Genomic DNA, 144179 nt, shown 5'->3' on the forward strand with positions numbered 1-144179 from the left:
TCGGTGTGTTCCGTTTGGAGTCGGCCCTTGCTTCTGCCCCAGTTCCTGCTGGTTCCGGCCCCAGCAGCCATGGTTCCAGACCCAGTTCTGGCCCCAGCAGCCATGGTTCCGGTCCCAGTACTGGCTCCTACAGCCATGGTTCCAGCCCCGGTTCTGGCCCCAGCAGCCATGGTTCCGGCCCCAGCAGCCATGGTTCCAGACCCTGCTCTGGGCCCAGCTGCCATAGTCCCCTCTCTAGTCCCTCCTCTAGTCCCTCCTCTAGTCCCTTCTCCAGTCCCTCCTCTAGTCCCTCCTCTAGTCCCAACTCTGGTCCCTACTCAAGTCCCAACTCAAGTCCCTACTGAAGTGCCGTTGGAGGTTCCGCTGGGGGTCCTGCCAACTCCATGTCCTGTTCCGTTGGGGTTCCCGCCGACTACTCTTCTGCCGGGGGTCCTGCCAACCCTATGTCCTGTCCCGTTGGGGGTCCCGCCGACTACTCTTCTGCCGGGGGTCCTGCCAACCCTATGTCCTGTGCCGTTGGAGGTTCCGCTGGGGGTCGTGCCAGCTCCATGTCCCGTTGGCAGTCCCGCCGACTACTCTCCTGCCGGGGGTCCTGCCAATCCTATGTCCTGTGCCTTTGGGGGTCCCGCTGACTACTCTCCTACCGGGGGTCCTGCCAACCCTATGTCCTGTCCCGTTGGGGGTCCCGCCGACTACTCTTCTGCTGGGGGTCCTGCCAACCCTATGTCCTGTCTCGTTGGGGGTCCCGCCGACTACTCTCCTGCCGGGGGTCCTGCCAATCCTATGTTCTGTTCCTCTGGGGGTCCAGCCGACAACTCTTCTGCCGGGGGTCCTGCGAACCCCTTGTCTTGTTCCGTTGGAGGCCCCGCTATCACCTGTCTCGCCGGGGGTCCTGCCAACTCCTGGTCCTCTTCCGTGGGGGATCCTGCCGAAGCCTGTCCCACCGGCTCCGGTTCCTGTTCGGCCGACACCGGGTCCTGCCCGGCCTCCGGAGCTGTCTGGTCTTCGCCCTGGAGCCCGGCCCCTGAGAGCCGCGGTCTTCGCCCTCGAGCCCGGCCCCATGAGAGCCGCGGTCTTCACCCTTGAGCCCGGCCCCCTGAGTGCCGCGGTCTTCGCCCTCGGGCCCGACCCCCTGAGTTCGCCCGCTGTGGCCTTCGCCCCACCATGGACTCTGCCTTGCCCACGGGCCGTCCGCCCGAGTCCCCCACCTTGGATTTTTCCTTGCCCCCGGGCCGTCCGCCCGAGATCCCTTCCGGGTCCTCTGCTGTGCTCCTAGGCTGTCAGCCCAAAACCCGTCCTCCAGACCCCCTCCACCCACCCTGGTGGCCCTAGTTTTTTGCATAGTTGCACCATCAGCCACTAAATAGGACCCTATTGCATCATCCCATACACTGCCACTCAGTGCCAAGTCAGTGTAAGTGCATGATACATGTCTCTAAACTAAGATGGACGACAGAAAGCCACATGGACCAAGTCACTCGAGAAAAATCACAGATCCTGTCCTGGACGATTTGCCTGACCAGGTTTATGCTATGCTGCAAGAGGAGTGCTCTCTGGAGATCGCCAACACCGCGATGGGCATCACAGCCCTTCTGACCCAGCAGGAGGAGAATCAGGAGAGGACGCATGTTGGCAAGTCCACCAGTCAACAAAAACAGAAGACCAAATGCAAGCAGGGCGTAAAGCTGAGGGTGAAGAACTGCTTGGCAAAGCGTTTTGCCAAAGCTTGGATTCATCGCATGGTGGTAAAGCTTAAAAAGAAATTCCACCCAGAGCCCAAAGCTGAAACTACGAAGTCCATGATGTCACTGATGAGCGGTGTAAGTGCTCTTCTCATGACTGAGGGAGGTGAAAAGGGGGGGAAAGAAATTAGTGTCTTTAAAAGGTTCAAGGACTTCTCCAGTGTCAAGCATTTAGTATTTATTGAGGCACTCACCGACATGTTGTACAGACACATTGCTAGTGGTATTTCGCACAGTGACTTCCCAGAGCCTGTCAGGCACTCGTCTGTCAGGACGTTGCTCGTTCCTCAGGTGCATGCCAACATGTACGCGGAGATCCGCAAACAGGCGTGGCGTTTCGTGTTTCTGATGAGCTGGTTTGTGAACACTCAGGTCGTCACCCAGAGTCAAAGGGTCCAACAGGCCATAATGGGGCCTGAGGCTCTGTTTCAGTCAGAGGCCTTGGTGGAGAGGGGCGAGGCTTTGGAGCGAGCCACGCTTTGTGAGGAGAGAACTGCCAGTCCTTTGGAGGAGGACGCAAACAGGCAGCGGGATTTGAATAGAGTCTGCATTCAGATTTGTGTGGAGAAGCTAGTCACGCTGTCCTTCAAGAAATCTAAAGTGGGGCGCACTATTGTGGACGACAGGGACATCATTAAGAGCCTCTTTGATAGAGTTTGGGCTGAGGTGCAGAACGGGGACTTTTACACCACTCCAACAACCTTCGCTGACCTTGACAAGATTGTCTACCAGCGCTTGTGCAAGATTGCGGGCTCTCAAGATATGGTCTTGGCCGGTTTGATTTTAAAGGACCCAGGACTTGGAGCTTGTATAGTCTGGTCCGTCGATGATCGCCTGCTCAACCCACCTCAGAAACATAGAACCATCTGCAGATTCTTAAGGTCTGTTGGAAAAGCCTTCTCCAACATCCGGAGGAGCGTTCACTGTGCCGCAGGGTTCCTCAGGTTTTCCCGCATTTTAGCATTTAACTGCAAATGAAAAACCTGTAGCGTGCAATATTTAAGGGGATATTAAGGGTAGATCTCCACGGGTGTTTTTCCTTCTAAATCCACACGGGTTTCCTCTGAGTGAAAAATGTGCTTCGGTTTTCCCAACTGATTCCTGAAATCAAGTAAAAAAACCTCTAAGAGTGGACAGCCATTTTGAAGGAACAAATGTCCAGGGGTATTTTTCCATTCAAAATAGAGGCGGGGTTGCTCCAATTTCCCCACATTGATTACATTAAAAAAAAACTCTTACATTTCTTAAAATGAACAATAAAAGCAATCAGAGACAAATGTCTCGAGGACAAAATCATGGAAATTAGGAACATTTAAAGAGGAACAATATTAATGATAATGATATTGTTAAGAATACTGTATTAAGCATTAACAGTATGCACATTCATTCAATACAAAAATATTGTAGGTGATTCAATCAATTAAAATCTATAAATAATTATAATCTATTCATCTCGGTATATTTTACATCTTTATTCTAAAGGTTATGTTCATATATAATTTATAGCCTAATTTGAATCATATTTTTTCATGCATCTTATTCATATTTAAAAACGTTGTTACTCAGTGGAACAGATATTTGTTTCTTACAGGAAGCAATACGCTCATCTTTAAGTCAATAAAATCATTTAAAATTGATAATGTGAGTCAAGTTGTCGTTTATTAAGTTTTCTGTCGTCGGGTCAAGTTGAGCCAATCTCAGAAGTTTTGATGTGATAAAAAGGGGTGATTATCTCATTGCCACAAAAATTACATGGATGGTTCACTGTTATGTTCTTTGCAAGAAAAAATTATGAGCACTACTTCAATTGAATTATGGGTATTTTAAAGTCAAAGTATTTGTGCTATCCAGCTGATTAAAATACACACACACACACACACACACACACACACACACACACACACACACACACACACACACACACACACACACACACACACACACACCACTCGCTTACACGCTAACCCAAGCCGTAACATTAATTACGTAGCTGATTAAAATCATTAACACATAAATAAGTACTCGAATTTCACTTACCGCAAAACCGCATTCATGCACCGTCTGTTTCAACCGCGGAGCGAGTCACAATAGTCCGATATATAAGCAGGAAGAAAAAACAAACACGGCCGGGGGCAAGTTGTGTTCCCTGGATGAGCTGAACAGGCAGAGTGCCTGTAGCTTCACGGAGCAGCTAGCAGAGAAACAAGAAGCTAACAGCAGCAGTCACTTCACAGAGCCGTCACTCAATGTGACCACGCCCTAATTTATGCAAACACTTTAAGACCTAATATAAATAAAAGGGTCGTGTTAGAAAACAATTCACTCACAGGTCCATAATCATGAAGGTGGAATCTAACTATATTCATAATAATATTTATTGCATCCATGGGTAGAAAGAAACATGTTTTTTTCTGCTGTAAAGTTGGGCATTTTAACATGGGGGTCTATGGAAATTGCTCCTTTCTGCAGTCAGTCCCTATCGGCCAATATATGAACTGCAGTGTGTGCCACTTCCGTATTGGCGTCCCGGCTCTTCCACAGAGTTTGCCGCTTGGGTAAAAACATAGACTGTATATATGGGGGGTAAAAAGCTAAAAGCAAAAACGCCTCTCAGACGCTCTTCCGTTTACGTGTTTAATAAAGAAAAACAATTGGACGGTAGATACACGGATTCATTTGCCCGAGGCAAGGAGTGATTTATACGAATCCCGTTGAAATAAAACTGAACAAATATTCATAGTTTATTCCTTTATTCAGTTACAAAAGCATGATGACTTCCTTCCAGGACACTTTGGTTGAAAAAAAAGAAGTTATTTCTCAAAAGTCTGATTGCTAATAGTTTAATTATTTAACTTTTCTTTTAAACTGTGAAACCATGATCAACGTTTTGATTTTAAAACCGTACAACCCTTTCCAAAGTTTTAAAAAACAACTATGTTTCTGGTGATTAGATTCCAGTAGTAAAATACTGTGAAAAAGGAAAACGACAAAGAATATTCAAATGGTGTTAAATTTCAAGCACAAAACACCAACAGGAAATTCTTTTTGAAATTGCAACAAAATAAGATGAAATGAACTCAAAACTGGCTTAAAACAACATTAGCGTCTAAAGATTACTCAACATCATGTGTTTTATATTTTACACTCGTTAAAGTGTATAACACTTTCCCGGCACCCAACTCTCCTTTATAATACAAACATTGAGTGTCTTTTTTTTTATTATTATTTGTTTTTTTTACAAATCTTTTATGGCATATAAAACATCTGTCTGAAGGTAAAGCCTCCGTTGGAGAGAGCTGTGCCGTGTTCTAATTAATACAACATCAGCAAAAGAAAACGCATAGATGGGGGAAGTAAAGGAAAAGTACTCACGCGGTAGGTAACTAATTCAGGTACGCTGAGGCATGATGGGAGCAGAACAAACATTTCACTGGGGGGAGAGAAAAGCCTTTTATATACATAATAGGTGGAGATATGTATGATTTCAGTAAACTCTGACTGCCTATTTTTCTTGCTTGTATGACAATCTAAACAAAGAGAGAGGTCATACATTGGATTTGGTACTATATTTTTTAAAGCAGAAACTCAGAGGAGAAGAAAAATAATATGCAGGCAGCAGTGGAAGCAGGGGGTGCCGCCTTTGTACAGACGCTTGGCCTCTGCTGTGAAATTAGAGGTCAGCAAGACTGTGCCGTACATAATCTACAGCTGACCTCTGGCATCCAGCAGCAGCAAAAATCCCATTTCAAGCAACAACCTTCTAGTCACCTTAAAGTAAAAACCACACCTTTGGACACTGTCTGACTCTCAGATGTCGACCGTGAGTGGAGATGATGATGTTCAGTGCATTTCAGGGCTTATGTTGTGATGAATTACTGCAGTTTTATGATTTCTTATACATTACTCCTCATCTTTCATCTACCCGAAACGAGAGTGGATGCTTGTTTTGGAAGAAGGCACAGAATGTACCCTTTATATAACCTCGGGCTGGGAAGCGTTATTAAAAGTTTTATTCCAGCTATGGCAGTTTTCACCTATAGGATTTAAAGTTTAAAGGATGAGTTGTCCAAATTCAATATTCTTCTTGTTGTCAACATTTCCTATGAAAAGACTACAACTGACAATAAAGTAATCTTACAATCAAGTATCGCCTTTGTATTTGCTATTGTATTTTATTTAAAAACATATGAATGAGCCACAGATTCTGGCTGAAATATTCTTTAATTAATTTATAAATAAGGGCACTGTACCACACTTCCCGGCTGTTATATATACTTTATATAGTATATATACCAGTGCATCAATTGTGTATTAATCCGTCGCTGAATTACAGTTCCCAACAAATGCCCTATGTATTTCTGTTTAAAGTGGACCTATCATGCTCTATTTGAAACATATATTGTAGGGCCATACCTATCTAAAACATGTCTGTGAAGTTTTTTTTTTTTCAAAATACCAAACAGATCATGCATTTTAGCCATACCTAATTTCGCTCTGTTTGCTTTATTTCAGCCCTGTCTTCACAAGGGCCGACTCTGTGGCAAATGAGCTGCAGTTGACCACGCCCCCCTGCAAAGGAGGGGGGCGAGGCACGAGCGTCATGTTACCATGCTGTTACCATGTTGTTACCATGCCACGGCAACCTCTCCTTCCTCTGATAGGTGGAGAGTTGCCCATATAGGCGGAGCACCCCGTTTCTGACGTCAGAGATATTTCAAATCTCTATCAGTCTGTATCAGATCCGTTGCAGCCCCGTTTTTAGAGATTTGGGTATGGAGGAAAAGAGAGCGGGTTGTGTTTTCTGACACTTGGTGAGTTCACTGACACACCCGGGACACATATTCATGTATAAAAGACGTACAAAAGCATGATAGGTCCCATTTAAGTAACATTTTCACAAAACTACATAACCAAGTCGGTTGTTTTAGCAAAAATACCAAGCATTCTTTAAATTTGAAACATTACATTTGTGAGATGTTTTTAATATGTACGCCTTCTGTAGACACAAGCGGGGTAAGGAGTTAAGAAGTTTTAAATCCCATCGAAACATTACACATTCATTAAGAAATGCAAAATCAAAGTCATAAAAACGTGTTAAGTTCATTAATAGTTTAACACTGAAAAGTAATCAGCTTTGTTGGGATTACGTGGGTGCTGTTTCATCCGATTTGTTGGATGGCAAACTGGAAATGTCATCACATATTGTGTCATATATTGCTAAATCCTTCAAATAGATGACATCCTGTTGTTGTGTTTTTTCACAATATTTGTTGACAAAAATTAAATATATAATTATGCCAGCCTTATTATTTTCTTTCATTGATATTGCCTGTTATGACCCCAAGTCCGTTTTCTGCTATGTGTACCACTAACGGACATAACGACACTAGAAATGCAAAGCACATCACCAATAGTCATTTTGTGTTAGAAGTATTGAAATGGTGGAATTTTGGTTTATCATGCCAAAACGAGGCAGTCTGCCCTTTGTCATCTCTGCCCTCTGCTGTTCAGGACCCGCCGCTCTAATTCTGTTTACATGACATCTGAAAAAGGAAGAACTCTACAGCCAGGCAGTATGGGACAAACGGAAACCTTGACAGTTAATAAACACGGACAAATGTGAAGGTGAGTCTGCCAGTCACATCGCATGTTTCAATTCTAAGCTAGCTAGAGGAGGCCAATTTCCCCTTTATAGGTCGCGCACGATCTGCAGGGGATGTATTGAGTGGCTTCACTGCCAATATCAATAAAAACTGAATACAGCTGAAAATACATCACAGGAGGGAGGGAATTATGCAGCTCCAACAATAGTTTGAAGAATATTTTCTGCAGATTATATCTGAATCTGTCAATCATTGTTCTTCAATGTTTGCTGCAAATAGACTCCCCAGTATATCAATGGATATGCTATGAATGTCACAACAGTAGAATACAGTGTAAGGTCACTCAGTACTGTACAAAGCCACGGAGTAATGTGTCAGTGTTTTGTTTTTTTCCTGTTATAGCCTTTGTTAGGTCAAGTGATTTCTGAATTTCTGACTAAATATGAACTCTTACCCAGGAGAAACAAGTGTGTATCTGTGTGTATGTGTGAGAATGGTCATATGGCACAAAGACAAGGCATGTTGTGTTAAAATGAGGTGTAGCAGCAATGCATGTTTGTTGTGGCCTGGTCAACTGCTGATGTAAACAGTGTTCACCTTCAGTTGCGGATAAATCGAATCAACCTTTTGACCAATATCTTTGAGCTATTACAGTTTTGTAAAACCATATACTTTATCTTAAAATCTGTCTTTGCTCCTCAGAGCACTTTGTCCTCCCAAAATGGCGTGTAAATGTGAGAGGGAAAGAGAGCAGGAGTGTCCCAAAACAATATGAAATCATTGTAGCAGTCACAAGTGTTTGTCCACCCCTTCCACATCTGTGCAAAGACATGTTCCATCAGCCATCAGAAAGCATCTAGGTAGTACAAGGTCAGCAGTGGAAGTGAAGATATTGCACAAGCAGACTTACGTCAACAGCTCCATCGAAATGGCACAGCGCAGGCGTCACACTAAACAATAAAGTTATTTTTTTCCCACAAAAATTAACACTGTAAAAAATTCCAAAAACACGCCCCGTTGACGGCTTCTTTATTGCAGCACAAATCCCTTTTTTTTTTTTCTCAGTGTCTGTTTTTTCAAACATCCACTTATTAAAAAAAATGTTGCGAGTCTCAGTTTTGTAATGAGCGGTTCGAGAGTGCATTTTGGCAGTAGGTAAAGTCTTGTTCAAGTCGGGCACGTTGACAGCCAGGAGGAAAGATGGGTCAAACCAAACAGCCATGATTTTTGAGATTTAGAGTCTTGTGCTCTTTTTCTGCCTCACCCTGCCTATTCCTCGCCGCCAGCACAGTCATGTGAGGATCACATGCCGGAGGCACCCAGTCCCATGCTGGCGGTGTGGCTCATACAGGGCAGCGTCTGAACGGTCTTGGGGAAGTCGTGGGTGAGGATTCGTCCGTTCTCTCCGCCGCTTCCGTTGCCACTCATTCGGGTCAGGGTGGAGCAGCGCATGGCGTCGTTGATGGATTGCTGAAGACAGAAACATAAAAGGGATTATAGTTAGTCCACATGCAAGATCTCACTCTTACACACATGCATACATTATATCCTAATCAGAGCAGAGAAAGTGAATGCAACAGTTAGAGGTAGCAGTGCAGACAATTACTATAAAAGGACTTTAAAATATAGGACAATAAAGATTATGCAGTTTCTCTTTCTTTATAAGATGAATTTAATCAGCTTTTTATGTCTTTATCTAAATGTGTTGCTGGCCTGCCAAGAAATTCAGGAGCAGATGTAGCTGTTAGGAGTCACCGGGTGCCGGTTTTCACCCTCTTAATGTGGGTCTGAGTGATATTCGCGGGTGGTAAACCGTGGTGCCGGCCGATCAATGTCCCACTCTGCAACAGGAGGAGCAGAGCAATGTGTGGGCAGTAAGAAAGGGGTTGAGGCTTCACTCATTGGTTTAATAGCTTCATTCCCCATTCTAGCGTCATAAAAGCCACTGAGCCTGAAAGCCAACCTAATGATGTGTGATACACATGTGTGTGTGTCTTTAGTGTTTGCCTGCACCCCCTATTCTATAGCGGATTCAATTGGGCAAAGCGAGTGAGATCTAGAGGAACTGGTGAGTGCTGCATGCGGTTTGGAGATTCACACCAGCCTCTAATTGGAACGCTGTTGTTGTTTCTTTCAAGCCAAACAGCATAAAGGCACTTCTGCACTAATAGGCTGCTCACAATCTCATCAGCATACTGATCAGGAGCCTATTCGTGGGCTGATTAAAACGTAAGAGACTCATGTTGAAAATCAGTCCTTGTCTTGGCCCTGTCTTGTCTTTTTCGCTGTTTACACGGAGAGTGTGTCAGCGGGGGCCTTTGATGTTGAAAGAAGGAATCAAAGGTTGTTTGTTGCAAATTGATCCATGAAGCAGATGACTAAAAGCTACAATACCACTGCTGTCAGGAGAAATCTCACATCTCCCGATAAAATATAACAAGCAATAAGTCCTTCCTTTTAGTTTCTGGACAGACAACAGTTTGAGTTAGACTGTTCGAGGTTAGAGCAGTGATAACACACATGTACCAGGCCTGCCTTATGGTATACATATAAAGGATGTTCACCACAATGGGCCCTGCGTTTGCGAGATAGTCAGCAAAAAGAGAAGAAGGAGCAAAGGAGAGATTTGCTCAGAGCGACAGAGGTAGATAGATGTACCACTGTAATTCAAATTGCCTTTATACCTGTGCTGTAAAAGTAGTAAAACATAGTCATTTGTGAGATTATATAAATGTGTAGAGTAATGGGATTTAACTAGAATTTGCCTTTTATATGTGCATTTAATTAGTTGGATTTCATATATATATAATCAAACTCAGTGAGTAACTCATATAAATCAAATCTTTATATCAACACATTGTCAATATAATAGTGTAAAGGGGATGAGAGCAAAAGGTACATTTAAAGACAACCTTTTCTCAAGATGAGTTCAACCCTGCAAAACTAACTGCCCTGAGAGGCATGTTAGAAAAAGAAAAAACGTTTTCTAAGTTAGATTTAAATAGATTTATTTTATTCAGTTTAATGTTGTAATACTCATGTCTGCCACAAGAGGCTGAAGTGCACCACTATCCCTTTAAATAAGAAGACTTTAACAACTTGACTTTTACCTTACGGCAAATTAGCAGTAAAAAGTACTCAACACAATGTAAGTATATGTGTTTGAAGTGCACAGAAATATTACATCTTAAGGGAAAACTTGGGGTAGTGGTGCACTTTTAGTCTGTAGTGGCGAACATTTGTATTACAACAACAATGACTTCTTTTAACCTAGCAAATATCGTTTCCCTTCCTGTTGTGGATGAACAAAAATAATTATGAATTTCAGAAAGATTATCCCCTATTTAAAAAAAAAAAGATGATCTTTACAGTATTGTTTCTCTCTTGGCTCTGTAGTTCTGTAATATCAGCTCAAGTGATACAAATGTAAACTTTATTAAAAAAACAGGCATAATGGCAATTTTAGAATTAAGTGATTCAAAAACATTGCAGTAGATCAGGGAAGTAAAGACTGAGCGAGGTAGCGGCAGAGTTAGAGAGAGGTACAGGACAGCGTTTGCACTGCGGTGGAAGCCAACAGAGGCACTGTGATCAAGGTTAGATGGGCGGAAGGGTGAGGAGGCAGATGTCATCATCATCATCATCATCATCATCATCATCATCATCATCATGGTTTGAATCACAGCGTTTCCTACCCCATGGCTGTGCTCTGCCCTTATATCTTAACAGTGTTGTTGGCGTACAGGCCGTAGCTCTGCAGCTCTGTGTAGGGGGCGCTAGCACCACTGTCTAAGGCTGAGCAGTGAAAGGCCTGAGCGGCTGAGGCGGCAGCGGCTCGCGCGGTGGACACCTTCATTCGGCGCGACTCGGTCCTGGACTTGTAGCAGAACTCCACCAGCGCCACCAGCATGGCCAGGCCCAGGCCACCGATCAGGATGTAGAAGACCCCCGCCACATTGCTGAGGCTCAGAGCGCTCGTCTTGTCCTGGAGGGAGGGAAGGAGGGAAGGAGGGAAGAGGGCAGAGCCAAGGGGTGAGGAAAGATAGTGGCAACAAAACAGCTTTAAACACACAGGACTAAAACACTGATTCACACACACTTAATTATAGACACACATTTGTTTAACTTAAATACATTACAGCATAGGAACACATAAATATACACAAACTCCAAACCATACACACTTAAGAGTACACATATTTTATACAGATGACCCTGAAGACGAACTAGGCCCACATAGAGACAAAATACAGCACATATAATACAAATAACATGTATAGTAAAAGACCAGAGGACAACACACACACACACACACACACACACACACACACACACACACACACACACACACACACACACACACACACACACACACACACACACACACACACACACACACACACACACACACACACACACACACACACACACACACACACACACACACACACACACACACGCACGCACACACACGAAACAAAAATAAAACATCTTTAACGGAACCATATTTTGGAGGCTTGTCTCACAAAGTAAGATTGAATTTGTATGCTGAATAACTTAAGATACAATATTGGCTCAAAATGGGCTATTTTAGTTTCACAAAATAGCTAAAGTAGAGGTTTTAACATCTCAACATAACTCTACACAAACTGGTACAATGAGTGTCATTGTTGTCAATAAATATATTTCAGTAGTGTAGTCAATGCTGCTCTCAATGGCTTCTTAAGAAACAGTGAAAACATTGTATATTTGAAAAAAGCAAATAGTGAAATCCACTTCTGCATATCGTATGCATTGTAGACATCAACTTTATTGATTTAAAAAAGGACACCCAAAATGATCTCCCAGTGATTTATTCAATGTACATTTTAGTCAAAGGCATTTATCAAGTATTTGTTTTAATTCGGGAAATCAAACTCCTGATCACAAGCAAATGTATTGAAACCTTTCAATTGATAAAGAAGACACGTATTCCCTGTTTCAGGCTACCTAGCATATTCACGTGGGAGCCATATTATTGAGGCATATCTTCAAAGCTGACTGTATTGCATTCGCTTTGTGAGACAGGCCCCAGAAGATGACAATAAATACTGGTCTGGAATTGATATTACTTATTTATATAATACTAAGCTTTTGAAACAAAACCTATATTAACATTTAAAGTCAAATACTCAAACAAATTTTTTTTTTAAGGGGATAGGGGTAAAGTAAAATGCACTCCACAACACATGCATTCATGCAGCAACAGCACAAACAAATCTTGGTTTGACATTGCTCCATTTTATAGGTCATTATTCTCTATTGCAGCGGCACTTAACTCACATGTATGCCTATTTATAGTCTGTTATGAAAGGGAAACATTAAGACTTAAATGAGTCAACCTAAAGGGCTCTCGTGAAACAATGGGGTCTCATGAAGATGTTGTTTTATGTAAATCCATTTTTGGAATATATTTGTGTCACTTAAGGAGATTAATAGAACATGAAAACACTTTATTATGCCTCTGTACTCTACCTCTACATTTGGGCTTTTATTTGTTCTATTCACTTAAACCAAACGTTTTTAATCCTATGGGAAAATTAGCGTTTCAATTACATTAAGTCTGAATTTTGACCAACGATAAAGTGGATACCCTGTGAGTCAGTAGAATTATGAAAATACATTTTATACCAGGGAATATATGTCAAACTATGTGCTATGGAGGACTGAGAGATTGCATCAAACATGGACTACACTGGTTCATTTGAAAGACCATTTAATTCTCTTCTGCTACATGTTTGTTTATCTCTGGGAGCTATAATTGCTAAGCTTCCTGGAGTTGGTCCTATGCACCAATTCCTTAAAAATGTTTTAAAATACAACAAAAATTATACCACTCAAAGTAAAAAGCTACTTATTAAGTCTCTAAGCCCTTCATACAGCTATTTGCGTAATTTAGGGTAGTGAGTTGGAGAAGTTTAGGAAGATGGGGATACTATTGGCAGTCAAATCTATCACATATTCAGGTTGTGAATGCTGACCAAGTATTTAAAGAATAGCTTTTTCCCTTCTTGCAGAGTGATAGATAAAAAGATCAACAGCACTGGCATTTAAGCAAGTTTATGTTAGCATTAAGACTTCGACATGTGTAAAAAGCTAGGGACATTTGGACTTGTTTTTTTATTAGATACAAAACTCTGAGGTTTACCTGGCTAATCAGTTAGCGTTAGAGGTGCTGGTAGGCAGAATTGGTCCCAATAGGCGCATTCACACCGCAGTCATTTTCCCACAAAGGTTCATGAGAACTTAGTTCATCAGACCTCTTTAGTTCTGATGAACTAAGTACAGATCGCGTTCACAACGGAATAAGTCCCTGGGGGTGGATTAGGCAAATGAAGCCGCTGACGTCACTTCTTCTTCTGCTTTGGGTTTACTGGCAGGCCGCAAACAACTTCACGGCGTATACTGCCGCCCAAAATCCCCGGCCGGAAGTCCCCGGAGTTGGGGACTGGCTTCAGTAGAAGCTGCTGGGACTCCCAGCAGCTTCTACTGAAGCCTTCCGAGTAAATCACCAGAACGCCGACACCTCCTCATCTCCACCGCTCCCATGTTTTATTTTGTGTTGCCATAAATTAGTCTCTCTGCGTTTCTGCGCTGGGCGAATGCTAATGCTAATAATGCTAATGCGAGGATAATAAAATGGTGGCTTCACAACACTTTTTTTGAGTTTTACGGGGCGTGGTTTGCAATCCGCCCAGCCAATCAGAAATATAGCTCTTTTCTCACAAGAGAGCCGCATGAGAGTCCCTGCTCTCTAGCAGGGACGGAAAAGGGGGTAAAAAGGTTCTCATGAACACATTTTTGTTCCGGCTCTTTTTGGTGTGAACGCGACATTTCGGAACTATATCGGAACTAAAGTGGGAAAAGTACTCCGGTGTGAACGCGGCTATTGGGACAGAGATAGCAGAGCTTTCCCCATGATTATCCTTCTGCTAGCCAAAGCTAACTTTAGCTGTTGGCTGTTGTTAGCTACATTCAGGTAGTTAGCGGTATTCAGTGGTATTAATCGTATTATATAACTTTCTGCTCCAAAGTAACAAGACCATTTCCCAAACTGTCAAATGATAACTTACAAGTCAATGTATGTTGCAAAATTAATAAATCTTTACTATAAGGGATTTAAAATATCATTGCGGAGTACATTTAAATATAGATGTGACTGTAGACTAGCAAAACTCTATTTTGTTTATGCTACAAAATCTCTACTTAGATGGAACTCTATGATACATCCTTAGATAAATTAATCTCAATTTCTTCAGCCCGTCATGGCACATAATTTCACACCTGTCCTTGAGTATCCAAATGTAAGGAAAAGGACGAAAAAAAGGTTGGCACTTGTAGCCTACTGTGTTGACAGTTCAGAAGGCCAGCTGACAAACACATTCAGATGTACCCAGGCTAAAGAGAAAAAGCTTTTCTGTCAGGGAAAACTACTGTTTGAAACAAAAGACAGCATTAACTGAGCACAGTGGCAGACTTGGTGTTACTCAGGGTTGTTTTAACAGATTGCCAGGGTTTGCATCCACACATGGACACAGTGAAGAGTGCTAGGGGCAGGATTATTATAAGGACCAGAACGCAAAAGGTTACAGCTCAACATGTTTGAAAGGTTAAGCAAAGTCAAATGCCTAATGTCATCATCTGTCCCCCTCACGTCCTTCTCTGTTGCTTTTCTTAGTCTTTCTCCTTGGGAAGGAATTGCAGATTGCGTTTAAACTGATTAATATTCAATCTACAGTACAAACTCAAGGTTATCATCACACTTGATCTGCATGTTGGAAAGGTTGGAAATGCATTTTTAAGGGCACTGGAAGTGGAATACAAATTACTCATACCACTTTTTACTTGCAGGTGACAGCAGAGGTTATATATTTAAAACAAATATTTTGTTTTAATATTTTTTACAATCCTAACTATCCACCACACAATATCTATATTTACACATTGTCAATGAACATTACATTTCTGAAAAAAACAAACTCAGCAGGAAAAAAAAGACACAAGAGAAACACTGGAGTACTGGCCCGAATATAAGACAATGATTTTAGCTTTTGATGGCTAATGTGTGCCTACCCCAGAAAGATATTGTGGTTCAACTGACATAACTGAGTCAGTCTGCTGACTTTATGAACCTGCTCTATAACTATGGTCTTTTTATTGGCATTGGCAAGTTACAAATCAGGCAGACTCTGTTTAACTTATGGAACAGTTCTGCTGCCACATGTTAATGTTACAGCACAAATGGACTGGACTGTCATTCTAGAAAAATATCTAACCCAATAAAACAAATTCCCACATTTAAAAGTGCTTGCAGATCGCACGGCATTACACGTATGTATCATTTATTCTCAGCAGTAGGACTTTCAAACTAAAACTATTTTTTTTATTAAATCGAGAGGATTTAATTCAGTAATTTATTTGAGCAGATTTAAATATTGATTCTCTATAATAGTCAATAATCCCAAACTGTATTTTCATAAATATACATAAAACCTTTCGTAAAAATTATTGCAATTCAAACAAATTAAACATGTTAAGTACAGTGTATCTGCCTACTGTATATTGTTCTGTATAGTGTTCAGCCGATGTTTAAGTCTATCCCAAAACTGGTACATGGGAGTTTGCCTTATGTTCGGGCCAATACAGCAGTACTGCTAGAACCACATGGGGGGTACTGCTCAGTGTAACAGAGGCTGAGGGCTGGATTTGGGGGCTGGTCTAGGATCAGGGGTAGTGCTTGGAGGTGGTGTGAGGGGACAGGTTTTGGGTCGGAGACTAACCTTTCTTCCGGAGTCCTTGCTGCCACACTCCCCTTTATCGTACCACCATTTGTTTTTCAGTTTGTCTAAGACGGCTTGCTCATTGAATTTCAACACCGCTAGATTTACTGGGATTCTTCCAACCATAAGAAAATAACATAAATAACATATTACACCATGTTATTTTATGTTATTGATTCAGAGACACAGAGCAGCAATTACATACACACTTTAATGCTTGCTTAAAATGTAAAAAACAACACCTTTTCACACACACCACACACACACACCCATGTATATAAAACAGAAACATCATTATAAACATCAGAGTTAAAGTGATATGCGTTAATACTCCATCTAGCTTGGTTGGTGGCTCCCTGAGACACTAGATGTGTATTACTATATCACTTCGGGGTAACCGGCACACTGCGAATGTCACTTAAGCAACAAGGAGGTCCCAATTGCATCTTCTGTGAAAGGCGTAATTTGCTAAAGTTAACATCTAATTTTAACTAAATAGAAGCATGGGCTCTTAAAACACGATTGAGCACCAGGGATGCAGATGGTTTAATTAATAAACACTGATCACTTTTAAATCATCGATGCTGGTTTAGTTGAAGCAGGGGACATGATATAAAATGTCCCTCTCTGTGGTTTGCAAATATAGCCACCGCTGGCCAAATAATTACCCCCTTCGCACATTTTCTTTGCCCTTTCGCTACACCACAGAGAGATTAAGTGTTGCTAGAGTGGTAGTGCAGTGTGGGCCTGCCGGTTGCCCCCCTCCCCACAACTTCCCACTCCCAGTGGTGGTGGGTTACCCGCAGGGTTTATCAAACTGGCTCTGACCTTGGAGTCCCCGCCCCCGCTGCCGCACTCTCCCTTGTCGTACCACCACTTGTTTTTCAATTTGTCCAAGAGGCCCTGCTCGTTCAGTTTTAACACTGCCAGGTTTACTGGGTTTCTTGAAAATATGATAAAACGATAACCATTAGGAGACACTCTATGGGACAGATATAAAGAGATTGGTCGCATGGTGGTGGTGATTATGAAAACATTGACATTGAAACTCCTGCATGTGACTACTGATATGGAGCAGGAGTGTTGTCTTTAGATGCATGTTAGTTGTGTATCTGCAATGGGCTGAAGAGTGCCCATACAGTAGCAGAGTCAGGTTTTACCATCAGGGGCCTCAGAAGGAGGCAGAGCACAGACTGTGAATGGAGAGATGCCTTGGATGCGGAAGTCGGTCTACAGATGGTAATTTCCTTTCAGTGGCACAAGCATACAGATTGCTATGGTAACTAACCCATCAATATTCAAACCACAAGTTCTTCTCAGTGAATAGAAGCCTGTCTTGATTCATTTTGAACTGTAAGAAGATACAAATGCAGACTGAGGTTTTCAATGTTTTAACTGCCAGGTTCAATTCCACATCAAGCTGTTTCCTAATCAGGCTGAAAGGAAACTGTGTGGCCAACTGTAGACGGAGTCCTGATCGTGAATCTATATGAAGCAGCTCATCCAAAGCATCTCCCCAAGGCTTGCTCTCTGTCTCTGGTGAGCGTGTGCGTGTATTTCCTATAGCTGACTGACGGGCCACGGACAAAAACTCTCTCCATCCACAAATCACAGAAAGGCACACTCTGCAATCAGAATTTGCATAAAAGAAGTGAAGATTACAGCCTTTGCCAGATTGTTTTTTCTCTCAAATCAGTGTCAATTTTTCTTTGGAGCAAAATTTGAGTTTGGTATTGTGCCTTTCTTCCAAACAGACACAGAAGAGTCTTTCCCCCCTAACCCTATTAAACAACGCAGCTGTAGGGAACACAGATATCCTCGGAGCTGGTAAAACCTCTAAATTCTTTCTCAGCCCAGAGTAAGCAGGCAGGATAAAAGAAGTCAAAGTTCAGTGTGAGTGAACATGGAGACCTGCAGGTCACTTGTTACGTTTGAAGTGAGCAGACATGTCAGTCAGGCTACTGTACTGCATGTAGGGTGGGATGAGTTTAACAGTCAGGCAGGCATGGTGGTGGCTGGAAATCATACGTGTAAAAATGAAGCAGGGGGAATATATACAGAACATTTCACAGACGTGTAGTTTGAAGACAGGTCATCAGTACATCCTGTAAAATGAAGAGTTAGGTCATTTTAGTATCTTTATTTTCAAAGTGCTACTTTCAATTAGACCTGCACTGCCATACACATGTTAGAATGCATATGTATTATCATATATCCAGTGGCTCAGATCTGTCAGGTCAGAACAGCCCCAATACTGACCTTAATAAGCAGATTGAGTATCATATTAAATATTTTCTTTTTTGCTTTGTTTATGTGCTGCAGTGAGCTTACTTTGATGTGTTAAGGTACTACTGTTACTCTGCACTTGTGAAAACATTCGTACGCTTTTAATGTATTGACAGTGTCATTATAACTTAGCTTTATAACCAAAAGTGGAAGCACGGAAGTTTTCTTAAAGTATATTTTCTGCACTTTGTCCCGGAAACTAGTTTGAAAAGTTTGATGGACAGACTAATATTTGTGCTGTTTGTAAGTCCTCTATCCATACACATCACAAGTAATCAAATATTGTAAACTGTGTATGTTACTGTACGGTATGTATTTCAAATAATAACTAGACCCTGAGTTAAAGGTTTTAAAGAGAGAAAAAGTCAAATAAATTACAAATCGTTGCATTAACAATGCATTGCAGGTATCATTGAACCCAACTCTTTGAATTCAGTGGACATCCCCTGATGTCTGACCCCAGGTGACAAGTAGTCAAGTTCTCCTTTAACCATTAAAATGTATGAATTATTAGGAGCATACTCAGTCATGAATGTTTGTCATATATGGCCAAAAATCAGTATCAGACATATGCGAATGTCCACAGAATATAAAATATCACATTAACAGAGAGAGAAAGAGATAATGGGGACATCCTCAGCTGATCAACACAGCAGCACATTGCTACATTATAGGTTTGGACCAATATGAAATGGCCTGTGAGCAGATTACTCCCACCAGTTATATTGTCACTAATACAACACTTAGTTGCTGCTTGAACTGTGTTTTTAATGAAAATTGAAATGGAGCCTCGAATAAGATGTTAACGACATCTCTAGACAGCGGGCTCTTTCTTGGGGCTGTCAAACAAGGTGGAAAGCCTGAAAGTCTCTTCAGTAAGTTTGAATACAATCTCCCCATATGGCTGAATGAGGCCTAATAAAGATAGATTAAAAGCTTCAGATGCCACCAGCTCCTGTGCTCTCTCTGTAGTTCCAAGAAACATAGGAATGGGAACTTGGATTAGGGTGTTAATGTAATATGAAAAGGTAGCACATCAAGTATGAATTATTGTTCATTACATTCATTATCACATTGAATGTGGCAAATATAAATTCATCTCCGCTGACATCAAATTCGACGTGTGAGCCTTGGCGTAAGTGGAAAAGTAGCCATATGGATTGAAGCCCTCCATAAATGGTTATCCTGCTTTTAAAGGCCTTGCTGATTCGTGAGAGGCGCATTTACATTTTGTACGAGTTTCTTTGTGTTGAAGGGGACACTTCAGGTTCAAAGCAGTCACCAGCCACAACACATGCTCATCAAGGTTTAGAATGTAATTATATGGCAGCAGGAAAACAAATGCTTCTTAAACAGCATGGTGCATCTCATAGTCCTACTTTACACTTCTGCTACTGCTCACAAGTCAGCTATGAATAGGCTATCTGCATACATTCATATGAAGGCACAATTAAAGATGGTTGGTAGTGTTGAACATTGGAATAATGAAGATGTAAATGTGACAGTGTGCAAAAAAAGGCTAAGTTAAATGAAGCTGTACAAATGGATGCCATACATTATATTTCTGAGCACAAAACAGGATACTAATACTGAAATGTTGTTCCATTATGATAAAAAGTATGCATAAAGGCTTCAATAACTAAGGTCAATGGACAAATCAACAGGTTACGGATGAGGCTCATGCACAAGCTCCACTAAAAGCTCTTATAGGCTTTTATCTAGCCATGCTGCAGTGGCAGGGGCTTACCTGAGAGGGGAGCCCTTCGGTGTGGCGATGCCATAACCTTTAGAGTCAAGGTTTCCTCCCACCTTCATAGTGTCACACGGTTTCCTCTGCTCTATGTACTCGTTCATTGTGGACTCCAACAGGTAGGCATACTTGCCCTTAGACTTCCTGACTCTCATCACACCCTCGTCTGTCGTCTTGACAAACACAGGCGGGTCGGCAGACTTCATGTACGACCACATCTTCTCAAACACGGCGATCTTCGACCTCTGAAGGCCAGAATTGTTGAAGAAAAAGATGGGAAGATAGAGAAAGAGACAATGTCAGTGCGAATACTCTAAGTTAAAGATATATGATGCTGTTTTGAAACTATAATTATTTACATTTTCATCAAATAATTAGATTTTAATAATATTAATTTGAACCTGCCTCGACTGGTGACCGGCCTATCAGTTTTACATTTCCGTGAAGAAGGAAGAAGAAATCAAGATTGTAAAACCTAACAAGGGTTTGACAACAAGAATACCACCCAACCTGTAGCCATTTTGGATAAGTCAATGTTTATTATGAACTTTCAACTACATTTAAACAATTCTTTAAATATTTTTTATTTAAAGGTTACTGAACACTGTCAATTTTAGTTCTCAGAGAGAAAATAAATCGATTTAGCAAAAATCTGAATTGGCCAATCAGATTTTGAAATTTGAAGAAGAAAATTGCCATCGGGCATCTCTAGTGTTATTTTTATAATACTTTAAATGTTCCATTTTATCATTTTGAAATACTTTCTATGGTTGGCATTTGTTTTCAATAGCAATTTAATGTTTGTACATTTTGTAGTTAGCTAACTATATAGTCATTTTCATTTTAGAGGCATAGCAGGCCATTCCTATGCTGGATTCAACGGGAAATGAAGGATGCATGATATCCATTATTACTGTGAGTAATTTTATCTTGTGGATGTGAGCCTTACTGTTTGCTGTAACTCCTAAAATAACTTCTGATGCTTCTTCACATTCAAAGCATCCAACTGGCTGCTAACCACAGGGTTGATTTCATTTATGAAGCAGTAGCAGGAATGCTGTGTATCTGTCACACAGGTAGACATTGATGGTCTGAATGAATGTTTGAGTCTCGGTTCCTCACCCTGAAGAATTCTTTGGTGGAGCCGGCATCCAGCGTTCCATAGGCGATCTCCGTCTGCTTAGCCAAGTCCTCAGCGCTCTCTATAGGAGACACCATCCTCTCCACTGTCAGAAAGGCAGCCAAGTTGGCAGTATAGGAGGAGATGATGATGAGGGTGAAGAACCACCAGACGCCTCCAACAATGCGGCCCGACAGAGAGCTAAAAAAAGAAGGACAGGATCTTTGGTTATTCAAAAATAGATAGAAGACAATCAGGAGTCAATTACATGTTAAAGCAGTGCCATGGAAGACAAATAGCAACACTGTCTTTTTCTCAACAGTTTTGCAGGCAATCAAGAAAAGCAATCTAAATACCTTGTGATGAAGACACCATCCAAATGACCTACATAGCCTCACACTCGGTCTGCACTCACACACTCTTCGTTCCACCAGGCTTGGGGAGCTTAGACCCATGTGCTAAGGAAAGATAACCAGATCCACAAAGGCCCACTCAGCTTCCTGCCCGCCAAATTAATCTCACTTTAAGAAAGTTGCCAATATGTTTTGTTGAACCACGCACTTTAATTGTTGGAAATTAATAGGCCGAGGGGAACACTTAGCCAATTCTCTAATTGCATTTATTAAAAGAAACAACGAAAACACAACAACTGGGTGATTTAGGAGCAAAATCCCATGAGTAAAATTGCGGTGTCTTCTCTCTCTCTCTATCTCTTTGTGTCTTCACCCCAAGAGGAGTCAGCTCGAACAACAGCAGAATCATGTTGCGTAGCACGCCGGGTCCCCGCTAGCAGAGCCGAGGCACAGAGCAGGGGGGCTTAAGCAATGAACATGTCACAAATCTGAAACAAAAAAGGCTTTCATGATTCACCTTTGTGCCGTGAAGCCAAATGGAGCGTGAACATGAAGGCGAGATTAAGTATGAAAAAAAAGGAAGCAAAGACATTATCATTTAAGATGCCTTTCAGATGACGGGTGGATGATGAAAGAGCAGTTAGGGAGCGAGCGCAGAACAAACACAGGATGGATGCAGAGCCTTTGAAAATCAGTTGGGAGAACGCAGAGCTGTCTGCAGTGTGTGTGTGTGTGTGTGTGTGTGTGTGTGTGTGTGTGTGTGTGTGTGTGTGTGTGTGTGTGTGTGTGTGTGTGTGTGTGTGTGTGTGTGTGTGTGTATGTGTGTGTGTGTGTGTGTGTGTGTGTGTGTTTGTGTGTGTGTGTGTGTGTGTGTGTGATTTCTGACTTGTTCACTGATCACTGTTCAAAAGGGAGTGGGTACGTTTAAGCTTTTCTGCGCAGTGAGAAAATTAACATGCTTTTTCAGATACCTTTGTGCATATTTAGTGTTGCAGTAAATAATTCACAATTTTCTTGCGTCATAACTCTCCGTGTCAGCTCTGCATAGTTATAGAAGTAAAACATTCCACACACTGTGAAATACTTATACTCCAAACTTTACAACATCTCAGTCCTCAGACTTTCTTTGAAAGATTAAATGTAAACATATTTATGTGAACATAGTTTAAGAAGAACCCATCAATCCATAGGCGCCCGCAGCACCTACTGTGTCAGCATCCAAGTCAATGGAGGTCAATGAGCTCTGATCATTGACCCCATGCTGAGCTCTTCATCACACATTTATGTTGCCACTCTTTCCTGCATTTACCTGCAACTGCTGCAAAACAATTCCCCTCAGCATCAAAACGTTTAATGATCATTTATCTTTCAAATTGTAAATCAAGAAATGTACATGTAGAAATAATATCAACTACTTCCATAAAGAGGGAGAAATCACAAAGAAAAGATGACCAAATTAAATGGAAATAACACTATTGGGAGTTTAAATGTAAAAGTGTTAATCAAGGATTTCAACGTTGTAGTATTTCATAAAGTGGCAAAAGTATTATAAGATCATGAAAATCCGGACTATTAGTATGGAATAAATACAGGTCAATATTATCTTAAGATCAAGTTGTAAAAAGATAACAACAAAAAAAGTCCAGGGTGACATCTGCAAAACCTTTTTTTCACTGAAAGTGCATTTTTCCCCGGAAATAAAATGTATTTAAATGAAAAAAAAACATTATCCGTATCGCTTCACACCATATCACAGCATCACACTGAATGAGAAGTGCTAATGAGGCCTTTGGGCTTATAGTGTATCTAGAAAATCACAGGTACTGCAAGAAAGTCTGAGGAAGGAAACTTTAACAAAGATCTGCTCCAACATAAGGGAGGGTGGAGAGAAAGTTTGTTAGGCTGATTAAGCTATTCAAGTGAGACGGAGGGAGAGAGGTAAATGGCGTGGATGAAAAGTAAACTGGTTAGTACCACCAGAGGCTGACAAACTCCTTAGCTTTGACTGCGGCTGGCCTCCAGAGATGGCAGTAAACAGCTGTCTAATCCTTCTCCTTCAATCGTCCTTTTTTCCCTTTCTATTGCTCTCTCTTCCTCTCCTTTCTTTTCTCCTTTCCCCTCCATCCACCCTACGGCAGAGACGGCTGTGCTCCCTGCCTGTCTATTCATGCTGGGGGGGCTGACAGGCGCTTGTTTTGGGCCAGACAACAATGGCCTACACCTTGGCACTGACACTGACGTATTCAGCTATGCACGAGCAAAAACACACACAAACACACACACAGACACTCACACTATTTCTTCCTGAAGACAATGTGTGAGTTTGTCTGAGCAAAAGAACAACGTGGTCACCATTTACTGATTGAGAGAAAGGGAAATGTGTGCGTACATGTGTGTGAGCGAGTGTGTGTCTTGATTCTCCTGCAGCAGTCCTCCCTAGTCGAGCAGAGCGGCTGTCAAACACAGACCTGTTTGTCTCTGTTTGTCTCTGTTTGTCTCTTTTTGAACTCTCGCTTCCTTCTGAGCCTCCTTCCCGCTCCTCATACATTATTGCACAGCCGCAGACTTTGGTGCATCAGTAAAACATTAACTAAGCCGCCTTACTACGGCACGCGAAATCTTGCCAAGTAGCACTGTCATTTCATAGTCTTGTTAAGGCAATGATTAATCAATTATTCAGTCTGCCCATTTTATTGCAAAAGGAATAAAAATGAATAGAAATGAGAGCAGCAAATGCACTCGCAGTATAGCGATGGAGGAATGCAGTAACTGAGTCTCAATGGAGAGCTGAAGTTTTTGGAATGTATTCATTGATAGTGTCATTTAATAAGGAACTTTAACCTGTTGAACTCCATCCCTGTTTCTTCAGGTTTCAGGCTCGAAAATGACATTCCCAGAACAAAGGACCATATCTTCCCTTCTAAAAGGGAAAATTAATAATCTTTTTTCTCAAAGTAATGATAAACCTGTGAGTTGGATGTAGAAAAGTCAGAATCAATATAGATGTTTTTTATTTTAAAGAAATTTCAGATTGAACATAGTAAAAAACTGTAAATGATAGTGTCCGTCCCCAAAATATTTTTTACTAATAGTTAAAACTAACCTCGGATGATGGGTTAGTAGACTAAAAGCTTTAGGAATCCAAAGTACAACATATAATAAGTACCCTGTATCAAGATTGATGCAAAACAAGTGATATTTGACCTTTTTAGACAGGTTTAGCAACAAAAAAAAAACTTCTGGGGTCATTTGGGTGGATTTTCCATATCTCTGGCCCCCCTTGGTCGATTTTGCTGATTGACATCTCTTTTTAATTGCTAGAGCCAATGGAATCGAGGGGAGGTTCCACATACACACACAGGTTACAAAATAAGGAGTGAGAGTGACACGTAGCCAAAACCGGAGTAGTGACCATAGACTGTATATTATATATAGGTTGTGACACCCTCTGGTGGCTACCATTAGCAGCTAATTTGTATTCTCCGATATTTGCATAAAAATGAAATTATGGATTATCAATCATTTTTTCAAAGTGACAGACACTAGCCTTCGGCCGCGTTTTTTCTCGTTTTAATGCAATTGAACACGACTTTTGATCAGAATAACAGCTAAGGTGAGGATATTTCCGTGTTTTGCTACCTAAATCTACTCGTGTGTCGTCTGTATTTGCTTCCCCTGTCACGAGTTCTGATCGCTCAGTGATGATCCTTATATTTCTATAATCTGTGGACTCTCAGGATTCTATCTAAGCTTGTTTATGCAGACCCAATAAGTATATCGATCGGTATAGCTAGAGTTCTGTGCTAACGGCCGTAAGATTGTTTCGCTCGTAGCTAATTCAGAGGTTCGGCGCTAGCTTTATGGTTTTAAAAAAAAAAAGATCAGTTAGCTGAGTTTCTTCCCGTTACATGGATATGAAAAATTCATTGTTTATTAAATATTAAGAAGCCCTCGGACGCTGTTTCCTGCAGATGATGCGTTTTTCCGCCCGGGGGATGGGTCGATGGGGTTCAACAGGTTAACAAGAAAATAGGCCTGTGTTTTTTATTTCGTTCAGAATAACATTTCAAAACATCATTATAGGCTCTAAGAAAAAAAAATGCTATAATGATTAATCAAAAATATTTTTGTTGATTTTCAATTTAATTCAGACTTGATAATATAGTATAAAGATAAAAAAAAATTGGGCCATATTTAGCAAGTGCAACATGCAATACATACATATCATCGTGTCATTATGTGGTAGCAAACATGTTCTTATATTAGACCCTCCAGAAAAACGCGGGCAAAAATCCTTGATTATGCGGGCTAAATTCCTTGATTATGCGGGCTAAAATCCTTGATTATGCGATTAAACATGCGGGGTTTTTATATGATTTTATGCGGTGAAATTGCGGGAAGTTGCGAAATATGCGGAAAGTTGCAAAATATGCAAAATATGCGGGGAAAAAGAATAACAATTTTTTTAAATATTGGGCTGTCTTATTTATTCTCTCTCACACACAACCTGCCACTAACGTTAAACCCCTTTACTATTCAATTAAACACATTCAATGTTTATTTATTGTAAAAGCAATTGGGCTATTTTAATCCCACACACACACCCCCCCCCCCCCCCCACACACACACACACACTTCTCCGCCTCATTCTGTTTCCATTTACTCGTTCGTTATCTGACCAGCTTCAATCTTGTAGGCTACTCACTTCTTTTCTTGTAGCCCTCGAAAGGGTTTTGGAGGTTGATGCCTCGGTGAACGTGAGTTGAATGGCTTTCTTGTCCGCAGCAGCAGAAAGCATTTTTGAATATTTGAATGAATCAAAGTGGGTCGTCACCGTCGACTTTCTCTTATGCTCCAACACACAGTTGCATGGGGTGCAGAATAGTTTCCCCCCACTTTTTGCTCGGTCTTTAGTAGAAATGTTCGTCGGTAAATGAGATGGATTCGTTTTTTTCCTCTTGGTGTTTTCTCTATCGTGTGAGCTCCACATGTTCACTCTATACAGTGTTGTTTACATTCTGTGATGCGCGAGCTGATGTCACGTCAAGACGAGGTAACTTTTTTTTTTCTCAACTTTGTGTGGAAAAATGCGGGGATTATGCGGCCTTTTGATAAATATGCAGCCTTTTAAAAATCTGCGCCATTTTGCTGATTATGCGGTAAATTCTGCGATCGCAGAATCACGTTTTTCTGGAGGGTCTAATGCTATAAAATGTGCCGTCTGCAGATAGTTTATGATTGGGGGGGGGGGGGGGGGGTGTTTTTCTGCCGAACATTTAGGTTACTTATGTAACTCAAGTGCTTATAGTTGCATATAGTTTCAGTATAAGGGTTTTTACCAATAGTTAAACATCAAAATGTGTAATGTAAAAAGAAAACAGCCGATGTTAAGTCTGGAACTGGGGTTAACTTGACTGGTGAGAATAAATAAATAAACATTGAAGTTGGGAGCCGAAAGAAAAACCCAAACAATTAACTGAAAGACGCTAAAACCCTTTATAGCTAAAATACATTTGCAGATGATGGGGCTCTGACACAGTGTGACTGCTTTCTACACACATAGTCACACAGTCGATATGAATCCAGGTATGTTTTCCTCTTGCATGTGTGCGTGTTTCTCCAAATTGTATCCATTATAAGAAGTGAGTGCTAATGTGTTCACACATAAGAGAGACCAACTCTCAACTCTTCATGTGTGTCTGTTATGATGGACAGCAGAGCAAATTGGACCATCTCTTTACAGTATGTCAGATCCTGATCTTCATCCTTCGCTATATGATCTCCACCCACAGCTCCCAGAGAATCTGCTGTACTAAACTCTCATTAGAATTCCCCCGGCTGGCCTCCTCTATTCGATATGGTAATTAGCAATGACTAATGACTTTAGCAAGTGTAAAAAATGAGCCATTAATGGCCACATTACAATGGATTAGGAATTACAGAGGTTTAAATGAGAAAGAAAATGGTCTCTAATTATGATGTGATTCTTAGACAAATCAAGGATGGAAAAGGAGTTTACTGCTACACTGCTTTTTTTGCTTCTTAAAAGAATTAGCGAGACAGCTATACGTTGTTTTTTTACTAGGCCTGGCCACTCCCGATATCAGGACGAGACTTGTCCAAGAGACAGAATGAGAGTGTCAGACTGGTGAAGTGGAGCCTACAAATAAAAAGCAAGCTGTAGAAAAACCTCCAAATGCAGTAGACAGAGCTGTTAACATACATATATAGACACAGAGTCTATATTAGTACATTTAGTACATTTGTGCTGACTAATTGGCCAACGCTGTGGCGAGATGCAGGAAATGTCTTATCAACCACACTAGATGAAAAAAAGAGAGCATTGTTTGTATCAAAACTACATCAGCATCAGTGATCATCTTCCACTAATGAACACAACAAGACCACAGCTGATAAAATGAACTAGATGATTAGAAAAATAAATACAAGTCAAGGGCTTAGTTACATTGGTTGAATACACTGCAGGTATTTACATATACATATTTAATGACATGAAATGATAGACCCTATTGAATTTGTTTCCAAAAGGACACAATTATCTTTTTATTTTCCACCATAGGAATTTGGGTGTGAATAGTTAATATTATTTTTGTTTTTATTTCTATGATTAAAGGGGTCCTATTATTCAAATGCTCAGGTTTGTATTTTGTGTCTCTACACATTGTTTCTGTGCTTTATTGTTAAAAAAGGTCTCTATGTTTCTCATACTGCTGTGCTGCAACACCTCTTTTCACCCTCTGTCTGAAACCAGAGCCCAGTCTGCTCTGATCGGTTAGCTGGCCGGCGGGGGTGTGTGTCTGGGAGAGAAACTCCCTCTCGGGGTTGAACTTTGGGATGTTAGCCTTTGCAGACCATTTACATGCACACAAACCTACACAACAAGTACTATAACACTACAAGGCACACATGTCTATTCACCACTTTAAAGTTAAACCTGATACACCAGGGAGGTTTACTCACATACACAAATACAGGCCCAACACCATTGTTTCTGACACCAAACATGTCCTGAACAGTGAATACAAATGTTTATCATCATGTTGTAGATTAGTGGGTTCAACAATTTTAAAAGGTAAGGATGAAACATTCTAGTCATGGACCTGTCAGCCCTACAATTAAATATGCAATTTAATTGAAGATCAAATGTAGGTTGAAGGATCTTGAATAAATTCTCTTTTGTAAAGTTAACACATGTATGTGTCCTTGTTTTGGGATTTTAATAACTTGTTATTGTGTCTGTGTTGTTGTTGCAAATGGAGCTGCTGAGATGAAGTGAAAATGTCGGATAGGGATATATAATACAAAGCTATGTTTTCCTTAGTTGTGTTTACACAGTGTCTATATTCTAGCCTATATCTAAGGGCTATGATAATTAAGGAAACAAATACAGCAGACATACATTTTTCTCTCTGCATGTCATTTGTGTATAGCAACAAAACATTAATCGTTGTATGGCCCATACATCTTAGCTGCATTCTTCTGGTCTAACAGCCCTTTCAATCCGCGGATTTATATCACAGGGCTTTTGGTTATTAGCGTTTCCTTAACTGAGCCTTAGCTGTGTGTAAATGTTATGAGTTTATAAAAGTTTTATTAAGCTCTCGATTCCCCATAGCCTCCTCAATGAAAAACAGCCTGTTAAAAACATGCATAGTAATGTGGGCATGTCTGGATAATTAACCTGAATAAAGTATTTATAAACGTGATTACCTTTTTATGCAACTCTGCAACCATATAGGTCCCAGTGCTTCCTGAAAACACAAGTGAAAGCCAAAATGTGTTCCTCTGCGGGGGCTTCAAAATGTATCTCTGAGCACACACGCCATATTGGTTTGATGTGCAAAACACAATGCTTTTGTGGTCACCTGGACCCTAAGACACTTTTTGAAATGCACTTACTGTAACTCACACTCAGTGTCCTTATCCTGTCTCTCTCCATCTCGCTTTTGCTCGATGAGGCTCTGGGGGGTGTGTTATGGCGAATATTGTAACCGAGTGGTGCGTTTTATCTGATTTTTGTTTGCTTTTGCTTTCATAGCCGCATGGTTGTTAAATATTTCAGAGCGCTTTTAACTTCAAGGCCAAACTAACATGCAAGCTTTAACCAGGGGGCAAAAAAAAGATGTATTAAATAAATTATCTCCCCCCCCAATCTCCCACTAAAGGTCAGTATTACCATGCCATTGAGATGAAAACTGAATATTATGTTAATTTTGTTACAAGCCTGCAGCAACCTCACCATAGCCTATAATTACTCTCATTTCTGTATGCAATGGAATATTTGACAAACAGCATTATGATTCAGAATGCTGTGTTAAATGCATGTTTGTGTCATTAAGAAGCAGAGTTAAATGCCACTTGGTATCATGCAGTAGCCTACGTCTCGTTTGAGTGATGGTGCATGGAAACAAAACAATTGAACTTCGAGCCGTTTCCCAGACGATGGTGCAGAGGGATCGATGTGATTGAGATATGACTGTAATCATTGTATCGGCGGCTGCTCACGGGTCGCTTAGTGATATCATTGATTGTGTCTTAGCGGCGTGTAACCTGAGATAAGTCAGTGCTGGCGAGCTGTGAGAGCGTTCACTATACTCGCCCACACACATACGCACAGCCTCTTAGTCACTCGGACCAGAAAGAACAGGAATCAAAACACGGATACATCGCAGCTGAAAATCAATGCCGTAAACAAACTGGCCTATGGTGCTGTAATGTGAAGCGTGAAAACACAAAGAGGTGACATGCATGTGCACTAGAGATGTTAAGATTCACCGATTCGCATCGGTGCACCGGCATAAACGTTCAAGATGCGAGTGCACCGGTTGAAAGAGTGCACATCGGCTACAGTTTGGGTTGAACTCGCGATGCATCGATTGCGTAGCGTCTTTGCATCGGTAAAAAACCGATTCATTCATATAAAATCCCCTTATCTTGTCAACGTTCAGCAGAGACGATCTTTGATATTTGCTTCGCCACTACGGAGAACGAGAGTCTCAGTTATCAACACACACGGAAGTTGAGGAGAAAGAGAAACACAGCGCAGCGAAAAATACCTACAAATCAAACGTTTGGCAACACTTCGGATTGTTCAAGAAAGACGGTGTAATAGTCATTTATGCTATATAGTTGACCGCAGGTCATGGAGAGTAATAAGGTATCCGTAGACCTTTGTATGAGGTATCTTTATTACTTAACAGGTCTACAGCCATGATACATAGATCCGTCCTAGATGCGGACTTGCATACACACAGTATCACTCCGCAGCCGCACCCCATCAGTAACGTCCTGATGGTATATGTGCGCGGCACTATTCCTACAGACGGTCAACTTGAAAAATCACTCGCAAATTGTTAACGATGCCGAGCCGCTTTAAAGTACACAAGTAGTACGAGGAACTTAGCGACGCACATAAAGAGGCGACATGGGGTCTGCGGCTGAAAAGAGAAACCTGAAAGTGAGACATATGAGTTAAATCACTCAGTGAGGTGTTCTGTCAGAGAGAGGTGTTTAGCTTACAGCAGCCTGTGACGGCCAATAATAATTTAAATGTCTTCCTTACTGTAAGCAGTTATGAAATACCTGTTTGTGAAAGGTTATTTGTTTTCTTTATTGTTCAGATAGAAACCAATGCTTTCTGCTCACTGGTGTGTTAGCCTCTGAGTGTTAAGCACATCAGGCTGGCAGCTGTATGGGCATTGCTCTATGGTAGCTGTTATTTGCACATTGTTAATCATGAGCAATGCATCCTTACATTGTTTAACTGTGAGGTGTTATACAATTGTACTCTGGAGAGCTTTTAAAGGTAAAAAAATAAACGGCATGATGGGATGTGCAGTACCAAATATGTAAAGCACTTTTTTGTTAATGTATGATTTGCTGCATATAAGGAATAAAACAAAAATCCTCTGTCGTACCATATTGAAGTATCATTATTTTTGCATCGTGTTGAATCGCATCGTATCGCCCCGAATCGCATAATGTTGAATCAAATCGTATCGAACTGTATCGCAACAGGGGTGAATCGTATCGCATCGCATCGCCTGGTGTTTCAAAGGTATCGTTAATGTATCGTAACGTGGTAACGTATCGAGATGCGCATCGCATCGGCTTCAGTGATGGAGATGCACATCCCTAATGTGCACTGATGTGCAGTTCCATGGAGCAGAGACACTTGAAGCTGCGCCGCTCTGACAGAAAAATCTGTGTCTCTTTACGGTTGCCATGGCAGCACACTCTGCACTCCAAACAGACTTTAGTCATCCCGCTGCTCATACCATATGAGCATACCCTCCCTCTCCCTGCATTTCTCTCCATAAGGGCAACCACCCCTATAGTAGGATAGATCTGCTTTTACAGATAGAAAGCTTTCATTAGGGCTCAATGCAATATACAGTGTAGCAAACACAGGGTTTGACTGATAAGCCTCTAAGCATCACAGCGCACATCTGGCCTGTCAAACTATCGACAATGTTTACTTTAGTCCAGGTAGATTTCCCAAGCGGCCTCGAGCCTTGTGTATAATTCATGGCTGCAGGAAAGACATACACTGTTGCACAGCTTGATAACGGCAACCCCCCTTCCCCTCTCTGCTGTAGGAAACATATGTGGGGGACTGTTTTGAAATGCAGATTTGACAGTGTGTGTGCCTCTGAGGAGATGGTGTCTCTGTCAGTCTACAAAGTGTGATACCCCAGTGAGATTCTCTGGGGGTGAACGCGTGTGAGTGTCCCTACTTTTTTTGCGAGAGAGCAGGCATGCATGTATGATCAAAAGTTGCCTTCATGCAATCTCCAGTCCAGATTAATAAAACATAAGCGATGCCATGAACTAAACTGAACCGTCTCCTCATGAATAAATCATTTCCTCCTACCACGTCTTCCCCAAATGCTTTGACAGCAACTCACTAACAACACAATTATGTAACTCAGTGGCTCGCAACATCATCTAATTTCTTTTTTGTTAATGATAAAAATATCAACAATAGCGCAAATTGATAAATAATACTATGGAATGAATTATTCCCTTCATCAAAAAAAATAAAAATCTCTTGGGTCCTCCCTTAGGACTTTTTAGCAACTGCCTCTTGCATTAGACAAGATACAAGACAACATCAAATGCATAACTTTACATCAGCTTTGCAAAGCTGAATTATCAATGTATGAGAACATTTTCCAGATATAAAGTATGTAAAGTACTGGATCAATAAGATATTAATATATTAATATAGAAACAGTAGTGCCAAATTATGGGACAACATGCATGATTTTGCTTATTTTATCCCAATCAAATATTTCATGCTCGACTGACAATTTTGTAGATTTGCCACTATTCAGACAGCCCATAGTTTTTCCTTCCCCTTGAGTGCACAATGAATATCAAGTTGAAGAGAATTGGAAACATTTTGTGACGGATACTGCCCCACAGTGAGCATTGTGATGTCTTTCTTATTTTTTCAGCTCTACTTTTACACATCACTAAGGCTAATAGCTTGCTAGCTGAACACAAGGACCATTTTACACTACGAAAAATACTTTTTTTAAAACAATATGTTCAGAATAGGATTACAACAAGCAAATATTGACAAAAAAGCAACAAAAATCACTGTGAAAAAAACTCAGTTAGAGAATTACTGACACCCCCCAGGGTTACCATAATGCACCACGGGCTCCATCCACTATTGAATGATTCTGACCGCCCGGCTGAGAAATTGCTGCTGTGGCAGGCAGGGCTGTGAGTGACAGAGCTGATTTATTTCAGTCTACAATCGTGCAATGAGAGCACACAGGCGCTGAGGAGAGGAGACAACTCCACACGGCCGTAGGTAACACAGATACACACCTAGGCGCACTCACACACAAACAGATATCATACACAGACAAAAACTTTTCAAAACATATTCGCCGGAGGAACATCATGAACCTGCGCCCTTCTGTACAAGTTCTCCTCTATTAAATAGCTCCCAGTCGACAAGCTTTACACAGAAAGCCAAGCCATGTTTAAATCCACAGGGTCAGAAAACACAGGTTCTGCTCAACGTATATGCTGCCTCTATTATTATAACGTTATTCTGTCTCACCTTCTGTTGTCTAACAGACAGTAAAGAAGTCAGTTTCCTGATATTCTACCCTTTGCCATTTTTCTGTTGGTGCTGTGTGGGAGTAAATGCCTCACTATCAATGTTTAAAACACCTGGATTACACCACTTCTGTCCTGCTGCTGCTTCACAGTGTAACCATAACATTGATGCTTTCACAAACAAATGTCCTACCAGATTTTGGAGTCTAAAAAAACAAAAGCTTCTTATCTTACATATAGGACCACTGTTTGTGTCCCATCAAAGTTGTTTTGTTGAAAATAAATTCTGCTTTGTTTCGATTTACAATGTCAGCCACATGTTTAAAATGGTTATTCTAATCCGGGAAAAAATACATTATTTCGTAGGAGACAGGGTTGGCTCATGACCTTTTTTAGGCATGTTCAAATCTGTACGAATGTGATCCCAGAATCAAACAATGACAACTTAGCAAAGTTAAATAGAAAACACATGCTGTAATTACTGTTCAAAGGTTCAAATCAGACTGGAGGTGTGAGGGTGAAACAGGAAGCAGCTATAGAATATGATGTGAGAGGGAAAAGGCCACACAAGATGAACTCCTAACCAATCACTGGAAGAGGCATTAAAGGACGGGGAAAGAGCAGATGAGAGGAAGACTGAAAAGAGGCGATAGGAGAGGAAGTAAATGGGGTGGACGGATGGATGGAGTGTGGTGGGGGGGGGGGGGATCACTCTCAGAGTCCACCTGTCTGCAGAGATAAACACAGGGAGGGCCCAACAGCACAGACTGGGGGTTATGGGAGGGCCTGACTGACAGTGCTGACATTTGGAAAGAGCACGGTAAACAAGATCTCGCACTGAATAAATAGCAGTGGGAACAGGGGGGCTAATACACACACACACTTAAGTACTGTACACATTAATACATCACATCGATGTATGAATGCATGCCTACGAGCATGTAAACACACACTACAAAAGCACATGCACGCACTCACACAGAGACACCTTGAGATACCTTCAGACGGGTCCAATCAGATTGGCAGCAGACAAAGAGGATGGCAATAAGGGCTTGCTTTTAATAGAACCGGCCCCCCCACACACACACACACACACACACACACACACACACACACACACACACACACACACACACACACACACACACACACACACACACACACACACACACACACACACACACACACACACACACACACACACACACACACACACACACACAGAGCCGGCAGACAGGGAAATTAAACACGCCTACTGATTAATCCAGGACAGAGTGGATCGTCAGCGTTGTTCCTTGGCCTTTTGTCTCTGGTTAAATGGATAGCATAAAGAGTGAGGTGCTTTGAGCTGTCTACCTCCAGGCTGAATGCACCTCCGGAACATTCTGTTCTCGCCCATTAGTGACAAAGGCACAGTGATGAGAGGTTTACAAGCACATTGCTCAGAAATGTCGGAAAAATCAGAGACAGAATGTTTTTTTATATGTTTTGTTCTTTTATAATAATCAGACAGTAATGCATATAAGTGGCTCAAAGTATGACGCCTCAAAGGTTTCAATACAAAAAGAAAATATGAAATGAGATATCCTCGATTTTAGAAAGGTCTTTATTTTTCTCATACTGCCTGTGCTGCAGCTCCTCTTTTCACCCTCTGTCTGAAACCAGAGCCCAGTCTGCTCTGATTGATTAGCTGGCCTGCTCTGTTGTAATTGGTCAACTGCTTAGAGATGTGTCAACTCTAAGCCTATCACGTACAATGTGTTGAAGCACTATCCAATAGAAGCGTAAGTGTGAGTGATGTCACTATGTTAAAGAAATAATCAAATAATTGAAGCCTTTGCATTTACATGCATGAACAACTATATAACACTACAGGTATGGGAAAACCCCCAAAAGCAAAATAGGGTCCCTTTAATGGCAAGTGGCATTGGTTTCACTTAATATTCTAAATACTTCTAAGATGTTCTCCGATTCTTTTGTCACTGCAAAAATGACACAACATTAATCTCATGTTGTTGCTAAACATTTCTGAACATAAGTTAATTAAGAATGAATGTAAGACAAAATAAATAGAACTAAGTTCTACAAAAACACACCAAACTTGATACTATAATTATATGAGGCTAATCACATACTTGGAAATGGATTAAAAGAAAGTGCTTAAATGCATGTTGAAAATGAGCTTTAGGCAAACAAATCTAAATAAAAATGCACACTCTCCCAAGCATACAGGAACAAAAATATTCCCATAAAAGCCTTGCAGTATGAAAGAATAATTATCTCAACTCCCAATGGACCAAATGCATTGGTACACAGTGTTCATGTGAAACAGAATGTGTGAGGTTACAAGTATTATTCCTTCTATCTGACAAAACACTAGCAGTAACATAACATGTCCTTTTAAATTTAGCAGGAGCTCATAATGCTTCAGGAGATCCTTCCACACGCTCCTCCGTGTGTGAGAACGGGCTGTGCTAACTAGAGCAACTAGGTCACCCAAATATTCAAGGAGAAGATGTTTCCTTCAGGGCAGTATTCAGCGGGGTGAAACATTCACTGTGTTGGTTTTTAAGATACCATCAGACTCCACTATGCTGATTACTACAGCATGGAATGCTGCATACTAAACAACTTGTGTTCTTTTTTATTTTTAAATGCTGCTTACAGTTTTTTCTGAAACAAGACAGTGGGTCACCTTGGAAGGACATTGTAAGAAAGACATTTGACTCAAGTCCTTGGAGGATACAAGCCCTAAAGCTCTCACCCTCACTGATCACACCAAGGAAATCTTCTCTTGTACCTGAAATCTATTTAAATGAGAACATTTTTTTTGCTGGAACATTTGTGGCATGTGTCAAAGATACTCATCAATGTCGGTAAAAGAAACGTGGCTATAGAGCAGTGGACCTTGAGACATTTTAACCCATGGCATCTATCTAACCACAAGCCAGCGAGTGATACACCGTTAAACACAGGAAGACGTCCCCAGGAGTAGGGCCAAAATGGCAGCTAAGCTAACACATCTAGCATCCAAGGCTACTCGACTATAGCCAGCCTGCTCCTGGCCGATGTTGCAGGAAAATAACAAAAATGAAGTTAGACTCAGGCTAGCCCAGCAACGGGAGATCAGAGCATGCTGCGGTGTGGCCAGATATTTTCAGAGACCATGCTCCTTAGAGGCATCCAGCATCATGCAACTGACGGGAGAACTGCAGGAAAGAAAGCAGGACTCCAGAAGGGCAGGCTCTATGTCTACATTAATGATGCTTGGTGCTCAAAGTTGATAGACAATATTTCCCTGATGTCCAATTTGGTATATTATGGATGTAGGCTATCTCCCAAGAGGATACACCATTGTTTTGTTGCTGCTTTTACATACCTTCTGATGCAAATGCACTACTGTTTTGTTATGACCTGTTTTTCTTATGTATTATAAAAGTCTAAGTTATAACTGCCTCTTGTTGTGCTACCCTGTGTTGCATGATGTCATAATCCTTGCATCTTTGAATACTCAAATGAAACTTGAGGCCAACGGCCTTGTTTCAGTTTTCACAACTTGTGATGAAATACACATATTTTACATCTGGTTAATTTGCATTCAGAGGTGTCATCAGCAAAATGGCTCCAAGTGAAGAAACAATCTGTTACTTACTACAGCGGTTTGGTCCTTTTTTTAAACAGTCTTTGAAACGTCTTGCATCAGCAAAGCTCGCTATCTCCAAAAGCAACACAAATGCAAATACTGTGCAAATATGTTTGAACCCATGTGTGGGTCAAGCACACACACAGAGACATACACACCAATGCACACACACAGATACATACACACCAATGCACACAAACACACAGAAATAAACGTGTCTGCGTACACAAAGACAGACCACAGGGAACGGACAATTTGCGGATGCGTGGTGACATTCTCTTTCTCTGTGAGGCGTACGAGGAAATCAATAGTTATTGAAGATGCATTTTCTGGCTGTAAGAGAAGAATGCTCGGACAATAGGCTTCATCCTGCAAGAGGCGCAGCCGAGGCTCCAGGCAGAACATGGTAAATGTCAGGTGAGGGGCCCGTGGGAGGAAGGATTCAGTATCTACATCATGTACAGCTGAGCACCTGCAGCATGCAAGGTGCAGAGATTTCTCCCTTCTGATATTAATGCAAGGTAAGAGCAAAGTGAAAATACATTTTGTAAATGTCACAAGATGGGAGCCAAGATAAAAATGGACCGTTACACATGCTGTAATTCCTTTAACCTTCAGCCACACAATCATGGAAGGCTTACTGAGCAATGCTGCTGTTTCTTAGTAACACTCCTCTAAATAAAGACAAGCAATGTTTTCTTAACTACCTGGAATTGTATCTAGCCATGCAGATCGTTTTGTTTTTATTTGCTAAAGCTTCAAGATAACAGCTTTGAGATATTCCCTCATACAATGGTGGTGAAATACATGTCATTTGTGGTGCTCGTTACATTGAATAAAAAAATTAAATTCAACAGCAGTGATGTCAAAAACAATTAGGATATGTGTCGAATTTTACTGTTAGCAGTTTCCATTGTAATGACTTTTTACCATTTTTATAATGACTATTCCTCTATAATAGTTATGAAACTTGTGAAAAAGTTGTTCTCAGTCGGGCATTGTTTCTGGAAACATTAGCTTATACATCTTTATAAAAAAAGACTTTCAGTCAACAACAAACCATATGGCATTCACCTCCATTGTGTGGGTTGAAGGCGTAGTCCTTGAGGTGGATACCTCAAAGTCTGGGAAAGAATAGCATCAACCACGAATATTTATTTGAAGAAACAGCATCGAGCTCTCCATCCAGAAGCTGCAGTATAGATGTATTATGTATAGGTGCAGGCAGCACCACACTACATGTATACATAATGTATGTATTTTAATGTTTAAAGAGACACGGAGCTCTGTGTCGATCCATGACCTACCCTGTCTCTGCTGGTTCACAGCTATCGGTGATAATACTGACGTTATCTTCTCATCTCCTCCTGCTGGTCCCTCTGGAAAGCTCAGAAAGTCGACCTCAGTGCCTCTAATTTCAGACACTTAATGAGATTTTTAATTGGTGACCTTTTCAGAATGGTTTCACACCAAAGCTCATGAGAGCCCTCGAGGGGAAGCCAACACGTACCACTCACGCCAGGATCCTGCTTAACAATCTCTGAAGGGTCCAATATTTACTTTTGCCTATGGTTTGACCAACACACAATAAAATACACGATATATACGATACAATTAAATGTTATATCATTGGAAGGAGCTCCACAAGAATGTATAGTCCAAGAAGTTTCTGCCATGTGTACAGTATACCACCACAGAAGGTTTCTGTGAAACACAAGACTCTGCAACATGACCACAGCTTAAACTCCCTCTGCTGCTCTTCACCAAACTTTTATCTTTGCTTTGTATGACAAGTGACAAAGCACAACATCTCTCAATAAACAAAGCCCAAAAGAGTTGAACTACAAAGCCACACTGCCTGTTGGAGAGTCGGTGTGGAAGACCGAAATATTTTGTACGTAAGAGGCACTTAGTGTCTCTTTTTGTAACAACAAACAAAAGCAGAGACTCAAAGCACAGTGGACTCAAAACACTAAAAAAATGTAGGCCTTACCGTGGTGAGATATCGCAGCCCTGCTGCATGAAAGCCCCCAGTGAGAACCAAAGGGAGTTGAAAATGCCAAACTCATTGGTCTGCTCTAGACTCTGCTGGTTGTTGTTCTGTTGCGGGGGGGCCTGGCCCTGCTGCACCCCGTTGGCTGAAGCTTGGGTGGGCGACTGCGGCTCAGCGCCCTCCTCATAGTCCTCAGCGTGCCACTCGTACGGGCTGAACCGACTGACAAGGAACAGAACCACGCTCACGCCGATGTAGGCAAACACAATGCACATCCAGATCTCGTAAGCCAGCGGGTCCAGGAAGGAAAACACGCCAGGTTTGGATTTGGTGGGTTTCTTGATCATGATGGAGATGCCAAGGGACATGAAGGGCTTAGAGAAGTCGATCACTTCTTCACGCACCAGGGTGATGGTCAGAGGGGCCACGGCCACATCTGCTTTCTGAGGGAGACAAAAAGAGACAGGCATGTGACCAGACGTGCACAGTGGCAAGAATATGTCATTTCGTGTTCTAAAATATGTGTTTTTTAATGGGAAAAGCACAATAGTTTCTTTATCAGAAGACCCACGTCAAATACTGTAGTAAATCCACGATGATAAATGTTTAAGCATCTCTACAAGCTATGCTCTACAAATGTCACCAATGTCATTTAATCAGGGGGTATCATCTATATTGTGTGTTTGTGCTAATTAGCAGTGTTTTGCCAATGTCATTTTTTTATATTGTTTTCCTCTGTCCTTTGTCAAGTCTACTAAGCAAATTCAAACCTGATCTTCAGTATCAGATATCTGTTATTTTTAACTCTTAACTTTTTTAGTTGCTGTTTTATATTTAAGGAAAAGCAACACAAACATAACGTTATTTTCATAGTAAATGCTGGGGCGTAGTCACAGACTGGGATATGTGAAAGATTACTAACAACATATATTTAAAAGCTTTTTTTATGTGAAAGTAAACCTTTAAATGGCACGTAATAGGGAAGATAACAACATGGTTTAATCTGGTATAAAAATGTTCAATTTTTATAAAAAACCTATTAAACGTTTGATGTAATAGAAAGCATGAGTTTATGCTGTAATGGCTGTAGGATCAGAAATAAATAAATGTAACTGTGGGTTTTACTGGTTTTAAATGGAAACATGTTGGTCCTTAAGGGAGTGTCTGGTGGCCTTCATAGATAATTGTTCACTTTTTATAAGAGTTAAAACTTTCCTAAACTCATACACTTGCCAGAATGTACGACAAGTGCATTGACACAGCCAAATTGACAGGAACATGTAAAATGTCCCGAGTGAGGAACAAGGTTTAAATACTGCAAAACGATCAAGGCAGACTGCTCAAATAAAGTTAGAATTGAGCTGCACGTTAATTGATTAGCTAAACAGCATTCACATTTGACTTTTAGTAGTTTATATATTTTGTTCACCTTTAAACTGGGAATAATATCCAACACAAAACAGTCCACTCACCCCATACACCAGTTCTCCCACCATGCCGTTCCACATCTTATTCTCTGGGTCTCTTGCTCCATATTTGCCATCTGAAACCACCTTCAGTTTGTACTGGTATCCGACATGTTTGGCTATCTCTGCAGCCAGCTCCACAATGTAGCCCTCATATTTGTCATTCCCCACAAGCTGCTCATGGTTCTTCTTCATCATCACATATGGAGACTCCTGTTGGATGAAAGGGCAACCGTGCAATCATGAACTGTAACTCAATTACACCAGGTGTCAGAAATAACATACATGAAATCAATGAACGGTTACTGAAATAATTGCAATTTTCGCTGACGTTAAAACAAAATGAACACTGATATGCATCATTTCTTGACATAAGCCTGTATCATAACTTTTACAGCAGGGCAGTTTGTTAAGCTAATTAAAACAGAGACAGTTTTATGGCTGATAATAAAGCTTCAGCATGTAGTTAAGTTTTATATGAATATTTAAAAATGCAGGAAGGTTTATGGATGAATTCAATGCATCACTTATCTCTTTACCCCTTGCTCATAACGGAGGCTTTGGATAATAAATCTCTCTGTGAAAGGTTCAAAGATAATTACATGGAATCACAAGGTATTATTTGTGTCTTTGTTCATAAAGGTATGGTGTATAATTGAAATACAAAAGGTGGTAAGTATGATTACGGTGTCATTGCCTCTTTGAAAGGAGGGTTGATAATATGAAGCAGGTTGTGAGGATACGGGGAATTGTAGGGTGTTATTAAAGCTGAAAAGACAAAGCATCTGAGAACCAGAAGTGTGTGTGTGTGTGTGTGTGTGTATGTGTGTGTGTGTGTGTGTGTGTGTGTGTGTGTGTATATGGTGAAGAAGACATTTTTGACCTCTACCAGGCTGTTCTTCCTGTCACATCCTTCATCTGTACATCTCACACTGATAGGGTGTCTTCCCGCCGACATAACACCTGGGGCCCCGCTTTATTTTAAGAAAAATCCATTTCATAGAGAATACCAGTCAACTCAATCTACAAGCACTCTGATAGGCCTCAATTCCAACAAGTTATTATGTGTGCCTGCTCTTAGCTAAAGCAGTGCTGAGCCGAGCAAATCCTGCCGTCAGATTTGATCAGAGTCTAGAGATGTGGGGGTGGGTCGGGGGTCCTCTGTGTGTTACAGTTATCTGGGTTCTCCTGCTCTTTATGGTTGAGGGGAAGGTAATCATTGTTACACATGGAAACCTGAGGCCCATTGGCAGGGAAATGGCACCCCAGGGAGACAGTGGTGGGAAAGGCTGGTGTGCAGCGCTTTTGACAGGGTATGCACTTGCACTGGCAGAAACGCTCTCAAAAACACGCGCTTGAACACACACACATAGATGCGTGACATGGCATAGAAGGTCCTCCAGGACTCATTCTCATTGGTCCGCACAGTACCGCTGAGATCTGCTGTTACTCAACCATGGTGGATATAAAACAGACACAAGAACACTTTTCAGACACACATTACAAAATCTAAATAGACACAAAATTATAAAAAATCAGACCACTGCCAAAGCATTCACCTACACCTCGGAGGGTCCACTTTCCCGATTTGGAAGGTTGTTATTTCGATTTTATGAGCTTTAAATGGTAATGCGGCAACAACTATGAAAGTTACAAATTCATGAAGTATTATTGTATTGGTTAGAGAGGCTTACCAAATGTTGGATGTCTGTTTAAAGTTGTTTTTCTGATATTGGGATGTCCAGGAGAATATACATATTCAGGATAACCTTTTCCAATTATTTCATCACCACATAAACGCAGCACAAATCCTGTTTCCGAATAATAACGAAAGTGAAACATGATGCACATATCTGTCCCGTTGATTGGATACACATCAACGTAATGGGTCCTTCACTGGCCCATGCAACACCATGCCGCCAAGATTCATGAATATTGTGCTTGTAGCTTTTCCGTGATCATGCAGATAGCTAAACAGGCCAACAAATTATAATTTTTTTGCCGTTGGAAAAATGTAAACCTACATCATTCCTCTGAGACCCATTTTAAACACAACATATAGTAGGAGAACGCGAAAATTACGTAATTTGATTATAAATGCTACTACTCCTTGCTGAAAGCATTTTACAATACCTGCACTTATTTGTAGTATCTGCACACGGCAAGTATGCCAATAATAACCAACTACTTGCATGCTAACACTAAATCTTGAAATTCTAGCCATGGCCTGGTTTTAGTGTAAAGCCATGATGGTGGAGACACTAAGCTCCAGTGCTCCATTAAGCATGCTCTGCTTCACTCCTCCAGATCTCCTGGTAACACCGGCCTGGACTGTGTGCACAGGCTGGAACAGCAAGGATTCTGGGAAATCACAAAGTGAGACCTTCGAATTGGCACAACAACACGGTCCCTGAAGCAACGAATCAGCGAGCACTAAAGTTATACGGTGTAAAAACTCTTCTGCTACCCTGCTGCCAAATAACTGTTCACACCTTATCTCTTCTCATAGCTTCCAAGACTGGGAACCAATGTATCTTCCTTGAGAAGGGGACACTGATAGGAGATTATGTCAGAGTTATTTTAGGTTCGTTCTTTATGAAGACCGCAATCTTCGGGTTGTAAATGAGGATGTTCACATTTGTTTTAATGAGATGCCAAAAGACTACATGTCAAGTTTAGCAAAGTACACCCAATGCTACATCTGCACTTTACATATTTATTCCTGGAGTACTCCTTCATCAACACCAGCTGTTGTTCCCCAGGTGTTAGTCTGTATTTAAAATCATGTTAAACTGGTCTTTATTAGAACCGTTTAATTCAATTATTTATTATTATTTGTTTTAACCTCTCTCCTGGTTAGCGAACCATTTTGTTATGCAATAGCTAGTACATACAGTATGTGTGGATTATTTATGATCATTTATGAATAACTTAACCTTTCTAAAAGGTGGCCTTTTGAAGTACTATTTGCATAAGAACGTATTCATCCTGGCAAAATGGTTTGTCTTGCGAGTATTATTATACAAATGATGTATGTATGTACATTTCCTAAACACATTTTTAGACTTTTATAATTTAGTTGAATTAGGTATTATTGAACGAGTGGAAACTATGTAGCTCATCTTTAATTAGCCCAAATTCAAATAATAATAATGCTTAATTACTATTGCAGCCATTTTAGCTCCAATTCGTTCACACTTGTGCATTGTTTTTCCCCTACGTCTGAAATAAAATGAGGGTTATATATTTTTTTCCACTTGGGTGCTTGTATTAATAGTGTGTTTGGTATGACATGAACGCAGCGTTGCCAGATGATTCTCTTTGTCACAATATATTGTTGATATGCACATCTCTCCTTATTAATACTCTACATGCCGTTTCAGCTCCATCACCTCCCACAGACCTTTATCCGGAGAGTTGTGAATTTGTTCTTAAGGGAAGCACATAGTTGAAATGGTTTAGCCCATTAACCCCCACAGTGGAGATCAGCCGCACACACCTCGCCTGCTAGACCTGGAGTCTGCTGCAGAATTGCAATTCTTTTTACACATTTCATTCATGCATTCCACATCTGCCTCAAGTCCCACAAAATAACATGATCCGAAGAGATAAAAGACATTTCCACTTGAAAAAATACCGGGAGCACAAAAAAAGCGTAGCTCTGAGCTCCAGGCTTCACACACAGCAATATGCTCTGAGAACATCCTGCATACAATCTGTATTATCCCCTATTGCATACGAGGAAGGTATTGCCAGGTATGTTCCTATCTTTTGAGAACATGTCATGTTCACCTAGCTGCTATAGGAGCTGGTCGGATTGAATGTTTGCTGCTCTATTCTCAAATCCTACCCCTGAGGCTCTATGTCTGCAATGTTGGTGAGGACAGTAAACATAACCTGCCAATGGGGAAAGCTGAGCCAAATACAATTAAAATAACATAATAACATGGGGGGCTAAACAATGATGGGCATGTTGACACTTCATAGCCTCAGAAATAAGTGTTCCTAGTTGATAATTAGTATTGTTTAACTACAGTACAATCACAATGTTGAGTGGACACTGAACACATTTAAAGGGGGCTCTATTATGCTCATTTTCAGATGTCATAATCAGATGTTGTTCCTCTAAAAAGTGGTTAAGGCCAAAGATTCATGAGGGAAGTCTTAAAACAGGTTTAAATATCCTATTTCTGGGAGTTGAAAAGAAAAGTGGTTTAAAGGTCAAAGATGGGTTCGGGTAACAGTACAACATGTGTTGTCTGAGGATGCAAAATGGATGAAAGGAATAAAGGTTAGAAAACTGTCAAAATAACTATAATTTCACAGGAAGACTCGGGGTAGAGGAATGTGAGAATTTGGTTAGGGATACTGTCAGATATCTGGAACAAACCAGAAATCATGTTTTATTATCATTGCTTTTTAATGTTTCTAGTGTGTTATGTCTTTCATTTGTGTTAAGCACTTTGAATTGCCTTGTGTTGAAAAGTGCTATGTAAATCAACTTGCCTTGCCTGTAAATGCACACAAACCCAAATGAGCATGATATGGTACATTCAAACACATCTTAAATATGTACAGGCAAACCCTGCAAGTCTGTAGGACAGTGTCCTCAACATAAGATTATTGTGTTACTTAGAAATGTATGTAATTGTGATTCTGTGCAGGCACAAGTCAGACAGAGAGAAGTTAGGAGATAATAGTTGGCAAGGGAAGGAAGGGAGAAAGATACAATCAGAGATGTCAGTCCAATTCTCTCAGGGGCATGAACCTTAAGGAACTCTATCATTAAAGAAAATGAAAAATGTTACCATGCCTTTCTCCGTCCGGGACTGAGCCATTTTACCAGCCCCATCCTCCCCATACTCCCCCAAAGTCTCTATTTTGCTTACCAGGATCGTGGTGACTATGTAAGTCCTGTTCTGCAGGCCGTACGTTTCGTTGCTGCCTCTCACAAAGCTGGCGGTAGTCACATACTTCTCATCTTCATTCCAGTAGCCAACCTGAGAAAAAGGATGATGTCAAAATGTCAGAAATTGACCAATAGGCTGAAAATAAAAGTGATTGAATATGGCTCCTAATCAAAAACGTATGTATGAAAGCTTTTAGTATAATTTCTTAAGATATTTGACACACTTAGAACAAACCTTCTAAGACATGAAAGTGTATCTAAATATATTTTAAGGGAAGTAGCATAAATTCATGTCTCTGTTTTCAGCTTAAAGCATAAATAGGATTAATGATATGATCATTATCACCGCCTGACTTAAGCCTATGGGGATCATTTGTTCTGTTATGTGTGTTATCTGTCTGTTTCTATACAGTCATTTACTGCTGACTCCTCACTGCTTTTAACCAGCCGGTACGGACTGTAAGTGTTAACCAACTGCTACAGTAGAAAAAGGCATTCACAGCAAAAAGGCCAAAAACAACCATTACATTTTGGCCTTTGTTATGACTAAAAAACTGAAAACCACAGAAAACGTTGGTCTCATTTTGAACAGAAGCATCTGCAGATCAATTTCATACCCTATATGTAATGATCTTCTTGAGTAACACCAATAGAATTGAACAAAATCCCTGCTTTTCGTAAGAGTAAGTCTCCTAATAAAGGCCTAAATATCTGCCACTAAAGAACTTTTTACTCATAAATTGTCTTTCAGAAAAAGGCTATTGAATACTTCTGTAAGGACCTTAAATGAACCACAGAGTTATTCCACTAATACACTTGCAGGTTCTAACAGAGTCCTTGAGCAGCAATAATAATGCTTAATTGAAATTTTGGCTACAGACTTACCTTCTTTGGTCCAGAGGGGGCCAGTTCCATGACGCTAACAGTGTAGTTGGTTCTGCGGCCTTTCTCATTGAACTGAATGTGACCGGTCAATCCATCTATACGCACCTGCAATACAATCACACATATTGAATAAGTTATACACACAGGCTTTCCCGGCAGATGGGTGAGTAATGGCTACCGTGAAGCATTATATTCGCTCCATTCATTTTCTCCTTGTCCACGCAGGCAGCAAGACTTTGCATGTAACGCTTACATGCGATGCATGTTAAGCATAGCTCCCCTGTGTTTGTATAGTATTCATTTGTGAAAGTCTACAGCTGCCACTCCCAGGGGAAGTGAATGACAGACGGTGTGCGTGTATGTTTACAGTGCAGTGTGTTTGTCTTGGCTGTGTGAGTTAATTGAGCGAACACGGCTTCAATCTCTCTCCAGTCCGTCCGCAGGCAGATGGCTAGATTGACTCGGAGGAGGCCACCGCGCAGCCACTCTGCTAGACTGAGCCTCGGGCTGCACACACGCACACAGCACACTAACACATATGCCCTTACAAACATGCATTTATTGTACATCCATACTTAACGTAAATGGTCTTCTGGAGTACGTAAACAACATACTTCATTGTGTTTTTAATTGGCAACTTCATTCCTGCATAGGCCTTAAAAAAATGCTATTTAAAATATATTAAAATAATAATGGTCCTTGTTCCTCGATATGCATACAATGACATGCATGAGTGTCTCAATGAGACAACACAAAGTCTCAAGGCCAGCCCAACATTTCTATTTCCGTCGCCAAAAATTACATTTCTAAACTCAATTTCTGGTGTCATATTCCATGATGATCACGGCTGAGTGTTATTGCCTGCAGGTTTTGTTTACTAGCCATGATGTCACATTTGATACTACAGAGATCTGCTATGACTTAATGTGAACTTTACACGACAGAATGAGACCTCATTTGTTCAGCCAGCCCCAACTCAGGAGCCGTTAGCCAATGTGCCACTCAGGAATTTGCACAAGTGCGCGTGAGTTTATGTCTGTGCATGTGTGTGCACGCATTATTGCATTCCTATGTATGCGCACAGACCTGCTGCAAGGCTCTCTGGATGTCTATGCCCTGTCCCCAGGGAGCTGGTGGGTTGGCAAGACACTCTCCAGCGTTGCCCCGGCGAGAGATGTCTATCCTCTGTCTCCTCAGGTTCTGGAAGGCCGTGGACATGACTTTCACGCCGTCATATGTTAGAGCGCCCGTGTACTGCAAAGAGAGAGCAGGCGAATGAAACGGAACCATTTATAAAGACTCTCTGAAGAAAATTATTTCACAAATTGAGTTTCCCCAAGCTATGCTTTTACACCAAAGGACTTAATTGCTATTTTTTCCTGTCTTTTTATTAAAAAAAAAAAAACACACACAGGCAGTTGTAATCAATCCTCTATCTCAGCTGGTTGGACTGTTGTTATGGTTGAAAATCAATAATCATTTAGCAGCCTTACTCAGATAGGATTATCTGTCCACCAATTGTAATAGAAACGCTTTCACAGCTTTTGCAATACACTGCTGAGAGTCACAAACAAACTAACTGATAGGGGAAATAACAAGTCATTGTCCAAGGTAACCATAACTTCACCAAGAAAACTTAATCATTCAGCTCTTAATAAAAGACCATCATGATTTGTTTTTCCTTCAACCTGCCATCTTGTGCTGCATTACTACTTCTCATACAAAAGCTTCTTAGACAAACAAAGGTAGATAACTCGAGGACAGATAAGAGAGCAGTAGTACTTTGAGTCCACTCTTGCGCATTTTGGAGTCTTTGTTGTCAAACTCCTGCCACTGCTGGACCACACGGCCGATGGTGGGCTCGGAGTTGTTGACCAGCTGGAAGCCCGTGATGTTCGCCCCGCCTTTCCTCAGGTCAGTCAGGTCGATGTCCAGGAAACCCTGAGACAGCAAGTGCACAGGGTAGAAGGTTAAATATGAACAAACAGGTGGTAAAAGAGATTAAGGTATATATTAAGAAAATTAGCTTTTTAGTCAGCAAACACATATTTAGAGGATCTAACTAAAGCAGTGGACATTGAACATTACCAAATATGTCACTAAGTCAGTAGTTCCAAACCTTTTTTAGACCTAAGCTATCAATTAAGGTCTCCCTTGAAAAAGAGATATATGACCTCAAGGGACCAATCTGGTTAAATAAAGGTTTGAAATGAAATGATTAAATGAACAGCTTCTTGCTGCCGTGTACAAATACCTCACCATTTGTGTGTCAGAAATCTGTTTGATCTTCTTCCTATGTATTCAAAGGCACATTAAGTGTACCTTAAAACCAATGTAAAGCTCAACTAGAAGTGTGTGGTGGGTCTGGATTCACTGAAACCAATACAGCCTTATTATTATGCTGTATGCAACAATTCTTGGCATCAACCTCTAAAAAACATATTGATCAGGTGTCACAGCGTAAACATGTTTCCAAGACAAAGGTTTGAAAATGGCAGCCAGAGTGCTGAAGAAACGGCAAGCGGACAAAGCTTGTCCATAAAAGGAGAATGAGTCTGGGATTGAATTGAGTCGAGGAGGAGGGGCAAGGTTTGAATATTGTGTTTGCAAACCGTTACCGACATTTCCTAATGAACCAATGGAGAACGGAATGGGTTCTTAGGAAAAAAACATACGTATGCTGCTTTTCTTTTGCAGACCTCACTTTGACATTTGATGTTTTGTGAAACTGTGGTTAACCTTAACTGCACAATTATTTTCAAATTGAAAGAAAATGCGCAATCCTATGGTGATGCTTCATTTTACAAGCAGGAAGAGGTTGAGAACCAGTGGTCTAGGTGCACCTGGCATAAGAGGGTAACTCTGCAGAATGCGTAAACATCGTAGTTCATGATTTTCAGTCTACCATCAATGGTTAATGGCATCATGAAAACGGCAAATTATTCTTTTCCACTTAGAGAGGTTATCCAATCGAGTATACCTCCACCCTGTCTTTCCTGAGGGGCAGGATACAGAAAATAGAGAACCTAATTTCATGGTTGTGTTCAGTCGGGAGCTAATCTTTGAAAGACTGAGTCTTCATACAGTATGCTGCTGATGGAAATGGCACAATCAAAAAACCTGATATGCTATGGGAACAATGTAGGGCAGTGCCGGGGGCAGAGCATAAAGGAGAAAGAAGCCATTTGCTGCAATGGTATCTCCTACATGTATTTTCCCCCTGACCATTATGTGGAGAAAGCTGTTTTTCAGAGTGGGAGAAAGGCAGGATCGGTCTCTCAGCAGGCTGCCTGTCAGCGTGGGGAGAAGACGAGGCAGGCGAGAGGGAGCGGGTGGGAGGAGAGAACAGAGCAGCGGAGGGAGAGAGAAGATTTGTCGGTGATTTTACAGCAACGTTTCTGACTGATGAAAGGAGAAGGTGTCTCTCAGGTGTTCCTCCTGCTCACCAGGCTTCTTTCTGACAAAACATAACTTATCATTGTTTCTTTTTCTACTTTGTTCTCATTTTTCATGTCACTTACAGTAGTGCTTCGCCTCTCTCTTGGCCATATGTCTCTCTCAAACTCTAGCTTGTTTACTTTCTCTGACCTTCACATCCACACAAACACACCAAGTCTAGGAGAAGTGGTTGACTGAAGCACAAAGCACATTTATTTTCATGCCCTTTTGGTTTTTGAAATGGTCTCAGGTTACAGGAGACAAACGCAAGCAATGACGAGGGGCAGTCCCACTCCCCCCCCCCCCCCCCCATCTACTCACCAAACCTAATCTACTTGTTGCCACACGTCGATATTTTCTCAGCTGAGCAGACAGACTAGTGTCTTTTTTCTGCTCCATGTATGAGCTAATGCAGTGTAGCGAGCTGAAGAGGTTACTATAGAAACTAGCTTTTGCCAACACTGGATATTGCGTAGGGGTATTTCTGACCAATATTTTATCAGCATTTTCCTTTCTGTATTGCTCTATCATTCTTTGCTTTTCAGAGAAACGCAGCTGCAGACACAAGGAAGTATATTAGAAAGAATTCCCGAAAAAGCGTAAGGACAAACATTTTAATGGGCCCATTAGAAAAGACTGTGGCCACTTTGCGTATCAGCTGTTATCACCGTCAGTGCCTTATCGCTCAAAATTAAATCTGGCAAACTGGCCAGACAAGAGAGATTGAGCCAATCTAAAATTCCCGCAGTGAGAAATTGTTCAAGACAGCAGCTGCATATTAATGCTGATCATTCTACAGCTCCGGGTGATGTCAATTTTCGCTTCATTTGGTTGCATTTAGTGAGCCTGAGCAGTGCTGACTGGGTCTACGCACCATTTGCCCTGAGAAAATGGCAGCAGACAAAAAGAGCTAATGGATATAAGCTCGCATACATTCACTGCCTGACCTTTGTCTGTCAGTGTGAGGAAGACGCATAGATTCCTGACTGTCACACCTTTGTGCTTTACGCTAGTCTACTCTGCTGCAGTTATGTCTGCAAGGATTGACGGCCCAATGAATAGAATATATGAAGTAGCTGAAGAGGAAAATGGGATAAGAAAAACGACATAAAACCACGTCGTTTTAGGCTAAATTATTGGGCATATGCAAGTATATTAAAGCAGTGATAAAGAACTTTTAAAGGCCACATTTAATAGCAATGCAAGTTTATTCATTGAGGCATGAACGAAGGTAGACAAGTAAGTGGAACATTTTCAAACATTTAGAAAAGAAATGTGATGATATAATGATGATTTCTTACCAGGTTAGCCAGGATGTAGTGGTAGCTCTTTGCATTCTTGCCTTGTTCGACGATCTGAAAGGCAAGGTCAGAGGAGATACAGAGAATAAAATGCCTGTCACACACACAACAAAAACACTGTTGGTACATTATGTGTGTATAACTGAGAGAGGGGGCTTTGACAGTGTCTCAAAAGAATACCTGTTTGAGTGCAGTTTTTAACTTTGTCAAGGACAGACAGAAAGTATAAGTGCACAATACATCATGGAAAAGAGACTAAAACGCTTCACCTTGGATAGAATAAAAGGTGAGCAATTTATTAAAGATCGGCTTCAATCTATGAGTCAAAAGGTTCACACAACATACTCCATAATAAAAGTCATAGAGGTAGCTTAAGGGTTCTGAAGTTTGTTATATAAAACAACAGTGAAACAAAAGTAATGCCCTTTCCCCTCCTCCTTCTTCCTTTCAACTCTTCTCTTAACTCTATCATTCCTCTTTTCCTCTCCCCTCTTCTTGTCTCTCTCCCCATTCCCTTCTCTTTTATCGTCCCTTGTTTCCTCCTCTCTGCTCTTAATTCCCCCCTCGTTCCTCTCTTCAGTAACTATACAAATGAAGGTAATAAAATAATAACACTGAGGCTTTGTAGTTTGATCCATAAGGACAAACTCTTTATTGCTCCCACTGTAGCCACGGACTAGACTCCTTCTGTTCTTACCTTTCACAATAAAAGCCCTAGACATGCACTCCATCATTTCTTAGCAAAAAGCATTCAGCTAAGAGGCGACTCGACAAATAGCTTACTTTAGAAACCCCCAGGTAGCAGAACAACTTGAGAAATGTTCACTGTGGAAACATTACCAGGCAATAGAGCAAATGGGAGGCAAAGAAGAAGAAGCCATTTTGCCATTTAAAATATTACAGCATATGTTACTTGTTAGACGCTTTTATCCAAAGCAACTTACATACTCAATACTGTGGACAATCCCCACAGGAGCAACATGAGGTGAAGTATCTCAGGGACACAACGACATGCTGACTGCAGTGGGACTCAGACTTGCTATCCCCTGATTCCAAGTCCAGCACACTACCCACTGAGCCACAGCCTCCCATATGTATTATGTGTGATCACAAATAAAGGTGATTTGCACAGCAAAACAAAACTGCGCTGACAATTTGAAAAGCAAGAAAATACAGTTCAAATGACTTTAATAAAAAGGAGTTTAAAGCAATGAATAAATTCATGAATATTCAACCCTTTAATGAATTTAAAGTGCACATTACACTTCACATCCTCTAGGCTATACGTGACGTAAAACAGTCATTCATTTGAAGTATAATGCTCTATTATGTACCATATTAGCTTCCCTCCTCCTCCATCTGTTTTGAATATTTTCCCCTGAATGCTCTCATTTAATCTTGGATCTAATATCTAAATAACGTACAATATTCAAGTGTCCTGGAACTCCACCATACAATAATATCTATAAATGTTTAAGTCTGTCATTGCTGAACTGTGCCTACATCTCTCCTCTGCCCATGCTGCTGTCATTCTCTGACTGCAGGCGTCTCAGTTCAGCTCTGGAGGTCAGGGCACTTTGAAGTTCACAGTGATAGGTTTGTACTTTAGTGCCAGAAGGGGTTTTTAGTACACAAAACTGGTACAAACATGTAGCATGGGATTTGAAAAAAAGAAATCTGCTGATGCAACTGTGTGGCTGGCCTGTGCCTAAATAAAGAGCTGGCTGTACTGTGAGACACATGCTGGTGTGTGTTTATGTGTAATCACAGCATACAGGGCAGCCACAGAAAACAAGGCAGAGTGAGCAGCACTTATTCAAAGCCACGCACCTTCCAACTAATAGCCTTGGGACAGTGGATAAGGAACTCATTCCAACGTCTCTGTTCAGGCATCATGCTTGACCTCACACATGTTTCACTCCTCTCCTTCTCTGTGAGCATTTCCCCTCGCCTATACTTGGGGGAAGTGTACTCATTTGTTTGTGTGTTATGTGTCAGTCTAATGATGCTGTAGGTCACGACAGAAGGTGGCATTTGTTATTAATGGTGACCCCAGCACAAGATGGGCCCTGCGGCCGAGCCCCGGGCAAGGAAAGAAAACTGGAGGGAAGGGGAAGAGCCACACACCCGCCGTGACACCAATACACTTGACACCGGGGGAAAACACACATTACTGCCACAGTGGACCGTCAAACAGAAATGTTTTGGAAGGAAGGAGCTTTTTAATTAAACATCCAGATTTGAAGAGTCATTCAGAGTTCAGCCCCAAGAGAATGGGTCAATTTGTTCTTCTTCTCTGTGTTGGAAAACACACTAAACATTTTTGAGGTAGCTCTTCTGTCACGATGAATGTTCTCTAAGGAGGCTACATCAACATTCCGTTTATGTGAGGAGCCACCCTGAGGAAACTGTCAGTGACATTATCGTAGGAGAATCTGTGTACTGTATGAGATGAATGAGATGAACACAGATGGGAGTATAAAGGGCAGGACAAGAGGCAGACGTGCTGTGTGTGTGTTCCTCAATAGAAGGATGCACAGGCAGGGCAGTGTGGAGGCAGAGAGCAGATTTGGGTGATTGATGGTGGACGTCTGAATGGAGAGCTTCTCAGGCTCAGCACCTGTAAACTGGTGAGAACTGATGCAATAACCTTAAATGTAGACACCGGGCCATCAATAACATTCACACACAGCCTACACATACAGATGGGGACTGTGTGTGTGTTTGTGTGTGTGCTATGAGCATCAATAAAGAGTATGTGTTTCTTTACTTGTCGTATATTATACAAGTGACACCAACCACCAAAACAATACAAATATGACAAATGTGAAGATATTTCTGGGGATACAATTGCGTGTTTGCACACAGCAGCAGACATATTGAACCTGTGAAAGCAGGAGAAGCACACTGTTTCTTGATAATTGATTGTCCCAGTAAGCAAAGGCAGTGAGCCAACATGCAAAAGAGGCCTGAAACAAGCCCCAACATGTATGCTTTATTAATTACAGCTGTGCGTTTCCAGCCATAGCATGCCAGGAAAAGATCTATAATCCCAATGGAACATTTACATCGAATATTTCTGAAACAGCTGACTTCAGATAGAAGGAGGATAAATACAGGCTTCCCATACAGCTGGAAAGTCAAGTGTTTGAGCTAGCTTATTAAGGTGTAAGGTTGACTTTTAATACTTCAGTTGACTCGTTGCAACAACTGAACCTAAGAGAGGTTGGTTAGCTGGTTGACTGCATGCAAGATATTGTGCATAAAGACTAAGGCTAAAGCTACGTAGCCTATCTCTGGCAAAAGAAGTCAGCCTCACCATACAGTATGAAAACTGTTATTTTGTTGTGCCCCATTTGGCTTTGTAGCTAGCATATTTGTTGTATTTTCAAACAACAGGTTCTAATTTCACATGAACAATATTATTTTAGGTTGACGACTTCAGTACAGTTAAGCACTGTATGCTAACTACTATATATGTATATGTAAGTCTGGGTGGGATTGCTCACTTTGCTCTTAACTTTAATAGTTTCCAGGCCCGCTTCCACACATTGTGGATTTGACTATTAGACAATTAGACTATTTAAACTATTAGACAATGGAGTTATGGATTTGCCTTCTAAGAAAACATGATTACGAAGGTAGTATCATGGGAACTAAGCTGGTTGCCAGACATGCTACCGATTTCAGCACACATCAGAGCTGACAGACATTGTTTAATCAATTCATAAATGATAACTTTTGGTTTTGGAAAGGCCGCAAAAATACAATGTCATCCCAAATATTTACATGCTGATTATTATTGTTATGAGAGCCACATTGCTTCAATGTGCAGGATCCTCTGAAGCCTGACACACCTGCTATGCACAGTTACGGTTGCTAAACTGTGATTGGGTAATCTCTGATTGAGGGCGAGGTTTAGCGAATAGTCAGTTGTGATGCCAAGATCCATTTCCTTTCAACCACGCTGAGTTGAGTAAGTGATGATCCTATCACAGAGGAACTGCCGACTCTAAATGCCAAAGCTATGTTATTTATTTATCCTGTCCTTGAAGCTCCAGGAGACTAAAGACCACGGCAGACCACCAACCTAACCCCACTTTCCATTTATATACCCTTCTTTCCCTTTCTGCCTCCCTCCCTTGTTCATCTGATTGAAACATGCAACCCTCTGAAGTGTATATTTTAAATGTGCATAAAAAGTTGTTGCCATTCAACATTCAAGGTCATTACTCAGTTTATAAGAGGCTTGATATGTGTGCAAAAAAGACAATTCACTGACAGTTTAAAATGTCTATTTGTGTCTAATGCTTGCATGCAGTATGATTTTATTATTTTATGAGGTTGCAGCATTTCAGCTAGAATTGCATTACGCATTGCATACAATTACATAATCCGCTCTGATGGCAAAACAGAAACAAGCTTTTTACCTCTTTGAGGATGCCAGTGAGCCTCTCGGTTTCACAATCGATGATAATCTGGCCCTCCTTCCTCTTGTCCAAATCCTGGAAAACTTTCAAAAAGGAGGCCTCTGTCATGGTCTCCACATTCACTGAGGTCACGAGCCAGTTCCTCTCCGCTGCTGTGTCCAGAACCTTCTGCAGCACAGACAGTCCTATAAGAAGAGGAGAGAACGCTGAATCGTGAGTGCTTTATTAGCAACAGTTCTGCAAATAAGGCCAAGATGAATAAAGTGATGAATGATTAGTTTGTATTCTACCGAGAGGGATCCATAAGTATCATCAATTATGTGCAGGTTAATCTTATACAGTGTGCAGATTGTATTATGAGTTGAATGATGAATTAAAAAAATGTTGGAACAAAACAGAAGTTGTGAAGAACTGCTTCCAATAAGCGTATCCATCAGAACCTCCTCTGTAGCCTCGGTGATAAAGTATAACGAGCGGGACAGTCCATTAAGCACGCTGACACGTACAGGTGTGATTTTCCAGCTCTGACAGTTAATAATCACTCTTTTCAGATTAACCAATAATCAGCCCGTGCATCATTGCAGAAAACACACTCACAGCCATCTTCACATCCTCCAAGCACCAATTACAGGTGGTGTTACTCAGTAATGTTATTGCGGAGACACTCTAGCATCATAGAGGCTGATATAGAGCAGCCAATGAGCTATAGGCTTATGTTAAGACAGGAAATAAAAGGCGATTAGGGAACACATTGATCTTGAGCTCTGATTTACAATCTGACTCTGTGTTGTACTCCTTTGCTGCTGGCGGTGGACCAATCAGATCCCTCTCAAGCTGGCAGTGGAAGTGTTTCCACAGAGTAAATAAAGTAATGCCACCCGCAGCAGACTGGCACACGTTACCCACATGAATTACAGCAATTACAAAAAACTAACACATGATGTAGCTGTATTTGTTTTTTCACCACTAATCTGGCAAATGCTGTAAAAGCCATCGTGGGCCTACACAAAATGTGTTTTGTACATCCTCCATGTTTGTTTGTTCATGTTCATACAGGCATTGTATGCACATTGAGTAAATGTAAATATGGCTCATCTACAGTGACACAGAGCCTGTCAAAAGAAGAATGACAGGCAGTCAGCCCCTGAAAGATGATTGCCTGGCCTTATTAAAATGCACACCAGCTGCTCTCCAGGCAATTCCCGCTGCCTATTTGACAACAGGTCATTAAGAGATATAAAAAATGGGAGTTGTTTCACCTCCACATATGACAGCTATACAGTACATGTAAATACATTAGAAAACCATAAATAATGATGTATGAAAAATGGGAATAGAGATGAATAGCGCCTTTCATGGTGTCTCTAATGGCTCTATATCACCGTTGCATATGAGTGAATAATTGTAGACCTTGGAGCTGACATATTCAGTAGGAGCTATGAAACTGATGACAGGCATGGGAACACAGGGAGCAGTTTAACATGGCCCTGAATAAGGCCAGTGTGTCCTGAGGAGAATAGACAACTCTCTTCAAATGGAGCGTGACTATAGGCTTCAGGACCATGGACAGCACCTTGCTCTAAAATCTGAGCCAACATTTGGAAAGAAAGCTATTTTCCACTAAAGCAATTCACTTCCTTAATTCTTCTCACTTTTGTGATTATCTTGCCTCTTTCCGAAAGTCTTTGTGTGGGTATTTATTTGTTAATCTGCATTATGTACATAATGTTCCGGCCTGTGAGCAAGACAATCTCAAATTAATTCTTGAATCTCATTAATGCTTCCAGCTAAAAATGTTCAGCACAATGTTATCATTGTGGCTGGACTATTACATTTCTTATCTTTGCTTATCTTACATCTTTTCTCCATGCCTTGCTTGCATTCTTCACAGTTTCAGTCTCACTGTGCATTGAATATCCTCTTTTCCAATGTACCTATCTGAAGATGCCCTCCTATAAATCAGAGCCAACCTGACAGTGTGGCTGGTACTGGCCCAGGTAAAAATGGTCCTCTGAAGAAATCCTGGAAGGAAATAATATAATGGAATCTGCCTGTCATAAGCACCCTTTCTGGCCGGAGGCAATACACAGAGACCTGGGCACGAGGCAAATGGAAGTAGATAACAACACTTTCAGGAAACCATTTCCTGAATATTGTTTATGGTATGTTTAATGGGCTATCAAATTTGTTTTCCTGTTCTTGGCTTTTGAAAATAAAAACGAGGAGAACTTTTATTAGCGGATGCTGAGCGGTAAGATAGCAGGACAGATGTTAAAAGATAAGAAGTGGGGAAATATTAAACATGATCAAGCATTAGGAAAGTGACCCTGCATATGGCATATTTATAAAACATATCTAATAAAACTGCATTAGACCAGATACTAGAAAGGGCTGGACATTTGATACTAAAATAGTTAGAAAATATTTGGAAGAAGCAGAAACACACATACTGTATATAACAGACAAACATGATCTTTCTTAACGGCTTAAAATAACCCTGTATGCAGGGTGACAACAGCGTAGTATCCAGGCAACAGAGTACTACTGATATGGATTCCACTGGCTCCATCCCACCACTCAATCACACAGGGGTGACCCTTCACACACACACACACACACACACACACACACACACACACACACACACACACACACACACACACACACACACACACACACACACACACACACACACACACACACACACACACACACACACACACACACACACACACACACACACACACACACACACACACACACACACACACACACACACACACACACACACACACACACACGCTACCAAACAGTAAGTGAGTGGGTAATGAAGGGATCACAGAAGATAAAATAAATCGGCGGGACATGTGTTATGCTCCGACCGTCATGAATCAATAGGACGAGACCGCTGTGAAATCTCCCCTGTCACTGCTTGATCTCTGCAGAGTGACTCGATGGATTCTGTCTTTTAAAGCTGACTTAAGCCTGCTTATGTCTCCCAAGTCAAAATCGTGGGAGTGGATCAAAGTTGTGCAAAGTGTTCAGACAGCAGAATGCTTTAGGGTGCACAAAACACTTTTCACATTCATGCTCTGAAACCCACAACACCTGGGACAGATGGCAAGGCATTATGGGAAGGGTATGGCTGATTGGCTCGAGAGGGGAAGGCGAGGAGGAGGGTGACATGTGTGCTGGTTTATTTCTGCGAAGGATTGTACGCTACAGCACTTTTTCTGTGACCGTAGCAACAGAGCCGAGGACTTCTCGACGAGGAGCTCAGTCTTTTGTTCCATTGTGTGATTGATCTGCCAGTCAGTGCGGGTCAATGTTTCTTTTCTGTGTTCTCCGCCTGCACAGAGATGGTGGTTTGAATTAGATGTTCTGATGGCGGCTCATTGCTGCACAATGGCTACGATTGACCCCATTGCTGTAGCCATGGCAATATGAAGACGGCTAATGGTGGATGGGATAATGACCGGTTTCGTCTGTGACCGTGTTCTTGTGCTTGTGCTTGGAATTACTTTCAAAGGACGAAATGCCGGAAGGAAAACTGTCGAAATTCAGACATGATTGAGGATCATCGTACAATTGAAAACCTTCATATGAAATATTTGACAGTACAAGTTGCCCACATCAGGGTCATTTCCTTTTCATATTGTTAGGAGAAGCTTAAAGGATATTTTAATCAAACATAAAGGATTAAAGTCATCTCATGTGGTCCTGCCCTAAAATTTTATATTTCTGGGAGTCAGTACAAACTGAGATCAGAAAAGTGTTTGGCATAGATATACCTTTTAACCTATATAACTTTGTACTCGGATCAGATTTAAATTACGAACGTAGACATAGGCATATTATTGGTATTGCTCTGTATGCAGCACGACTCACAATCCTCCAGAAATGGTTGGATGAAGATCCGCCTAATCTTTTGTTATGGTTTCAAAAACTGATGTCAATTCTGCCATTGGAGCGGCTGTCGCACATGCTGCGAGGAACTCTGGATGAGTTTATTAGAAACAGGTCCCCAATTGCACCGTACATGAAGGAAGAATGGTCAAGTGTTATAATTGCTAACACATGAGTACTAGGTTGCTACCGTTGCTGTTTGCCTGTTTTTGTCATTGATGGTTGTTATTGTTTTGTGGGTTTTATTATGTGTTGTTGTGTTGTCCGTAATGTTTTTTGTATCGTTTCACCTGAAAATCCCAAAAATATATATTGAAAAAAAATAACAAAAGAAACAAAAACATAAAGGTTTCCATTCAAATGTCTCGTTTAAAATTACAGTATGATGTGAGGTGAAATAAAATGATTTCCTACCTGAGTCTGAACTGTACATGTAGACAAACTTGTTCCACCCGTAGTGGTCGATCACTCCCACCAGAGCGTCCTGGAGCTCGGGCCTCAGCTGGATGACAAACTGGTTGGCCGTCTCGATGGGGAAGGATGGCGTGACGAAGCAGACGTGCAGCGCTCCGCAGAAGGACATGAGCATGTTGACCGTCTTCCTGTCATACAGGCCGATGATGGCGTACACACCTTTGGAGAACTGGGAGCAAACTGCCGGAGAAAAGAAAATACAGGGGGAAGTTAGTCTCTGGAGAGGACTATGAAATGTACCTATCAATTGTATGAATACCACCTTATCAACAATTGCTACGTTAGTACACAACAAATGTTATAAGAATCTAAGTATTCATACAGAGCTTCATACAGCTGATTTAAATACATAATATCTATTCTATGTTGGCTTTTAATGATTATACTTATAACTAAAAGGGGACTTTCAGGGTGCTAACCTCTGCCAAGTCAATGCTCTATTGTTGAAAGTGAAGAATAATCAGTGCAGTTGACCCATGTTTTGGATACGCTCCAAAATGTAAGAGGTGGTGCTTCATGAAGCCAAGTTTCATGAAATTCAGGCCATTCTTTTTAATTTTCAGAAAGCTGCTGACAAACAAACAGACACATAAACCAATCTGAAAAGATCATTTGAGGAGTTAATTATGCTCTAAAGATTGCCTCTTGTGGGAGAGACAAAAGCACATTGGATTAAATGTAGGGTAGGTAAGAATGGAGTGCGCTAAAATTTTAAAGTACACAACCGAAAACAATCTGCCCTTCTGAAGTTAATTCCCTACCTTTAAGGCTATATTGATTTGTCTAATAATCTGTAAAATGGTCGATTCCGGTGTTTTCCTTGTTGAAGATGTTCTGCTTTTTATGGTATTGAATTACAGTCAGCGCAAAAGAAATTAAGTTTGGGACTTTCGATCAAACATAAAAGCTTTTTGAAGTCATCTCCTTCGTCTCTTGTAAGTATTTTTTTACTTTTGTTATCGTTTTCAGACAAAACATCTCTTCAATCGTTTTCATCGTGCTTTTGTTTCATTGTTTTATCCTAAATCTAAGAGAATAAGCTGTCTCTGATGTTAAAAGGAAAAATACATCTAAAAAAGGGAGACTAAAATGAGGAACTGTCATTGGTCAGACTTTGTTAACTCTTTCAATTAAAACATGAGTCATCCCAAAGTGCTTTTGAATTTTCAGTTCAAAATTAACTCTGGTAGCCTTGTCTCTTTTAAACCAGTCCTTGGCCTGTTTATGCCGATCTGGCCCTATTGTCCATCTGTAGAGCACCAGTCTGTGTGTTTGCCTTCAGTGACTGGAGCAGAGGCTGCAGGCAGATTAGGAGTAGAGAGGTTAATCAATGCATCCCCAGGGTTCCATTGACATTTCACTGGCAGCAGGAGGAGGTTTGCATCTCTCATTTGCTTTTCTTCCCATTTCCCTTTCTCTCATTGTCTGTTTGTCACTCTGCCTTCCTTCCCACCCCCAAATATCTCAAAATAGCTAATTTATGTACACAATTTTCTCTTCAGAAGGTATGCCTTCTCCACACTTTCTACAGAGCGGGCTATCTTTGCCCTTGCAGGTCTGGCGTGAGTTATTTTCTGCCACGGCAATGGGTGGGCCTTACTTATCTCAGTATTTACCGAACAGATTGAAGCTGCTGCCTGTCCCTGCGCGAGGGCCAGCTCACTGCTAAGAGCCGAGGGAAAGACAGAGAGAAGGATGGCCCTCACCCAAAACGCCTAACCCGTCACAGACCTGCACCCGGTGGGCAGGCACATGTGTGTGTCTGTTTGCGTGTGTGTGACGGAGATAGAGGGAGAGGGAGCAGTATCACATAAAAATACATGTGCATACAAGCATGCGCGCACACACACACACACATGCAGTCAGTGCTCCAAAAGCCTGGTGACTCACCCTACTTAAAGCAAGCCCTGAAAATAGACATTTTCGAGCCTCGCCACACTGACTCAGTAACAGAACTATCTTTCCTTCATGGTCTGCACACGCTGTTGCTATTAAATCGACACACTCTCAACTATTGCTTTCTACTAGCACAAGTTTTATTTCCCTTTACAATTTTCTAGGACCAGTTCTGGGCGCTGGCCTCCATGTTCTGCCTGGATGAAAGGTAATGAGAGCTTGTTTGACTTTTTGTGCAGTGTCCCATTACTCTGCCTTGGAGCAGGTTACCATGTCTCACTGAACATGAGTCATTTCTCATACCTACAGGATGTGTATCCGACAAAAAAAGCAAAAAAAGAAACATGCAGCCATGTGGCACGGACCTCCTGCTCCGAGCTGGCAAGAACCATGTGCACGTCTAATTCGACAAGAGCATGACACAGAATATTAGTGTAACTCAGCGGTCTCGGGTCTAGTTCTGATGGCAGTGCAGAGGAGGAGTGTGTTGGTGTGTGAGGGGCTTGTTAGCGCTGCTCCACATGTGTAACAACGTAGGAGGATGGCCTGGGAGACCCTTGTTGATCCCGAAGACCCCGGTAACACCTGTCCACCCTGGCACTCCGCGTCCCCTTCGCCACAGTTACAGCTGCCATGGCGGCAGAACTGAGGTTGCCTGGGCAACGATCTGTTTCCCTGGCAGGGATAACAGTAGCTCAGAGCTGCTAAAGGACTTTTGGAAGATGAAGTGGGAAATGTGAGTGTTTGGACATTTTGTCATAATTAGGTTGCCACTCGAGGATTTAGCAAATTTGAAAACTGACATTGCTTTGCGAAATCCTCAGATAAGTTCTTAAATAATGGGAGATTTGGGGCACATTTACACGCCGTCACATTTGAATTTGAACTCAAAACAAACATCATTATTTCCAACAGTCAACAAAACTCTTTAGCATACAGATGATGAAAGAAGTGTCTTTTAAAGGTCACCTATTATGCAAAATCCACTTTTTCATGTCTTTTATACATAAACATGTGTCCCGTCTGTGTAAAGAGATTCTGAAAGTTTCAGAAAAAAAGATTCTCTCTCTTTTTGTCCTGATCCATTTATATAAAAACCAGCACTTTGGAAACAGAGCTGAAACAGAGGGGATGCTGCAATGATCTGTTTGGTGTTTCGAGCCAAACACTTCAGAGACATGTTTTGTATATATCTGAGACCTATAATATATTGATGCAAAACAGTATAATATGGGACCTTTAAACGTTAAATGTTCACCCTGTTTAAACTTTTCCTATGAGTTGATTTGAGCATTTGGACTGGTCAAATAGTTTTGGACCGCAGGGAAAAAAGCCCAAATCCTAAAGGGACACTTACTCGCACAACAGGAGGAGCTGTCAGAAACAACTCACACGGCTACTGTTTTCCCTGTTCGCTGTTTCCTGCGCCGCGCAGCTGTTCCTCTGCTTAGCATGAGCCAAATATCGAATGACAGACGTGTCTGTGCCGGCTGCACAAAGAGGGCGTGCTAGTGACAGTTGTTCCTGCATCTGAAGTTGTGGATGGAGGGAAGAGGGGATGCCAAAGGGGGTGGGGGGGGGGGGGGGGGGTGGGGGGGGGGGCTGCATCCTTCATTCTCTATCTGGGCAAAACATCACATGATACCACTGAACAAGTACTGGCTCACTCTTTAACCCTTAGATGCACGAGTGACTGGACCCTACACTCTTCCATAAGTGGGTCTAAAAGGACCCGTATTAGAATAATATGTGTTTTTATGCAATTTTTGTCATTTTGGTTAAGAAAAATCACTTGTATCATATTTAGTATTATATTTTGGTTCACATTAGAAATATTTTATATTTGATTTTTCACAATTTATAATTTTAGAAAAATGTTGTACATTTTGAAAAAAAACGTTTGGAACATATTGTCCCAAATATCTCCACCATTCTGAGACCCTCACAGTATTCCAGTCCATTTTCAAAACTCATCTCTTCTCCTCTTGTCTACTCATATCCCACCCTCCATCAATCCATGCCGGTTGATCAAGTGTGATAGTCCTATACCCCCCACCCTAATATTATATAATATAATCCCTTATATTGTAAAGCGATTTTGAGTCCTTGAAAAGCCCTATACAAATATAATGTATTATTATTATTATTATTATTATTATTATTATTATTATTATACTGACAGGTATCAGATCTTGCTGTGTAAAATAATCTTCCTGAGAGGTGTCACTTGTGATGTAGTCTGTGTGGTCTACAGTGAATGTAGTCCTGACAGCAACATGTGATAAGAATCAAAGGTTCCCATAGGATTCCATAGAAAATGCATGCAGGTCATTTTTGACCCACTTATGGAAGCTTGGGGTAGTAATACAAAAACTACAATTTCTTCAAATGTAAATTTAAAATGTGAATGGAATGATATACAAAACATGTTTTTTGAGGATTAGCTGGAATATGAAATGATAAAAAAATGTAATTACAAAGATACTTCAAGAAAACCAGCTCACCAGGTCAAAAAAGACCCACTTATGGAAGCTTGGGGTAGAAATACAAAAACTACAATTTCTTAAAATGTATCAAATGTAAATTTAAAATTTGAATGGCATGATATCCAAAAAATGTTTTTGGAGGATTAGCTGGAATATGAAATGATAAAAAAATCTAATTACAAAGATTCTTCAAGAAAACCGTCTCACCGGGTCAAAAAATACCCACTTATGCATCTAAGGGTTAAGGGACTGTTGTTTATGACAACATTAATAATGAATCTGTAAAAAATGTATTTGTTGTTTTTAACAATGATGGAATCTAAAAACGTTTAGACAAGCACAAACAGATGTCTTAAGTTGTTGACAGTGCAATTATCCTGATTTAAAATTGGAATGGGCACCTTAACTATGTAAAACCAGGTTTATTTTTAATGGAAAGATAATCAGTAAAAATGTTTCAAGGTGCCCTTGTGTGCATGGTACCTGCCTCCCAGCTGCTCCACCAGAGCTACACACACTAATCTGTCTCTATGGTATTAGAGCAGCTCCTGTGGGTGGGTGTGTGTGATTATTTTTAAATAGCTCTGCATTGCATTCTATGTCACAAAAAAATCAATACTGTCAAATTGAAATCTACCGGGTGGACGCAAAACAATTTCTCAAATGTATTTTTGGGGGAAGCAACAACCAGTTATGTGAGAATCAATATGAGGAAAGCATGTTGGCTCAGTAAACACATGTGACCCGGACTCATGGGTTTACTGTGACTGCATGAAAACGACCAATTCCAATAAGGATGTGATATACATCATACGCCTCCACAAACACACACAGAAGCAACACAAGGCTTCTACTATGTTCTTCCCATGGGAATTGCATGCTATTATCCTGTGCAACATTAAGGTCAGTGGTACAGAAGGAATTTCATAGCAGCAGGAAGATGGGTTCAGTTGGAGATAATGCACTGATTGGAGGGTTCATGTTCAACCATGTAGGCAAGGCAAGGCAATTTATTTGTATAACACAATTCATACAGTGATGCAATTCAAAGTGCTTTACAGCAGCGGTTCTCAAACTGTGGTCCGCGCAGGTGGTCCGTGGAAAAAAGCTAAATAAAATCCACGTTTTATTATTAAGGATTTTCAGGGACCACCTCATACAGTATGTGACTTGCTCTATCGAAATCAGTTGCATTGACCCAAAGACACATTTTGAGTTGTATACACTGTTGGAAAGAGGAGATTCCTCGGTTTCTAATGATATCAGCATTGTTTTTGTAGTCCAAATATTAAGCAAAAAATGCAGAGTCGCCGTAAGGGGGTGAAAAGTTAGGACGATTCTAAGGGCCCGTGACTGACAGGGGCCCCAAACTATTTTAGAACATTAATCATCATTCATCAATAATTAACATTAATAGAACGTTATATTGATAATGTACTCACTAAATGTATGATTCATTTAACTTATTTTCTTCCAAAAGTTAATTATCCTAAGCCTCTGTACACCCCCTTCTATTTACATGTAATGGTTTGGTCCTGCCTCCAACCGCGGTGCTGTACCGACACTTTCTAGCAGAGAGTGAGAGCATGTGAGGAGTAGGGATGCTTACGAGTGTATGATGTCTCAACGACTAACAACGTCAGGATTTCAAAAAAGAAAAGAAAAAAGAGAAAGACAAGAGAGAGGGACTAAAGGGTGACAGTATGTCACCCAGTTTTTCAAAAGAAAAGGTGGGTGTGGTCCATGAACATACTTGCCAACCTTGAGACCTCAGAAATCGGGAGCATTTCAAAACCACCGCGCGCGGGGGGGGGGGGGGGTCTTTTCATGGGGCCCAAAATCCCTGGCAGCGCCACTGCCTATGATTACTATATGCCTTACATTCATAATGTCAGTGGGAGAGAGGGGGAACAGCGCTGCGGAAGAGCAGAGCAGAGTGCGAGTGAGAGGTGTCTGTCATCTTCCCTTCACAAGCTTCAAAAATGTATTTATCGTGTGATTTTGGAAATAAAAGTTTCATATTCTGAAAGCCAAGACTTTGTTTATTTAAAATCGAACCAAACACCCGAACCCCGAAAAACTATTTTATTACGCAAATCCTTTGATATTGTAAACGTTGCGTCTCTTTCCTGCAATATCGGATGTTGAAAGAGCTGGAGCTGCAGCTCATGTTCGCTGATGCAGCTATTGTGTTCTATGATTGTATGCTACAGATTTGAATATATGGTCAAGGACCAAAAGAAAGAAAGAAGATGTCCGCCGTCCTCTTTGAGAAACATACACAACGCAGACAGACACCGGTCACACGTGTGACAAAAGTATCAGATAGGCTTCAATTGACTTTTGATTGTCTATAATTAACTATAAAAAAATATCTGCGTTTTAGCACTACGTTTATATATGTACTTATTTTTACGGTTTGCATATGAGGTGGTCCGCGAAAATCCTTGATAAAAAATAGTGGTCCGCATAGACAAAAAGTTTGAGAACCCCTGCTTTACAGGATCAAACAGATAAAACATAATACATTTTAATATGGTCAATGTAGTCTTTTTTTTTAAAGCGAAAAACTACTGAGGAATCAAGGGACTCCACACAAAAAAAAACATTCAATTAAGTAGCTCATCTATTTACTATTCTGTATAGTTACTGTGACACTACAAAGCAAAAATGTAGTTTTTTCCCCTCAGGCAGCGAAGAACAAGGCTGGGTAAAGAAAGGGTAAGCAGCTGAATGCAGCTCTGACATTTTCCCACCTAAGCATAACCCTGCCAGTTTGACTCCCAAAGTCACACACCACCTTCAATCGGTGAGACTCAATCCCTCTACTACACCGGGGTTTATGTTGCCCATCCAATGTCACCTCTAAACCACCAGCAGTTTTCAATTTATTTATTTTTTCACTGAAAACTGGTAGCAAAAAAGAACACAATACAACTGTTCTGAAACTGTCAATTATTTTAAATCATCAGTATATCAATTTTTTTTAAACTCAAGTAAAAACTGAATCAATACAATCAAATGAAAAATGTCTGAAAAAGAGGTACTTTAAAGCAGTCCTGAACACCATTGCAAAGCAGAAAGACTTCATCATCATGAGACAGTAAATAATCTTGTGTGATTTCACACTTTTGCAAATCTGGCTGCCCCAAAAGGTGATGTGATGTAGGCGGACATGGAGGAGAAGACAGTGAAGTGAAGCAGGGAGAGGCATCCCTTTCACAATTTACATATACCATGATAGAACATTTTGGCTAAATCGCCAACTCCTACCGTCAGCAGTTTAAAATGTCCACTCATCCTCGTCAAATATGTGAAAACAAATGACTTCCCCATCAGCCTTAACTGTACTTGTGATGTACGTAAATAGAAGACTATAAACTGAACCCGTTAATCACAACATTTTAGCATTGTTCTTGCAGTACAGCCTAAGAGAGCTGCTAGCATGGCTGTGGACATTTAGTCTTGATGCTTTATAATTAAGATACAAAAAAATCTATTGAACACATTCTTAAAACATGAATCAGTTGTTTCAGCCATGTTTTATTGAGGAAAATAGAATATTCTATTGATGAATATTTAATGTTAAAGATGTTTTGTTATTACATCAGTAGAGGATTTCAGAATAAAGCTCAACATGACAAATACCATAAATACTTTATACTAACTGCCTGTCTTGTGGTCAGTTAGCATGTCTCATGGTTATGGAGCTGTCTGTGAAACTGTAGAGTCCCTCAATGTGTCTGGTTTGGCACCTTCGTTGTGAGTCACCCCCCATCTCCCTCTACCCTCATTTCCTGTCATCTGTGTACTGTCAGCCTTCAAATAAAGGCTTAACAGGGACTATACTATCTTTTCAATATTTAGGTTTCCCGTTGAAAGATGGGAGGGCTGAGAGGAGCAGGGAGGGTGCTGTCACATCAGGCGGTAATATACACCACCTCCACAAGGGTGAAGGGTCACTCAATCAACCACAGAGCACTTTGAGGGGAGATAAACACATCTGACACCAGACACTAGAAGACGCATACAACCATCCTCCACCCAGCCAGCCATGGCTAATAACTGTCAGATGATGTGTAATAAAAACAGAGAGCATGTTGTGGTCCCTCTGGTCCCATCCATCTTCCAGAGAGCTAATCAGCTTCGTTAATGAGAGGCTGGGCAAAAGAAGTCGATATCCGAGTCACACCCTGGCACATTTGCATCCATTGAGACAAACAAAAACTGTCTGGCTGACAGGAGATGAGGGATGTCAGGACACCAACAATGAAAAAGTGCTAACAATACTAGGGAAATTCTACGAACTACAAAAACAAAACAATACATCTCATGCACTCCCGGATTATTGTTATGAAGATAAACACGTCGTCATTATTTCTCTTTTTCTAGTTTCTATTGCTGAGGGAACCATCTCCTTTAAACAACCACATTTTATACAAGCATCGGCCAGACTGAAATACGAGTACCGTCTTGTTTTGGGATTTTTAGCATCCACTTTGTGACAATGTATTGATTCTAGTAACATCCTTACAAGAGAAAACACTATTTAAACCTGTATTGCAAATTGCAAAATAGTTTGCAGTTAAAATAAATCAAGTTTAAGCCTGGTCATCATGTTATACACCCGTCACAAGTTGAATAACAAAGCGCAGGACTGGTGTGAAAGAAAAAGGTGAATCTTAAATGTTATCTTTTATGGTTTATATATTACAATTGAGACGTTTTTGAAGAAGAAGCAGTAATAGTATAAATATTAGTAAGCTATTATCATATGTGTATTTTCAACATGATATCAACATTTATATATGTCACGTCATATGTCATCGTTACATTTAAAATGATTACGTCTGGGCCTTGAGGAGCTGCAGCATTTATTCATAGACAAACTGAAACCTGTACATTAACCCCCACTTGACAACTTTACTGCTAATTTCACGCACGATCACACACTGAGCTGTTCCCCAAATTGAGTAGGAGGGTTTTAATGTGAGGACACGTTTATCTGGGATCTCCTACAAACTAAATCTGATCTGAAAAGCATCCATTCCATGATAATGTGTCAATCTACGGCAAAGACATTTTTTCATCTGGGGTAGTCGACCGAGTGAAGCAATGCAAAACAGGTTTGAGAGGTTATTAGGAGGAGGTGAGCCTTGCTTCACTGCCTTTCTGCCTCTCCAGAGTATCCGTATGCTCCATGGAGTGTTGCTCTCCAGAGAGGTGCATTCGCTATTCCCCGGTATAAACAGCTTTAGCTCCTCAAGCTTAAGGGAGATTTACTGCCTGTGCAGGAGCAATACAATTGTGTTTATGTCACTGTGTGTGCGTGTCAAAAAACAGAGACAATAACACAGCAAAGGGAGGAAAAAGACAGACAGGGAGGTGAAGATACAAAGAAGAAAAAAACTAACAAAAAGAGTTAGATGGCAGACAGGAAGGCTCTAATCTCTTAAACTCCCACCGCTGGGAATAGCAGCGATCAGAGCAGTTGACCAGCCAAACAGATCTTAGATTAATGTCGGAAGCATTGGATACTCATGAGAGATTACATTAGTCGAAACGGGGGTAATGGGAGGTTAATAAGGATGAGCCAAAAAGCAAGCGTGTCTTGAAAATGTAGGTGAGGGCAGACAGAAGGCAAAGCTTGTTTCTGGAGAGGAGAAGAAACAGAAGCATTAGTGTCTGTAAGAGGAGATGATAGGGGGACTGCTGAGAACAAAGGGAACAGATGCCAGCCTATCAGTGGGAAACCGTGGGACCACACGGCGAAATCTAGATTCCTCCTATTTCCTCTAAGTAATAAAACAATGGCACGGCATCGCCTCATTAAATGGGTAATCGAGGGTGTGAGAGCACTCCCCTCAGCGCCGAGCACATTTCTCTCTTCTTACCCTCTTACCCTTTCACACTAGGCCATTGTTTCTCCTCCTCGCTGTTCCTCGCCACATTTCCAATCTGGTTTGATACGTTGCCCCGCCGCCTGCTGAATAAATGCTTACCTGGGCAGTGGGTCAGAAACCCAGCCCAGACCAACTCCTGTCAGGGGGTATGGAAACTCCAATTATCTCCTTAACAATCATCCCTTCGCAATTATCTGCCCATCTGCGTATCAGTGTCGACAGGTGCAGAGGGACGGTCCCTCTCACACATTTATTCTCTGACAGCTGCAAGTGATGGAGGTGGATATGAGGAGCACGAAGAGGCAAACACACAGCCTGCATGCTAATTCATTAGATAAACTGATGAATAAATTAACAATTGGCTTTAACACATTGCTGCCGAGCCAGTGGGAAATGAAGCATTTATAACAATACCTGAGCAAAATATGTGTACAACCAGATATGTTGCATTATTTATCTTACAGCAACTAACTACAGCTGCAAGTGACAATTCATGTTAATGCTGATAAGATGTTTATTCTTCTCCAGAACATTTTCAATGGTGACATCTTTAAATAAAAGCAGCACATCCGTTCATTTGAAAATCCTTAACTTGGCACTTTTTGTTACAAATGAAAATAATGATTACTATTTCAACATTAAAGGTCCCAGGTCTTGGCCATTTATACTGATCATAGTTCCATTGTTGAGGTCTACCAGAATAGATTTATATTGTGCAATTTTCCAAACTCACACAGCATCTCTGTATAGTATGTGTATTCACTCTCTGTCCTAAACGGCTTGTTGGAGCTCCTGCACCCCCCTCCCTATGAGCCCACTGTGCTCTGATTGGTCAGCTTGCCCACTCTGTTCTGATGAGTCCACCACTAATGTTACAGCGTAACATTAGTGATTATGTGTTACAATGGCGTTAGCAACCATGACACCAGTAATGACAAACAGATGAGAATGCTGCGTGAATTTATTGAAATCTCCAGTATCAACGTAAGAGTTTGTGCCTCTTCGGGGGGTGCTAACACCATAAACGTTATTGTTTACTTTCTCCTTCTTTATATGTAGATATTACTTTTCTCCGTCGCTTTTAAGCCTCTCCAAAACACAAAACACGAAGGCAATTTAGTAAGTGACCGAATGTAGTGTTCTTTTCTAAGCAAATTAGAAATTCAGATGGTTTCTCCTTGAAAAACAATCCAGTCAATTACATATTTAAAATAAAGAGCAGCTAGACAAGAAAATATGCTTGCACTCAGGAAGGAAAAAGGTTAGTCACAATCTATAAATGAAAAGTCTACTACTGCCCACCTTTGGACCGTAGTTAAGCAAGAATATCTTACATATAAAGGGATACAGTAGTGTGAACTGTATGATGAAATGAGTGGTCGAAATGTCTTTAAACATCTCTTATTGTCTACCAATGACCCCTGATATAAACAAAGACATCTCTAGTGTGCTTTTAAAACATTCAGCAACTGTTGCAGGCCTCGTGTCATGGCAGTCGCTTAGTACAAACATTTACGCACAACAGCGTTTTTGTGCTGTTACTGTAATGGCAGTTACACTTTGTCTCTGTGTTAAATATGCTTGTAGGCTTTGTTCCTCATTAAAGTAAACAGAGGCTCCTGAGATACGCTCTGAAAAAAAGCGAGACCAGCTTCTGTCTTTTCTGCAAAAACATGACAGCTGCCATCATCCGACGCTCGTTCCTCCACCCCGCAGCAGAAATCCTGGTCCTCATCCCCAAACACATTGTTTTCTAATTGCCAGCCCCATATGTCTCAGCTCAGACCTCCACGTCCCAGCTGCCATTAAACCCAGCGACGACAGATTTCTTTTAAATACTTTGTAAGCTTGTATGAATACAGAGAAGGATCTGGAGCAGGCTTATAAAGACAAGAGGAGAACAAGCTGAAACAGAGTGGACAATGCCATCAGGAAAGTGTAGTGTTTATGTGGCAAGAAGTTTAAGCTTGATAAAGACTGGTATCTTGTCAACACTAAATAATTCAAACCTCTAGGCACTAAATCACCATTGGGGTAACAAATGAACAGTTAGAGGTAGAGGAGATTAAATGACAGGTTGCATATTTTCTCCTTCATAAGCTATTTTTCTTTTACACTCCTTTCCACATTCCCTCTTCCTTTCTTTTGCAGAGCAACAAAGACACACAAAAAACAGAAACAATGTCCATCCCCCTTCTGCCCCACACTCTTTCACCCTGCTGCTTGGGGAGCAGTTTTGGCTGATCTACATTGATTGCTATGGGCCATTCTCTAGCCTTGGCGCTCCGGAGAAGAAAAAAAAATCCAAGCCTTCTCATTCATCAAACTAGCACCTGCCAGCCTTTAGCTCTAGAGAACAACCGTCAGTTTCACGTCTTTTTTGTTTCTCCGGCCACCATTCTCTTTGTTTCCTCCTCGACAAATAACTGTCATGTCCAAAAGATTCAGGAGGGAGCGCTGATCTGCCATTTGTCCGCCTTTTCCAATAACACATTGACACTCGGTAATCCCTCTGAACACACGTGCACTGAGGAAGCCAGTCACCACTGCTGTACCTCAATAACTGACACGGTAGCTACACAATAAAATACAACACCCCTGAGCCTCAGTGACACCAGCCATCGGGTCTGAAATTACAGCTTAACCTACATCCCCCCGACCACCTTCTTCTTAACACATCCATCCCAGCTGAGTCACCTTTCTCGGGTGTTGTTTGCCCCTGAAGGGGTAAATGATTTGAAGAAAAAAGGTGACTATAAGTAATAAAAAAGTAAAGTCTCCAGGGGACTGATATTTATGTGTTGGTTTCTTCTGGCAGATCCTAAAGGGGGCCGGGTATTTTTAAGCATTGCGATGCTAAACACAGTCAGTTCAATCGTCTTCTTATTTTCCCCTGCGAAGCTTTATTGCATATTTCTGCTCATTACTGTGTGAAGTGATAGCATTAGATGTGGTGCATTGAATAATACATTAAATGCATCTGCTCGAGCTCTGTTTCTTGTTAGCTATTGTATGTGTGCAAGTGTGTGACCGCAGAACTTTACAAAGGAGTCTCGCTAGCTCACACACATTTCTATTTAGTATTCAGAGCTAGAAACGACCCTGATGAGAAAACTTAAGTCAGGTGGTTTTGCAGTAGACGGACTCCATCTATAATACTTTAATCTTTGGTTTGAATTACGAGGCTTTTAAAATAATTGCAGGCAAAAATATTCCACTGGTCATAACCCCACAAAATATGGAATCTTTGGAAATGTGTCACAAGTACGGACTGCTTTATTTGTAAAGGGTAACTAGCAAAAGAGGTGTGGAGCTATTGATCTAAAAAAAATTTTTAAATAAAACACTGAAATATGCTAAGCAAATTTGAGTCAGTTTGAGTAATCATTTTACAATATTCCTTCATTCCCACAATCAAAACAGTTTCGTTAATCATGTTTTTTAATCTGTTGGACTGCCTTTAGGGATGAGTAAGCGTTCCAAGATTCCACTAGCAATTAATTTGCTGAAAAACAAAACTACAAAAATGTAATTGTAATACCCCGGAATTATGTTGAGAAACCACAGCACCAGCGTTTGAATATTCATTGTCTGTTTCAGCCCTATGCCTTGAAGCCCCTGCTAGTGAAAAAAATAAACTTTCACCTGAGATTTGCAATGCTAAATGAAACTAAGTAAAAATATTCAAACACCTTTTTCCTTTACAAACACCCATCTTTTGGTCCAAATGTTGTTTTGATCAGGGATGTATTCTACTACTCTCAATAATTTATTCAAATGATTAGACTATCAGACCGAACTGTAGCACTACTCTGATCAGCATATATTCCTGGCTACATCAAATAACAAAAATGCCATACTTATATAGTTATAGCTGTTTACACTCATTATTGACAGTGAGTTTATTATATAATAGTCCCCTGTACTTCACCTTCACCTGTACACTTTCTGTGCTGCGGACACCGATCATTTGTTCCGTCACTTAACAGTGATTCATATCTGTCCCGTATGTCTACCAAAGGGAAGCCAGCCGTCCCCCCTTCCTCCCTTCTGTGTTGTATTGATTGGCTCAGCAGGCATCTTTTCACTGCTCAGTTAATTGATCATGGCTGCCTCATAGATTGTCTTCCAATCTTATTTAATTGACCCTCCATGACGCGGGAGAACACTTGTGCACACTTGTACTGTCTTTTTTACACTAATTGTTTATAATGAAAGGTTTACTATCACCATATTTGAACTGGATACAAAGCCAAATGCCAGTTTTTTACATATATACTGTACATTCTGACATGTACTAAAATTCCAGTTTGAAATGTTATATTTTTGCACTTTCCTGAATACACATTTCTATCCCAAAATAGCTAAAGCTTAGCCTAAATCTTGCCACACACAAGTATAATATCAAAGAGAGAAGTAGATAATATAGGCGTGAGCCTGCGGGGGATTTGACATGAAGCAAGAGATTCAGTGACGTCCTTATTACAAACCAAGTCAATACCAGATTATGGTAATGAGATATCTAACAGAGGGGAACAGTGAATACAATTCTCCACACTGGCAGTTATTTTTAACTACTGGAAACACGTAAAAGGAGCCAGTCCAGCAAGCCTTTCTGTGATAATGTGAAAACAAAGACACTTATAGAAGAAATGCCACGATCCATGTTGATGAAAGCTAAAAATACAGGTGTTTATTGCTTGGTTTGTGTATTTGAAGGGAAGAAAGAAGACAGAGAAATGCAAATTAGCTCCAGTATCCTGTCTCACATTATGCCGACAGTGCTGCCATCGTCATTACTTCCCCAATGACTCCGCAGACGGGAAATAAAATGAATCATTAACATTCAATGTCTCTTTCCATTATGTTTTCCTTTCTCTCGCCTCTCTCTTTTTCTGTTTCACTTTTGCCCTAGTCCATCAACTCCCTCAACCTCTTGCCCCTTTTATCCTGCTCTTTAGACAGGTGCCAGCAAATGTGTGTATGTGTGTGTGCGTGTGTGCGTGTGTGCGTGCGTGCGTGCGTGTGTTGGAAGGCTTGCTTTTGGAGGAAGTTGCTAGTCATAAGAGCCAGCTGATGAGTTTCACCCTCATCCGGAGCTCCATTCACCCCGGGCACAAGGGCCCATTCACCCGCTGCTTTTCACACTTGTGGACCCGAGAGCCCCGGGCACGTTCCCACACTGCTGCACGCTTACGGAGGTGAGCTGTCACTCACTAAAGACATCCTACACAACTGCAAGCAAAGGCACCCAGATGCAAACACACACACACATACGCACTCCTCCGCACAGGTATACTAAATAGATACTCAGGAAAGGGCTGTTTTTATCATCTGATTCATTATAAGCATGCCCTGGAGCCCTTTTTTCCCTTAGAAACAAATATCTATATCCTCCACATCCAAAATACTCTTTCAGATCGAGTGACACAGAGCAGGAAGAGGTGTCACTTTCATTTTTGCCGTCTCCCTCAGCTGTGAATCTTTCTGACATGCTTGTTCCAACCGCCCACCGTCATACCCATGGATGGCAGGGATATGCATGACACATTGAAGAAAGTATGTCAGATTTGATGGCATCGTGCAGAACACTGAGAGGGGTGACTGGGTGTAGGGAAAAGCCTTTGGTATTCTGTAGTGCTGACAGCGGATAGATCCAGTTAAGCTCTAGTAAAACCGGAATATCGGCATTGATCCTTGATAAAACAATCAATCTCACGTTTCCAGAAATATGGGTATTATATCTTTGTGGGTAATTAAAACAGTTGTTTTATAAGCAACCATACTAATATACTGAATAAAAGACAAAAAGCAGTTAACGGATGGTGCTTCTAAGCCAATTGAGTCAAAATCACCATATTGTTCCAGTTGTATGTATGCTTCTGTCCCACCATTAGGTGCATGACAGTGACATTATTATGTCCCACCTTCCCCCCCCTCCATCCCTTCCTGCTTATTTGCGCCATGTTTTTTTCCGCCGGCAACCTCCATGGAAACGTAAGCCACAGCCTCACCCTCAAATTCACATCACATTCCCTCCTGAGCAAAGGACCATCTCATTAATGAGGGCATCTTGGGTGTGTTTACATTTCATTACACAGCTCTGCCTGGCTACCCGTACCTAAATGGCTGGGGGGAAGGGAAGGAAAGGGAGGGGATGGGGATGGGGGCTGGTGGTGGGGTTGCCTGGGGGACTGTCAGGGTTTCCAAATGTTTTACTGCAGCTCTTGGTGGCTTTTAAATGCATCTCCGCAAAAAAGACACACGCTATGAAGCCAGATATGGACAGGTTGAATTTCTTGAATGTGTTTTTTATTAACAGGTAGGAGAGTAATATTAAGTGAGGTGCAATTTGTGTAAAGTATATGGATATCTGTCCACTCAAAGAGATAAGAGCAAAACCTTTCGTTTTGTACCGTTTTTTGAGCACTTTTGGATCTCTCAGTTGTTGCTGTTGCGTATGGTTCATTAACCATAGATTAAATATTCAAATGGCTTTGATTATCTGCTATTCTGGTGCTGTTGGGTTGACTTGATTCAATGAAAGTCCTATTGAGTTTTGAAGATACTGTATGGTATCAGGAAATTCAGAAGTTGTAGAGTCAGTAAGGTTTTTCCAAGCAATCAGCATAATCGAGATGGGTCTGAAGATGTGATCATGGTCCAAGACCATTAGTTACCATCTGTAACCAACCTTCCTCCTGCAGATGCCAGAATGACCTGCGCTTCATTGACCTTTAGATCAATCATTGACAAACAGATATCTATGAATTTTCACTCACCTTGTATTATATATATTATATACCGGTATATGTTATCTTAAACAGCACTGCCGACCTGATTACACCGTGATCCCCAAACAGAGTATTTACAATGTTTTAACTAGCTCTTCTTACCCTGTAGAGTACATTGTCCCCTTTACCACCCAAGATACGATCTTGATTCAATGCCTGTGGGATGATCTAAGGCTTCCTGAAAACCTACATGCATAACCGACCGTGAAGCAGAGTTTTCTGCCACAATGCTGTTTCAACCTAAACATTGACACGTCAAGAACAACAGACTTTAGTGAGCCTTGCATAGGATTAGCATGGGAAGGTTGCTTACGTAGGACAAAGCAAATAAATACACTTCATAAAAGATTGCGTACCGGCACAGGACTTGCGTACGGCACATCCAACGCCGGTTTCCCTTTATAAATCACAATCGACTCGAAATGCGGCGCAGCTTTTGCGGGTTTCACGTAACGCCCATATTTGCCTATAAATAGTCAAAGAAACGCCCATTCATTCATTTTGACTGACTGCATGAAGAAGATTGCAGGAAATGACGACAGAACAGCTAAAAAAAGACATCTCACACCGTGTCAGATTTTGGTTATTTTGGGGAGGTGGAGATAAATCATATTGTTTGGTGGAGTCAGTTTGAACAGAGTAGCAGCATGGAGGTCGGATCGTCACCAAAATAAATAAATAAGTGGTCCGAAAAAGGTTAATGACAAAAAAAATACACATAGCCTTCCTCAGGCACTGGCTGTTTCTCAATCGCGAGGATGCTTGCTTGGTAGCACATGTCTTCCGAGTCACTTGCTTCAGAAGCTAGGCAAGAATCCTTCTTGGCATTCGGAAAACGAAAAGTGCAACAGGCTAGCAAGTGTGCGTCATAAGAGAGGCCCCGCCTTACAGTTTCCGCCACAGATTTGGGGAAATTGGTCCATGCGCAAAGCATTGTGGGGATTTTAGGCCTCGGTGGAATTCCAAGTATGCTGGAGATTGGAACAGTCCTTCGGCTGCACTCGATGACGTAGCATCCTTGAAATATTGGCTTGGAAGCCAGTTTCCTCGAGATTGAGAAACGGCCAGTGTGTTACCGGGGACAGGAGACCCCCCTTAATGAGAAACTGTAAGAAATTATCGGGGAATCCCTCCGGAGTGGAGTCATGAGGACTGGATCTGAATTATTTGTTTGTATTTGGTGGTTTGTGTTCCAGCTGTTGATCAGCAACTATATCCATAATCCACCAGTTAAAGGAAATACAACTAATGTGTTGTGTTATATTAGCTGTACAATTGACCACATATGGTGTTCTTAGTTTCCATACCTCCTGTGTTTTACGAGCGAGTTATCAAGTAGGCGGCGAACGGCATAAAACATGATTAGACATGACAGTATATAAAACCATCCTCGTATACAACCTATATAAATGCAAAACAGTGTCAGTTTAAAGTAATTCTGTCCTTCTGTTTACCGCATCATTTATGAGAATACATTTCTTAACAAGAGAACATAATCGAGGGGTGATAACATTTCCGTATTTATTTATTTCTCCAAGTTATGTTTTGGTGTGCGCTGAGGAGTCTCAAACAGGCGTTTGTTAAATCATTTTAAGATTGGCTTTAATCAATTTGTGAAAATGAATTCTTCATATATGATAAATGAGAGGTAACATTTTATTTATGGTTTTATTTCCACATATTTATCTCCATTCTTCCTTCTGCCAATGGTATCGCAGTTTCTCGTCTCTTACGTTTTTGTGCGTAGTGCGTAGGCTACGCATGGGTCAGAGTTTGCGTGGAGGACCGCGCATTTTCCCGTCAATTTAGTTTTTCATGAATCGCAAACAGTGCGTAGAAACTGGCGTACGCCATCTTTTGCACGTACGCACCGTTTAGAAATGAGGCCCCTGATCTTTACTTGGCTTCATAGTCTGACTAATAAGGTGTTTTGTTGGCACCAACATGGGCAAAATCCAGCAACTGACAAATCATGAGGACTTGGACCACATAGATACAAATATCAACCCTGCGGATGACAGCACTCAGGGAGGAGACTTGTCGAGCTGTCAATTACAAGTTGGTGGCCATATAGACCCATTTATCGGGGAGCCATCTGCAGTGCCTATAATCAGTAAGCATACAACCTACCCTGTGGCTTTAGGTTCCAAATGTTATTAATATGCTGATGATTGTGTTTATTTAGCCATTATGTAGATACACATTAGGTATTTGCTTACTATTAAGGCTAAAACATTTGAAAAAGGTGCACTAGTCGAGTGCATTGACTGGTGTGGTGACTGTATTCAATAACCTTTAAGAATGTTTAATTATGGTCCCTAACCAGATGCGTTAGATTATTCAACATACCAAACCAGACAAATAAGAAAGGTTATGAGTTCTAAGACTTTTCTTACCTCAGAGTCAGAATGTCCTTTTATCTGTATTTTGTGTCTCGATAACTGCGTGTGTTATTTGAGCGATTCATCTTTGCAGCTGCATTCAAGCCAGTGGAAATGGAATAAAGACCTGTTTTTAAATCCAGGAAAACTCTAAAGAAGCACTGCTAAAATCAATGTCTGAAAGAGCAATCAAATAACTGAGGCGCACACCTGGCAGAGTCAGGACAGCGCCGTCGTCAAAGGGTATCTCTTGAAAGTGTGCTTCTTCAGTGAGTGTGAATGAGCCACAGGCAAATTCAAAGGAGTTGAGTATGGATTGAGAAAAATGATCTGAAAAGCCTCAAGGGTGACAAAATCTTGTCAGAATACAAAGGAAGGATAAGTGCAGGGTTAACAAAGAAGAAACAACTACGACTGTCATTTCTTTTGTCAAGCTAAGACTCTGACTTTTTCTTTGGTTGGCATAATGGCACACATTATCAACCACAGGAGAACATTGTACTCTCTGACCAAGGACTCAGAGCAATGATTTTGTTTTTCTTCCTTGTTGAGCGTAATATTGCATCCAACTGCAAGAATGGCATACATTTAATTTGAAATGCCTCATAATTATTTATTAAGGTCACTCAGATCTGTCTGTCATGAGCTGATTTATACATTATAAAAGATCAGAAAGATAAGGCAGATAAAGCCTTTCTAAAAGTTGAAATATGTGCAAGCCTGTGCTAATATATTTGTTAAGGGAGGCAGGGTTTCATATTGTATGTTTAGCCAGAAAAAGATATTGTTATCCGTGGCTAATTAAAAATGCACTTAGAGTCTTTTTTTCCTCTTTGTTCACATCGCCTGAGAGCCCTGATCTGCGCTCAGGCTCTGTGTTTTCTACCTCGGGGGTTAGAAGGAAATGCGCACAGGGATCACTTTCAACCTTTTTTTTTATTCATATAAAACCTGATGTTATATCTTATATGACTGTAGGATCTATGCTGATACTGCAGAGGTTGGTTTTAAATCCCCTTGGATTCTCAAGAGCTCAAAATCACGCTGCAACCATGCAAAGGAAAGCAGTGAAAATAAGTCATTTTGCGGTCCCACGCAACAGTTACTAAGATGATAACCTCATAACACACGCAAATCTGTGCAGATCTATAATGTATGCGTTTATATTATGCGCATGGTTTTAAACCATGGAGTTCCAAGCGCTCTTTACGAACTCGATACACAGATTGAGGGGACGGAACAACAGGCTGAACACACAGCATATTGAAAATGCCAACAAATGTAATCTTCTTCACGTAATGGAGCCTTAATACTTACAGGCATATGTCATGGAGAAGCTATTCCCCAACAAGACCATATCCACCTGCGGCACCAGTTTGGGGATGTCCTGGTGGTGAGAGAGGGCGAACCGAAAAACCTCATATTCGTGTGATTCGGTTGGGAACAATCCTCCTGTTGAGCAGCAAAGAAGCAGGAGTTAATTTTGGACACAATACAACAAGAGACACGGGGTAAACTTGAAACAGAGGTTTCAGAGCTGAGACGTGTGCGCCATTCTCACCTATATTGATGTTACTTGGAAAACTTGAGCTTGATGCAAAGCACAGCCCCAGTAAACTGGTGTAGAGAATGGTGAAGCTTCGCTGCATATTTCCTTTTGCATTGGCGAAGGAAAAAAGAGCCGAAATCCAAGCATAGATTTGTCCGTGTGTGAAGTTAAATCCAACGCTTCCCCGCCACTCCTAAAGCCTCCTGTTAGAGCAGCATGCACACCGACATGGATTCAACACCGAAACAGTGATCGCAATGGCAAGAGGAGGCACCTTTCTCTCTCCTCTGTTTCCTCTCTCTGCTGATGCTCCTTGTCCTTGGCTGCTGTTGTATCAGACGGAGAATGACTTCAGCAGTAGCCACACTGCAAAAAATATGATCGTGTTGCAAAACTGTTGAGCCTCAAAGTCTATTTATTTTTTGTTTATCTCAAAACAGCGTATTTTTCTTCCACGATGCGGCAATATATTTCACTTATTCACTGTTTGCAGGTACATTTTGGTTCTTGAATAAACACGTCTCTATGAATCCACCTGAGCAGATTCCTTTGAAAGGAAATGACACATCGACAACAATGACAAACGTCTTAGTATTTTTGCACAGAAGAGAAGTGACAGTTTTGTAACCTAATGAGGGATGTCTTCACTTCTTAATAATTCAACATACTAACACTTTTCACACTCAATACTGCATTAATTGCCCTGCAAGGGTGAACATTTTTTGCAGTGTACACCCTCAGAGCGCACCCACAGGTCCCTCGGGAGACGCACGGGAATTCATGGATATCCATTCACTTTCCTGCACTGCAAACGTGTCCATATTACTAAAAACAACCATTTATAATCTTCTTTTATTCTGTGAAAAAAATTTCGAGGTCTATTTTTCATCTTGAATTTATTGTAAAAGGGACATAATTACCCAGATGTGATTTTAAGCATCTTAGGGAACATATGGAGGTAAATTAACGTCTTATTAAATGCCTGCATGTATAGTGAAAATCAAACCAGTTTAAACCATGTGGCTAAAATAAATGATAACCAACCATTGGACACAGCAGTGGTGCAAAGTTGTTTATTCCAACATTTCCTTATGATCTGAAACCAATTCATTTTCCAATCGAAATACCAAAACTTTCCAAGGTCATAGACACACTTTCAAACCTTTATAAGCATAGATAACATGACAAAAAGGACATTTGAACATGGGCAATTCCACGACTGACAAGGGGGTCATCTCAAACTGATGATGAAAGCTGTTTGATATGACTGAAAAATCAAAAATAGCAAATTGTGAACCTCAATGTTATCTGTGCAAAAATAACCAGCTCTAATCTCAGAAGTGAGGGGATTTATATTCAATAAAACACATGTCCGTCTGCTTAATTTTGAAAAACATGTCTATAGTATGGCAATTCCAGCATCATTATTATATCCAAATGGACCTGCCAAAAGCTGTGGGGATTAAGAGGCACCAATACATATGTATTGTAGTCTACATTAGATCAGATGAGTGAGTACTAACTAAAAAAACTAATATAATTTTCCTGTGTTGAAAAATCAGCTTTTGCTTCCAATTCCTATTGTTTTATCCTGGTTTAAAGACTGATTAGATGATTACGGGTTGCCTTTGCTTATTCAGTAACACAGTATAGTAAAATAAAAACAATTAACAGATGGACACATCTCCACTGAGGATTACAGCGCTTTGATATCCCTGGGAGCTGGAAGCTAATGGCCATTTGTATCTCAAACTACATTTTTTTTGTTTTAGAACGGGTGTACACTCTAGATAATGGGCGAATAAATTATTACCAGGATTTACTCTTTAAAGTGTCTAGGTTTGTTATGAAATTTATCATTTTCAATGTGAAAAAAGGCTTTAGCTTTGCATGCTCCCCCTTCCTCTCACACAGTGCGGGACTGGCAAGCAGCTGATAAGGAGGGTTATGATTTAAACCATGTATTTACAGACAGCTACAGCCAATTATTTCCTGAAGAAAAGGTACAAGCCCCCATGTTTTTGTACACACTGAGGAATGAATCAGCACTGGTGATATTTACAGAAGATTCATTGCAAACCACACACGGAGTGTTGTCCAAGTGCTTGTTTAGAAACTAAGTAAATCCTGCCATTGACACAATTAGGATTAGGGTTAAGCTCATTTGTTAGACCAAGGTAAGGTTATTTCTTTAGTGAAAATATCTTTCTCTACTTATTGATTCCACCGCATGAAGGGAGCCTGTAACACATTTCTGACTTAAAATGAATTGTTGAAGATTACGAGCTTATGGTAAATTACATTTCCGGTGATTCCAATTGAGCAGAAACATTTCTGAGACAAAAAGACGACTGGCTGAAGCACTCAACACACTTATAGAACTGTAGGAAGTAAAAGGTTATACAACCCATGAATGATGGATATAAAATGCACGCAGAATGGTAAATGTTCCTCAGCTTTGTTGAAAATGATAAGGGTTAGCTAAAAAATAAATGGTTGGTCAGGCTTTCATTACAACACTTCAGTTTTTAACCATCTTTTTGGATTTGCATTCTCTGTGTAAGACCGCGTTAGATTTTTGCATATTTTACCAGCTTATATCAGAGTATTCAGTGTTTGTGTCTGCTTTGTGAGTGTTTGCCTGCAGTGCCCCATGTGTAATGAGTGCCATGCAATCTTTTTTAAACTCCTGATTAATGCAAATGGGTCTCAGAATAGCTTTAGTAACAATGGCTAAGTAGTCTATGGTGCTTAGAGGAGGAATTACAATCCCAAAGCTTGTTGTTTGAGTTTTAAAATATCCTAATCATCAGACGGACGCCATATAACAGAAAGAAGGAAATATGCGTTTTCCTTGCTTTCTGTTCTTAAATATGTCATAATCATAGGTCATAACGTGATGTTTCTGTCTGTGGGTTTTTAATAGAAGTCAATGTTAAGAGTATAATGAGGCTATAACATCAATATCTGTTGGTTCCACTCCAGTTTGAGTGAGGAGAAATAAGAAATTGTAAAGCTCCCCAGTGTGTTACTCCTATATTTGAGCCACTAGGTTGTCAAGTGCTTGTGTACGTGATTCTGCTGGAGGCAAAACTACAAAAACCATGTTGTTTCCGGGGTGACAAAGAAACAAAATGTGTCAAACTGTGGAAAAACAGGGTATTGTCAACCTGCCTTAGATAGCTCTCTAGGGAAAACGTGATTGACAGTAAAAATGTAACTAGAGGATGTTGTTGGATATTATAATTAGAAATCCTCTTTATTTATCATACAAATGTAGATGCACAGCACAGCAATAACCCATAGTAGTAGGTGCAGGGCAGCTATTGCACAGCATCCAGGGAGAAGTGTGTGTGTGTGGGGGGGGGGGGCACCTTGCTCAAGGGAACCATGGCAGTGCCCAGAAGGTGAACTGGGACCTCTCCAGGTAGCAGTCCACACTCCATAATTAGGTCTGTTCGGGGACTTGAACCGGCAACACTATGGTTCAAGTCCTTGAACACATATGTGCACAAATCCACAAAAAGAACCAGATATTTCAAACAATGACTGAGACCAAGAAATATCTAAAAGGTCAATACATATTAGGCATATAGTTTTTTTTACACAAATGGTACTTCAAATGTTGCTCATTGTCTGCTAGCTGGGAAATTAGCTGCATCAAACTCATACATGTAAGGTAGCTTTGTGGAGTTTGTTTTGTATTGTCAGTTTATTATGATATTGTTCGGCCCCCTAGTGGCCAACACAAAGTTGAATTCATTGTATATAAGAAAGAAAATGTATTTAGTTTATTACTTTAAAAAAAGTGTAACACTATGTTTATATTAATTTGGCAAGTCAGCCGGATTTAATATTTTAGCATTTGTGTTTTTTTTGCCTGAAAATAGTTATATATTAGTTTAATAGTTACAAATCAAGAAGTAAAGTTAAAAGCAGATATGTTTTATATTGGTGTTAGCCTTTTAAATAAATAAAAGGATACGGCCTCTGTGTCGTTAATAGTAGTTACAGCTCGACTCGACAAGTTAGACAAGTGTAATCATATTTTTTGGGTAATTGACGATATAACAGGAGTGAATTATATTTTCTGTTTGGCTAGTCTGTCCTCTTAAAACTGGGAAAGTAAGACTCTGATTTGTATTAAACATTTCCCCAATTGGATTTTTCAGTCCATTAGCCTTTGTGAAACACTTAAATATAAAAAGAAAAAACCACACCAGACAAATTGGGCATGCTTATGTCCTATTCTTCAGCGACAAAGAAAATTGTTGGATATGAAAATGGTCCTTCCATATTCCTCCATGCAATCTTTCTTGTGCAGAAGTGATCAATCTTCATGTCACACACAGAAAAAAGTAATTGTTTGTGATGTTCGTGGCTTGTTTCTGGCTCTATCTGCACACTTGATTACAGCACTTGTTGACGGAGTGACAGACAGTGGAAGTACACCAGCCTCAGATAAATGCCTAACATTAGTGGAGTATCAATAGGAAGCACCGCAGTCCGGACTTGGTGCTTGTCTGATTCCTGCTCTACCTTAATTGGGATGAGGTATTGACATGTGGCCTAATTATTTCCCCAAATAATTGGTTTAGCAGGTCTGCCAGAGAAGAGGCGTGCCTTTTAAAAATAGTTGAAAATTGAGCATTTTAAAATGATGATAACGATTTGTTAGATTTTACTTTGTATTTAGAAGAAGAAGAGAAGGTATTCTTAGTCCTATAAGGAAACACTTCACCCTGTTTTGAATCTCCTCAATCATCATAAGACATACATCTTTAATAAAGGGTAGAAATAATTGTAAATAAATCAAAGGAAAATGGGGAGTGTGTTTGATTTTCCTTCTAGTTTTTGTATTGAAACTATATTGAAATAAATGTGTATGAGGCAGTGGCGGTTCTAGACCAATTTGACTGGGGGGGCCAGGCTGCGGCCAGTTATTTTCTAAGAGGGGCACAATAAATGCAGGACAAAACAGACAAAGACAGTATGAAGTAATAGCGCATAAGAAAACAATGCATTACATTACATTACATTGCAAATAGCTGACGCTTTTATCCAAAGCGACTTACAATAATTGCATATGACCAGTAAGATACAAACTTGAAGAAAACAGAATCATATAAGTACATCAGGTTTCATGGAGCCAAAACATTTCAAGTGCTACTCAACTGGCTTTAGATAAGCCAGTCCTCCCCCAGAACCGGCCCTGGTATGAGGAAAGCCTCAAAAAGCTACAGCACTATTGTATGGTTGTCAGTAAACTACACCATGGAAACAACCATTGGCAGTTACCAGATTCTGCTAAAGCATTGCAGTTCACGTTTAATATTTCTATCATTCAACTGCGTACACCCAAGCAGGCTGTTAACGCAGGGTGAACTTACTCAATCAGATAATTCCAATTATCCAACATGCATTGTACGAACATAAAACATTAGTGGTGTGGTGAATTAACATGCTTCCTTCATCCTTTTTGTTGCCATTCAGGTGCTCTCTCTCTCTCTTTTTCTGTCTCTGTCTCTACCTCCCTCTCCCTCATATCCTACCTTGCCTTTCCCCTCCACTGGCCGCGGGGGAAGTGGAGCTCTCACAACGTTACCGTGGTAATACTGATTGATGGAGTCGATACTTGTGCAGTTCCAGAACATCGAGCATCGGCGCACACAGACATGAGACATTTCTGGGAACAAATTATAATGGCCTGATTAATTCCCTCTAGGGAAATAGAAATATTGGGAATACCTGTGGACTCATAGGGGACACAGAGTACATCCATTGTCTAGCTGCACACATACAAGAGAAGGATGACGGAGAGGAAATGCATAGCTAGGGCTGCCTAACAATGCGTGAAAGGGAATTAAAAGATAAATCAGCCAACTTTCGAAAGTAGATTGTTTTGTGTGGCAGGAATGAGAATTAAAAAAACAGTGTTTTAACTGCTCACTTCCTGATTTATAGGAAGTCACTGAGGAAGTGGTAATTCAGTGTCTCAATGTTAAAACCAGTATTTCTTCACAAGTATCTGTCTCCTGTCAGTTCAAACCTAATACGCCAATACGTTACTGTTACTAAGGCTCGCTGCGCTGATGTTTATCATTATAAGAAGTCATAAAAAAATAACATATTGTGTAATAAATAAATAAATAAATCTAACTATAGAAAACTTATATGGATAAAACCGTTTTTTCTAAGGATTACTGATTTGTGACTTTTTGTTATCATTTAAGGAATCATATGAAGACATATGATCACAAGATCATGTGCTATTGGTGTTGGCTATTGTTAATACAAGGTTAATGCAGCTAATGTACTTAATATTTCACTGCAATGACTGCCAGGTCCAAAGTGATACATTATGAATTCATACTTGTAAGCATTTTTAATGTAATAACTGCTTTCATGGTTCTTGTTTTTTAAATAAGCATTACATCTATTTTTCTTTAGCTCATTTGAGAAATAATATCATTAACTACAGTTGTAAAATATCTGTAAGTTATTGTTCTCACTGGTTAGCTCATTTGCTTATGTCATACATACTGAGACATACACATTAAACTGAGACACTAAATAAGCCCTTATGCAACAGAATCAATGACATTTTCCACATACTGTACATTTTAACTTGTCATATGAAAGGCCCAGGCATTACTTAAAACATGGATACTGTCTTCATTCTGTTTAAATGTCCCAGTGAGCCATGACAGTGGAAATGCATGCAAAATAGGACCCCAAAACAGCTCACGTATTATATTATTAACACGTGTTTATTTGCGACCGTGACATGTTAAAATGTCCTCTGTGAGGAAGACCTATCAGAAACCTGTGAAACATCAATGTGCCTGCACTTCACAACCCATTCACGAGAAACTGCATTCTCTACTGTGTCCGAGTGACCTTGTGAACCCACAGCTGCTTTATATCCGACTTTGTACGACAGGAAGTTCTTTGTGTAGCAGTTTAAAGCATTCACTGTTTATTCTGTGGTCATTAATTATGACACCTTGGTTTAATTACGATAAACAAATGAGCAGTGTGTATTCCTAATTGCTTTACTGAAGAGGATAAACACGTCTTCTTATTTACATAAAACCTTTTAGTCTCTCCACCATCTGCTATTACAAGGAACATAACAATTAGTATTTTTTTTATTTAGTATATCTTATTTGACATTCCTTCATAGAAGCGGAACATTTCTAGTAAAAATGCTTTAGCAACAACTGATAATTGATACGTTACCAACTGCCTCACAACTCATCCTTTTGAATATCAAGCCTGTCGTATCTGTATTAATGTTCTGCCTTTGCTAACAAGCGTTTAGGATCAATCAAAGCAAATTAACGTTCTGCACGGCTAACAGGGTCAGCCCAAATGAGATCAGACAAGCTAACAAACGGTAAAGGGAAATAAATGATTAACAGAACCTTGAGCTGTCAATCTTACTGACCATTGTCCCTCGGTAAATCACTTTCACTAAAATCCCTTCAAATTAAAAGTTTAAGCTGAATATGGGGGTAGTATTTTTGGTAAAAGTTAAGGGGAATGAGAATAAAAATACAGCGTTGAAATTGTTGACTTCAACATTTTAGACAGTGGACTAATTATTATACAGTGGCCTGAGAGTGTACACCCATGCAGAGGAAAACTTCATTGAGAAAAAAGAAATTGGTTGCAAAGTAATTACATTTTCTAATCATGAAATCCCTCCGAAACCTTTGAGGCTAGTTTGAAAAACCTCTCTAACCCTTTATTCCTCTCTCCCCGTTACACTCACTCACACACACATAGGGTTTCAATATCACGGCTCATGTGTTGCCGTATACATTGCAGGGGATGGAGTTGACAGCTTCTTCCCATGAAAGCAACCACGCATGGCATATTTGCCTAGGGAAATCAGCGCTGGTCCAATCAATTTAGACGTCCGCTTGTGTGTGTGTGTGTGTGTGTGTGTGTGTGTGTGTGTGTGTGTGTGTGTGTGTGTGTGTGTGTGTGTGTGTGTGTGTGTGTGTGTGTGTGTGTGTGTTGTCGGCAGCCCAAACCTTTACTGCCACAGCTGCACTGGGTGCTATGAGCTCATTAAATCAACAGCTCTAATGATCTCAATCGGCGCCTGATGCAGTCAGACTGACTCGATACCTGCAGAGGAAGTACAGGAAAGCGGGAGAGAGCGAAAATGATGGAAAGGTTATTGAGTAAGAGACAAAAGGAGAAAGAGCGAAAGTCAATAAAAGGTGCAAGTATGAATTCTCACCAACAAAACTAGTGCCCATTCACAACAAACATCTCGAGTAAGCAGAAAAATAATCATTCACCGGAACATGACTCCTAGTCAAATCACAAGGAACATTCACACTTGCTCGCCAGTGAAACCTCAAAGCTTGTCTTCTTCTGTTGCACACATCTCTCTGCTTCGATGATATGGCAGAACTGTTTACAGCAACACTCAAAACAGCATTCCCCCTCCAGGTGTCATGCGGTTTGGATTGAGTTATGATTCAGTAGTGAGGCTGAGAGTGGTCTGATGTTAGGCTGCTGGAGATTAGCAGAGCAGACAAGTGTGAGTAATACTCAACCCAGTCTCACGGCATTTCGTGTTATAGTCAAGACATTTAATCTATTGATTTGAGTTCACCAACACGAGTTTCCCCTTTTTTTCGTGTCACATAGAACGTGTTTTTGTCCGGTCGGGTCTTGGAAGACCAGAAGCTGTGTGGTTCATAAAAACATTTTCTTACTCAATATCAAGCCAAGATTATTGTTTTCATCGTATAATGTCGGACTTTTTTTGCCGTCTGCGAGGAAATTAAATGGGCCTCAGAATACTGAAAACTGTATTTTTTAAAATCTTTTTTTCCTTTTAATTTGTTATTTTTTTCTAAATAATACACTGTTATTTACTTAAGCAATAGCTCACGACAGGCTGTGGTATATGCTCATTATATCACAGCTAAGGGCCGTGGTTCGGCCCGAAGCGAAGCGGAGGGTCGACAACCCCCTAAGCAACCCCCTAAGCTTTTGAATGGTGGTACTTTTCCAGTTTGTCTACCTGCTCTTCACGTAGCTCTGCATGTCGTCGTTTAGGTGCTTTTTTTTTTCTGGAGATAGGCACTGCTCAATCCACTCCTCCATAGTAAGACCCCCCAGGAGATCGAAATTAATCTTAAAAGTTTCCATTTTATGCTTTGTAAAAAAAAATCGTAACGGAAGAAATTTAAATATATTTATAAAACTGGCAAGTCAAATCAAGCAATCTGATTGGTCGATAGCGTTTTTCCGGACCTCTTTGATTACAGATTTGAAAACATCGTTGCTTGCTTTAAAAGTAGCACAATACATTATGTCAAACCTTGGAAAGTATCTAGATATCCCTGCCCTAATGCCAAAGGAACTGCACACTGAATATGTTTTTCCGTTTGATGTCTATGTCTGGACCGCTGCGTAAAAAGGAGGGTTTCTGACCCGTTACTTCTCCGCTGCTTTCTTGTTCCAGTTTGTGTATACTGTTTTTCTCAGGCGCGGAGGGATACTGACATTTTTTTGAAAGTAACTTACAATTCTACCCGTGGTATACACTCAGTATATCACGGCTAAGAACCAATCAGATTGCTTGATTTGACTTGTCCGTTTTATAATCAACAATAACACAAAATTATCCTTGTTTTGATTTATTTGTTTAATTCTATAAACTCGGGCTTTTTTGGCATCCTTCAGGAACTGAATTTCAAAATAAATTAACAGGAAACAGACGTAGGCCTATAAGGGACATTTCTGTTGTAGCCGAATAAACATGATAAGCCCACAATTAGTATTGTAGCGTCTCGCTGCGGAAAACACACCGGAAGTCAGCGCTGTCATCTGCCCCCGGTAATGTGACTTTGTTTACAATCTGACGTCTGGAAGCAAAGGAAAGCCCTCCGAGTCCGGCCTCATATGGCTATGGTGATCATACCAAATGCCCGCCTGGCTTTGGTGGCCAATCCCCGGGTCAATCTGTCCCCGTTTTTAAATAGGCCTATGCTTTTAATGCCACCTCTAGTGTCGGATTTTGGAAAATTGATTTTGAGTTTTCTCATGGCAGTTAGACTAGGGGACAAACTAGGGGACTTTACTTCCTCTTGACACCGTCGGTTATTTACAAAAGAACACCTAAATATACTTGTTATTGCGCTTCTGTCTGTGTCTTTTCATCTGTAAACTCCCTCACCGCTCGCTCTCTTTTCTTGATTTCTCTCTCACGGAGAACACTTCACTGTCCCGCTTCATCGTAGGATTTCTGCCATGCCTCTACTTCTACCAAAGTTTGACCATCTCTGTTATTAAGTGATTGAATACTAGATAAATAAGTAATTAGATACCTTACCGTTACCGCGCTCATAAAGAATGATAAGAATAAGAATAATGCGTATTGAACTGGTTTCATTAATGAAATCAAGTGAGAAGTGAGTTTATTTAAGGTAATTAGTTAGAAGCCCTATTTTATCAGTATGTCTGCACAGCAGTTTCAATGGTCAAACTACATTTCAATCAGGAGAGACGTGATGTATGAAATACATGTTTATTATCGGGTCACATTATATAAATGAAACATAATGATGACAGTTTATGACAAGTGAATGAAATGGTGTTTGGCGATTAGGACCAGGTTTTGTAGGATATCATTCGGGAAGGGAAAGAACCGTTTCCGATGAACCCCCAAAAGAAGTGAAAGTATGAAGTACTGAACATGATGAATTCTTACCTTGTGGGATGCAGTGGAAATCTATGGATGAAATGAGAGGTTAATACATGTGGGGATTTAGACATACTGATGCCTCCTAGCCTAGGCATCCTTCCTGGACATACAGGGCTTCCTGGACGTACAGGGCATCCTGGACATACGGGGCTTCCCGGACGTACGGGGCAACCTGACTTAGCAGGGACACATTTTATACAGAGCCGAAGGTTACGACCTGGACATACGGGGTTAGACATGGCAAGGATAAACATGAGCCACGGGGCGAATATACTTGCTGATGTGCTAAGAACCACCACCACTTATATGCATACGTACCAATTTTAAGGTTGGAGAAACCTTTGGATAGCCAGCACGGCACTGAGGTCCTAACCCCAAGCCTCCAGTTCAGAGCACATTTGAGAGGCTGAACTGAACACAGACTGAATAACAAATTTAGCAGTTGGACATAAAAGTCAACTGAGTGTCACTTGCAATGAAAGTGTTGTGTTTTTATTTCATTAACCTTTTACATTAACAAACAAGTTGGAATTTTCAAAAGGTCTTATGTTTTCTTTCTGGAGGGGAGGCCCTTTTTCAGTTTAGAGCAATAGCCCCTCCAAATGTCTGTGCACGTCCCTGAAGTGCACATACTGCATTTACAAATACACACACAATGGGAAGTCCATTTCATATACCTGCTCCAACTGACGAATGGTGTAGCGTACTGCTGCTGGACATTTCCTTTATCTTTCTGAATACAAACTAAGGAGAAAGTGGTCCGGAATGTATGAACAGCCCCGAAAAAAATACATGCAAATAGACGAGCCATGAGATAACATTTTACCCAACGTGTTAAGATATTGAGCTTGTGCAGTGATTGTAGTTTTGAAAACTTTGGAGAGAGCCAGATTAGTATTTGGGGTGCGGCGGCGGCGGGTGAGTGTGTCTACAGAAGGTCCAGTTCAGCGCCATATAGATAGAAGAGTTGCTACAACGGAAGTCAAAAATGCTTGATCGTCACGTGGTTCAGGGAGACTCAATAGTTCCCTGGACGTTCGTGGCGGGCCATTTGAATCACGATTTGAATGCATAAATACCAGGATAGAAATGCAATTTTTGGTAATTAGTGGTCAATAAAGGTTTTGATTTGCAATATTTGTACAACATATCGATATGTGTATGTAGTTACATCAATGTTGTTGTTTTTTTTTTAAAGTAACATTTGCTAATATTTGAGGATTAAGATAAAATAAGAAGTACTTTATTGATACCAATTGGGGAAATGTTTACGCTGCAGAAGCAAAAGACAAGGCATTGTACATTAGACAGTTAAAAGACTAGAATTAAACAATCGAAAATGTAAACATCTTAAATAGAAATAAAATAGCATTACAAAAAGTAGAAAAATATACATAGTGTGAACAGCTATCTTTACGTTTCTAAGTTAAGCGGACACGAAACTATTCAGCAAAACTATAAATAATAATCTAAATTATTGAGTTTTTAGCATAATCTTAAAATCCCTTCACGTTTGTATGCAATTGTACTAAATTCAACACTGGAATCAAGCAAATATTAATATGTTTGCATGACATTAATTATTTATATTTTGATATCACTTAATTATACGTTTAATACATTTAAGTCAAGCTAAGGTACATGTGATGGTAGCTAGTTTGTGCTCTTACCTGTGAGGCCTCCTCCAAACAGCATAATAACCAGACTGTATCATTAAAACTAAGTACCAGTTCTAGATCCTTGACTTTAGACAAACAATTCAAAAGACAACATGTATTTAAAGACCAATCTTTATTTGAATGTGCTTCTTAACCTGATATATTAGTTATGCAGTAATTGTATTGACAATCTAAAAAAACGGAGCAACTCAACAGTCAACTTTATATTTCTTATTGTCTAAAGCCTTTGTTATTTTCATTTTCCCCCTCTCATATTCAGTGTAGACGGATTGAGACAGCGTGGTATCCAGAAAGCTGCAGAGACTTCAGGGAGAAACCTCCGTGTGATGGACGTCCTGTCTGTTTGTTTGGCCCGGAGAGGACTGAGGGTCTTTCCTCTGCGAGGAGGACCAGGCCTGATGGAGGAGCCCATGCTCGGCAAAGCTGATACCAACTGAACAGGCCTAGTCTGTCACTTTATTTGACTAAATGTGTTTACTTATACATTTAATAGGTTTACACCTTCTGTCCATGTGCTTTTTATTTAAAACATTGGATTAACTTTTGGTTCACATTTCAATAAATTGTATTTGTATTTGCACTCCTTTTGTCCGTTATTCTTACTGAAAATGTTAGATTACACATTCACATCTGACTGAAGATTGGCCCCATTTATTTGTGATGTTGCAAACTCTGCGGAACAAGGCACAAGTGATGTGAAGCTCATAAAGCGAGGCAAATAGAAATAATCAGCTGATGGAGTGTAGATGTGGAAATAGGTGCATTCGATCAGCTGACTGTTTTTACAATAAAAGTAGTTTCTTAGTGTACTGGTCTTAAAATCTCATAGCATTAGTTTTTAATTTTCCTCTTGGATGTTCTTCTTGACCCTCAGAGAAGGAGAACATGTTGTGTCTTACAGGCATGTCCTTTCCTAACAAAAATTACAGTAAACATAAAACATATTATTGCAGAAAAAGTGTGTTATTTATGAAAGCGGTGTGTTTGTGTGTTTAGGGGCTGTAGATATAATTATTTTGTAATTGTAATGTTTTTTTTTTTATTTCAACAGTGAGCTACAAAGACAATCAGATTATGAATGAACAGTAGGAAGTTCATCAACATTGAAATATATGTTATTATCAAAATAATATTTAACTGTTATCAAAACGTAGTGCAACTGTAGAAGCTTGCTCTGTTGTCTCACTGAAAGAATAACTTTTACCATGTTTTTTACAGACAATATTGAGAGATAAATAGTGGCAGTTCTCACTATGTGTTAAATATCTTTGCCTTTAATACATTCAATTAGAAAGCTGACAAAGTCATATTGCTTATTAACATATAAAATGTAACTTTTTGCATGGAAAACCCCCTAAACTTCACTGATGTGTAAGTGATCTAGTATTGTTTAATGGAATGTATATCAGTGTATTAAAGTCAATACTTCATTCATTTAAACCAATATCTTTCTTGGATTCTTTGTACAGTATGAAAAAAAGAGTCTTTGTACCTGTGCTGAAGTTCACTGCTGTGAGGAGTCCAGTTCTGTCTCACTCTCTGGTCCAGCCTGTCTGCATCACCTGGACACCTTAAACAAACAGATATATATGTAAAGTACCATATACAAACAATATAACTGATTTTCTTCTGTTGAACATGTTGGATTGTGTATTGTCCGAGTCAGGGTCCTTTTTATTCTACTGTAACTTTGGAAGTTGTGTTACCAATGCTTACTGTTTATTTGATACCCATTTGGTAATGCAATTCATAAAAACAACAAGGTTTGGGTTCGTTCTTCAGATGACTGTGACGTTAACGTGTAAGCTCAATAATGAACTCCAGCTCAACCAACCATATTGTAATATCTAAGTAATCATCTTCAAATATGACATTAATAATTGTAATATATACACACATCTTATTGTGAGGTTGATTTCACATACACTACTTCGACATTACAGTAGCTTGTCTACATACTTGAGCATAGCCAATTTAAATTAACCGTAGCAATGCATACAGTTCCTACCTACATAATAAAATATCTCTAAGTTACAAGGATGACCTTATTTTATCAACCTCAAACAGAAGCCGTTTGTTCAACAGTATTATCCCACTTAACGCTTCTCTATTTCGTTTTAACCTTTATATATACAGTCTATGATTTTAACTTGGAGGCTACGATTAGCATCGTTAGCACCGATGTAGATACCACTCGCTTACACGGTAACCCAAGCCTTAATATTCATTACGTAGCTGATTCAAATCATTAACACATAAATAAAGCACTCGAATTTCACTTTTCGCAAAACCGCATTCATGCACCGTCTGTTTTAACCGTAGAGCGAGTCACAATAGTCCGATATATAAGCATGAAGAACAAACAACCACAGCCGGCTTCAAGTTGTGTTTCCTGGATGAACTGACCAGGCAGAGTCCCTGTAGCTGGCTTCACGGAGCAGCTAGCAGAGAGACAAGAAGCTAACAGCAGCAGTCACTTCACAGAGCCGTCACTCAATGTGACCACGCCCTAATTTATGCAAAAACTTTAAGACCTAATATAAATAAAAGGGTCATGTTAGAAAACACTCACAGATCCATAATCATGAAGGTAGAATCTAAGTATATTCATAATAATATTTATTGCATCCATGGGTAGAAACATGTTTTTTTCTGCTGTAAAGTTGGGCATTTTAACATGGGGGTCTATGGAAATTGTTCCTTTCTGCAGTCAGTCCCTATCGGCCAATATATGAACTGCAGTGTGTGGCACTTCCGTATTGGCGTTCTGGTTCTACCCCACAGTTTGCCGCTTGGAAGCGACACAAACCGAATGACGAGGATACTCAAATACGTTGAGAACTACAAACACATATTCATAATTGTTACTCTGCTGTGATGTTTTCGTTTCTATCTTAACGTTTATGCTTTCATCTTTGTCGTCTTTTTTTTTTGTTTAGCCTTGGACTAATACTACGGAGGAATAAAAGACGCCACACACTTGCATTGTAGTTCACATGACACTGACTGAATCCCCTCTGACGAGTGAGCCAGCAATGATCCCTTTATTAGAACCAGCTGTGTGATTGACAGATTGACAGATATGACGTCAGCATAAGAGCATTCAAGAGATGAATTGTTCACAACAGTTCAACACTTTTGTATCTATTTCTGTGTAACTTGGTAATATTAATATCAATTCCTTGTTATTGTTGTCTTTCCATCTGTCGGTGATGATCATACTACATAACGAAACACATGGCCTGATTTGCATATTTTATATTTATATTATATAACTTAATGTGTGCACTGGAATACATTTATATGTAAAATGACCACTTATCACAACATAATGTAGGCTCGCAAGCTGATAAACTAGGATATCTGACCTCGGTGGGTCTTAATGAGGCTTGATACAGACCTCAGTCAGTACTATTTAAAAGCAAATGCCTACTATCATATTTATATTATATTATATATATATATATATATATATATATATATATATACATATATATATATTATACATTAATTCGCTCACATTATAAATTACAGGGTTGTATTTTTCTGAATCCTTTAACAATGTTAATGAAACAAATATAGCTGGTGGTCTACTATGTTGTATTGATTCGTGGCTCACTCACAACGCGCAGGACTCAAGTGATTTTTGCTGTTGGGGCTTGGGTTTGAGTCCAGCATGAACTTATTTGTTATTTTCATGTCGATGGACACTGAATTATATTTTTTAATAGAGGATTCATAATATTGTTTGCGGAGACCAAGTTAATGACCAAGCAGCATTTTAAAGTCTAAATATCCCTGCATGCAGCAATGACATTTCTGCTGCTACAAAACGAGTAAACAGTAACATCTTATCTGGATACAACACGTTCTCACTCCCAACCCCCAACCCGTCACATATTGACGGACGTTCAGGACCCCTCCCCGTAACTCTATTAAGGCCCAGATACACCGGCCAGTCACCTGAGAAGTCGCCGACGCCGACACCGACTGTTGCGTCGCCGGACTCTCTTGCGTATTTGCCGACTTCGCGAACTGGAACACACCGCAAATCCGAGCCGAGCACGTATGAACTGCGCATGCATGAGTGGCAATAACTCTCCTTACCAGCAGGCGGCGGTAGTGTGTATTCATCATTCAAAAGAGGCAACAACCGGAACAACCGGAAGACAGAGAAGAAGAACAGACTCCGTGATATAAACAAACAACAAATAGCGTTTTTCTTTCCATTTTCACTCTCGTCCATTGAATACATGAACGAACAGGAGCTCTATAAACCGATGAGGTGAAATAGCCGTCCGTGTGTGTTCCATCTTCCATTTGAAATCATTTGTTTACCCCCCTCACTTCCGTTAACGCTTGCATGCACTGATTCACTAGCTGAACAGCCAATCAGTGTTATCCCTTTGTCCGACTTCCGGTGTTGTTCCCGACGCCGGCAAGAAATGGCGTCAGGTCGGCAGAAAGACCCGATGGTGTGGCGCACACCACTCCGAATAGGGCGTGCCCAGGCTCATGTTCGGCCCGACTCCCATTTACTGCCGATTTCGGGCCGGTGTATCTGGGCCTTTACGGACTTGGAAGTCAGTTTTCAACGGGCAGGGCGCCCCATTGACTTGCATAGAGCTCCCTGAACGTTGGTAATAGAGGAGTTGGGATCGCGGCGAAATGCTCTCCGCAGATCCATTCTCACAGCGTTTATCAACCTTTTTCTTACTCAATATCAAGCCACACTTATTGTTTTTACTTCTTTATTTTAATTGAATAATGTAGGACTTTTGTTGCCGTCAGTTATGGGGAGAGTAGGGGGTCAGAATACTGAAATCTGTATTGTTTCATCGTTTTTTCCTTCAAATTTTGTATTCTTTTCTTAACCACACACTTTTATTTCCTCAACAATAACACATAATTATCCTTGTGTTTATTTATTTGTTTGATTAATAAATCAAATCGAAAAACTGGATTTGAACGGGTCCACCCCATCCCGTCCCCAGAACTACACATGCTGGCTATTGTGTGTTTTGCAACATGCTCTATGGCACGTCTCTACCGGGAATTGTAGTTTTAAAAGACGTTTTCGTATTTCCCATAATAAGAAGTTGCCAGTATTAAACTGTGTACATCCCTGGAGGCTTAGGCGAGGAAACACTCAAATTTAAAACATATAATTAATAAATGGGTGAAAATTGCTTGTGCCCATAATGGCCAGCATTAATATATATACCCACATGACAGCTAAGGTCAGAAGAGCTTTATTTAACAGCTGGTCTTATGTCTGTGACCCCTCCTGTTGTTAATTGATAAGCCTGAAACATGCACTTGTCAAGGTTCAGAGGCAAATATGGCATTAGCCATCGATCATCTTAAGATAAGATATACTTCATTGATCCTAAGTTGGAAAAATGTGCGTTACATCAGCATGTGTAACAGTTGTAAATATGCAGTGGTGTTTATTTGTAAATCATTTAGTATAATCACACAAATTATGTTTTTTATATTTAATAATTCTGTGTTCTTTATTTATTGATTCTTCAATACCTGACAAGGTCGAGATGAAAAACCTGGGTCGCAGGTTCCTCAACAGTGCATTACAAGACATCTATCAATATATGTCTATACCTCCACCATTAAACTGTCATATTCTGCACATTTCTTATACTATCTACATACATCTTATGAGAGTATAATACATATAATATCAGTTAAAATAAGTGCTTAAACATACAATAGTGAAGATTGCAGGAAAGCAATATATTAGTACTTTGTCAGGCTTAATATGTATACCCCCAAAGCTTTTTTCTTATTCAAAATAAGACCTTAACCTAAAGTATTCTTTAACCTGTTAAACCCTGAGCCTGTTTTCCAGGTTTCAGGCTCGAAAATGACATTCCCAGAACAAATGACCATATCTTCCCTTCTAAAAGGGTTACATCAATAATCTTGTTTCTCAAAGTAATGATAAACCTGTGAGTTGGATGTAGAAAAGTCAGAATAAATATAGATGTTTTTTATTTTAAAGAAAATTCAGATTGAACATGGTAAAAAACTGTAAATTATAGTGTCCGTCCAAAAGATATGTTGTACTTATAGTGAAAACTAACCTTGGATGAAGGGTTAGTAGACTAAAAGCTTTAGGAATCCAAAGTACAACATATAATAAGTACCCTGTATTAAGATTGATGCAAAACAAGTGATATTTGACCTTTTTAGACAGATTTAGCAAAAAGAAACCTCTTCTGGGGCCATTTGGGTGGATTTTCCATATCTCTGGCCCCCCTTGCTGGATTTGTGACATGTGACATATATTTCTAACTGTCAAAGCCAATGGAATCGAGGGGAACTCCCACATAGTCCTTATTTGGTCATATGTGTGTGTTAGACTGCCGCATAGCCAAGACCGGAAGCAGCAGCCACTCTGGTGGCTACCATTAGCAGCTAACTTTTGCTCTGCGATTTTTACATTAAAATGGAAATGGATTATAAATTAAATAATTTTTTTATACAGAGACTTTAAAAACCTATGGATTAACTGATTCAGCCACGTTTTTTCTCGTTTTAATGCCATCGAACACGTCTTTTGATCAGATTGACAGCTACGGTGAGACGATCTCCCTCGAAGCTCCGTAAAGGTACGTGTTGTGATGTCTGTGTTTGCTTCCCCTTTCGCGAGTTCGGATCACTCAGTGATGATACTATATACCAGGCCTATTCAACTGGCGGCCCGCGGGCCAGATGCGGCCCAGAACCAACTCCCGAGTGGCCCAGCCTCCCGTAGCCAAATTCCTACATTAGTACAGACCATGAACGCAACACTCCACGTTGCATAGAAACCACAACGCAGCACGTTTTTTGAAAGTGTATCTAGTGGTGCTAGTAACGGTGGTTCCAATATAGCAACTCTAAAACATGTCTCTCTCAACTCTGAAGCGTAAACAGAGACAAAACGGTCATTGATCTTCTGGAGCAGATCCAAGTCAAGCTGGACCTTTTCGCGACCGACTTGAGCACGGGTCGAATGCTGCATTTTCCGACGCTCCCCAAACACATCACATCTCCGGCACAAATCACGGATGTGATGTCAGATTTCATTGCAAGGTTGAAAGAGAACTTTGCCGGTCGATTGGATGGACTTGCTCTGCCCACAGAGGTGATGGGCTTTGCCAGAGACCCCTTCACTGTTGCAATAGAGGGGGACGTATCAACCAGAAAAAAGGAACTAGTCCCATGCATCGACAAGGGGAAATATACACTGGAACTTATTGACATGCAGCGCACTAATGGGCCAGCGAAGTTTTGTAGTGATGTCAAAAAACAGCAGTTCCCTAACGTTCAGAAAGTAGCGATCTGTGTGCTCAGTATGTTTGGATCAACATACACATGTGAATCAAGCTTTTCACACATGAACTCAATCAAAAGTAGCACTCGCTGCTCCCTGACTGACAGCACTCTTCACCAATGTTTTAGGATTGCATTGACATCCTATGAGCCAAAAATCACTGCTCTTGTTCAAAACAAAAAATGTTGTTGTGTTTTTAGGCACTTTTTGACGTACCTTTGTTAGATGAACAATGAATAAAAATTGCATGTTTTTCATCGCAGTAATATGTGTTGGTTTAAAATGTGTCACTACCCGCTTTTTACAGGCCGCTGAATGTCTGGCCCAGCTGAATTTTGTAGTTATAAAATCTGGCCCAACTGAATGTGTAATTGAATAGCCCTACCTAAATAATCTGTGGAACCTCAGCTTTAATCGGATATCTTGTATGTGCAGCTACGATAAGTAATAAGGGTATTTTTATCTTGAATTCTGTGCCAATGTCCGTTAGCATTTTTCGCTAAGGGGTCATTTAGATGCTTCTTATGAGACTTGTGTTTTGTTTTGGTAAAAATGGTTTGTATCGTCAGTTAGCTGAGATTATTTCCGTTAATCTGGTATAACACATTAATAGGTTGTTTGTCTGTCTGTGTCTCCTATTAATATCTAATAATAAAAATAATACATTTCAATAACGTGCTTTAACCACCAGGTGTCCCTTTCTATCAGCTGTGCACCGTTATGGTGTAAATATACCAATATACCGATTGGATCAAATATAAAAGTCAGCCAAATTGGTATTGATACTCCAAGGAGACGTATTGTGTGAAGAGAAATTGAAGATTTTGTTTGATTGCTGATATATTTATGATCCACATCACATATTCAGTTTCAGCGGCAGTTATTCCTGTTTGTCTAAGTCCTCTCATCAGGGCTCTATAAATAGTGAACTACGGCAGATATGTAATATTTAATGCAACCGAACCGTGTATTACAATGTCGTTATGTGATGACCTTCAAAGAGAAAAGGAAGCAAACTCGGAATAAAGTTTTTTTTTTTTTTTTTAAATGTTTTCGGACTTCAAATCAAGGGAAGGGAGTCCGGTCAACTATAATGTCCGTGCGCAACAATACCCCAACCCATAGATCCGTGGGTGAATAATAATCACCAGATTACACACATCCCTTCACATTTAAATTTAAATTTACATTAAAGTATTTCGTGAGGCCTTCTAAAAATGTTTTAAATATAATTAGGGTTGTTAATTTAAGAGTTTGTAAATGATTGTATTGCGCAATCGCACAACGGCACGTCCATTAATTCCACGACAACACACATGGATTAACATCGATTTAATACATTAATGTAGCCTTTGTTTCTGCTAAAACAAGAAAATCGGCAAAATCGAGTGTGACTATTAAAAAAATCATAATAATTATATTAGTAGGCCTATTGACAATAACAACCGACCGTCGGGGTAGCATTTGCCGGGGAGCGTTCTCATGGCGTCTATTATCAACGCTATAGGAGGTCTATGAAGGTCTATGGGACGCCCGTTGAAAACTGACTTCCAAGATGTACCCTGTACGTAATAGAGTGACAGGGAGGGGCCCTGACCGTCCGTCAATATGTAACGGGTTGGGAGTGAGAACGTGTTGCTGGATAAGTGCTGCAAAGTGCAGAATACCGTTTTGATAAGGGATACATGTGTGTAGTCTTTAATATTAAACACTATCGCTGGTAGATAGCCACAGAAGTTGTATCACAGTTTAAACTGGGCGGATCACAGCTTCACAGCTGAAGACTTCTCCAGACTGCTTTCAAACTGTGAGTAAACAACGTGTGCTTCACTTGGTGTACACAGGTCTCAGATGGACTTGGTATCACATTAAGAACAATATTCATTAATAAGTCTGGCAAAAATAACTGGTTTAAATGATTTATTCAAGCTTGCAATGTTTTGAACAGACATCCCCAGTCACCTCATTGTCATTTTGTAGTCCTCGCTACGCGTCCGGATATCGGCATCGCAACCACAACCTCACACACTCACTGGTACTGAATGTGCATCATCAAAGTGTTCCTATGGAGACAAATACCAAAAGATGAATGTAAACGACAGAAGAAGTAATCGAAATGTGTATTTCCTGGTTATTCGACAATGGCTCCTCAAATTACACGCCCCTGACACATCTTCCTACCGTTATAGAATATCACCAGTTCCCAGTGACACCAGTTAAACGGTAACACCGGCTCCAGCTTTAAGCGTGAGAGCCCCCGGTAGAGGGGGCTGCGGGTTTTTTTTCATGAAACTGTGTCTCAGGGCTTCTTAATATTTTAAAAACTATTAATGTGTCATACATGATTAACGGGAAGAAACTCAGCTAACTGACAATACGAACCATTTTTACCAAAACAAAACACAAGTCTCATATAATAAGCGTCTAAATGACCCCTGAGCGAAATAATGCTAACGCACTTAGCACAGAACTCAAGGTAAAAATACCCTTATTACTTATCGTAACTTCACATACAAGATATAGGTATATAGGTATTAGTATCATCACTGAGCGATCAAAACTCGCGACAGGGGAAGCAAACACAGACATCACAACGCGTAGCTTTACGGAGCATTCACGGGAGATCGTCTCACTTTAGCTGTATTCTGATCAAAAGTTGTGTTCATTGGCATTAAAACGATAAAAGGTTAATCTGCTGAAGGTTAATCCATAGGTTAATCCAATGTGTCTGTGATTTTGAAAAAAATATTGATAATCCATCATTCCATTTTTATGTCAAAAACGGAGATTTCCTATTAGCTGCTAATGATAGTCACCAGAGTGTATCACAGCTTCCGGTTCCGGGGCATTCTGGCTGCGCATCACTCATTCACCAATGGGTAATGTTTAGATGGATTTGAGGAACTTCCCCTCAATTCTATTGGCTCTAACGGTTAAAAAGAGATGACAATCATAAGAATCGAACGAGGGGGGCCAGAGATATGGAAAATGCACCCAAATGACCCCGGAAGTGGGTTTATTTTTCTAAATCTCTCTAAAAAGGTCAAACTTCACTTGTTTTGCATCGATCTTGATACAGGGTACTTATTATATGTTATAGTTTGGATTCCTAAATCTTTTAGTCTACCATCCCATCATTCAAAGGTGGTTTTCACAACAAGTAATTTTTTTTTTTGGACGGACACTATAATTTAATTTTTTTTACTATGTTCAATCTAAATTTACTTTAAAATAAAAACATCTATATTGATTCTGACACTTCTAAATTCAACTCACAGATGTAACCTTGCTTCGAGAAAAAATATTATTAATTTTTCCCTTTTAGAAGTGAAGATATGGTCATTTGTTCTGGGAATGTCATTTTCGAGCCTGAGACCTGAAAAACAGGCTCAGGGCTTAACAGGTTAACACCTCTGGTAACTGGTGGTAATTGTCATACTATAGAAAACACTCCTTGAACAATAACTTTATCAGAAACACAACAAAAACAGTTTACATTGAAGCCAAACATTCAATGTCGATTTGATAAAGTACTTTCTCAAAAATAATGTCTTCTCCTCCTTTTTACATTCTGTTGCAAACAAAAATCCGTTGATGTGAAAATGCAGGAAATAACTTTTTTTATGTAAGCATTTTGAAGATTGCCTTCATATAATGAGATATAATCACATAATTAAAAAATACTTTCCCCTTGCTGCATCACTATAAATCGATCCCGAGGGAGCAATTTTAATGTGAAGCAGCGGAAATATTTACTTTTCATTTTCAGAAACCTGCAAATGCAACATTGTTTCCTGTGAAGTTCAATCTAGTGAAGGAATGGCTGACCACTTACAATGAAGTTAGTATTGAATGCAGATACTGTACATTAAAAGCAAGTTGCTTAACAAAATGTGTCCATGGGACTCACACACATTCCCATAGTTTTCACTTCAGCGAAACCAGTTGAGCTCTTCCTTGTGGTGATGAGTCCAGATTATTGACTAATGTACTGTGAAATGCTGAGAGGTCATGGCTGCAGCAGTGGGATTTGTGTGGAACCAACAAGGGACGAAATGTTGTCCATTCCCCATAAAGTCACGGGAAAAGGGTCTGTGAAGGTTTGTGAAGGTCAAAGCACATTCTGGCTGCCGGGAAATCAATTTCCTATTGAACTAAAATGTCCCTGTGTTTTATTGACCCGTATCTTTCAAGTCGCCAACCCCATTCCCTGGTCACCCCAAGTGTCTTAGTGGCAAATATTGAGAGAAGCAATGGGCCATTGAATGAAGTGGAGCAGCTTGTAGCCTATACAACCATACCTGTTCATGCGTGTGATGGAATTGGATTACCTTCATTTGCTATTAGTCTCCATGTAAGTTTTGCATGTGCACAGTATGCACTGCCTGCTTGAGTGTGGGCTTTTTTACTATTGTGTGTGTGCATGTGTGTGTAGCGAGACAGCATGTGCGTCTCAGAGTGCTGAATTTGTGCTTTGCTTTGAAGGACAGGGAAGGAAGGATAGGAAGCCAATCTGTTCCCCTGCAGATTAACTCTCTCATTCCAGACCACTCTTTTCCCCAAAACACCCACTATCTCCAACGTCTGTCTTTTCTCCCTCCTCCTCCTCCTCCTCCTCCTCCTCCTCCTCCTCCTCCTCCTCCCTCATCACTTCCTCCAGTTTCTCCCTTATTGCTTCTCTTTCTCTCTCTTTCTCTCTCTTTCTCTCTGTCAATCAGGGTACCTGCATGGGCTCTTGTATATTTGTGTGGGAGAGCAATACATCTGTGACCAAGGTGGATCCGAACCTGGTTGAGTGCATATAGCCTCGGCATCAAAATCTTTCCTCTTCAGAAACGGGCATCACAGGAGAGACCTTACAAGGAGATGGACCAAAACGGAGGCCACAGGCTAGGAAAAGGCCAATGTGAGAAAAAGAGCCCTCTTTTCGCTTCATTCATTAACTGAATAGGAGAGGGGGACATTGTTTTCCTTCCAATTAGCCGGACATCTATCTGCTTCCTGTCTATTCTGTGAGTGTGTAGCTTGAAGTTAAGAGGGAGTGATTTCAGCGAGAAACAGAGAATGAGGTCATGTGAAGGATTGAACAACACACCTTCAAGCCCCTTGGGAACTCTATGCAACCCCCTCCCTCTAGTCAGGCTATCATAAGATGAGAGAAAAAATCATTTAATAAAGAAAGAGAAGGGTGACATATTGATAGAGCACCCTTTGGTTGGAAGTGGTTGTCAATGAAGAGAAGAAAAAAAAAACTTCTGATACGTCTCCAATACATTCATCTGTTTTAGGTCTCCTTTAGTAAATAAATCCTGGGCCGAATACACTAAAAAGGGGAGGCAGGTGGGGCTCAGACTGGTTGGGGGTAGCGATGCTGTAAAAAAAGTGTTGTTGGATGAGAGGAGTAAAGAGGAGGTGTAAGGAAACAGCAAGGGTGCTAGCACTCTGCATGCTTTCATTAGCACTCTAAATGCTAATGAATAAGTTCATAGCTTTGAAGATGCTGCTATGTTAAATATGCATGGGTTATCCAACACAGTGCATATAGTGGGCAAAAAGTGGGGTGAAAGAGGAAGGGAGGTGCAGGTAAGAAAGGAAGAAAAGCGAGGAGACTCCTTTCTCCGTGTCTCTCTTTTCTTTATAACGGCCCGTCTACACTACAGGCATCAAAAAATCTTGAAGCTGGGCGTGTCTGAAGCTTGGCGATTTTTTGCGAGCAACGCGACCAACAACCAATCACATGAATCTCCCACCCCCGACATACAAAGCAATAGCAATGTTAAAACGAAGTAAACTGGATATAGACTCTCCAAACAGGCGAAAAACCTACCAGTTTCAGCCACTGTCTCTGCCACCTCCCTCCATGCCTGGTTCCTCCGGTTTGTATCCCGGTAAATAGTTCTGGTCGTAAAGAACCGGGTGATTTGCTACCGTAATATCTCGTTTGGAATATGAGGAAATTAACTGCGATCTGGCTCTCCCAGCTTGCACGCGGTTTGATCGGCTGGCGGGATTTGCATAAATGGGATTTGATTGGCTGATGCCAAGCATCGAGCCTCAAAAGTTGAACATTGTTCAACTTTTGATGCCGATAGATGCTCGTGATGCTTGCAAAGCCATGCCATGCTCCCCACAATGCAGTCCGGCGAAGATTAAAAATCTTCTACGTCACCCCATTCAAGTGAATGGGCGAAGCGTTGAAAGCATTTTTCGATGCCTGTATAGACGGGCCGTAACGCTCATATGAAACCCCAACATCCTTCTGGAAATACTTTAACAAAACAGATAAGAAGAGAATTTCCGCCTTAATTGTTGCAAATAAGAGTTAGAGAGACTTTTCATAGTGCTCTCGGCCACTCTCGACCCCGCAGGGGCAGATGCAGTCAGTCATTAGTGTTAGGTCAAAAGACATTAAGCCAAGCTGCTTGTGGTGCAGTAATGACCCAGCAGTTTGAAGCGATCACAACAGCAGCTAGGGACAAATCTCATCTGAGAATGGCTGCATTTACTTTCAGCCTGCAGGATGGAAAAATGTAGTGTTTGGCTTTGGGAAGCACTACACTAATGTATCATACACTGCTGCGTACACACACCCAAGAGAAAAAACGTACCAGTAACATTATCTGCATTTTCTGCACGTTTGAGCCCTCTCTTTTTGTGCTTTGCTGTGATGTTTGAACTCTGCGACTCAAATTGAATAAATGCATATATAATGTAACTTAATTGAACATTAAAGTATGGTCGTTAACAGGTTAACGGCTTTCCATTAATACCACCGCAACAGTGACGGGGGGATGGAGGAGCTTCTCCAATTTGATTTCCAATTAATATGTATGAGTGGACCTGTATGAGAGAGAGGATATGAAGACATATTATCAGAGCTGAGCCGAGGTGACAAAGCTATCTGATGACTTGGCTTAGAGAAGAAGTGACCATACTATTAATACTCGCACCACCAATACGGCGGAGCAAGGACAAAGGCAATGCGAGGCAAGTTTATTTGTTCAGAGCCTTTCAGCAACAAGGCTATTCCAAGTGCTTTACTTGAGACATAAAAATGCATTAGGAAAAGCTATAAAGGTATAGTGCAAGACTTAAATCGTCCCAAATGTATTTTAATAAACTGTAGTGGCCAACAGAAAAGTCTTCATTTTAAAGGACTATGGGTTAGAGCGAACCCTTGAGTTTTGTGTTAGTTACGGACTTCTGTTGCTTAAAAACTGAAGGCTTCTCAAATGCCCCTTTCACACCAACGCGTTTTCAGCTCCGGCTCGGAGCTGGAGCCTGAAAAGTACCGTTTTTTTCCTGTTCACACCTCAGCGGCGCCGCCTCTTAGCTCCGGAATCCGGTTCACTTCCAGCTCCAAAAGATTGTCGGTCTAGAGGCAAGAGCTTCGGAGCTAAGAGGTGGCGTCACTTACGTCGAGGCGTGCAGGAAACTAAACCCACCTCCCCTGAACATGGGTCGACTAAAGCGTCTCGTCATGCCTGCCTACAAGCAGTAGTGCTGAGCAAAGTGACTAGAAGGCAACCACACATTTATAAAAAGAAACACACTTTATAAAGTCAGGCAACACTAACCAGGCTTCATGTGATTCTGTTTATTTGCACCTTACTTTGACCATCCGTTCACTGTTATTGATCATTGTGGAGAGCAGGCAGACGTTTTGTTTTGTATTATAGCAGCTATCGGATGGAATCAATACATGGGCTGCACAGGTTGTCGTGTCCGACTATCACAAGTAGAATCATAATGAAAAATACGCCGGTAAAATGTGCCTTTAGAAAACGGCTTATGCCACAATAGGATAGCATTAGAAAGTAGTCAGTTTACCTTCGGTTGCTATGCTAACATCACCCATTTTATACCAGACACTTTAATAACAGCGTTGTGATGCCAAACAGCGTCAATTCAGACTGACACACATACTTAAGGGGAATTGGGCATATGTATCAGCTGCTTGTGTGACAGTAAGACAGTGAATACTTTAGAGAGACCGCTCTAAAGTATTAGCTAACCCGGAGCTAACGGGAGAATAAATTCCCCTGGAAGAGCAGCCAGCACTGCAGCGGTCGGTAAATGCCGCTGAAACACATTAATAAACAATAAACCACGGCACTCTGGAGAAAAGTATAAGCTTGGAGAAGTCGTTATTTTTATTTAAATCTGACTTTGTGTGATTAAAAGCAACACGATCATCGACCCGACGCAGTCCCCCGTTGTTGTTGTTGTTGTGATCGCCGTTAGGGAGCAAATCAGCGATGTAAACGGTGACATCATGACGCAGCAGCGGCTGCACCAGTCGGGCTCCGGGCGGTGTGAACAGAGCGGGAGCAGGAAAGGGAAACTGGAGCTGAACCAGAAAAGCTCTGGCTCAGAGCTAGAAAGGGAAAAGCGCTGGTGTGAAATCCGCAAAAGTTACATTTTGACTCTATGCTGTAACATGCGGTGCTTTGTAAGTGTAAAGAGTAGTATTTTGATCCAATTTATCTGAAAAGAATGTTATTTCAAATAGTCTTCAAGACCTGTGATTACATTTCAGGTCTTGAGGACTATTTGAAATAGCATTCTGAATCAGCTGCAGCCATCTGATCAACATTTTTGTAAAAGATCTGTGAAGACAATGTCACAGTATAGCCCAATGAAGATAGACACATAGAGAGTGCTAAGAGTGGACACTAACATGTTTACACATGACACATTTTTCACAGTCACTACAGTAGGTGATGTGTATGTCCAGTGTGTGGTACCCACGTTTAGGGTTGGGTATCGTTTACATTTCCACGATTCTGATTCCGATTCCGATTTAACTTTTCGATTCCGGTTCTTAACGGTTCTCAATTCCGATTCTTTGAGGGGCAGGGTAAAAAAATTATGCATGCTTCTTCCACCAAAAAAATTACATTTATTCAAGAAACTTTTACACAGGTTAGTTTGCAGTAATATTCACATTAATCAGTCTGTTTATATTCACTGCTATGTAACTGTAACCGGAGAACCACTGAAGCTACAACAGTGTAACAGGCCAAATTTTAAAGGAAACCACCCCACCCCCCCATTTAAAAACAGTTCTTGTTGAGAAAAACAAGCATATCTGCCTTCTCAGGCATACCGGGAAGAAATGTTTGAACATTATAAAGTAAAATGCTTCAATCTGGTGCACTTACACAGAATTACTAGAGACTAGATCTAGGGGGTACAACTGTAAACACCCATATGAAAAAGATCGGTTCACATTTTAATAATTAAATAAGTATGTGAACATAACCAATAACCTATAGCCAATAACAAATACATGTAACGTATTTTATTTTTGTTGTTCATTCATACCTTATTTTACTATTTTATTTATTTATATTGTTTTATCTCTCCAGTTTAAAACGACATGTCTGGTTTACTGTCCTATAGTATACATTGGAATGATTTCAAACCTGTTTTATCCCAATAATTATAAAGGAATGCCTTGGAAATATGTGTTAACATAAATTGTGATCAAAACGTTTGAGACCCACTGAGATAACTTAGACTAAAGTGAACTATCTAAACACTCAGAGTCCTTTACCTCACTGAGCTGTAGTTATCAGCCTCTCAGTCTGACTTGAGAGGACTCTCCCTCCACATTATTGTAGAAACATCTTCTTCTAATATCAGTTAGAGCAGCTAGCACCAGATGCTAATAACAACAGCGCTGGTACCGGTGCACCCTCCCTTTCTCCCTCGCTCGCTCCCACGCTCACTCGCACGTTGGCTGTGAGCTGCGGGTGCCAGATAAGCCAACATCCCCCATTTTCATCACTTACAGCGCCCATCGTACAGGGCAAATGAAAAGTGTAACCGGGATAAAAAGGGTGTTACATTTACTTAATTATGAATGTTGTTACATCAAGGCCGGAAATTATGATGAGCACAAACGGTCAAAACTTTTTTTTTTCTTCCCAGAGCTGTCAGCGCAGGGCCTCCACAGATCTGGCGCCCTAGGCGAACATCTATAAGGCCAGCACGACGGGCCGGCCCTGGGGCCTCATTTATAAAAGGATATACGCTCAAAAAATGGCGTACGGCAGTTTCTACGCAATGTTTGCGATTTATAAAATACTAACTTGACGGGAAAACGTGCGGTCCTCCACGCAAATTCTAACCCATGCTTACGCACTAAGCACAAAAACGGAAGAGACGAGAAACTGCGACACCGTTGGCAGAAGGAAGAATGGAGAGAAATATGTGGAAATAATACCATAAATAAAATGTTACCTCTCATTTATCATATACGAAGAATTCATTTTCAAACATTGATTAAAGCCAATCTTAAAATGATTTAACAAACGCCTGTTTGAGGCTCCTCAGTGCACACAAAAACATAACTGGGAGAAATAAATAAATATGTATATGTTATTTAAAACCACCTCGAATATGTTGTGTTAATGTTATGAAATGTTTTCTCATAAATTATGCGTAAGCAGGAGGACAGAATTACGTCTAAACTGATGCCGTTTTGCATTTCTATAGGTTGTAGATATGAGCATGGTTTTATATATGTTTAATACATGTTTAATCATGTTTTATGCTGTTTGCCAAGACTTGATAAGTCGCTCGTAAAACACAGGAGGTATGGAAACTAAGAGCACCATATGTGGTAATTTGTAAATTGTACAGCTAATATAACCAACCCAGTATCACGGCAAGACTTGAACATGTGACGATTTACCATGCTGGGAGACGTGAAGATGTCACGATTTCGTCCCTTCAAACGGGACAGTTACACGGTATTGTTAACCCATGTTAACCAGTGGAGAGATAACCGGAAATGCCAAGCAAATGCTACCCCGACGATCGGTTGTTATTGTCAATATTAATATAATAATGATTTATTTTTTAATAGTCACACTCGATTACGCCGATTTTCTTGTTGCCCCAGCTGGCCGACACCTCTTTTAGCAGAAACAAATGCTACATTAATGTATTAAATCGATGTTAATCCATGCGTGTGGCTGTGGAATTAACGGACGTGACGTTGTGTGATTGCGTTGCCAGGCAACAGCTTCGGTTCATGTTCATTTACAAACTCTTCAACTGCAACCGTAGTTATATTTACTAATAGTTAATTAAAGACTGTATATAATGACTATTTTGCACATCCCTTTCAAGATTTCAAAGTTTATTGACATATCATATTATACACAACTACGGTTTAGTTATGCTATGAATGAAAAACTTGGGTCGCAGCAGGTTCCTCAACAGTGCATTACAAGACATCTATCAATATGTGTGTATACCTCCACCATTAAACTGTCATATTCTGCACATTTCTTATACTATCTACATACATCTTATAAGAGTATAATACATATGTATAATATCAGTTAAAATAAGTGCTTGAACATAGTTAACATTGCAGGAAAGCAATATATTAGACGTTAATTACTTTGTCGGGCTTAATATGAGATGCACAGGCTGCAGTGGAGACGCTGCGCACAGCTGATCGACAGCTGGGACACAAACCACCAAATACAAAAAACATAATTCAGATCCAGTCATCATGACTCCACTCCGGAGGGATTCCCTGATCATTTCTTACAGTTTCTCATCAAGGGGGTTTCTCCTGTCCCCGGTACAAACACACTGCCTGAGGAAGGCTATGTGTTTTTTTTTGTCATTAACCTTTTTCGGACCACTCATTTATTTATTTTGGTGACGATCCGATCTCCATGCTGCTACTCTGGTTCAAACTGCATCCACCAAACAATATGATTTATCTCGACCTCCCCAAAATAACCAAAATCTGACACGGTGTGAGATATTTTTTTTAGCTGTTCTGTCGTCATTTCCTGCGATCTTCTCCATGCAGTCAGTCAAAATGAATGAATGAAAGGGCGTTTCTTTGACTATTTATAGGCAAATATGGGCGTTACGTGAAGCCCGCAAAAGCTGCACCGCATTTCGAGTCAGTTGTGATTTATAAAGGGAAACCAGCGTAGGAAGTGCCATACGCGCTTTCCTCGCCGGTACGCAATGTTTGGTTAATCGGAAAGTGGCGGAGCATTTATGGACCTATTTTTCGGATTTCTACACTGTAAGCAACCTTCCCACGTCAATCCTACGCACAGCGTTATACATGAGGCCCCTGGTCTCAGGTTACGCTGTAGGAAGTGTAGGTACAACACTACATTTCCCGCCCCGCCGCAGTCATACAGTAGGCTACGGAGAGCGGTGAGAAACATTTCCTCAGGCATCGAAAAGCGGCACCGAAATTCACATTTCTAAATGATGCCGTTGGAATCGAAATATTGGAACCGGTTATAATGGAGCATGTAGATGTTAAACAGAAGAGGCATGAGGACAGAGCCTTGAGGAACCCCACTATATGTAAAACGTATACCCTCCATTACAAAATTACAGAGTTCATATTTTATGTTTTTAAATGTAATGTTAAATAAAATAAAACTAGTTTTTGTTATCTAATTTGGCTTCAAACTGGTTTATCACTATGCCATAAAAAGGACTGACCAGTTTTCTAGTCTGTCCAGTATTATGTTGTAAGGAAGGAAAAAAAGCATGGGAAATGGAGAGAAAATGGTGGAGGAGAAAGCGGGATTGATTCTAAAAACAGCCATGCAGATTTCAGAACATATGGCACACAAAGCTGGATAGGTGACTCCTGAAATATGCTGATGGAAAAGCATGAGAGCCAGAGAATCCAGGGAAGTTGGATAAAAGGTTTAAAAGTTGAGTAGAATTTGCATACGTTGGCAGTGGGAGTAAAATAAGACCCTACATTGCAGCATAAATCCCACAGAATGTGTCGTTTTTTACAGGGAATTTTTTGATGTCAAAAACGCGGCGCTTACTGTAACATATCCTATGTAAATTAAAAGACTGGAGCATCTACTTTTTCCCCTTGCATTGATATGGATGTTAATGACCAGCTATTTGCCTACTCACAGTTGACAGCATTAAAGCACATTACTCCTCCATCTGTACAGATGCTTTCTGTGTTATGAATTATGCGGTTTAATGGGTTCCCTCCTTTAGATGAGCTCTGGGCAAGGGCTGTGGAGAGGCATCTAATGGCAGCTAAATGAATTCATGCCGAGACAAGGCGTAGGCTACATACACAGCAAAGCAACAACAGCTGTCAGAGACATAGAGGGAGGCAGAAAGAACAAGAAGAGAGGCGGAAGCAACAAGGGACCAGAGATGAAGAATGGTACAAAAATGTAAAAACAAATGGAGTGTGTGAACAGAAAATAAGAAAGAAACGCTGCTGTGCTATCCTTTCAACAAGTGAGGAGGAGTGTGGGTAAGAGCAGAACAGGGAGTGGAATTAGTTGTGAAGAAATATATTGATTGCCACAGCAGGTATTATTCTCTAAGTCAAGAGACTAAAGCAAATAAAGGAAGGGGGTGTGATTGATGGTATTTGATGTGACTTTGAATTCCTCCTCCTGGGGACCATTGATTTGTATGGCTTGGTGCTCACATCTGGTGTCTAAAATTCATTTTTACAGGATAAAACCTTAATTTATCCGCATGCTATTCATTCGGTTGCATTTTACACTGGCAATAAGCTGCTGTCATTCTCCGTTGATTCTAAGAAGAGGTGGAGAGCAAGGTAAATCCATTCATTTCCTGCTTGAAAGATGTGTACTTTGCTGAACTGCTGCTGACGTGCAGTCATGCCTTAGCTCAGAGCAAGCAGATATACGCTAGAGGGGAGAGGAAGAGAGGCAGAACATATACCAACAAATGAGTGGGGGGGGGGATGGAGGCTTGGAGATGGAGGGGGTGAGGAGCATTTATGTATGATGGATGAGAGGTGGACCGGGTTGCAGACTGTCAGATGTTTCCTTTATCTCTCTTATGCGTTTTTGATACGCAGAGTGAGCGAAGGTCGGAGCGGAGGGTGGGAGGGCTGAGGAGCGAAGATGAAGCGTGATGATGGAATAAGGGGAGGGAGGGGGTGAGGGAAAGAGGAGGAGATGCCATCACATGTATTACCTGGCAGAATGTTGCTAGCACCTCTGCTCATCTTTAATGAGGCCAGGAGGAACATTATGCAAATGAGCCTTAATGGTGCTTGGACTAGCGCCTCCTGGCGGGATCACCGATCAAAACATTTCCCTCTTCTATCTCTTCATCTCCCGGTCTGCCCACCGTCTTTCTCTTTTCCTCCTGAATGTTCAATTTGTCCTCACCTTCCCATCATCTCTTTAATGTTCTCACCTACGCCTTCCCTTATTTCCTAAGCTCCCCTAAACTCGTCTTTGTGTCTGCTTCTTCAGCACGTCCTAATTATTCCATTCTACTCCTCAGAAGGCGAGACTGTATCATCGATCTTCACTTCAGACATGCTGGCTGATCAGAAGATAAATAGGGCCCTTATGTTGTAAAGATGAGTTTCATTGCAAAAAGTCTACTTTAAACCAGCATCTGGGGAAGAGGAGAATAGAGAGATGCAGGAGGAAACACAAGCAATTCAAGAGAAGGAAATGAGAAAGAGGGAGCCTTCGGGAGGATTATCGAGGGCCATTCCTGAATGATGGCTCATCAAGCATCATTCGGCGCGTTATATTTAATTTATTTTAGATCTGTTCCTATGGAAACTGCAGTTATCTTTTAAGCTGCTCTGGGGGGATGTTTCATCACCTTTTCTCTTGGGGGTTGGTGCCACCGCTACATGTATGGTTTGTCAGGGGTGCCCACAGTTTTTCAGCTTGGGAGCTATTTTAAAATGGTAAAATGACCAAGCCCATGTGATCTGCCAACAGGGCCTGCCCAATCTGTGTTGCGAGCTGGGGGGGGGTGCTAGTGGACTAAACGGCGGATAAACTACACTAATTGCGCTGCATAAGCGCTTAATAGTGCGCTGCATTTGCGCTTCAGATGAGGAGGTGAGGCCCCCCCATAACTGCATGAACCCGTATGGCACAATACAACTCAGTACTAGGTAAACTAGGTAATCTCGTCGGTGATTTGCAGGCCATGCGTGGTGAACTGCGTGTTAGAAAAGTTGAGATCTCAGACTGGCTTACCTGTACGTCAATCAAGTGGCAAATGCCATAGTAAGGATGGCTAACTTTTTTAAAAAACATATTTTTTTCCAATGCCATGCGATCTACCCACGCTACCTTTGCGATCGACGTATTGGGCACCCCTGGTTTGGATTAACACTGAATTATTTAGATACCCAGACAGACGGTATGATTTTCAGTCCATTCAAAAATACAGATGCTGTAGTGATGGGATCTTTTGGTCTCTACTGGTGGAATATGTATCAGAGCGCAGAAAGATGGTGACTATGGTTGATGGGCATTTCCAGGTTAGCAAAAAAAATGTAGTCCTCTGCCCTTGTTTAGGGGTATTTTGTCTTTAGTGTTCTTCCAAATACAAAAGATGGCTCATCAGATGGCTGTGAACGTGGCATTGTAGCGTGTGCCTACAGTTTAGTTGTCGGTGGTTAAATATACGCCTCAAGACCCAAGCCTCCGGTGTTATCCTTGCTTTTTGTAGCTTGAAGTGAAATAGTAAGCCCATAGCTAGCGACAATTTCACTCGGACTTACTTAAGATGCTCACCTTAAAAGGTGTACCAGCTAAAGATGTACTTCTTTGTCTCCCCACCTGCCCACCGTCTTTCTCTTTACCTTATGAACTTTCATTTGTCTCCCACTCTACTCCTTAATGCCTTCCCTTAGCTCCTAATCTCCCCTAAACTCATCTTTGTGTTTGCCTGTTCGGCCCATCGTAATCATGCCATGCTTCTTTTCAGAAAACAAAACTGTATCATCGATCTCCACTTAAGACATGATGGCTGTACATATAAAATAGGGCGCTTCTGATGTAAAGATGAGCTTCATTGCAAAAGACATCATGCATCCTTGCTTTTTGCTGTTTAAATTAAGGAGTTACACCCAAAACTATTAACAATAACGGCTTACTTTTAAGGTGGACCAGCTATTCTCATTTTGGTGACAGGCCAATTAAAATATTGTATCTTTACCTTCTTGATTCAGCTTCTTGTATACAGCAAAGCAACGGGCAAACAGTTGTATAATTATCTAAGAATCTATTATTGGTTATATCTTGAAGCTACCAAAAACACTGCAGTAAAACTGTTTGCTTCACTCTGTGTTTCGTGATAATAGTCCGGAGGTGTTATTATAGTGGGTTTGTAAGAGCAGATGTTATGGATTCTTGTGTTATTGCCTCTCTGAAGTTTATTCTTTTATGTGTTTCTTTCATTTCTCTGCCACAAGCATTTGTTGTTATGCAGCTGCCCCCTAAAGTGATGGATGAAAGTTTGGCGGTAATTTGGGCACGATTGATAAAAAATAGGAGGAAAACACAAAGCTTTTATTCTCCACTGACTTTTTATTTCACAGTGCCTCAGAGTTGGGTTGCTTGCTTTGCTGCATGAATGTCAAATATCTCCTGTGTATGCCGTATATATCACACTCACAGTGTTGTTCATCTTCAGAAGTGACAAATTCATTGTGAGTAATGTCAGTTTGATTATAATATTCCCCCTAAAGCTCTGAAGCAATTTTTTTTTTAAATTAAAATGCCTAGTGGGGTGCACACCCTCAGAGCGGGAGGTAAATTGTTCAGTATTGGCGACTTATTACCAACTGTCTTGGTAATGATAATGTAGTGTCTTACTATGTGAGATGTTTTCGGTCTAGGTTGTGCTATCCGCAGAGGACACTTCTTATTTTTTTGGGTAAATAGTGATTGCATTTGTATCCTGCCTTTGCAGCGCTCCTGGCTTAAGATTCTCACCCTATAAAATATGCATGGCTCTCTTAATTGTTTGTTGGTAAACAAAAAGTAATGAGGCTGATACTTAGCCGGATTATGAATTCTTTAATGGGAATCATGTCAGATAGTTTTTCTGCCTTAGTACTTATTGGTTAATTTTGCCAGCTAGGAAACAAATGCAGGAATGTTCACCGAAATCACTGCCTGAAGATAATTCATTCAAGCACTCCTTTCAAGTGCTCCTTTCAATTGCTCCTTTCTTGTGAAGCCGCTACACACCAACCTGAGACCAAGGAACGCGTACCGAAGGCGTCCCGACTTTTACTTCCACTACGTCGCCTGCGTCGGCTATGCCGCCCGCCTACGCCGCCCGCCTACGAACACACCGCAAAGACTTCAGTCGACGAGTGGCAATAACTGTTCTTAACAGCAGGCAGCGATAGTGTGTATTCATCATTCAAAAGAGGCAACAACTGGAAGACAGACTATACACCGAGAGAAGAAGAACAGACTGCGTGATATAAACAAACAACAAATAGCGTCTGGGTTCCATTTTCACTCTCTCTCGTCGATCGAAAACATGTAAACATAAAAAAGAAACTCTTGCGTCCAGGCGAGATGAAAATGAAAAGATTAGCCATCTGTGTGTGCCTTCTTAATCGTTTGTTTGGGTCCCTCACTTCCGCTTTGCTTCTCATGCACTGATTCGCTAAGCTGAACAGCCAATCAGAGTGATTTCTTTGGCCGATTTTCTTCGGCCGACTGGAGGTGTGAAAATGTGCCGTAAAGAGACGACGGTGCGGGACACACCAACCTGAGTAGGGCGCCGCGAATGAGAGGCCGTCAGACTGCCTCTGACGGCCTCTGACTCCCAAAATCGGTTTGGTGTGTCAGGGGCTTTACAGACAAAAGTTCTTGAAGTGTGCATTAGGGGTTTCACAACTACCAATATTTACTAGTCGACTAGTTTTTCAAAATAGTAGTCGACTAGTCGACTAGTCGTTACGTCATAATAAAGACACACAAAGAGAGGTGTACAACTGTATTTTCTATTGGAACTCATACAGTAACATTAAACACTGCATTTTAATTTGTGTTACATGGCTGAGTAAATAACAAACAGTAACTGGACTCACCAAAATCGACAGCAAAAAACTCTTGTTTACATAAATGCCACGTAAATCCAGTGCGCAACACTTTATTCGCTGTCCTCCACGATAACGTCCACCTTTCCATATTTTTGGTTTGAACACCAACGCATCGACATGTGAGGGAAGGAGGCTTGACCGCTTTCGGGTGACAGTGTTGCCTGCCAGGGAAAAAACCCTCTCACTCGGGGTGCTTGTGGCTGGAATAGCCAGGTAGCTCCTCGAAAGCGGGGGAAGCGGTGCACGTTTCTGCCCACCACTCCAGTGGATTATCCATTGTGGGGATATGCGGTGTCCGCTGGCAGTAATCCCGTATCTCATCATCCGCATCACTGTTGACCCGTGTTTTCTTGCTGCTCGTTTGCCTCTGTTCAGTGCTGAAGCCGGTCCGTTGCTCACTGGTGCTAGCATTACTGCTAGTGCTAGCTGTCGGCAGCGGGTGTCTCATCTTCAGATGGTTGCGCATAGCAGATGCATTTGTATTGTACTTCAGTACAGCTGTACACAACTGACACTTCACTGTGGAGTTGGTTACATCTTCGTTGAAGTACTGCCACACATAAGAATGTCGGACGTGTTTTGGAGCATTTTGCAGCACCTCGTTTACCTCCATTTTTTTCACGACTAGTCGACTAGGGCCTACAGCGCCGACTAGTGGTAAAGGTAGTCGACTAGTCGACTAGTCGATTAGTTGGTGAAACCCCTAGTGTGCATACTGGCTTCCTCTATCCACCATAGGGATCATTTCACCTGTCGAAAGCCTTTCTTGCATATCTTACTGGGCAACACCAAAGAAGCTGAAGGTAATCCCTCATTCTTGGAGCCCTCCCTTCGGTTGAGCACTCTTGCCTGAGAGGGTCATTGGTCGCTGTAGAAGAGTGCTTCATTTGAATCCAGCCCCTCTTGAAAAAATGAGGGCTTTGTAGCCTAAGATTCATTGATTGCTTGCCTGCATTCTCGCATTCTGTTTCTATCGACTTCCACAGCTTGCTTTCTGGAGTGCCTTGTGTCCTTTCAAGGGAAAGGTGTTGCCTTTTTCCGCTAGTAAACAAGTTGATTATCACCAAACTGGATCGGGAGGACAGAAACAACTGTCACTATTCTGCTCATTTCCTGGTACCAAAGAAAATAGGACACAGGAGGCATACCTGGATTCGACCCATCAATGCTCGCCTTTCACAGAGATTTCCACACAGGCTGACTGGTTTACAAAGATACACTTTGTAACCACTTGTATCGTGAGTCAGTTGTTCCCAGGCACTTCCTTGTTTCCTACCCTTTAGCTTTCGGGGAGAAAAGCAATTTACTGTTTGGCTACTCCCTTGTGCCTTGCACTCAAACTGTATGAACACATTGCTCAAGACACTGTAGCATCTTCTTGGTAATACCTGTCTACTTCCACCTGGATGCCCTCTATATCATGGCCAGGTTAAAAGAATGAGCCAAGTTCTGTAGACTAACAGACTGAGGATGTGAGTGCAACTAATTAACTTCTCTGCCTGTCATGCACCCTCACGATCTGATGTTGGCAGCTCATCCAGTTTTGCTGCTGGGTATTTTTACACATTAGTCACAGCTGACTAAAGGAGTGATCCCCAAGTCCTGGCCTCCTGACATCCATTCACACCTCCCTGATAGAGGTGCATCATTGTGGCCCACTTAAAAAAGGTTCTTGGGCGTAATCTCGTAAAAGATTCAGCTGCCATAAAGCATATCATCTTCCAGGGAAGCCTATAAAGATGTATATCATGACAAGGACACTGTTTTTTCTGGGATTGTCATGTGCAAAGAAAATACGTTTTTAAAGAGAGAACATTTTTTCCAGTAGGCTTTTCTGTTTGTTCTGTTGTCTTGTTGTTGAGCGTAAGGACAGGTACACCCTGTTCATTCTTCATTATCAATGCCTGTGGTGTTTTCACAAGACTGATACTGCCCTCTAAATGTGTTCCATTTGAGCAAATTAAAATGTGTTCATTCCTCAGGGGCAGTTATTATTTATTTACCATCATCCAGCGTACAGAAATATAGTATACTACAGGCGTAAGCATTTCTTCCAACACGTGTTTTCTCCCTTACATTCGTCTTTTTTGTGTATGTTTTTTTCTTTCCTTTCTCTGTGACTTCTTCTTTGCCAACCTTCCTCACTTCGTCAAACTTCTACACTCAGCTGTTTGGATAAGCTGATGTATGAATTCCCCGAGGCCCTCATCATAGCTGGTTGTTTTATCAAGGTCAAGAGAGTGCTTCACAACACTTACAGCATTTTGTCAGTGTATTATACGGACACACAGGAAGATTGTGAAACAGGCCTGTGGGGTAGAACTCATTGGAGAAGCTTATTAAGCTATATACTGTTTTTGATCACGGGTCATGAGTGCTGAAGCTCTTAGCACATAGACCTGAGCATCATAAGAGTCTCATCTCCTAATCCCCCTGTTCCAAAGGGGGCTAGCCTCACTCGTTGACCTTGTAGCTATGCGCGCTCCAAAGCAAATCCTCCACCTTAACTTGGCTTTATCTGCTTTAACATAAGCCTATCAAGGCTTAGCGTCACTCTTGACCAAAACATCAATTGGTCCTCACTGTTGTGAAACATCAATATAAATGAACACAAAAAGTCAATGTTTGACATTCAAATCATTTTAAATATTCACTTTATTTACTTCTTTCCATTCTGTGTGTTGCTGGTTTCACAGCGCCCACTCATCAAGGTGGTTAATGAAATGGAAATAAAAAACAGTTTATTTTATGTCTATCTTCTAAGCCTGACAACAAAGAGTGAACTTTAAAATCCAATGAGCGTAGTCTTTAAAAAAAGATGCTGTTTAAAAATCAAGTGCAAGATTACTCAAAGACATATTACACCTATTAGGACAAGCAGAGCACTTAAAGAAATATAAGCTTTGCGGTATTTGTTCACTTGGAGCTCAGAGTCCGAGGCTGGGGTGATTAATGTAAAATTAAAATTAAAACATTTATTGTGTTACTATGATATAGATGATGTAATGTGTATGTTATAGGCATACATTTAATCATCATTAGGATCATGATATATTTGGAATTATCATTCTCATACGCTGAATATATAGATCAATGATTCTATATCTCCCTATCTTAGTAGCCCATACTGTGCATCAGCTGTGACCTAGAGCACTAACATGACCTCAATGTGGTGACTCTACAGATGATCCATGTCTGTAAATTGTAAGGGTTGAGTCAGTCTAAATTGCTTGCTACGGGTCACTGGTACTGGGAATTGGGGGCATAATGACAGTTACATCACATCTTGATGGGAATTATAGGAAGGCAACACTGCAAAACAACTTGCACTGTATCCTGCTGACGGGGTAAGGGTTGAAAGGGTGTTTACATACCTGCAGTGACAAGCCTCTGAAACATTGGCCAGTATTTTTCGGATTCAGAGCCAGTTCAACCAATTCAACCAATTCTGTGCTAATTGTTAACAGTAAGAGTAGCAAACAGAAACGCGTGAATGGAGTTGAGGTTGAGAGACGACATCCAATGTGTCCCGAGATTACATTTTTACAAAAACGTTCCGCCTATTTTGCTACCACATGGACTGTTTAACCAATGCCTGTTCAGTGTATATAGTGAAAAGACCATTTTAAAATCAGCATATGCTTGTCAAACATAGGTATAACTAAAGATATTATGTTTGCTGCAATGTATTGTAATAGTTGTTAGAACAGAGCCATTGTTCATTTTAAGTTACACATGTGATTTTCCGCTATGACAATTCAAAATGTCAGGATCTTTTTGCAACTCATTGCAGGAACATTACAGATTTCATTAATACCATTAATTAGAAGAATCCTATAATAACATTCCTGTTTGTAAAACTAAAATGCTTAATGACAATACAATACCTTCCCTTTGTCTGTTTAATTTTTGAAAAACGAATCTGCCATGCAATATCAGCCTATGGGTTTCTGTTGCATGTTGCAATGCATCAATGTTGTGGTTTAAATGCTGGTTTTAACTGAGGATGGAATGTGAATTTAATGGGAGTGTTTAATTTGTACTTTAGTTCTTTTTTTTACATCATGAAGTGTATATTTTATTTGCTGGAGAGGAAGGGAGATCCCTTAACAGATGCACCTAAAAACTCAGATTGCCTTCTTCATTTTCTGTAGTTATTCTATTTCAGCATGTACACAGTCCTCCCACCTGGGACCTGTTACACTCATGCCTGAGTAAATATACATGTAATGCCTTTTGTCAATGTAAGCAAAAATCCATGATTAACTTACATCTTGAGAACAACAAAAAAAGATGTGCGCAGGTGGCTTGGATGCTTTTCCTGTATCAGTATTCTCTAGGTGAGTGCTCACTGCCTCATCATGTGCATTGTCCCCACAGTACAATAATTCAGTTTGACGTGAAATAAAATTCTGCCAATCCACTTTACACAGCTACAGTATTTTTATTGCGTTAGTATGAGGCAGTGCTGAAGCGGCATACATCAATTAACGTGGCAAGGACAGGTTCCAAGAGGTGTTGGTAAGTCCGCAGGTTCTGCCAAACATCGCTTATCTCCAGCTGGCAGCTGGACATTGCAGAAATAACTCAATTTAATACCCATTGCTGCTGCGTGATAATGGCCTCACTCCTGTCACGATGGGAGACTTCTCACCTCTTTAACCCTGCTGCTCCGCTTCACTTCTGCAAGCTGCTGGCGTTTAGCTGGAGGAGGTAAAACTCATAATGTCTGTCCTTTGTCCTTCTCCTCATTAATCAAATCAGACATAAAATTTCCAATGCTTTCCTCTCTATTCTCCGGGTTTGCCTTGAGGCAACAGGGCTGAATTATTACCATTTGAAGCCCGCAGTAATTTGTCTCGCAGCCATGTCACATTCCCACGACTCAAAGTCATGCTGTTGCTCAAACCCAACTTTCTGGATTTCTGAGTAGCTTTTATTAAGCAACCACAATGAAACCTCTCAAGAAGAAAGACAGCTTAGTGAGTCATAAGCAACCTTACTCGGTCATACAATATGTGGCCAGTCCTATGAAATTCTAATCAGTCACTCTTAAACTTGAAGTCTCACCCGCAGTTCAGACTTTTTGTAAAGCTACATGAGAAGTCTGCAAACTCTTTGTGGCCAAGCTTCTCAAAAGTTATTCTGTGGCAGTGCCTCAGAACGACAGGTTCTGTCAACAAATACTGGCATGGCTACAATGAAATGGAGTAGAAAGAGAGAAATGGTTCCAGCCAGATGGCTTTTGATTATTTTGCTGACCCCCTGACCTTTTGTCTAACAGAAATGTCCACTTTCATCCATGTGTTTGTCTATGTCCATTTCCTTTCATCTAAGAAGGAAAATAAGCTAAGAATAGCATTCCTATGGTGTAAAAGTATACCAGCAGTCTCTAATGCCTGATAATGGAGCCTTTTGTCATGTATCAAAATAATGTAAGCAAGGCTTTCAAAATGGTGTATCCTACTTCTGTTTCTGATTTAAAACAAATTGCCATTTTAACAAAAGATCTGCAGAACTAATAACAAATGTTACCCCTAACAAACCATAGTAGCAACATGATTTTTAACCTTCTATGAGATTATTGTTCCTAGCGCCTTAGGCTAAATGAAATACATAAGACTGGTTACACATCAGTGAGACAATTTACTGACTTACAACCATCCCTCAGCTGAGTATGAATCAATGATCTAATGTACCCATCAAATTCACCCATGGTGCATCCTTTCATTTTTCATCTCGAGGGGTTGCTCTGAATGTACAGTATGTTTATATGCTCATTTATCATGTATGGACCATATCTGCCTGATTTACATAATTAGCTGACTGTGGTAGAGATGTCATTAGAATAAATCTCTGATTATCACTGAAGATGCAGAAGTAAAAAACATGTTACTGTATATTTACAAATCTGGAAGATGGCTGAGCTTATTCCTTTTTATGTAACCCAAACAAATATGGTTGTTCTGTTTGGCGACTGGAAACAATGTGATATTAATTGGGTGCTCTGTGTGGACATCTTCCTCTGCTCCCTCCCTCCAGCAGTTTGTATGTCTCGCTGACCCCTTCGCACGCACACAGGGTTGATAATGGCTTTGTCTTGTGATCCAATTCGATGACCATTAGGAAGCATAATGTGTTGCTTCCTCGTGCCTCTCTGTATTAAACATAAACCGCTGTGCTCTCCAATACCTATCGCTGGGAGGCTGATTCTCTCAAGTAACTCAGTTTTTTCAAGCTGTCCTGTGGCGGTAAATCAATACAAGAGCTACTCACCTCATCACTTGATTTCTCGGCCCGATAGTCGCAATTTATTAACTCACCACATGGTGTGTAATTTTCCCATATCTATCAACCAAGACATGGTTACTTTAATGACTATTAGTTTAGACGAATAGGCATCAATGCTAATGTATATAAGAGGAGTTTGTTCACTAGGGACACAAGTCTGTGCTGCAGCACCTATTTCCAGCCTCCGTCTGAAAACCAGAGCCCGGTGTGCTATGATATGTTGGCTGGCTGGCTCTGTTGTGATTGGTCAGTATTACGTAGTGATGTCACTATGTCGCAGAAACAAACTACTATAATCAAAGAAAAAGGACATCACACCAAAATACCAAAGTATAGTTTCCATTTATCCCAATCTAAATGCTTTCACTCAGTCGATGCCATACTAAGGTAGACACCCACTAGCCTAAAATTGTCAGTTTTCTTTTTAGCACCATATGATTGTAACCGTGACCTTATTTTTCCACCTGTCTGGACCTTGGCTAACCTGCCAGCCTGAGTCGACTTAATGATGATGGAAGCTGGATGACACCTGAGCAGTGGATTCTTCTGGCTCTCCCCGGAGGGAGGGGAATCGCCTAGCAGTCAACCCCCAAGCCCTTGTCACCTGAACTGGCCATCTGAAATGTACCCTGCTTAAAAGCCTCCATTAGAAGACTGTGCAGCGTGGCTGCGGCCAGGAAGGCAAAGCTATGACTAATGTAATTTCATGCATGACAGTCGTCTCTGCAACTGAATTTATACTAGGTGCCACATGTGAAAAAGAGAAGAGAAAAAGGCAGACAGGAGCAGACACAGACTGAGAGAAGGCAAGGCTGAGCAGACAAATATGTTTTACCATGCCAGATCAAATTATTGAACTCCATTTGCAGTATTATCATTGCAGATTAACATTTTTACGAGCGTGTGAAATTACCCATTGAAGTCTATTGCCCCGCAATACAATGAGGCTCAAAGACCCATTCCATGAAGCAGAGAAGCTGAGAATGAAGAAGCAGTTTTTCCACACTACACAGTTTTAAGGGGAGTTGCAGGTTAGAGCGGTAAAACATTTAGTAGCCCTATAAAAGGCACCGATCACAATACTGAAGGCATCCGTTTTACACCAAGGTCACCCCTAGGAATTTATAGGGGGTCCAAAAGTTGCTAGTCTCACCACAAAATGTGATCGTATTCTTTATGTCTTTATCAATAAATCCAGTCTAACTCAACTCCCTTCGGTGTAGAAGTACAAAATCCAACAAAGTGCTTAGTTCAGCACTCCTGATAATGAATGAAGTTTTCATATAACTCCTCTTTCATTGATCTCTTCAATTCGATGGCCCCTCAATCCTGGAGAGCATTGGCTGGGCACCATATACAAATATATTATATTTGGCTCTACTGGAGTGACGCTGTGTAAAATTGCCAGACTTATCTTGATCACTGTTCCAGAGCACAGCTTTACAGGGGATGAGGGGATCACGAGCCAGAATGAGGTTTTTGTGGGGGCTTTTTATCTTAAAGCACATGTGGGGGGATAGACTGCTTTAGCAACCTGAGCGCCACAGTGAGAACACCGCAATGCTCTTTGATAATCGTGTTGCTACATTAAGAACAAGGATAAAAGACGATCCTTCTCCCACACAAGAGACCCTACGCACATAGAAACCTGCCAAGCATCTGAGGTTTGTAAACATAAACAACATGGACAAATATATGCTGACTTAAAATGACAACCACTTTACCAGAGGCGAGCCAAGCGTGGATATACTAGAATAACCTTGGTTCACAGAGCGCGCCTGACAAATACATTTGAGTCCGACATGCACATCCAGTTCGACGTTTATTCTTCTCTAATCTAAGTCACCATAGAAAATGTACGTTTTACTTAGACGTTAGTAATCCTACTTTTATACCGTCCATGAAGCAGCCTCTCGCTCATAAGTGCACAAAAAACCCAGGGTTAAATATTCAGCTGAAGCGTATACCATTGGTATTTTCATTTAAGTAGTCAGGTATATTTAAAGCTGCTGATGATGTTTCTTTCCTTCAAACCTTTGCCTAAGACCAACCTTGGTGCTAACATCTAACCAGTATTCTTACATGCTGGTTAGAGCAATATTTTCACAATTTAAATTGGGTCCTGGGATTTCTTGTTTGTGAAAGGGATCAACAAGTTTAACATCAACTTGAAAGCTTCAGAAGTTATACTATGTCATTGTAGTAGTGTAGGCGAGGCAAGTATATTTATATTTCACCTTTCAGCACGCGGCAATTAAAGAGCTTTACAAATTAAAATAAAAGACAATACAAGAATAAATAAAGCAGAAACACATTATAAAATGGCATTTAAAAACAGGCATTGCAAATAAACACAACAGGTATAGAAATACATGAATAAAAGCCATACTGCAGTGTGGATATGAACAGCTCACTCAAATTCAGCGACAAAAAGATACATTTTTTGTCTGGATTTAAAAGTATTAAGAGTTGCAGCGGACCTGCAGGATTCAGGGAGTTTGTTCCAGATAGTCGGGGCATAATAGCTAAACACTGCTTCTCCATGTTTAGTTCTTACTCTTGGAACAGAGAGCAGACCCGTCCCAGAGGACCTGAGGCTCCTGGATGGTTCATAGTTTTGCAGGAGATCATTAATATAATTTTGTCCTAAACCATTCACTGCTTTAAAAACCAGCAGCAGTACTTTATAATCAATTATTTGACGGACTTGAGGCCAGTGTAAAGACTTCAGAATTGGACTGATTTTATCCACTCTTTTAGTGTTAGTGAGGACTCGAGCAGCAGCGTTCTGAATCAGCTGCAGCTTTCTAATGGATTTTTTAGTCATGTGAAGACTTAATAATTGTTGTAATTTTGTAATGTGACTGTGACCTTGTTTCTCCCAATTTTTTCCCTTCCAGAAGGTTTATCCCCAAATGATCCTAAACCCAATGAGTTATGTCCACAACACGTAACCAGGATGGAACCTAGAACCATATGCCAACCACGAATAGCAGAACTTTGAAAAATCACGCTCCTAACACTTTTAGGAAAGGAACAGACTTTAAAAACAAGTAGCCAACCAACATGAAGCCAATGCAATTTCGCAATAATTAGACCAGTAGCCTACTGCTGAAGATACCCACTGAGACGGCTGAAGCCTCATAACAGTTTAGATTTAACAATGTTATTATTTTGAATAAACTCAGAAAACCCACAAATCGGGTCCATTAATTGATTCATAAACCAACTCATAGAGCCGAAGAATGTCAGGATCACCTTCCATCCAAAACAAAAATCTGTAAGACTCCACGACAGTGCTAAAAGCTTCAGTTAGTCACAATATCAATGTTGCAACAAAAAAAAAGAATAAACAGCATATGTCCAGGTTGTATCATGCCGATAAGCTTGTGTGATTCCTAGCCACGCACCAAACTGCTGTCACATGTGATTTATGATCTTTTTAGCCTTCACACATCACTATTTATCAGTGTCAGCACAATAACTGGCCACCACTTTGCATCGCATGTCGTTTTCCCCCTTGAGGTCAAGTCATTTTGTTTCTCTTTACAATATAGAATTCAATGCAAAACAGCTTGGACAATGTATTTCAAAAGAGGCAGCACATACCAAAAAGAGTGATAGATTGAATTTGCTTGGAGAGCAGGAATGTGTCCGGACGGAGTACAATCTAGGTACTTTTGTTGTTGCTGTCAGGCAGAGGCCAGGCTCCTTTGTTAAATGCCCGAGTGTTGACAAGTATTATGACGGTGAGCAGAATTGAAAAGCAGAGACATATTTCATTCATCACGCTCTGATGACTCACCGCTCAGTGAAGTGACTTCTGATGCCACACACCCTGAAACCTTTCAAAGCTGATGAAAAATACAACAACAGCGCTGCCTCCACGTCTTTTATATCTTTAAGGGACCGTGGCATGGTACCAGACAAAACAGCTGTCGTCAGCCCTGCAGAAGGCTTTAGATAAGTGTAAGTACTCAGAGATACATCAATAAAGAGAAGACCCGCAAGCCAATACATGAAACCTGAGCCTGAAATGCTGGGAGGTTTTCTGTGATATTTATTGTCTTCGATACAATTGGAGAATAGAAATAAGAATAGAAAGACCTGTAAAGAAATGTTGATGATGATGTTGTTGATGTGGATTTATGGAGAGGGAGTTGTAACTCCACCTACTCTTGTCTTTAATCTGCAGATCAATATTTGATTAGTAGAATCTAGCTGGATCGATGGACACACCCACACACACCCACACACACACACACACACACACACACACACACACACACACACACACACACACACACACACACACACACACACACACACACACACACACACACACACACACACACACACACACACACACACACACACACACACACACACACACACACACACACACATAGAGACAGACTGTGGCAGTGTCGGGCGAACAATGGAGAATCCAGGAAAAGACGGATGAGCTGGCAGAGCAGGACTACTCTTAAGGTCATGACTTTAGATAAGTCCAAATCTTTCATTATCCGCCCTTTTCAGTATTTCTCTCCTTCTAAGTGACCCTTTTAAAGATTGCCTCTGTGCATTGAGTATTTTCTCCAGGATCCAGCACCTCTTGTTCACACATTTAACAAGGGGCATTGACCCAACTAATATAGGGTTGTAATCACCGTTATGTAATACACCAACCAGTTATGCTAATAAGGTAATTCATGAAGAAATACACTTAAATAAATTAATCAACCAAGCCCTCACACAACCTGTAAAATGTATTCATTTGAACTCTATGTTGTAAACCATTCAGTGATTTTAATAAAAATTCTGTTATACTCATTAAGTTGCATATTTTGTCTCAGAGGTGAAAAAGAGATAATGTGGTTAGTGGGGGTTTCTCTAATCTGAAGTATAAAGTATGCTTGAGCTATTACATTCACAAAAAAGTTGCTAGTAGGCACATAACATCATAAAATCATACCCAAAGTACACATAACACAGTTTGCAGCCACACTAGGGATTTTGTGAGGCTAAAACAAAAATGTTGATCCAATTTGTTAGAGGGGGGTATGAATGTAAAATATGAACCAAACTTCACGGTGATCTATCCAATGGCCGTCATATTTAGTCAAACAACAAATGCCAACATCATAATGGCACTTAAAGAAATGCCAGGTGATCACCAGACAATAAGAATGTCTTATGACCATCGATAACGATTTAAAATTACATTTTTCCAAATATAAGTTCAAGCTAGATCAAACAAGAGTGCCAACATCCTACAAAAACATAGCATTTTTAAATGTCAACTACCATCCAATCTTATCATATTATTTGTATTCACACAATCCAATTATTTTTAAAATGCCGGCTGGTAAAACGACGTAATACACCACACCTTACATTTGACTGAGTGCAGATATTGGGTTTTTTTGGTTGCTGATGCAGTTTCAAGTTACATCCCAATGGCCAACAGCTAATCATCCCACCCACACTCAGGGGTTGAAATCTGTAGTGGAATAAGAGAAAAAAAAGAGCACTTGGTCCCAAAAGGGGGTCGAGTCAAGCAGAGCAGTACACCATGAAGTGGAAATACAACATCAGTTGAACTATCACACACAAAAGCTAAGACACCATGTCTAAGTAATTCTCCACGAGATGCCAGCCTGAGCTGAGCACTCTTTGCTAATGCATCACATTGCTCAACCCAAAGCCCCCATGTCGGTTTTGAACACACAGGCTGGTATCAAAGCCTGGTGCCAAACAAAGACATGGCCTTGCATCAATATAGTAGCTATGTGTACCATCCTCACTTCTTCCTCCGGAGTTCAGAAAGAGACGGAGCTTGGGGGGGAGGAGGTCGAGGTTGAGAGAAACAGAGTGTGGGCTGACGGAGTGAGGATAAAGGTAGGATGGATGGATGCTGCTGCCAGGACCTGTCAGCGGTGACAAATGGATGTTGCAAAGATGAAGCAAGTAAGACATTAGAGAACAGTGATGTGGTGAATCACCGCTATGAGTGTGTGTGTGTGCGTGTGCGTGTGCGTGTGCGTGTGCGTGTGCGTGTGTGTGTGTGTGTGTGTGTGTGTGTGTGTGTGTGTGTGTGTGTGCGTGTGTGCGTAACGTGTGTGTGTGTGTGTGTGTGTGTGTGTGTGTGTGTGTGTGTGTGTGTGTGTGTGTGTGTGTGTGTGTGTGTGTGTGTGTGTGTGTGTGCACCTCTGTGTGTTTTATATGTGCCTGTCTGTGTGCTTTAGTGACTGTGTGAGTGAATGAAAGACAATGGGAGTGCGTGTCTGCGTGTAGGTGTGTCCCAAGCTGCAAGGTGCCAAACCCTGACAGCGGCCCTCCAAGATGGGAGAGTGCTGGGAAATTGATTTAGGTGGTGTCTGAGGGTGACAGAGATGAATCTCTGTATCTGATTACAGGAGAAAAATAGCAAACACCATGAGATAGATATGGCAGAACAAAGAATACCAGGAAGGAAGGGCAGTGAAAGGCAAGGACAGAGAGATAGAGAGACAAATTCACAATCTAGCAGATATGTAAGTACATGAACAAATTAGAAAAACAAAGAAGCAATCCGAATTACGCGTACAGTAAGGGGATTTTTTATTTGATGAGTTATGTCAAGGCTGATTTGTGCGTGACACATGGGGTCCTGGCTTGGTTAAGATTTATAGTCGAGCGTCAGATTACACACAGTGATTGTATCTCAGAAACTCCGGACTGATGTTTCAAACTTGATGAGGCCCTATTGTGCTTTAATTGTGTACTTATATGGCAATTACATCCAGGTCAATTTTTATTTCATTGTGTCGTCGCCCTCACTCAATAGGAAATAACTGCAGCGTGATGTCTGTGGTTATGTTCTTTCATTCATTTCAATAGAGACGCTGGTCCTGGTGAACAAAGGGTTTGGTGTAGACGTGATTTAGCAAAATGTGTTTTGAGGGAATGGACAATGCTTAGCCTTTTATTTCTTTCCTTCACGGTCAGCAATCTCAACCAGCATCAAAGACTTGTGGTTTCTGCATGTTATCTATATTAGAATTGTTGAGAATACAGGAAACGCAAACATCGGCTTAGGCGTAGCAATATTCCTAAGCGGTAATGTTTGAAATACAGTGATTGCTTTACGATGACTTATTCCAGTTATAGCGCCAGGGGCAGATCTAGAAAAATATTCATGTGGTGGCAAGAGGGTGGCAGGAGAATTTCAGGGGTGGCATCCCCTGGCAGAAGTATATGCTGATTTAATCGCAGTCATATGAATCAATGTTAACTTGGAAAGCCACAATATTGATATTTTAACTCAATAACATTAGGTGACATTATTGTGGCACATCAGTAAATCCATAAATATAGATATATATGGTGGCAGACATAATAACTGTCTCATCGATGTTTGTCTGTATGAATATGATAATATTAACAATCATATCATTCCTGTCAGTTGTGAATCACTGTTATGATTCACATATTCAGTGTTATTATTAAATAAACTATATTTTTTGGAGGAGTTAATGATGAATGTTCCTCAAGATGCTTGCTCACCCTCCTTCAAATTTGATAGACAAGTAATTACTATCATAAATTAAAAAATTAAAAAAAGAACAGTTCTGCGTCCCTCAACTTCATTGCAAACAGTTACAACCTTTACTTTACATCAGAAAGAACAAACATTAAAGAAATGACTAACTGCATCAATTAGGGTTAAAAAACGTGTATTCAGCTAAAACATATATCGCTGCAGTTATTATCCAGTGTAAAGCCCTTACCTACTGGCCTAGTTAAATCAAAGTGGTTACTTTTTTTTGGCTGGGCAGTGAAGTTTTACACACCGTCTTATTTGACTTTCTCAGGACTTGAAACTGTTTTTTGAGGGCAGACCCCCACAAAGAAAACAAATATATTTACACACGTAAGGTCATCATCATAACAGTTTATTATTCTCATCGACTCATCCGTGAGCAGAGCATCAAGTTGGCATGCCTATAACAGCTGAATGTGGCGATTACCATCTTGATCAGCAAAGCGCCTCACAAACTTATTAAGATTTAAAGCTATGGTGCGTTTTGATTCAATGCTGAGTACAGCCAAACTTGACAGTCTCTTTTCTGTCATTGTAGACCGCAAACAGTGGCGGCTGGTGCTAGTGGATCGACGGAGCTGTATTAGATTAACATTAACATGCTTATTGTAGTTGTAAGTGCACTGCCTTGCGGCCTGTAGCACCATCCTTGATGGAGCATATGTGTGGGCTGGACCTGTATTTACGGAATATATATTACAGGAAAGGAGTGAACAGTGGGTCGAGTTGTCGATTCTTTTTCAGTTTTCTGTAACTATCTTCCTCAACCTCTCAGACTTTATCATGGAAACCAAACAATGGTGTAGCTGTATTAAAGTCCGAGTGGAAACAGTCCTGGGTAAATCTGATTTTGTCAGAAATCGGGAGAAATATGACCCCGGGAGGAAACCGGGAGAGGGCAATGAAATCGGGAGTCTCCCGCGAAAATCGGGAGGGTTGGCAAGTATGCCCTGACCCTGACCGCAAATACCTCATTCCTTCCGTCTACTTGGATCCGAAATGCTTCTCGTTTTGCGCCGTGCCAGGGCCGGGGGAGGGGTTACAAGTCTTGCGTCTTGTTCTGCATTCACTTGCACTCGGACATTAGAGATTTTCTCTCATAAATGTCCGATGAGCCACAACTTTTCTTTCAAAACAAAGCTGCCAACTGGGGTGGCAGCTGGGGTGGCAAGGCATTTTTCTGAGGTGGCAGCTGGCACCCCGTAGAACCGCCGCTGTATAGCACCCATGTCATGCTTTTCCGGTTATTACCCGTCCCCTTGTGTGTTATGAAGGTTTTTATGCATGTAAACGGTCTGCGGAGTCAAAAACCCTCAAAGTACACCCTGTAGTAGGGAGTAAAACTCTAACACAGAAAGGACCTCCCCAAAACGTTTCGTTGGAGATTTCTAATTTTCCAATGTTTTTTTTCCTGGGTATCGTGACGTGCCCTTACCCAAATGAACAACAAATTACCGGATTGGTCCAAATGGAGAAATGCTCTCCGCATACTCATTCTCACAGCATTTATCAACCTTTTTCTTACTCAATATCAAGCCATACTTATTGTTTTTACTTCGGCTGTGAATGTTTGTGTATGCTCAGGATGAGTTTCGCTGTGTCTCGCTGTATCGCCGACCCGGAAAACACACCGCCAGCGAGCACGTAAATTACATCATCAGAGGGTGTACACTTAGACTCTATACGTAGGTTATGGGCACACATGTTGTAACTAAACTAGCGTAGCGGTCTACTGCTTATGAGTGGAATGCGTCAAACCAAGCGAACTCCAGAAAGTAAAAAACAGAAATACTACTTTGTGTCAGAATCTGTCCATAGCCTACTCGTCTGCTTGAGAATATAACCGAGGCCATGTTTTGACAATAACAGTCAGTGTCTTCGCTCGCTAAATAGATTTTTGACGGATGGTTGATGTCCGTCTGGTCTTTCTTTGTGCATTTGAAGAAATAATCAAGCCATGTTAGATATATCCGACAGATAGCCTCTAACACAAATAGAGATATGTGACTTTTGGTAAATCCAAGGTTTTTTTATTCATGTTATGTGTTCTTAGCAACAAGTTCTCCAACTCATACGAACAAATAGGTAGATTGTTCAAGCGATTATTACATCAAGTTTTAAAGTTTTCGACCTATAGTGCTCCTGTTGACTGCAAACGCTTCGGTGGGTCGTATATTCACAAATAACCCTCTCTGGAAAATCCAAAGTTGTAGGATAGTTTGGCCATTAAAATGCGTTTTGATTAGATTTCTAGCGAGAAGTGTGTATTGTACTTTTAGATTCCACGTCCAGTGGATGTGTAGTAGGATCAACCGGTGTTTCCCCTACCATTGTCTTGGCGGGGCGCTGCGCCCTTGTTGTTGTTTTTTTTAATTAAAAAAATATATATTTAGCACCAAATTGCAACTGAAGTAATCTATCTACGGTCACTTTTCACATTGAACATGTGCTCTTTTATTAAATAAAGTAAACTAAACGCCTATATTTATCCAATGTATGTGCATGTTTCAGTGTCCACTGCTTTGCGTAGCCACATTCTCCCTCCACTCTGTTTCTGAAAGGCGGGCCCTTCAAGAGCGGAGGAAAGGAGGAGAACAACAAAGTGTAAAAAAGTCAAACAAATCTGCATTATTGCCCCGAGCTCTGCTGTCTGCCCCCGCCCCCAGTTTCAAATTCGTTTATTATTATTTTTTAACCGCAAGCCGTTATCGTCACGGGAGAAGGACACGCACAGCCTGCCCAGGTGGACGCGCGCGAACGCGACAACGAACGTGCACATTCTAAAAATAGCTCACAGATGGTGAGCAGGTACCGTGGTTTTGAACTACAGTATTGAATTTGACAGAAAACCACAATGAAACGCCAGCACAAGAATAGTCTAATGAGTTGGGTGAAAAAAAAAAACTGCTTGTTTAATGTTAGACTCACACCAATAGCTCAATATGATCATAACACGATTGCTTTCATATCAGAGATCAGATGAGGTGGAGCTGCCTCCAGCAATAGAGGATGAGGCAGAGAGAAGCAGCAGCGGCAGCAGCAGCAGCACAGGGTTGCAGCAGGTATGTTATATGCTCTAGTCAGGTGATTTAAATGTATCAATGAAAGGAAGAAGTGTAGGCTACATGATAAGAAGGCAATACAGTTTGAATAGAAGTAATACAGTACAGTGTAACACTGTACTGTATTACTTTTTAATGTACAAATACTTTGTTACTGTACGATATCAATAACAGTTAAAACTGCGGTCGCACATGTGCGCGCAGTCATGAGCGGGCCCTCGAGTCCGTGCGCCTGTCGGGGAGCCAGCCGGTCGTCCCGGCGTCAAGCAGACGCGCGCGAGTCCTGGGAAATTAGCCATTTGTCATTTCTATAATTTTCGCGTCACAGACTCCCAGGTCCTCCGGCAGCGACCCGGAAACGGATGTCGGCGCGCCGTCTCGAAGGAAAACAAATTTCTCTAAAGGGTCGTCGAGGATTGATTATCGAAGAGGCTGTCTGGAGGAGCCGTAACCGAGGATACACTGATTTAGAGGAGAAAGGAGAGAGGAGTCTCTCTGGAAGAGCTATAACCGAAGGTACAAAGATGTAGAGGAGCTATAACCGAGGGTACAAAGATGTAGAGGAGAGAGGAGTCTCTCTGGAGGAGCTATAACCCAGGGTACACTGATGTATTCTCCGGAATCGATTTCAGCCAACAGTGATATTTAAAAGAGGCGTGACGCATGGCTGTACTTATGTCAACGAAGCACAGCTCTGCAAACTGTTCCCGTTGTGATTATAAGTTATTCAAGATGATCAAATGTGCATCAGACTTTCCGCCCTTTACCGTTTGTTTACTCACTAATCACATCCCCCTGGATGTTAGGCTATTTATTTTAAGACAACTGCTTTCATTGTGAAGCGATGTTTACAGTGAGAACAGCAATACTATGTAACAACAGGCCTACATTACACACTTTATTTGTATGCTTTAGTAGATATCTACAAGTAAACAGTAGATATTTTTCATGAAACCATATAGTGCTTCACATAATAAAATATACAAGGGCTGTAGCCTGAAATACATGATATGCTTTAGGAGCTGTATGTGCGTGTTGTACAGTCACTAGGTGTCTGTTGTGGAGTGTATAGGTGTCTGTTGTAATTGAATTTGCCGCAAGCAGAGCCGGTGTGTGTGTGTGGGTTAGGGGTAACCCTAAACCCTAACCCTAACCAGTTATGAGCATTTATTTCTAAGCTCTGCCTTTTTGCAAACAGGTTTAGATTAATGACGGGCATATTTATTGACTGAACATGCTCATTTTCTACAGTAATGTGTCTGACCCTCCATCGATGCTGTATACTAAGTTTGGCGTTGAAAAAGAAAACATGGAAATTTAAGGTAATATTTCACTGTTTTTAACATTATGCTAATTACAAAAAAATGAAATAGGTAGAGCTTTGGGGTTCAAGGACATAATATGTAGAGTAGGTCCACCCGAATAAGTGGGCAAAATGTCAGGTCATTCGGAGTTACGGTGCCACTTTGTAAAGGTTTCCAAAAATGGAAATGTAGTAGTTTGGATTAATTTGTGAAATGTAAATCGTCAAAAATGGTACATTCTCCGTTAGCTTACGAGCTCCCCGTTTGAGTTAGCAACTATTTTCTTCGCAATTTAGCATCATATTGGATAGGGGTTGAATTTGTCCTGGATTGGAATTGTTCCGATCATACCCCTAGGAGGAGTTTGCAAAAATGTCCTTAAAATTGCAGAAAAACGCACATTTAAAAAAATGGGCGACTTTCTGGGGGGCGTGGCTAATGAAAAGGAATTTGAAATATGTGTGCAATTATAATAGCAATGTGTACAGCGTTTTGTGAATATCGGAAAAAATATATGCGAGTAGTTTGTAGTAATTTGTGACATGTAAATCATCAAAAATTGAACATTCTCCGTTCGCTTACGAACTCATCGTTTGAGCGATCAATTATTCCTTCGCAATTTAGCATCACATTGGAAATGGGCTGAACTTGTCCTGGATTGGAATTTTTCCGATCATTCCCCTAGGAGGAGTCCGCCGAAGTGTCCTTAAAATGCATGAAAAACGCAAATGTTTCAAAATGGCCAACTTTCTCGGGGGCGGGGCTAATGGAAGGCAATTTGAAATATGTCCGCAATCATAAGAGCAATGTGTATACAGCGTTTCGTGAATATCAGTAAAACTATATGCGAGTAGTTTAGAGTAATTTGCGACATGTAAATCGTCAAAAATGGTGTATTCGCTGTTAGCTTACGACCTCCACGATTGAGCTATCAAAAATGTTCTTCTCAATTTAGCATCATATTGGATAGTGGCTGAAGGTGTCCTGGACTGGAATTTTTCCGATCATTCCACTAGGAGGAGTTCGCAAGAATGTGCTTAAAATGGCTGAAAACCGCACATTTTTCAAAATGGCCGATTACCTGGGGGGCGAGGCTAATGGAATCTATTAACAAATATGTCCGCAATTCCATGAGGAATGTCTGTGCCAAAATTCGTGAAGTTCTGAGAAACTATATGTGAATACCACACAATAGAGGGCACTAGTGAGCAGTTTTTTGCCTATTCCCCAATACAAACTGAACCTTACCACCAAAATGTGTGTTTTTTTGGTACATTGTTGATGAGTTATGAGCATTTCTATCTAAGCCCCGCTTTTTTGCGAATACGTTTAGAGTAATGACGGCCACATTTATCGGCTGAACATGCTTATTTCCTTCTTCTTCTTCTTTCGTGTATCGTCGTCATATGCCCAGCTCAGTGTCACAAAGCCACGCTCTCGTCTCTGGTCCCACTTGGAAGAGGCCAGCCTCTGAAGGAGGTCTGTACAGAGGACAGGTGGTGATTATGTGGTCGGCAGTCTGCTCAGGCTCGCCACACTCGCATACTGCGCTGTCTGCCAGGCCCCACTCCTTCATTGATGATTTGAAACGACCAACCCTAGTACGGAGGCGGTTCAGTAGGGTCCAGTGCCGGCGTGGTAGATGTTCTCCTTCGACTCCATCTCCCGGGTCTTGGATGTGATGGTGCAGACGTGTGAGCTCAGCCGACTCCCATTCCTGCTTCCAGGAAGTTGCTAACCATGCCCTTGTAGACAGGTCCTCAGGGATGGAACCAAGCATCTCTTGTGCTCTCCTGTTGTAGGGGTGACGGGACTTGAGTCTGCTTGGGGTCGCTGCCTTAGTTGTGGTTTCATGCAGGATATGCCAGTCATGTTCTTGGGCTTTCCTTGCAAGTGCAAGGGTAGCGGCCTCTCGTCGGAGGCCGGCCGGGGCAATTCCCGCTAGGACTGGCAGGTAGGACACGGGGGTGGGCTTCAGGCAACCAGTTATGATCCGAAGGGCGTTGTTAATGACAGGATCAATCTTCTTCACATGTGGGCTTCTACACCAGACTGGGGCACAATATTCGGCAGCAGAGAACACCAGGGCTTGTGTGGATATTCGTAGCGTCCTGGCGGAGGCACCCCAGGTTGTACCAGCGAGGCGGCGGATAAGCGAGACCCTTGCTGTCACTTTGGCTCTCACTTCTTCCAGGTGTTGTTTATAGGACAATGTCCTGTCCAGCCGAACACCGAGGTACTTGGGGGCTAGTTGGTGCTCCAAACGTTTGTTGTCAATGGACACCGATAGTTCCCTTTTTGCCTCTCTGTTGCACAGGTGGTATGCGGCCGACACAGTCTTCCCAGTACTGAGCTGCAGACGCCACATGCGCATGTAGGCAGCCAAGATGCCCATGTCCTGGTTGAGACCCTGTTCCACCGCTGACCATGTTGGTTGACGCAGCATGATGGCCAGATCATCCGCGTAACCATATTTACTGGATGTTATCTCCGGGAGGTCGTGGATATAGATGTTAAACAGCAGTGGTGAGAGGACAGACCCCTGTGGCACCCCGTTCCTCAATCTTCTCAGTCTGCTTCGCTGGCCATCGCTGGTCCGAAGGATGAAGCTGCGGTTGGACAGCATCTCCATTAGGAACTTCACCATATGCCGGTCTGGGATTGTCCTCAGCAGCTTCAGGTGAAGTCCACGGTGCCAGACGGTGTCATATGCGGCCGTTAGGTCGAGCAACACTACCCCAGCTTTGTCTTTGGCCTGAAAGCTGTCCTCGATGTCCTGGGTGAGCAGGGTTACTTGATCTACTGTTGATCTGCCCCGCCGGAAACCAGCCTGTTCCCTTGGAAGCTGTGGGTCTACTACTGGCTCTATGCGGCTGAGGATCATCCTCTCCAGAATCTTTAATGGGACGCAGAGCAGCGAGATGGGTCTGTAGGCCTTGGGGTCTTCCGCAGTTTTGCCTGGTTTCAGCAGAGCGATAACAGCAGCACGGCGCCAGGTCTTCGGCAGTTTGGACCTCTGGAAGCAGGATGTAAAAAAGGAGCAGAGCCAGGCAGATGTTGTCTCACTCTGGTGGGTCATGAACTCCGGATGGATATTATCATGCCCCGGGGACTTGCCTTGCCTAAGGTTGCTAATGGCCGCCCTAAGTTCAGCTGTTGTAAATTCCCCGGAGATGTCAGCATCGACACTGGGTGCCCTAGAGATGGAAGATACCTCGCGCAGCGTAAAGCGGGCGAAGTTCTTGTCTGCACCTTGGAATTGGCTGTTCTTCAGGAGCTGGGCTGCAATGGCATCTGCTGTCACAGGGCACTTGGGGGGTGTTGTTTTCCTGCCAGTGAGCTGGTTAATAATCTGCCACGCCTTACGGCTGGAATGGGTGAAATCGATTGACTCAACAATTTCAGTCCATCTGGCCCTTCGGGTGGCGTCCAGCTTGTGGAGTAGTGCCGTTGCAGTCGTGTCCACATTCTCCCTTGAGCCAGCCTGCTGATGTTCGCGCAGGAGGTGGTTGCACTCTTCGTCCCAGCCCGGGATGTAGCTCGCATTGTAGCCGCGAGGGATTGTTTTCTTTGCTGCACTTAGAAGCACTTCGCAGAAGGCTGCATATGCTGAGTCCACATCAGTGATGTCTGGGTCCGGGAGGCTGGCTGATGTTCTCTCTGTCTCCGCGGTGAATGCCTGCCAGTTGGCCTTCCGGAAGTTCCACCTACGGGCAGGTTTACCTTCTACCGGCTGCACCAGTGAGGGGGCTTTGATGACAGACGGTCGGTGGTGTGACCGGGGGAACCTATCGATAACCTGTCTCTCTGGAATTGGGTCACTGTTGTGGCATACAGCAAATGCGAGGTCTGGGTTGGTGAAGGTGTTCCATCTTGAAGAGTGGAAACTTGGTGGCTCTTTAGGGTCGAACAAGAGCTGGGCATTGGCGTTGGAGGCCCACTCACACAGCGTCTCTCCGTCTGGTGTCGTGTGGAAGTATCCCCAGTCAGTGTGCTGGCAGTTAAAGTCCCCTGCATAGATGGCAGGTGCCTGGACAAGCGGGAGGGCCGACACGGTCAGTGTAGATGGTGGAGGCTTGTACACATTTACGACAGATGTTGCCTGTATCCTGGTGGACAGCCATTCAACGCTGGCATTTGGTGGAGATTGGCCAGTGGCTATCCACCCAAGATCAGACCTCACAAAAGTCGCAATACCGTGATGTCTGCTGAGGATGGAACCAGCGAGGTGGAACCCGGGCAGCTTTAGGGTGTCTTCAGCCATACAGTGGGTTTCCTGTAGGAGGACGGCTGCAACCTTGTGGGAGTCGGCGCGGTGGCGTATGATCTCGAGTTTGGCGTTGGTGAGGCCCTCGACGTTTAGCTGGAACACTGCCAGACCTTGGTGGTCGACCGTCGGGATGGATACCCGTCCTGGCGTGGACTTGCATCCCCCCGACCTTTTACGCCTTGGTCTGCCAGGTTGACCATGATGATGTGTCTGACCCTCCAGCAATGCTGTATACTGAGTTTGGTGTTGAAAAACCAAAATTAGAAATGTTAGTGAATATTTAACTGTTTTTAAAATTATGCTAATTAAAACAAAAAAAAGTAGGCGGAGCTTAGGGGTTCAAGGAGATTATATGTAGAGCAGATCCACCCGAATAAGTGTGCAAAATGTCAGGTCATTCGGAGTTACAGTGCGACTTTGTACATCTTTCCAAAAATGGAAATGGCCATAGGTGGCGCTAGAGAGCATGCTGGACAATTTGAACAAATTGAGTCCAGAATATTGTAGTTTTCACCGATTCTGGAATCCGTGCAAAATTATACAACTTTTCAAGCATCCTAAAGACCTCAAAAACAGGAAACGCCAGCAGAAAAATAAGAAGAATTCCTCCAATAACAATAGGTTCCTCGCACTCCTAGCGCTCCGTGCTTGGGCCCTAATAATCCACAGCTCCTCTCTCTGCTCCAGAGGATAAAGAACATTTGGGTGTCCCGAAAAAAAAGGTCCCCCCCCGGGCAGCACCCTGCCAAGGCAGTAAACCTAGGGGAAACACTGCCCGGTATAACGGCAAGACGTGAACATGTGACGATTTACCATGCTGGGTTAGTGTATGTCTTTCCCCCTATGTAAAGTTAGCGTCAACCCTCACGGGGTGAAAACAATATTTCCGGTCTCGAAGTTTTCATAATAAAACCGTATTCCCCTCACTGTCAAATGATTTTACATGGATATCTGCCGTACTCATCCACTAAAAAACATCAGTTTATTCTTGTTAATTACATGACATTAATTGGTTTAAATTGTGTACACTGTTTTTTTTTGTTTTTCCCATAGGTTTTTCCCTTTCGATTCTGAGAGACACATTTCTTTTTTCTAAGGTTCTGCCATCCTAAACTCAGAAAAAATATTTGTTTCTCCGAATCGAAGGGGAAAAATACAAAAGCATTGCACACAATTTAAACCAATCAATGTTGTGTAGTTAACTGGTATAATCTGGTGTTTTTGAGTTGACGAGTAGTGCAGATATCACTGTGAAATCAATCGACAGTAAGGAGAATACTTACTTCCGGGTGTAAAATCCTCCGTTATCCAATGGGAATGGACGCTCACATTGCCTTTAACTGCCGCCGACATGGACCGATGCGGTGCATCCCTGAGCGTAAAATACTGCCGCCGATGAGAATACATTGCAATCGGTTGAAAGCTTTTTGCGTCCGTTTATGAAGCTGAAGGAGACTCGGCGCGTCACAACTGCAGGCCAAAGGACCCTGACCAAGCGTCGCTATTGGACTTTCAGGGAGCAGTGGCGGCGCCAGAGTATGGCTGGGGTAGGCTACAGCCATACCATGAAATGGCTTAGCCCCACCTTAGCCCCACCATGACAAATTATGTTAAAGTAAGCATGTTAAGAACACTGATTGTGAAAATATACGTCCACAACACACAAACTGATCCTGCTGTAACTAACAACAAGTGCACGTTACTGATGCAATATGGATTAGACAATTCGGGTTTATGCTAGAAGAGGGGTGCAAGGAATACTTTTAAGTAGTGGGGGAGTTTTATTCACTAAAGGTGTGGAAATTCTCTCGTGTTATAATATCAGCGCGGCCACGGTCGGATCAAAATAACTCCGAATGCAATTTGAATAGACCTACAGCCAATCAGAGCAACGAAACGTTGGGTCTGTGTCATGCCTTACTGATTGAGATCAGTCGGAACCGCTATTCAGTATCCCCATTGAATCTTCAAAGTGTACTATCATACGTCATGTTCACAGTGATCCCTTTTTATTTACTTCAAGACAAATGTGCCGTTTTATTTCATACAGTTATAAATAATCTAAACCTCACGCATAATCTAAACCTCACGCATGGCGTTTCACTGTCAAGGGGGGCGATATTGCATGTATGTAATTACATTGCAAATATGATTTGAGCCCCACCACTGTATGGGTTAGCCCTACCATAGGTTACCCAACAAAAATACTCTGGCACCTCCACTGTCAGGGAGTGAGACTGTGTTGCTTTTGCAGTCCTATTGCAAACAGGCTGATTCTGCTTTAAATTGAACGTCTGCTGCTACCCACGCCCCTTTGTAGCGTCACGCAGCTTTCCCCTGCTACTGCTAGAGCAGGGGTTTCAAACTCAATTTCATCGCAGGCCACATTAGCATAAAGGTTGCACTCAAAGGGCCGGTTATAAATATATAATATATATATAAAATAATGTATTATATATTACATTATTGCCTCTGAATTGGATTATTATCGAATAGGATAATAACTTAGTAATTAACTACATCTGAAAGCAGAAGTCCAGGGCAAATAATTGCAAGTCTCTTCAGTGCACATGTCACAAAACGAGATGCATTGTGGGACATGTAGTTTATGGGCAACCAACTTCTGTAAAGTGGCATGTAACCGTAAAATAAACGTACTATATGCTTTGCAAGCTTTTGCGGGGCCACATAAAATGAAGTCGCGGGCTGGATTTGGCCCCCAGGCCTTGAGTTTGAGACCCCTGCACTAGAGAGAGATCTCTACCGGGAGAAGCTAAGCTAAACGCTGCGGT

General features: G+C 41.1%; 1 protein-coding gene and 1 long non-coding RNA gene across 3 annotated transcripts; both read right to left on the reverse strand.

Moving 5' to 3' along the window:
- Positions 1–4475: 4475 nt before the first annotated feature.
- gria1a (glutamate receptor, ionotropic, AMPA 1a) lies at positions 4476–81517 on the reverse strand. 2 transcript variants are annotated; one of them, XM_079671898.1, is made up of 16 exons: positions 81239–81517; positions 80995–81129; positions 60158–60397; positions 55838–56022; positions 51408–51461; positions 48451–48609; positions 47755–47922; positions 46669–46773; positions 45764–45874; positions 40881–41087; positions 39409–39851; positions 21323–21521; positions 20198–20445; positions 16993–17107; positions 11196–11330; positions 4476–8815 (listed from the first exon to the last, which is right to left on the reverse strand). In XM_079671898.1, exons 1-16 carry the CDS (start codon positions 81324–81326, stop codon positions 8648–8650), a joined length of 2760 nt encoding a protein of 919 aa, XP_079528024.1. In that variant the 5' UTR covers positions 81327–81517; the 3' UTR covers positions 4476–8647. The 2 variants fall into 2 exon arrangements, with proteins under 2 accessions (XP_079528024.1, XP_079528025.1); XM_079671899.1 differs by having other exon boundaries at positions 8677–8815; positions 11041–11330.
- A 12216-nt stretch (positions 81518–93733) lies between these two features.
- On the reverse strand, positions 93734–97724 carry LOC307033427. Its single transcript, XR_013806500.1, has 3 exons — positions 97604–97724; positions 95133–95210; positions 93734–94553 (listed from the first exon to the last, which is right to left on the reverse strand). It is a non-coding gene; the product is annotated as an uncharacterized lncRNA (long non-coding RNA).
- Positions 97725–144179: the final 46455 nt, after the last annotated feature.

This window comes from Notothenia rossii, assembly GCF_949606895.1.
Source record: "Notothenia rossii genome assembly, chromosome: 3".
Taxonomy (NCBI): Eukaryota; Metazoa; Chordata; class Actinopteri; order Perciformes; family Nototheniidae; genus Notothenia; species Notothenia rossii.

Coding starts and splice junctions, on each gene's coding strand:
- gria1a (XM_079671898.1), bottom strand. CDS start 81,326: ATGCAGCGAAGCTTCACCATTCTCTACACCAGTTTACTGGGGCTGTGC. Junction 45,875..46,668: donor CCCCCTCTGGACCAAAGAAG/GTAAGTCTGTAG, acceptor CCTTTTTCTCAG/GTTGGCTACTGGAATGAAGA. Junction 39,852..40,880: donor TGGGAGAACTGGTGTATGGG/GTGAGTGGACTG, acceptor TGTCTCCCTCAG/AAAGCAGATGTGGCCGTGGC.